General features: G+C 37.4%; 5 protein-coding genes across 9 annotated transcripts; 3 read left to right on the forward strand and 2 right to left on the reverse strand.

Moving 5' to 3' along the window:
• Positions 1-11,212: 11,212 nt before the first annotated feature.
• LOC117341934 (ras-related C3 botulinum toxin substrate 1-like) lies at positions 11,213-43,699 on the forward strand. The gene is made up of 6 exons (XM_033903809.1): positions 11,213-11,341; positions 28,101-28,272; positions 31,036-31,150; positions 32,514-32,631; positions 33,408-33,568; positions 36,536-43,699. Exons 2-6 carry the CDS (start codon positions 28,121-28,123, stop codon positions 36,611-36,613), a joined length of 624 nt encoding a protein of 207 aa, XP_033759700.1. The 5' UTR covers positions 11,213-11,341; positions 28,101-28,120; the 3' UTR covers positions 36,614-43,699.
• LOC117341905 (uncharacterized PPE family protein PPE24-like) lies at positions 16,982-20,278 on the reverse strand. Its single transcript, XM_033903764.1, is given in 4 exon segments — positions 16,982-18,613; positions 18,615-18,710; positions 18,819-18,978; positions 20,263-20,278. Coding segments are annotated over 4 exon segments (1,263 nt in total). The 3' UTR covers positions 16,982-17,622.
• Positions 43,700-53,453: 9,754 nt separating the features above from the next.
• On the forward strand, positions 53,454-68,818 carry LOC117341971. 5 transcript variants are annotated; one of them, XR_004535722.1, is made up of 3 exons: positions 53,480-53,564; positions 59,497-59,618; positions 60,540-60,744. XR_004535722.1 is itself a non-coding variant. In XM_033903871.1 (3 exons), exon 3 carries the CDS (start codon positions 64,821-64,823, stop codon positions 66,543-66,545), a length of 1,725 nt encoding a protein of 574 aa, XP_033759762.1. In that variant the 5' UTR covers positions 53,480-53,564; positions 59,497-59,618; positions 64,762-64,820; the 3' UTR covers positions 66,546-68,818. The 5 variants fall into 5 exon arrangements, 2 of the variants coding, with proteins under 2 accessions (XP_033759762.1, XP_033759764.1); XM_033903871.1 differs by lacking the exon at positions 60,540-60,744 and adding an exon at positions 64,762-68,818; XR_004535724.1 differs by lacking the exons at positions 59,497-59,618; positions 60,540-60,744 and adding an exon at positions 54,626-56,070 and having other exon boundaries at positions 53,454-53,564.
• A 4,768-nt stretch (positions 68,819-73,586) lies between these two features.
• On the reverse strand, positions 73,587-78,776 carry LOC117341972 (serine/threonine-protein phosphatase 6 regulatory ankyrin repeat subunit C-like). Its single transcript, XM_033903874.1, has 2 exons — positions 78,573-78,776; positions 73,587-75,336 (listed from the first exon to the last, which is right to left on the reverse strand). The coding sequence occupies exon 2, from the start codon at positions 75,324-75,326 to the stop codon at positions 74,157-74,159; it is 1,170 nt and encodes a 389-aa protein (XP_033759765.1). The 5' UTR covers positions 75,327-75,336; positions 78,573-78,776; the 3' UTR covers positions 73,587-74,156.
• A 132-nt stretch (positions 78,777-78,908) lies between these two features.
• On the forward strand, positions 78,909-105,198 carry LOC117341970 (elongation factor G, mitochondrial-like). The gene is given in 22 exon segments (XM_033903870.1): positions 78,909-79,195; positions 80,538-80,585; positions 80,854-80,976; positions 81,669-82,006; positions 82,819-82,935; positions 83,356-83,429; positions 84,593-84,669; positions 85,159-85,319; positions 86,842-86,917; positions 87,457-87,594; positions 88,284-88,365; positions 88,468-88,476; positions 88,515-88,525; positions 90,035-90,229; positions 95,146-95,228; positions 96,428-96,497; positions 98,948-99,040; positions 101,591-101,666; positions 102,183-102,251; positions 103,644-103,804; positions 104,136-104,196; positions 104,199-105,198. Coding segments are annotated over 22 exon segments (2,259 nt in total). The 5' UTR covers positions 78,909-79,120; the 3' UTR covers positions 104,321-105,198.
• The last annotated feature ends 17,272 nt before the right edge of the window (positions 105,199-122,470 follow it).

Below are 122,470 nucleotides of genomic sequence, written 5' to 3' on the forward strand. Positions count from 1 at the left end.
TATAAATATGCCAACTAGAAAATGTATTTGTGCACCGACACAATACTGCAGTTTCTTGTCTGAGGGCACCTCTCCCAAAATATAAATGGAAACTGGTATTACGATCCCAAAGCTGTAAAACATAGTGAAATTGTTTCAATTTCGACATCGACTCGGGTATCATTTATTGATTTGTTAAAGTGCACCCGGAACGAAAAACGATATTCAAATATGTTATTCCATGTAACCACCACAGAAGAATGTCGCAAACCGCATCAAAATCGGTTTGCCGAGTGCCGAGATATCGCACATCAAAGTACGCGTTTTTCACCTGCGGGTCGACTGCTAATCAGCGTATCGGTCAGTCACGCTGATTTGGAACTCTTCAGTCTATGACGTCAGAGGTTTAACTGAGTAACTAAAATGATGGTCAGTAGTATAGACGACAGTGTGAACAGTAGCAATACAAACATGTCTGAATACGATCTGGACATGAGATTTGAGGTTGATGACTTTGGCAAATATTGCCGACAAGAAGTCGAAAGCAAAAGCCCATAATTTCACGTTTCAACGAAAACACCCAACATGAATTTCGGTTTATCAAAACTTGGCGCGATGGCATTAAAACATATAGACATACAGACAGTGCTCGCAATATGTCCTAGGCTCGGTTATAACCGGAACAAGGACGTTAAGCCCCATCAATCAATCAATCGACAGTGCGCGCTACGAGTTCACATGCGTATGGCGCATGGTTTGGTCTGAGTGAACGTCGAATTAATCTGCAGTTCTTTGTTATTTCTTCATTTGAAATACAGAAATCTGAAATTTATTTTTAAATAACCTCGCCTGAAACATTTCGAATAGATCTAGCTGATTTAAACTTAAATTTCTTTTTCAATTAAAACTAGAATCGCCAAGATCTGGATTATTTTCGTATCTGTTTCAGATTATAGCGATATTTAATGTTTTGTGACTCTACCGACACATAAAATTAACATAAATGGTGTTTATATTTTGATTAACAAAACAGAAATACCAAGTAAGTATCTAATTTTAGAATTCAAAAATAGCATCACAAAAATGCCCGTGTCTCTGCTTCTGGTCCATCTATTTTAGCTATATTCAGGTAGTTATTGTTTTACCGCCTACATGACTCCACCTATATTGCTAGGTTTGGTTTTACCAACTATAGTCAGTGTTCTGTCGACTTTCCTTAGTTACTGGTTTACCGCCTACATGACTCCACCTACAATGCTAGGTTTCGTCTCACCGACAATAACTATTGTTCTGTCGGCTTTCGTTAGTTACTAGATTACCACCTACGTGACTCTGCCTATTGCTTGGTTTTGTTGTTTGGCCAATGTTCTGTCGGCTTTCGTTAGTTACTAGATTACCGCCTACGTGACTCTGCCTATTGCTTGGTTTTGTTGTTTGGCCAATGTTCTGTCGGCTTTCATTAGTTACTAGATTACCTCCTACGTGACTCTGCCTATTGCTAGCTTTCGTTTGCCCTCGTGATCTTTTTGTTCGTTTTGGCTAATAGAAAGTAAGTGATATATTTAAGACGCAGCAGATAAGGTCGAGTGAGTTAAAAAGTACGTTGCAAATACTTTGTACCAGAGTGCACTGTCGAAAAAAGTACCCTGTGGCTCACGGGAATACCGTTAAACAGAATTCGGAATTTGGCGTATAAAAGGTCGAGTGGGTGGAATCCTCGGGAGACTCGGAATATCCAGATGACTACATACCATACACGATTTTAGTATCATTGTGTTTTATTGTACAACGCAGTAATTACACGATTTGATAATTTTATAAGTAAAAACAAACGGAGAAGATTTCGAATAAATCGTACAGCGATATATATTCAGTAGCCCTGAGGATGTGGGGCTGTTCTGATCGCCATTTCCCTTAGTCCGTCGGTCGTCTGTCGTCCGTCCGGAGACAGTTATAACTATTGTTTGAGTACTGGAAGGATGGTTTCTCAAACATTATATGTAGGCTGCTCTTACTCCTTAGCTATGTTTTCTAGTTTTTTAAGTGATTTGGGAAAATGAACAACAGCCAGCCATCTTGGAATATAACAGTTAAGATTTAATTGTTATCGAAATTTCTCAGATTTTTTTTTTTTTTTTTATCTTTCTTATATTTTTTATTAGTGATTAGTCTTCCATTGTTATGAGGATTAACGGAAATACAGAAAAAGTAGAAGCTCGTTTGATATATCTTTGTATTGTGCAATATCCTCGTCCTCGTTGTATTTCCTGCAATAATACACGAATCATCGTTAATTATTTCTTAATTCTACCATGTTTGTTATGCAACGCCAGTTTTGATTGGTTTAAAACCATGTATTATTTCTTAAATATTCCAAATTAATATAAACCGTCTTTTGTAATTTATGATTATTCTGTGTCAAATCTTGACTGTGAATCAAATCGGATCATATTTTACTTGAAACTGTTAGTGATGAATGTCACCTACAAACATTTCAAAATTATTAATATTAAAATATGGATAACGGTTTTTAAAAAATCACTATTGAAATATGCAGAGGCTAGGAGGACGGGTGTATTTTTTCAAGAGGGATATGTCGGTTATTTCCTAATAGTCACAACAGTAAATTGACATGGTATCAAACAATAAGTTTGGTGCATGTATCTAATTGTACGTGTTTGTACCTTATATACCACAGGGATTTGGTACAAATTTATACGTCCTTCATTTTATTTCGTTGTTCTACGTAACATTTTTTCACACACAACAGAAAATTGTGAATCCGAAGGGAAGTAACTCTTTCGATCTAAAACATTTTCATCAGTACTACTGCAGCAGGCCATTTTTGTCAGGTCTGGTAATCAATCATTAGAAAAAAATGAAAGAAAAATAAATGAAATAAAATGATAAAATGCAGACCGACCACTCTCGTTAAATCTCAAGTCCAATGCGTCAACAGTTCATAATTTAATTGTGTAAACTTATTATTATTATTTTGTTTTTAATTTTTGCAAGAATTTTTTTTTTTACATAATAATGTCATTGCACCCACTTTTATCCATACATTATCTAACTCCCATGCACACTTACATGTAATTTTGTTTTCTTTCATCGTCAATCATGATCTTTCATCATCACAATTATCAATATGTCAAAAAATTAATCAGATATACACTAGTGTACACTTATATATTGAATATTTTTAAAACAAACACCATTACCCCGTGACGTAACGCGCGATGTTGGTGACACCGCTTCTAAAGAAGCATACCGCTTTCTAAAAGCGCTGCCGTCTTTTTCGTCGATAGGGTCTTGGTGTGATATCATATATCATTCAAAACGTGTTTTAATGTAAATTCTATTTGTGTCAATTATAAGTGGTATATCGAAAGATAAACACGTTTTATATTGCTTAAACAACCTCAAATATGCCCAAATAACGCTTGTAACGCGTAACATCTTCGGGCTTAGTCGTTTAAAAAAGAATATTTAAAAACGCGCCAAAGGTGGACACAAACTAAAAAAAATGACGTATGGAAGTGAAAATGACGTCTTTATGACGTCAGATGATTTCAACAGTGTAGCGAATCTGCAAATGAGATAAAATATACCCAAACCAGCTCCACTCAACATGTAACGCTGGGCCGAGAAAAAAAACGGTAAAAGTTTAAGGTTTTACTGGGGGAAAATGGTAAGTCATTTTAATTATCTGAATTTATATCTGAAATGTGCTTTTGCTGAATGTATCAACTTAAGAAAATTTTCTTTTCAAAACAACGTTTTCATTTAGAAGAGGTAAATTTAGAATTTCCGTAAATTGTCCAGCAGCTAATTTTGTGTCATTTCTTGCATATATAAGGGTTTTGGTGACATTTTATAGTGGATTACCAGATACAAAATTAAGAAATTACATCATATGAAAAATGTGTCTGTACTGAATATTACGAAACATCTTTCGTTTTGATAATGCGACTAATAATAAAAAAACGATACCATAGTTATAAATTTCCGTAAAATGTCCACTTAAATATGCCGACGCATTAAAAACGTCATGTACGATAGTACGTCACGTTACACATTATTTAGTAGAAATGTACAATTTTTTGTTTTTTAATAATACTAGAAGGATTGGGAAGGGGAGAGGTGCGTAATCCCGTAAACGATATACATGAAATTTATCTTATTTATAAAGTATCAGGCGTCAACGTTTTAGTGCTCTGGAATGTGTATATCATTATCACTGTCAAAACAAAATATGACGCAGACTGACCCCCCCCGCCAGTCCGATTTACATGTATATCAATCCTACATTGTACTTTGTTGCGCTTTTGTCTACGATAACGCATGTGTTCTATATTAGGGTCGTAATTGGTAAAATCTGTGAAATAAAAATTATAGAAATATATAATTTTTTAATTACAGGATACTGGGGTACAATTGCCCTCTCTAACGCCCACGGAACGCATCAAATTATTCAAACAGAAGCGCGAAGAAAGTAGGAAAAGAAAACGCAGAGAATATTATGAAAAAGAGAAAAATCGCGTTAAAGTGAATCACAAAAATGTATCAAAGTCAGCACTGATCAAACGAAACCAACGTGCTAAAACCAAAGAACAAGAAGAAAAAAATAAAACGAAAAAGCTTAAAACTAAAGCACGTGTACAGAAATACAGAGAAAATAAAAAGAAAGCAAGCATAGGCGACAAAAACATGACAGACTCTGTAGAAAAATCTTTCAAAAATAGAATGAGCAAGTGTAGGTCTTTAATGCGTTTCAAAGAGAATCTACCGAATACTCCAGTGAGAAGAAGTGCGGTAATATCTGCATATTTGGATTCTAAATCTCCAACTGCAGAATTTCTTCGGAAAGAGAAAAAATGTGTTCCGCCTGAAGATATTGAAAATATCGAACTCGCGAATTGTGTACTCAATGACATGAAACAGGCTATTCAAAGTACCAAAACCAAACGCTCAGATGATGCCAGATCGTCTATTAATGTAATATGTGCGTCTGTTAACGGTCCTAATTCAGCAGAAAAGAAAATCCAAAAGAAAATAGCTCGCAAACTAGGTTTACCAGCTAGGCGTATTTCTGGCGGGAAACGTATTCGTCATCGGGTATTGACGTCTGAAAAATCTTCCTGGACGGAGACCTGTCGGAAAACACGCGCCGATAAAATATCGGACTCGGACAGGAAGAAAGCGTACGATTTCTGGACAGCTTCTCAAAATTCGCCACCAACCGGGAATAAGAATGACATCAAACGAGTAAGAATTCGTCCTAAATGTTACTCTAGTCACATGATCCATGTACTCGAGAAAACACAAACGGAAATTTATCTTGCTTTTAAAGCAGCGTATCCCAATGTAAAAATGTGTCAGAGAACATTTGAAAGGTGTAAACCTTACTATGTAATTCCAACGCGACAGAAAGATCGGAACACATGTTGTTGTAGATATCATGTCGAAACGAGAACTGTATTCAAAGACTGCATGGATTTCCGAAGAAATATGATAAAGCACAAATCGGAGGATGAAAAGGAACAATACCCAATATACGATCACTTGAAGGAAATTGTTCTGACAACATTCTGCAATCAAAGAGATGACAACATTGATTGTATCAACCGAGAATGCAAAAACTGTGGCGTAAATTTATTGTCATTTCATGCTGAAGAATATGATAAGTCTGACTCTACTCCACAAGTCACGTGGTCGAAATACGAATACGTTAGCATCAATGTGAAGAAAAACAAAGAAATAAAAAAAACTATGCTTAGTAAAGAAAACTACTGCACCAGGAGAGATGTTCTCGTATCTAAGACATTTATTAGTCTCATTTCCGGCCCATCAATTCCGCGCGAATTGGCAAACAACACAAATGAAAACCTTACTTGAAAATTTACCGATAAATGACTGCATTTGTATTCATGATTTTTCTGAAAACTTTTCATGCATCGAAAAAAATGAGCTTCAATCTAGTTATTTTCAGAAAAATGAAATCTCAATCCACGTTACTGTTATTCATAGACATTCAGTTCTTGAATATGATGGAATAGACAGTACAGAAGATATGCCGAACATCGTTACAGAACACTTCTTTGTTATAAGTCCGGACTTAAATCACGACCAATACTTCACATATGCTGTCCAACGTCTGGTATCTGAATACCTTAAATCTATAGCTTATCCAACAGAAAAAATGCATGAATTTACAGACGGATGTCAAGCTCAATACAAAAGCCGTCACTGTATGGGTTCAGTGGCTCATGCATGCGAAGATTTCGGGTACACCACATTAATCAGAAATTATTTTGAAACTTCGCATGGAAAGGGGCCCCAAGATGCTGCCGGGGGATGTTTCAAGCGGAAGGCGGAAATGGCAGTCATACGAGGAGCAGAGACTATCCAGTCTGCAAAAGACTTGTATAATTTTGGAAAAACCAAGTGTGAACAACCAAGTGAGACTGCTAATTGTAAGCAAAGACACTTCAGGTAAGTAAGTCTTACAAAAAAGTTTATGCCACAAATATTGTAGCATCTATATAGGCTAGCAGGTCCGTTGGAAGGAAATTCATAAATGCCGGGATGGAGTGTTAAGCTATATGTTGATGACAATAATTACATTACATGTGACAATTTCATCAACCTAAGGACGCCATAATAATTGGAGGGGTGGGGGGACAGCAGGGTGTGTGTGTGTGTGTGGGTGTGTGTTTGTGTGTGTGTGTGTGTGTGTGCTTCCGTGTGTGCTTCCAATGGGGCTGAAGGGTAAAAAAAGTGTATGGATGTCAGGCGCGGATCCAGAATTATTTTTCGGGGGGGGGGGGGGGGGGGGGGGGGGGGGGTCCAACCGTCAGAATTTTTCCAGGGGGGGGGGGGGGGGGGGCGAGCCTAGAATACATCATGGTTTTTGGTTGTTCTTTTTAAAATTTTAAAATTCCAGTTGGGCGGTCCGGACTCAAGTTTTATCCATGTCTTAATAAGGACGGATTCAGTAGTCATACATTAGATTTTGAAATAAAACCAAACTTTACATCGTAAACTATTCATAAACAATGTAAAATATGTTACATTATACTTTTGGGCTTTCATGGAATTTTAACTGTTTTTCAGGTATATCGAGGCGGTTTCGCGTGAAACAAAGATACGGTTTAAACCAATCCCCCAAAACAGGAAAATACACCAAATAATAACCACCGGGAATCCCTCACTTCTGTTCATCCGTAATCTCTCGTGCTATGCTTGCGATGAATGTATCGAGGGAAACTATGGATCTTGTGTTAATCAACACGTCGGGAAAACAACGACAGCAAACATCAGCCGGGAAAATGACAACGACGCAGAAGTCGATGTAGATGTTACGGAGGAAGAACCACACAGATTACTTGATTTATGTCAGCCCGGTAGCATACTCGCTGTATACACAGACGACCCTAATGAAGACTTTTATTTATTCAGAGCTGAAAGTCCGCCCGAAAAGCTGAAAAGGAAGACAAAAGACAGTTGGGGGGCGACATTTGAAAAAGGACATGAAATCATACAGGGAGTTTATTTTGAGGCCACGAATGTCGATTTTCGCTACCGTCTTTTAAATGACAGACATGCCGTGGTGCCATCATGTTCTGTGAGACACATTTTGAGGAATGCGAGTATGACCAATAAAACTCTTGTCATCAGTAAAACCGACAACGAGGAAATATTGGCATCAATGTCTGAAGTTTTTCGAAATTAATGAAATTTGAAAGTCGCGAATTTGACATTACATAAACTGAATATAATGTATATTTGATTATTTGTGTGATTGAAGTATGTTTAAATTATATTTAGAATAAGGAAAATTGTTTGATGAAGAGTCACTTCATATTAAGACACCGCGTCAAGAAAGCGACGTCACAAAAACGGCGTAAATATGTTACGCATATGGTCACCAACATCGCGCGTTACGTCCGTACTATACATTGGACAACTTGATTGTGTAAATTCTAATTATCACAAAAATAAACAAAAACTGTAACGCACAGATCAGGTGGCCGACACGTTACAGCGTTACACATCTTAAAGGGACATTCCTTCGTTTGAATAAAGTTTATGTCGTCAATATTTAACTCAATGGAAAATATGTATTTTTTCCAAGCAGTAAAAGTTATAATCTTTACATAAATAAGGCAGTTTTACTATCAATTAAGATAAACTAATGTTCTTCGAGTATTATGTCTTGAAAATTATTAATTCGACCCGAAGTATCACTAATTACCCCCAAAGACATACGGTACTTGTATACGATACGTCTTTTTCTTGTACATTTCGGTGTTAATTTAATTACATGTAGACACAAACACTCATATAATCATTGTTCGGACATAGATTTCATCAATAGAAATTGAGCACGTTTCTGATATCCGAACGAAGGAATGCCCCTGTAAAGAAAGAATTGAAATCTTGAGTTAACAGCGAAAAGTTATTGTCATTATGACATCTGTTATAATTTTCTGGTATTTTTGACGTATTTATTACAAGTTTATAATTTTGAAATCGTCTAAAGTAGTAAACGTCATATCTGGATACAGAAGCTGATTCTATATTTAGAAACTTGACACATTCTATTTTTAGAATTGGCATGTTCTATATTTATACATACTGACATATTCTATATAAAGGTACTATAAAGAAGTTAAGTAAAAGAGGTAAACAGTATTTGGGTCGGTCAGTATGTAGGCTTTCATATGTAATAAACAATATTTAGATTTTTATGCGTAATTAACATATCGATGACTTGTATTTGACATTTTCAAAATGGCCAGTTCGTAGTGTAGTCTATGTACAATTGTACTATGAAATTGTAATCAATTCAACTTGTCGTTTCCGAGTGGTTAAGGTGTCCCGACACTTTATCACTAGCCCTCCACCTCTGGCTCGCGAGTTCGAAACCAACGTGGGACAGTTGCCAGGTACTGACTGTAGGCCGGTGTTTTTTCTCCGGGTACTCCGACATTCTTCCACCTCTAAACCTGGCACATCCTTAAATGACTCTGGCTGTAAATAGGACGTTAAACAAAATAAACTAAACCTTTTCGGCTACACTACACACACATAAATGAATGAATGAATGAATGAATGAATGAATGAATGAATGAATAAATTAATTAATAATTAAATAAACAAAAAAGTTGGAAGCGTTCTTGATATATAATTCTATAATATGAGATTTCAGGGAGAGATATTTGACTAGTATCATGGGTTACGTCCCCTTAACGCTTATCGAGCGGTGCTATCGTCCTATAAGTTTAATATGCATTTAACAGATATCAAATTCCTTCATTCCATGAATGTCATAATATCAAATTAGCTACTTTGTACTACCATTTAAATACCTTGATCTTAATTACGTACCTACAGCTATTCATCAGTATATCATCGATTAAACCATGTTTACTCTTATGTCAAAAATAGAATTGCAAAAGATGCAAATTATTTCATATGTAAACACAAGGTATTCCGATACATATAGTTACTACACTTAGCTTTATTCATTTAAATGCATCAGAACTCATATTTTACTTACGTACATACCCTGAGGTATAGTGTGGCTTCATGAAAGTTATGTGCATTCTCAATAGAATTGTAATAAAAAGTCACCTTATATGTCATATGCCGATAAAGATCACATTTCCTCGAGACATACATTGAATATTTTCTTTTTAAATATTTTCCTGGTCATCGATTCTCTGCTTAATTTTAGGCTAAAGATGAATATCAGTGGGTGTCAGCCTCCCCCAGATGTGTTCAAATCCCAGCTCAAATAGCTTTTGTTTAGATAAACCAGCCGATATTACTTTTGGCGTACTTTCTCTTTTTCCTATACATAATGTAATGTGCCTACGTTAAGATAGAATTACCAGATTTCAATGATTTAAACAAATATTGTAACATTCTAAACAATTGTGTATTTGCTAGAGGTTCAAAATGGCGTCCAGGTTGGGTGTATATATATATACCACTACGTCTCAAGCATTTTTTCTACCTCGACAGCTTTATGAGTACCTCATACTTCACACGCGTCGAAAATACCTGCGTATGTATAAAAAAATATGTGACATGTTTATGATATTTTAACTCCTATCATTGCATTTAGAGCGAAGAGCAAAGAGATTTATTTTCGTCCCTGTTCAATTATATGTTTATACATAATATATAGGTTTATTACTGAATCGAAAGGGTTGTCAAAAACAATAATTGGCACAGTTCGATCACGATTCTTTCAGTACGTAACTTAAAATTTCAAAACATTACAGAATTTAAATGCAGTTCCTGTACTGAGATTTACCATTAATTCTAATTAATAAATGGTTTCTACATTTCTTACCGAAGATTTTTAAAGGAAATTTCATTAGTTTAGTAACTTTGATCAACCGGGGTTTTCTCCAATAAATGTTCAGATTACATGTTCATCAATCCTGCCTCCATTTCGGAAAACAGCAAATGTATATTTTTTTCTGAAGTAACTGTCAGTTTCAATTTAACCTAATAAGCATTTAAATTATTCCAGAGACTTTGCAAACCCTCTAGTACTAATTCGAAAAACAGAACAAGAAATAAATTCACTTCTTCGAAACCGTTACAAGTAGAAAAGGGTAAAAGTAATAAAATGTCCCCCTGCATCAATCTAAGCTGACCTGAGAATTATTTTGAACATTTCTCGTTTACCAAAACGCGAGTTTTTACTGAAGAATAACCGCTAAAAAAATCCGGGACACCTATTTTAGACAGTAATAGCATTGTACAAAAGATTGATTCTATAGATGAATTACAAAATCAAAGGCTTCACGGATATCTACGAAACAATAGTTACGATTTTTTTTCTTAGATAACTTTTTGACATTATGTAAGTTGCATCGGTTACATTTACATCTTGTTTTTCAATAGGTACAAGTATATATGACATAATTATTCTATTACACGTCTCTGGTTATAATAGATAAATAAAAACATAATAACTAAATAAGAAAAATAAATAAATTGTAAATATAACGTAATAAACCATCTATGTGATATTCAAAGATTTCAGTAGACATTACTCATAGTCGGTGTGGCACATCATCATGCCGATTTATATCCTAGCATTTTATCTGAGCACATCAGCAGCCGCAACACCGGAAGTTACTTTGGGATCCGCAGAAGCCGGCAGAGCAAATAGATCAATTTGATTGGTCGCTAAAAATAGTTAGCATTGATGAAATAAAATGGCAGCTGGGAGGTTTGGCTTCTGACACAGTGGATTCCGTATGAAAATCTACCATGTGCTCTACTGTGATGCTTTAATATGAATCTGAAACTGTCCAATAGCCATTGTTTTTATCAGGTAAGTGAAAATTGGTTTTGTGTGTGGTTGCTTAAAAGTGTAACCATCCCGAAGGCCCCAACAGAAAGGCGATGGTATGGTGAGACTTGGCTGACTCGTGAAGTGCGAGTCATCATTTCGGAATGGTGTTCAGATTCTACAGATTTGACATTAGTTTCAAGTGTAAATATCATACATTAATTTGACTTAATTTATGACTTATTTCTCTATATTTTTTACAAAATATGGCGTATCCGTTTATGTCCCGGCCCTTCGTTTCGAGTCGGCTCTCCACACAAAGAAACATTTGTTAGGCCAAACCGGACTGTCTTCGTGTAAAAGACCGGTGTCACATATCATGGACAAGTTTACTACCATTTAATGTCGACATGAGCTTGTGTTTACAATATTATATTATTTGTATTGTGATTAGGATGTTTAAATCCACAAACGTCACACGAGACAATACGTGCCTTTGACACATGTGTACACACAAGTGTTGTGTACGAGGTAACACCGTAAGCGTGACTCATGTGGTATTTCTTCACCTTGACCATCGTCTCGGTTTCTCTCACGTTGATTAATGAACCTGAAACTCGACCCCTGGTCTGGTGCTGATTGCGTGTACTTTATCGGTATGATTGCTGTCCAAACCATGATGCATGCTATACTAGTAAATAATCCCCGAGTACTGTGTGACGACTTCACCATATCAACTCGAGTGTTAATTACAACAGACAGCAAGCATATATCAAACAAATCACATCGAGCAGTACCTACAAATAACAAACATTTCAGATAACAAATAATCAATGTCACATCCATGTTTCTCCAAGAGGCCTGTAGGTTATATTCCAATTGCAGAATTATAAATTATGGACTTTTCTTGATTTATTTTTTACTAATTTCTATAGTGTTAATTACAACAGACAGCAAGCGTATATCAAACAAATCACATCCAAGCAGTACAAATAACAAACATTTCAGATAACAAATAATCAGTGTCACATCCATGTTTTTCTCCAATAAGCGTGCAGGTTGAATTCCAATTGCAGAATTATAAATTATGAACTTTTCTGACTAATTTCTAACTGCTATTTGCCCAGATGGTAGCTTATGTACTGGAGGGTTTTAATTGCGGGAGGTAACCAATGTACCAATGGTATAGAGAAAACCCATAGAGTTGGGTGCTGGGTATACGTAGCTAGGTGACCCCATACCTTTAAAATCAATGCAGTCGCATAGGACAGGTGAAAGTTGTATTCGTCTGCACCGCCAACTGACAGCCCTATGTAAATTGAAAATTGTCTAAAATACCAAAATGCATTGCGCATGCTTAAGTAGAATTTAATTCACAGTTATCAATTGATGCTTATAGCTCTATACTTGGAGTTTACATTAAAATAATAATTAGAGCTATATGCATGTACAACCATGATCAGTACATGTACATGTTGACTTGTATACCTATTGATGTTCACAAAATGTTAGAAAGATAAAAACAGTTGTTAATTTTCTTTTCTTTCTGATACCCGTACCTCTATCACAGTAAAACAACAATATAATCATTCACAACATATAAACTGATAAATCTAAAAGAATACTACAAATCTGGGTAAGTTAAAAAGGCGCTATTCTGATAAAGGACTTTGGAAGCAGATAAATTATGGCGCATATCCATGCACCTTCTCACCTCCCTCTTCAATTTCCCTCTTCTGTCCATCACACCTCACTTCCCTCTTCAATATCCCTCATCTGTCTATCACACCTCACTTCCCTCTTCAGTTTCCCTCATCTGACCATCACACCTTGTCATCTTCCTTGTCTCTCCCTCAAACCCTCTGTCTTCCATCTTTTCTTTCTCTCTTCTGTCCCTTACGTGCACGGTATTAATATAAATCTCCCTCCATCATTCTCAGTAATAATCACATTTGTCCCCATCCTACTTTCAATGCCACTTTTCAGTCTCTTCTGGTCCCTTTAGTGTTGACCCCTTCCTACTGTCAAACAGTCCCACATTAGCACTTCCTACATACATATAGATATTATCAGCCCCTACATTAGCACTTCCTACACATTAGCAGTCCGTCTGTCATCAGCTATATTAGCACTTCCTACATTAGCAGTCCGTCTGTCATCAGCTATATTAGCACTTCCTACATTAGCAGTCCGTCTGTCATCAACTACATTAGCACTTCCTACATTAGCAGTCTGCATGTCATCAACTACATTAGCACTTCCTACATTAGCTATATTAGCACTTCCTACATTAGCAGTCCGTATGTCATCAACTACATTAGCACTTCCTACATTAGCAGTCTGCATGTCATCAACTACATTAGCACTTCCTACATTAGCACAGCATGCCCCATTAATTTTTCTTATCAGGGGTAAAGTGTACCCCTCTACAGAAAATTTCAGGGGTACAGGCTGAACTCAACGGGTACAGGCAAAAATGCATAAATAAATAGTTGAAATGTTCCGTAAGCGCCATGTCTGCTTAAAGCTATTTAGTTTCGTTTGATTGATGATGATGACTTCGGTTGAAAAAAATCGTTTAAAGATCGATGTTTTGATGTAGCCATGTTAACTTTAGCGTAAACGGGAATGATGTCACGCTGTACGATCGTAACAGATGATTGCGACCTAGATGAGATGCAGCGTAACATTATTTAGGTTAGGAAATAACCGAGATATGTGGGTCGCCATATATATATCAGCCAATCGAAATGCAGGATTCGCCGGAACCGGAAGCAATTGTGGCTGATAAAACATTGCGAGAATGAACGAAAACAATTCATAATGTGTTGTACTGTATCTTATCGTACTTTCTTCTGTCGACTGTTTATAATTTTAGTTTTTATACCCGATATTACGTGCGTGCAGTGTACCCCTGTTATCAAAACTTTGTACGTGCATACTAATATTGATGCATGAATCACGTACAGTTGTACGTGATGGGGCATGCTGTTAGCAGTCCGCATGTCATCAACTACATTATATTAGCAGTCCCTATATATGTTATCTGCCAATAGCAGTCACTGTAATCAGCCGCTACATTAGCAGCCCCTTCATATATATATATGTTAGCAGACTTTTATCAGCAGTCCCCTCATACATTGTATGTGCATTAGCAGTTCCTTGTTAATAACCCCTCCATGTCATTTGTCAGTAGCCCCTATATGTTATCAGATCCTAAACCTCTTGTGTTGGAAAACCCATTCATGAGCAGCCCCTACATTTAATATAGCAGCCCCTTTTCATGTGCCGCCCCTACATATAATATTGGCCCTATTCATGAGCTGCCCCTACATTTGATAGCAGCCCGTACATTTAATATCGGCCCCATATCATGAGCAGCCCCTACATTTAATATCGGCCCCCTTTCATGAGCAGCCCCTACATTTAATATTGGCCCCCTTTCACGAGCAGCCCCTACATTTAATATCGGCCCCCTTTCACGAGCAGCCCCTACATTTAATATCGGCCCCCTTTCACGAGCGGCCCCTACATTTAATATCGGCCCCCTTTCACGAGCAGCCCCTACATTTAATATCGGCCCCCTTTCACGAGCAGCCCCTACATTTAATATCGGCCCCCTTTCACGAGCAGCCCCTACATTTAATATCGGCCCCCTTTCACGAGCAGCCCCTACATTTAAGATAGCAGCCCCTTTTTCATGTTTTCTCACTACATTTAATATCGGCCCCCCTTTCATGAGCAGCCCCTACATTTAAGATAGCGGTCCCCTTTCACAAGCAGCCCCTACATTTATATCTTGCCCATTTCGCGAGCAGCCCCTACATTTAATATAGCAGCCCCTTTTCATATGCCGCCCCTACATTTAATATTGGCCCTATTCATGAGCTGCCCCTACATTTGATAGCAGCCCCATTTCATGAGTAAGCAGCCCCTACATTTAATATCGGCCCCCTTTCATGAGCAGCCCCTACATTTAATATCGGCCCCATTCATGAGCTACCCCTACATTTAATATCGGCCCCCTTTCATGAGCAGCCCCTACATTTAATATCGGCCCCATTCATGAGCAGCCCCTACATTTAATATCGGCCCCCTTTCATGAGAGCCCCTACATTTAATATCAGCCCCATTTCATGATCAGCCCCTATATTTAATAGCAGCCCCTTGTCATTAGTCCTATCAACATTTCATTACGTATACCATATTGTATACCATGTTATCAGAACACTGATAGGCTTTACTCAAGCCCAGTCGTCACACGTTAATGAAGACCCATTGTATTTTTTCTGGCATCTTATTGATTTTTTCAGGTTATTGATACATTTATATCCTCTTCATGAATTGACAGATCGGGGCTTTTATCACGTTTAAATACTAGGCTTCAGCACATCATTCCTCGACTGTGAAAAATATCGGTCGTACATATGTTCACTATCATATTACCTCGGTACGTTGTTTCCACCTGCAGAGAATCTTTAATATTATATTCATGTTATATTCACGATTAGTTTTATTTTGAATGAGAACAAATTCAGGTATTTTATTTGAATTTCTAAAAATATTTTCTTTCATGTCAGTATAAACTTTTGAAGCTAATTTTGTAAATTTTTACTTGTTGTAATTTTACAATTTATACAATATTTAATGCACAATTCATTCTAGATTACTGCATGCTGATACAATAGCTGTCTTACTCTATAAATGTAGGATTTATTAAAACACTAATTTCAAAAGCTGCATCAGGGCTTTTTGGTTCCCATTTCTAACTAACATCATCTTATAATTAGGCCAAATTCCCAAAATTTGGAGTTTACTCTTTTCCAATTTCACCAATTTTCTTCCCAAAATGAGACAAAAATGTCCCTTCCCAAACCAGTGAGAAAAAGCCCTGTGCATATGTTGAAGATCAATTTGTGTTTTTGTATACACTATAACCGTTTGTGCTAGCTATAAACTTATGCGTACATGCATGTATTATCATGTACATGTTGAAGTAATGAATGCATGTTCTCGATATATCTGTTGTCCTCCCTTGGGTGTCCATTGTCATTAGTAGATATGCAATGTATTTACTACATGTGCTGGTGGTGTTACTTGTACTTTTAGCGTTGAATATTTCGTTCATATAAAACCTGTTTACCCCACATTAGTGTGAGCTGATAAAGCCAGACTACTTAATTCATGATCACAACATTGCTGGATTTAGTTACAGATGGAGTTACTTCCCTTGCTATACATGTAATCTATGTTACACAATATATATATGTTAAGAATAAAATGTCTGATGGCTTATAGCCAATGGATTAAGTCTGGGAGTAAGTGTAATATATATATGTCCTTACCCAAAGTATATATGCGCAAGACCTTTTATCAATAAAGACAATATACTAAATATTTAATGTAGATATATATATGTATGAATGACAAAAAATCTTCATTTTGATAAAAAAAAAGAAAGTAAAATGTATAGCTTCTTCTTTTATAGATTCCTCATCTTTGAATGAGTTATTTTATTTTTACATTTTAAGGAGACATGAGTTAAAATGTGAAAAATATCAATCCTGAAGGGGTTAAAATGTGAAAAATATCAATCCTGAAGGGGTTAAAATGTGAAAAAATATCAATCCTGAAGGGGTTAAAATGTAAAAAAAAAATCAATCCGGAAAGGGTTAAAATGTAAAAAAAAAATCAATCCGGAAAGGGTTAAAATGTAAAAAAAAATATCAATCCTGAAGGGGTTCAAATCTGAAAAAATGTCTGACATGAAACTCCCATTGTATTATCTAGATCTGATGTCATTGCTGTACATGTCATTGCTGTACATGTCATTGCTGTACATGTCATTGCTGTAGTACATGTCATTGCTGTAGTACATGTCATTGCTGTAGTACATGTCATTGCTGTAGTACATGTCATTGCTGTACATGTAATGATGACGTACCATATTATAATGTTATCTGGAAACGCTACTTTTATAATGATTGGGGAACAAGAAATTGATATGCCTGTATCTGATTTCAGAAGTTGAGTGATGGTAAATACGTGATGGTAACTGCCAACCATGTACCAATGGTTGTACACGTATGGACTAGATAATTGGAACAATCTCTAAAGGTCAAATATCAGAAATTTAACAAATATTGTGATTGGTAGTCATTGTGTTTTGTATTGGCGTTGTATCCAGTTTCACACCGTAGAGGCCGATGGCTTGTGTTGATATGTGAAAGGTTGGCATATAGGGCTATCTGTAACATCAGGAGTGTCTACTGCAATATAACCATACAATAAAACATCTATCTCCTGGGCCCTCAGCCACTGTATCATCTAATGAACACAGTAACACTGGGGACAGTAACACCGGGGACAGTAACACCGGGGACAGTAACACTGGGGACAGTAATGCCGGGGACAGTAACACTGGGGATAGTAACACTGGGGACAGTAACACCGGGGACAGTAACACTGGGGACAGTAACGCCGGGGACAGTAACACCGGGGACAGTAACACCGGGGACAGTAACACCGGGGACAGTAACACTGGGGATAGTAACACTGGGGACAGTAACACTGGGGACAGTAACACCGGGGACACTGGGGATAGTAACACCGGGGACAGTAACACCGGGGACAGTAACACTGGGGACAGTAACACCGGGGACAGTTACACCGGGGACAGTAACACTGGGGACAGTAACACCAGGGACAGTAACACCGGGGACACTGGGGACAGTAACACTGGGGACAGTAACACCGGGGACACTGGGGATAGTAACACCGGGGACAGTAACACCGGGGACAGTAACACCGGGGACAGTAACACCGGGGACACTGGGGATAGTAACACTGGGGACAGTAACACCGGGGACAGTTACACCGGGGACAGTAACACTGGGGACAGTAACACCAGGGACAGTAACACCGGGGACACTGGGGACAGTAACACTGGGGACAGTAACACTGGGGACAGTAACACCGGGGACACTGGGGATAGTAACACCGGGGACAGTAACACCGGGGACACTGGGGATAGTAACACTGGGGACAGTAACACCGGGGACAGTTACACCGGGGACAGTAACACTGGGGACAGTAACACCAGGGACAGTAACACCAGGGACAGTAACACCGGGGACAGTTACACCGGGGACAGTAACACTGGGGACAGTAACACCAGGGACAGTAACACCGGGGACACTGGGGACAGTAACACTGGGGACAGTAACACCGGGGACAGTAACACCGGGGACACTGGGGATAGTAACACTGGGGACAGTAACACCGGGGACAGTAACACCGGGGACAGTAACACCGGGGGACAGTAACACCGGGGACAGTAACACTGGGGACAGTAACACTAGGAACAGTAACACTGGGGACACTGTGGATAGTAACACCGGGGACAGTAACACTGGGGACAGTAACACTGGGGACAGTAACACTGGGGGACAGTAACACTGGGGGACAGTAACACTGGGGACAGTAACACTGGGGACAGTAACACTGGGGACAGTAACACTGGGGGACAGTAACACCGGGGACAGTAACACTGGGGACAGTAACACCGGGGACAGTAACACTGGGGACAGTAACACCGGGGACAGTAACACCGGGGGACAGTAACACCGGGGACAGTAACACTGGGGACAGTAACACTAGGAACAGTAACACTGGGGACACTGTGGATAGTAACACCGGGGACAGTAACACTGGGGACAGTAACACTGGGGACAGTAACACCGGGGACAGAAACACTGGGGACAACAACTCTACAAAATTCTATCCTAAAAAATAATTATTTTGCCAAATGTCAAGGTCAATTAGCTGTGAAATGTGTAAGGTTACACTTCATTTCAAAGCTTTTAGTTGTTACTCCTCGATTTGTATCAGAATTATTCCACAATTAAAGTTGGAATTTCACTGATCAGTAGACTGTTTTCTGTGCTATACTATTACACATGGTCAGGTCACTCTAAATCATGATTTAACACAAACATGAAAAGTCCTCGAATTTCAACTCTTGCAAAAGTCTTGGAATTCAGTATACATGTCATGCCTTGAAAATTTTGGAAAGTTCTTGAATTTGTGTTTTTTTGTGCTGAAATGAAAAAGAAATGTTTGCTTTTTCTGAAATATTCCCCCAATAAAGTCTCCAGAATGTTTGAGGAAATTGTAAGTTATCTGATTTTGTTTGTTCAGATTAAATGTGCTAGCACCTAAACAATTTGACAGCATTGTTATGTGTCAGGAAATTATACCAAACTTACTCTACATTACATTAACTATATTCAGTATGTAAACTTTAACCTAGTCATTTTTCCTGAAAAGTCTTGCATAGTGATAACATTCAGGAATAGTCTTGTATAGTGACAGAAAGTCCAGGAAAAGTCTCGTATAGTGACAGAAAGTCCAGGAAAAGTCTCGTATAGTGACAAAGTCCAGGAAAAGTCTCGTATAGTGACAAAGTCCAGGAAAAGTCTCGTATAGTGACAAAGTCCAGGAAAAGTCTCGTATAGTGACAAAGTCCAGGAAAAGTCTCGTATAGTGACAGAAAGTCCAGGAAAAGTCTCGTATAGTGACAAAGTCCAGGAAAAGTCTCGTATAGTGACAAAGTCCAGGAAAAGTCTCGTATAGTGACAAAGTCCAGGAAAAGTCTCGTATAGTGACAAAGTCCAGGAAAAGTCTCGTATAGTGACAAAGTCCAGGAAAAGTCTCGTATAGTGACAAAGTCCAGGAAAAGTCTTGGAATTTGTGGAATCAATATCTGAAAGCATGTAATTAAAAGGTTAAAGGTCATTTAGCTGCAGTATGTTACCTGATTTAGATAAAAGTTGATCATGACTCATTACTTTAGTCTGATTAATTCATTCAGAAAACCTTTGAATACAAAGTTTTTTGTTTGTTTGTTTTTAAGTTAACAAAGAAGGCTATTCCCCCAGCAGTCTATCCAGTAGTTTTCTTACAAGTGGCCAGGGGCATGGCAACTCTGATTGGATTCGATAATGATCAGCCAGGGGAGCAATGTCATCTCATCTGGTGTATATAAGTGTAACTTCCACTCCGACTTCTAAGACAAGTATCACATTTCTCCACACACTGGAATGAACTGTTGATGATACAAAAGTTCTGTATCTGATTCAAAAAAACTCTTTACAAGGAAGACATTAGCGGTATCTGTAATTTCATTTCCTGTGTAAAAGTTTTACTTATCTACCTTAGCTTGCATTGTATCCCATGTACATGTGTCACTTTACATGTCGGAGAATGATATAATCCTGGTCGATGTCACGTTTGTCTGGAATGGTTGAACATGTACATGCATGCATTAACCAAGATCGTTACAAGCAGGGATGGTATATTATGTAATTAGACTTGGCATTATGATACAATTATAATGTAGAAGGCTTTATACTGTCAATTCTCACATGTTCGTCAAACAGGAAAAGGGATAAAGAAAATTTTAATTTAATCCCCTTGTTTAAAATAATCAGATTACTTCATGTATATGAAAAGGATGGATTAGAATGCATATATTTCTTTGTTTTAGAAAATATGAAGAATTTTATCGCATCCAGTAATCTATATTGAAGTGAATAAAAGCATAATGAACCTAAGTCTGTTACAAAATTATTGGAAATGGAAAATTGGGGGAAAACTGGATGCTTACTGTCTTTCTATCAAATGGAATAAAAAGGATGTTAAAGAAATCATTTTGAATTGTTAAATCACATTTCGAACGAAAAACAATTTAAAAGAAAAAAGAAAAATACATGCAATTTACATATACTGGTTAAAACTATTACGTTAATATAATTAAATCTCCGATGGTACTTATGTAGTAAGTTAGTATATTGTCATGTTTACGAGTGTAAAATACAAACTTTATTCCTTTTATAACAGTTGCAAAACAAGTTATATCATCTTATATAAATCACCCTCGTTGGCCCGTATGGAAGCACATGAGGGGTCTTACTGTGGGGGGAAACCGAAGTACCCGGGGAAAACCCACGTGATCCGGCAGATGACCCCGTTTACCTTTTCACCTCGGAATGGGAAATCAAACCTGGGCTGGCTAGGTTAAAGGCTACTGTGTTAATTACTACAGTGCCACACAACCACCCTTTATGAGTGTAATGCTCATTGATAGTTCATATAGCAATGAATGCCAGTGGTACATATAGGGTGCCACGCAACCACCCTTTATGAGTGTAATGCTCATTGATAGTTCATATAGCAATGAATGCCAGTGGTACATATAGGGTGCCACGCAACCACCCTTTATGAGTGTAATGCTCATTGATAGTTCATATAGCAATGAATGCCAGTGGTACATATAGGGTGCCACGCAACCACCCTTTATGAGTGTAATGTTCATTGATAGTTCATATAGTAATGAATGCCAGTGGTACGTATAGGGTGCCACACAACCACCCTTTATGAGTGTAATGTTCATTGATAGTTCATATAGTAATGAATGCCAGTGGTACGTATAGGGTGCCACGCAACCACCCTTTATGAGTGTAATGTTCATTGATAGTTCATATAGTAATGAATGCCAGTGGTACGTATAGGGTGCCACACAACCACCCTTTATGAGTGTAATGTTCATTGATAGTTCATATAGTAATGAATGCCAGTGGTACGTATAGGGTGCCACGCAACCACCCTTTATGAGTGTAATGTTCATTGATAGTTCATATAGTAATGAATGCCAGTGGTACGTATAGGGTGCCACACAACCACCCTTTATGAGTGTAATGTTCATTGATAGTTCATATAGTAATGAATGCCAGTGGTACGTATAGGGTGCCACACAACCACCCTTTATGAGTGTAATGTTCATTGATAGTTCATATAGTAATGAATGCCAGTGGTACGTATAGGGTGCCACACAACCACCCTTTATGAGTGTAATGTTCATTGATAGTTCATATAGCAATGAATGCCAGTGGTAATTTATAAGCTGCTGTTTACCATGTTTGCTAGCTGCTTCTCAAGGCGAGTTTAGATAAATTGTTGAAAAACATTTGTGCATGTACATTTGCATACCAAGGTATTTATGCTGTTTTAGGTATATATATATATATATAGCTACAGGTCTAGGACGACATGTATTGTAACTTGTGTTAATGTAGCTATATATTGGCTGGTATTATAGATACGTAAGTAGCAGATGTTTTTTAACATCTCTGACACATGTGTCCCTCTTAAAATTTCATTAGAATTTTGTTTTGATGTGTGATCATTTTTCGTTGTAGATTTAATGACGGTAAATTTAATATCAGCGATAAAATCCTGTAATGTGTTTTCATCAGATAAAACAAATGTTCTACATTAAAATTTGAGGTAAATTTGTCATTCCTAATTCTTGTTAAAGTATTTGAATTTCAAAAATGTGCATTATTTTTTTTTATTATGTAATATACCGGTATGTAATATATTTACCTTAAATTAATTCACTTTGAAGTGAATATTAAGAATGTTAATTAAAAGAATTTTTTTTTTGGGGGGGGGGGGGGGGGGGGGGGGGGGGGGTTGAAACAATGTATGTACATGTTTGCTTTCTTATACTTTAAAAAAAAGTGTATTTTTAGAAATTTTCTGAAAGATTTGATTTTGCGAATTATGGAGTTATGGGACTGTCTGTGATCTATGGAGTACATGGTTATAACACTTGGTGTGTGTGTTTTAGCTCGCTCTGGTTGGTGGTGGATATAATCACCCAGATTACATGGTATTTGTCATGTACTAAGTGTTATGAAACTATCTGTGACCCATGTCTACTGTTACAGAAGCTGGTGAAAAATGGGCTCCTCTTTGATGAGTCGGGATGATGATTCACAGCCGGGATGGGAGATTTTTTTGCCTGCTCTAACACAGCACTTGGTCCTTAGATAAGGCTTGTATTTACACAGTATAGCGTGACCGTGTCAGATTTCAGGGGAAGGGCTTCTACTCCTCACAGCTACTGGGGGGGGGGGGGGGGGGGGGGGGGGGCATCATTTATTTATGGAATGTCAGTCCTACAAGTTTGGGGAGTATGGTATATGTATTTCTGAGATATTTTTTGTTTATATCTAGAACCAAGATCATATGTATATGCTGGAGGGAGGGAGGCTAAAAGTCTCCAACCAAATGCATGATTTCAGATCACAACCTGTTTTCTGCTGTTTTTACTATACTGCCAAATGTTTACACACAGCCGTATAATATATAATACCTAAATTTGCACAAAACTGTTTCGCATCCATCTACATATTACAGAATTTGTGAAGACAACATGGGATCTTTAATTTCATGAGTGTAAACCAATTTCCCATATGAAATGTTCTAAACGAGTTCAATAATTTATCATAAACCAATAGGCATAAGAGATTTATTCTTTTATTTAAAATCTTCATAAAATTTCATATGATTTTAATGAATGTAGATTATATTTTACTGAACTGATATATTTCTAAGAAAATATGCAAAATAATAAAAAAAATTAAACTGAGTTGATATACAAACTGGTGATATTTCACTCTAATTTTGATTATTTCAAAGCAGATAGTCAATCGTTAATGACTGAAATTGATTACCCGGTATTTATTTATGACATCACAAATTTGTGATATGATACAGTTGAACTGGTTGTTGTGGATTGATTCATAAAGTAAGGATGCATCTTAAGTTGCATTTTAAAAGTTATGGTGCTTTGATCATGAGGTGATGATGAACAGGATTATTTCAAAGCTGATGACATGGAAGAGTATGATTAAAATCAATACAACCCCCCCCCACTCCCCCCCCCCCCCCCCCCCCCCCACCTCCTCCCTCTCCCCAAGAAATGAACATCGATCATATGCATGCTTCATTGCTTGTCCAGCTTTGTGACCATGGAACTTTAGTTTGACTTGCTAGCATGCCTTTGATTGTCAATTTTTGAAAAAAAGTGTGCACTATACGCGAATATTTACGGTAGGCTGGATATATATTATAGTTTTGAATGTGGTAGCTTTAATATATCAGGGTTTACCCTTGACTCAAAAATCATGGGCCATTTTGACAAGATTTCAGAAATCGTATGGGCCAAAACATAGAAAATTGAAAAAAAATTGTGAGTTTTGGTGGGCCATTTTGGAAAATATGGGGCAAATGACCCCATGGCCCCCTGCAGAGTTATCCCTGATATATATATATATATATATGTAAACATAAACGACACAACAAGACAATTCCGGTTGAATATCACTAACGTTTTCAAGCCGTGTATCGGCTATCTTCAGGCGATTACTTTTTAATGCTTAGTAACAACATTATGACGTAATACAATCAATAACATAATGGGGAGGTAATAATTACGTTACTGTATTTTAAGGTGTGACGACACCAATTTTTAAGCATTGAGTGCCGGTTTGAAAAGTTTAACAAACATTTCTTCCTTGCATAATCGCTTTGTAGCATTACACTCGGGCATCTTGTGAAATGGATAAACATGGAATAATCCTTTTCCACAAATATCAAGATGTTCACTTAGCGGAATTTTACGTGTTTCGGGCGTACGTATTTGTTGTCTGTGAACGCGGATTCTTCCGACAGAGCATTTCCCGTTTGTCCGATATAATATTCGCGGCAAGTACCACAGACAATACAGTAAATTAAATTCTTGCTTTTACAAGTTAAGTCACTGTTTGGTTTTATTGTTTTTCCGTTCTTTAAGAGTAAACTTTGCCCCTGATGAATATATGCACATGTTCCACATCGTGAATCCCCGCATGCAGACACCATAAATTCCCGTTGTTCTGAAGTATCAAACTTCGCCCTTGTTAGGATTTATATATACATGTGTGTATATATATACTTTTGAGATGAGTATTAAGGCCCTTACCCCTGAATATCATTATGATAAAGTGCAGTTGAACTAGTTGTAGCTAATATAAATGAATGCTGTATTGTTTTGAACTCATACACCAAAGATAAAGTTGTTCTTATTATCCTCTCTTGCTAAGCAAACCGATGAGTTGAAAGAACCTCATCAGGGCTAATGAATCTGTGTGTTTTTAATTAGAACTGTGGACTGTTCAGCAGGCCTCTACTCCCCAGGTGATTGTGTGGGTGTCCCTGAGCCACAATACTCCATCATAAACTGTAGCGGGAGGTCACTTACCACAGACATAACTTCTAATTTACTCTACCATTACAGGTCAGAGGTCAAGGTCATTATTGGGGAATGTGCGTGTGTCTTTGCTAGCAAAGCAAATTACTGCGTTACATTTCTGTCAAAAGCAATGATAGGACTGTATCTCAAACAACTCTATATAATGTAATGGAACTGCAAGCAGCAGGTCAGAGGTCGCACAAACTATAGAGGATTCTTATGAATAATTCATGAGATAATGACATGTAAATGAAGACAGTACGAGAGACACCATCATTATATACTGGGGTTCAGTGTTGATTGGAATAATCCTGTGGCCAGACATATCGGAGTAATTTAACGGGGGAAAATAAACCAATTCTGTACACTGAAATAATGTCAATATTGTTGATGGATATAGTGTATCGCATGGTTTTAATTAACTTAATATTCTGTTCTACTTCTTTTTTTTTTTTTTTTTAGTATTTCTTGTTCTTCATTTAAGGTCAACAATTTTGTAAGTTTTGTAAGTAAGTTGAAAAGTTCTCATATTGAGATATATTTTTCGAAATATCCCCTCTAGTTGATTTCGTTTGTCATAATGTAAGGAAGTGCTGACATTTTCGTTCTTGGAAGCATTGTATCAGATTTAAAATGTAGCTTTGATCAACTCTCAGGAACACTTGATATTGAAGGCCTCACACTATTTAAATAGCTAGAGTTATATATATGACCCTTTGGACAATAAAAGGGAGCTCGAGGGAGGGGGCCATGCATGTGGTGGACGAGTGCTTAAGGTGCACAATCCTGACACTTAATCACTTGCCCTCCACCTCTAGGTTACGAGTTCGAAACCCATGTGGGGCAGTTGCCAGGTACTGACCATAGGCCGGTGGTTTTTCTCTGGGTACTCCGGCTTTCCTCCACCTCCAAATCCTGGCACGTCCTTAAGTGACCCTGGCTGTTAATAGGACATTAAACAAAAATAAACAAACAATATATCTATACCAGGGACTAAAGCGGATTTCCTGGTTTTATCTGTCATATTGTGTGTGACATATATGTGAAGCCTTTTTCTCTGTTAGTCATATACTACCTGTAGTTTGATATATATTAATTGTTTATAGTGTCTTTCAGTTGTCACCGGTGCAAAGATATCAATTTACATATATTCATGTTTGTCAGATGGACCATGCATAATATATACGTGTATAATATTATGTAAGCTGAAGGTTAAAAGTGACAGTGATAGTGTAACAGAGCGCATGATTAATTAGATTTAAATCACTGCCTCTGCTAGGGATCGAACCATGGACCTCTGGCTTACTAATATTGCACTCTACCGATCGAGCCAAAGAGAAGATCTCTCTAGCGAAGCGGTATATTGCCGCTAGTATTTAACAGGGTTACATATATACTCCCCCCTCCAGGAAAGAACTTGTCTTCGATTTTTCAGGAGTAACATCAATGTTTGTGGAGGAAGGCTGAGTATTTTCCCCGAGTCCCTACATGGGTTCCAATGTAACTCATGATAAATTAATTCAAATCACTGCCTCCGCTAGGGATCGAACCCGGGACCTCTGGCTTACTACTACTAGTCTGACGCTCAATTAGCTCAACCGATCGAGCTAAAGAGATGATTGAAACAGTTCACAGTGAAAACATACAGTTTGTTTTTGTTTGGCAGCCATACCAGTTTATAGATCCCTTGATCAGACTCAGAACAACACATACATGTACACATCATGTCTAAACATGTGAAATCTATTGAAGCTATATTCTCAAACTAGGGGGAGATAATCTAGTGTCAGAATACTCAAACTAGGGGGAGATAATCTAGTGTCAGAATACTCAAACTAGGGGGAGATAATCTAGTGTCAGAATACTCAAACTAGGGGGAGATAATCTAGTGTCAGAATACTCAAACTAGGGGGAGATAATCTAGTGTCAGAATACTCAAACTAGGGGGAGATAATCTAGTGTCAGAATACTCAAACTAGGGGGAGATAATCTAGAGTCAGAATTTAGTAGAACCATTCTAACAAAAAAGTTAGGGGCTGTTGGTCTGTCTAATGACTCTCTTATGCATGTATTTAGTGTTAAATCTCAAACTGATGTCAGTTTTTGACACAATTTATGCAGAAAATTTAAACTACAGTACAAAAATCATTGTTATGTTTGAAGCTGGTGTTTTTATTCTTGACAATTTCATAAGTAGAGACTGACAGCTGTATATTAAATGTGTACCTTATTGACTTGTATTGGTTTGTTCTTTGAAGTAATATAATATAAATTCTCATTTTGTGTCCTGGTTGATACATTACACAGATGAAAAATGAGAACAATTATGAAAAATTGGGGTAAAATGGAGTAGTATTTTGTGTTTTATGGAGTGTTGGGACAACATCGGTCTGGGCCGGGTCACTGTATTGATTTCTCCTCTTCAGAGGATCCCGTCAATCTTCATTTCTCATTTACGTTCCTCTTAAAGATCGTTTGGTTCTGAACTATGACAAATGAGTCGGGCCATATGTATAAATCATTTAATTTTCTCCTACCAAATTGACAAATATGTATCATACTAGTTGCTGTTATTCATTTCTGAATTTGATATTCATTTTTGCAGATTCACAAAAGAAATGTGACGATGATGATGTTAATTTCTGTAATTGTTGATTCCAGATTTGACAGAAATTTGACGGATGTCTGTGATTATCAGCAACCATTTGTCGGACAGCATGGCACAGGGCCGGCCTATCAAATGTGTGGTCGTGGGCGATGGTACCGTTGGCAAAACCTGCATGCTCATCTCCTATACGACAGACAGTTTTCCCGGGGAATACGTCCCCACTGTGTAAGTTTATCGCACCCAGCAGCTTGTAAGACACACACAGATGCAGTAGTATATATACACTATATGTTTGTCTTTCCATGTTTTTTTGACAAACTTTCAAAAAAATAATAGAAACCACTGGTTTCTGATAAACTCTGAGCCGCTCTGTAACCCGAATCTTGTGATGTCAGGAGTTTGTTCTCAAGTCTGCGATGTTGATATGGTAGTGTTATTATTTTACTGGAATTAAGTAGGAAAATTGGCTAGCTAGACATAAAACAGTGCTGTAATTCAAGTTGTCTCAACTTCTTAAAATATTCTTTTCATCATTTAAAACTATAACTATCAAGTGTTGAGCACTGGTAATAAGGCGGCCTTCAATGTATTCACTACGGTGTTCAGTGCTGCTACAATCCTCACAGACTTGTGTTTGCCAAGCAAATACTGCCTGATGTTTGTTGTAATTACAACGATTACACAAATGGCTGCTGCTGCAAAATTTAAAGCAGTTTAGAATATTTTGCCCTTTCAGTACTATAACTTCTTTGATAAAAAAAAAAGAGATAGAGAGAATGTTTTACCCCAATTGCAGTCTGATTTTAGGGATCCTAAGTTGATGTGGTACAATGTTACAGGCATACAAAGGTGAATGGTTTATTTTAGAAATCCTCAGTTGCCATGGTTACAGGTATAGGAGGGTGAATGGTTTATTTTAGAGATCCTCAGTTGCCATGGTTACAGGTATTAAGGAAGGTGAATGGTTTATTTTAAAGATCCTCAGTTGCCATGGTTACAGGTATAGGAAGGTGAATGGTTTATTTTAGAGATCTTCAGTTGCCATGGTTACAGGTATATGAAGGTGAATGGTTTATTTTAGAGGTCCTCAGTTGCCATGGTTACAGGTATAGGAAGGTGAATGGTTTATTTTAGAGGTCCTCAGTTGCCATGGTTACAGGTATAGGAAGGTTAATGGCTCATGTTAGAGGTATTCAGTTAATTCATTTAACCAGTTGATAGCTGCAATGTAAAGTGACTAAATTGATTACCTCTGTACTATTGCAGGGTCAAATGGGATCGCAGGTAGGTCAAGGGTCATATGCCAGGGGTATTAAAGATAGGTCAAAAGGGTCATATATATTAAAGACAAAGATAATCAGTATTTAAGATTTGTCAAAGGAGTCATTGGTATTAAAGATAGGTCAAAGGTCATAGGTATTAAAGATAGGTCAAGGGTCATAGGTATTAAAGATAGGTCAAAGGAGTCATAGATATTAAAGATGGGTCAAAGGTATTAAAGATAGGTCAAAGGTCATAGGTAATTAAAATGTTAAGGAATCTTTTCCTTCAGTTTTTGGAAGATCTATCAATAAGATCATGGTATTCAGCCCACTGTTATTTGTATCATGGTGTGAAAAAACAAAGTTTCCTCATGGTTATGACCTTCATTTTTTATACTTTCAAGGTCATAGAGTGAAATTTTGTTGACAATATTCAAGAATTTTATGATGGATTTAAAGATTCCATTATGCATGCTATCAGAAAACTCTTCGGCAGCAAATCAGGATTTTCCAGGGTTGCAGAGTTCTTCCTGTATCAAGCTGGCTATATATAAGCATGTACATGTACCACCAATTAGCTGTTAAACAGGATTTAAAAAAAAATGTTATTCTATATCATCTGACTTGAAATCTTCTGAAACATTTCTTTCCTTCAGTTGGTAGCATTTCCTCCATGTTCAGTGTAGTTAAATGGACAAGTTCAACTTTTATGTGAAGTTTTCTAAAAATCAATAAGCTCTGTGCATTTGGAAGATGGTATTATGAAGGAGTCATGCACAGAACGCATTATTTACACCTTAAATGGCAGTATAGATGCATCTTTTCGTAGTTTTTATACTATAATATCTTGTGGAATATGTTTGAGGCCAAGGCTTGGGGTTTCTATCCAGAATTTAAATGAGTTATTTTCTTAAACTACTGAAATCTTATAAATTTGGAGTAAGGTGTCAGTTAGATTTTATGGTGGGAAATGTTACTAGTTCAAAAAAGTAGATTTGATAATATGATGAATTGACAATATAAATTTCCTTGGTGGTGTTGAAAAGTCCCTCACCAACTCTACTACGGCAGAGAAAATAGAAAATCCTAGTTACAAACAGTGATCAATATTGGAGGTGCATAAATGGTGGGCTGATAACTAAAAATGATTGAAAAATTATAAAAAAAAAAATAAAAAAATATTGGTGATGATTTTGAAGTGGCAATTAATTGGAAATTTCTGAAAGTGTTCTTAATTATTTGTATTCGCATATTTTTGTAGTGTCACCAAAACAAGAGGAAGGCGATCTTATATTTAACCAATATATTCATTGGTCTTTTTACAAGTGATAAAGTTGGTTTAGATATATCAACAACCGTTAAATTCTTTGTTTGTGTACAGTATTAAAAATATTGATAGCAAAAGGCTAAGACTTGAAATGAATATACATTTGTACTTAGATGTACATAAATTTTCTACAAAAGGGCAATTCTGTGCTAAATTTGTGCATAACTATATATATATCTTAAACTTTCAGTCAATGTTAACTTTGTGACAGTCCAGAGAAATATTTTAGTTTTACAAAAGGAACAATTTACAGGCCCTATATTCCTCTTTGTTCAGAATAAACTGTACTCTGTAATGATGTAAACATAATGGTAAGTGTCGGATGTAGAAATCTAACACTCATGTCATTATTTAGTCGTATATAAATGTTTTAATCAACTTATTAAATTGTATTTACAGGTTTGATAACTACACAGCCAATATGATGGTAGATGGTGTCCCAGTCAGTCTGGGGCTGTGGGATACGGCTGGTCAAGAAGATTATGATAGACTTCGACCACTTTCATATCCACAGGTATGTAAATTACATATTACCGACAGTTGTGTATATTACATGTCACCCACAGGTGTATATATTACATGTCACCCACAGGTGTGTATATCACGTGTCACAGGTGTGTATATTACATGTCACAGGTGTGTATATTACATGTCACCCACAGGTGTGTATATTACATGTCACAGGTGTGTATATCACGTGTCACAGGTGTGTATATTACATATCACCCAAAGGTGTGTATATTACATGTCACCCACAGGTGTGTATATTACATGTCACCCACAGGTGTGTATATTACATGTCACCGGTGTGTATATTACATGTCACCCATAGGTGTGTATATTACATGTCACCCACAGGTGTGTATATTACATGTCATAGGTGTGTATATTACATGTCACCCACAGGTGTGTATATTACATGTCATAGGTGTGTATATTACATGTCACCCACAGGTGTGTATATTACATGTCACCCACAGGTGTGTATATTACATGTCACCCATAGGTGTGTATATTACATGTCACCCACAGGTGTGTATATTACATGTCATAGGTGTGTATATTACATGTCACCCACAGGTGTGTATATTACATGTCACAGGTGTGTATATTACATGTCACAGGTGTGTATATTACATGTCAACCACAGGTGTGTATATTACATGTCACAGGTGTGTATATTACATGTCACAGGTGTGTATATTACATGTCAACCACAGGTGTGTATATTACATATCACCCAAAGGTGTGTATATTACATGTCACCCACAGGTGTGTATATTACATATCACCCAAAGGTGTGTATATTACATGTCACCCACAGGTGTGTATATTACATGTCACAGGTGTGTATATTACATGTCACAGGTGTGTATATTACATGTCAACCACAGGTGTGTATATTACATGTCACAGGTGTGTATATTACATGTCACAGGTGTGTATATTACATGTCAACCACAGGTGTGTATATTACATATCACCCAAAGGTGTGTATATTACATGTCACAGGTGTGTATATTACATGTCACAGGTGTGTATATTACATGTCACCCACAGGTGTGTATATTACATGTTACCCACAGGTGTGCATATTACATGTCACCCACAGGTGTGTATATTACATGTCACCCACAGGTGTGTATATTACATGTCACCTACAGGTGTGTATATTACATGTCACCTACAGGTGTGTATATTACATGTCACAGGTTTGTATATTACATGTCACCCACAGGTATGTGTATATTACATGTCACCCACAGGTGTGTATATTACATGTCAATTACAGGTGTTTTTACATTTTATGTATTTTTGCATATCAGATCTGAGGAGTTTGAAGTTGTTCAGTTCTTTCTTCATTATTCGTCTTTCAGACGGATGTATTCCTGATATGCTTCAGCGTTGTGAGTCCCTCGTCCTACGAAAATGTGACGACGAAATGGAACCCGGAGGTCAAGCATCATTGTCCTGATGCTCCTGTACTTTTAGTCGGTAATGTGTCATAAGATTGATGGGACGGCTGAATAACAAATCTGATTTGTATCCAAACACCTCCTGTGTTTTCCCTCCCCTTCATCCCCTCACAAAAAAGTCAGGGAGGGGATATACCATTCTAATTTCATGTAATTTGTACACACATACATTTTTGGCCACCTTTTGTGAATATTCTGACAATTTCCAATTTTAATGTATTTTGATCAAACTTGAACAAATGTATGTTTCTGGTTGCCAAGGTCAAGGACAAGCTCACTGAAGCTCTTTGTAGAAAATCATTATTAGCGCTCTGGGCCCAGTTTTTCAAAAGGTGATTAGGCTAATCACAGTTTAATAACATTTTTCAAATCCTGATATAATAATTTCTGGTAGAACTTACTTGACAAAACTTTATGAAATTCTGTAATTCTTAGTTCTCTTCCGACTGGTATAATTTCAACGCACAGGTTTTTTCAACAAATGAGAAATGAAATTTCCACTAATCAAGTGATTAAGCTAATCACCTTTTGAACAACTGGGCCCTGGTGACTTCATATTTAAATATATTTTAATCAAACATCATATATAAGTCATGTATGAGAATACTGAGTTTGTGTTTCAGGGTGTCACAGTTTCATCATTTACATACAATGTTAAATCAGTGAAAGTAATCTTTCTATATTAATGGTTATACAGTTTAATGATCAAATTATAATTATAAAAGATATATTTTGTAGTCCTGAGGCTGAATGTGTTCCTTTCAGTGTTATATGACAATTTGTCTCCCTTCCTAGGTACAAAAATAGATCTTCGAGAAAACAAGGACGCCATTGGACAGCTGGCATCTCAGGGTTTACAGCCTGTGAAACGGGAACATGGCATCAAACTCGCCAACAAAATCCACGCTGTCAAGTACATGGAATGCTCAGCTCTTACACAACGTGGATTAAAACAGGTCTGTATCTACATAGGCCCGAAATTTGACAAACTAACAAAGTACTGATGTACTGATGATTCACTGATTTCTCCCTATTTAGCTGTACAAGATTTCGGATGTATTTTAAACACATGTAAAATAATGTTTTGTTGAGACATAATTTAAGTTGGATTGACTATTTGATTTGGTTGACTGGTAATCTGAGAAAATGTACCTCAGTAATGCAAGGGAGATAACTGGGATAATTTCTGAAAATAGGAAATAATCTGAAAGGCATGAGATAAATGAGAGATGTTTGTTATGATTGACAGGTAATTGATGAAGCGTGAAATGAGAGATGTTTGTTATGATTGACAGGTATTCAATGAAGCATGGAATGAGAGATGGTTGTTGATAATGATTGACAGGTATTCAATGAAGCGTGGAATAAGTGAGGTTTGTTGATAATGATTGACAGGTATTCAATGAAGGGTGAAATGAGTGAGGTTTGTTTATTATGATTGACAGGTAATCGATGAAGTGTGAAATAAGAGATGTTAGTTGATAATGATTGACAGGTCTTTGATAAAGCGTGAAATGAGTGAGGTTTGTTTATTATAATTGACAGGTATTCAATGAAGTGTGAAATGAGAGATGCATACATGCCATACTTCCCGGCGTGAGACAAAATCTCCCTTATTTTCAAGTCATTTATTTCCTCCCGGGAGGAGAGCCCAAATTCCCGTATTTTGTAATTCCCTCCGGTATTTTTTCCGACGCCATTTTTGTTTACACTTCAGTAGTCTTTCTTGCGAGATTTAATGAGATTTGGCTAAATTTAGCGATCACGTGATCTATCTGTTCACTTGATCACTCAATCAAAATGGCGCCTGTTGGAAACGGCTTTCACACGAAGCTCTGGCTAGCTGTGTAATGTTTGCGCTAGAATATCTATCACCATGAAATAAAGGCAAGTCGCTTACAAACAACTTTAACCCTCTTTGCTAACAGACTTGAATTATTGTTGTTTTCTTTTAGGACCATACTTTGATGATGGTGATTGATACAGAGCCTGGTCAGACGCAAAATCACACGTGTTTTTCATATAACATGTGTATCGTTGATCAGTGGTAGCAAGATGAAATCCGATATTTTCTTTTCGAAAACTATCAAAATTAGCACATCTGTTGGTCGTAGTGGTCAATCATGATGTTTACAATGACTGTACCGTCCATGACAGAGACAATATAAATGTACATACATAATCTAGAATGATCGTGATAAGATTTACTGCAGTCTCCTAACATGAACATCTTCAGTTCTCATGACTTCATGTATACACTTGCACACTTGGAATATTTTTATATCTAAATGGTCCAACATAAGGGATCCTACAGGACATTTCATGGTGATTTTTACAATTGATGTGTTCCCTCAGAGTGGATCAAGCTTTCTAATCTTAAGAAAATCCAAACTGATAAATGATTAACTTGCTTGTCTTAATCTTTAGCTACATGTAATTATAATATACCCTTTTCAAATGCTATTATGTAATATGCATAAAGCTGTGAAACTTTTTATGTTACATAAAAAAATCAAAAAATAATTTCATATCATCATAATCTGAATGTATACTTAATTATAGCATTTTTTACCTTATACAACTTTTTGTTGTTTGCATATACAATATGATTAATATCCAAAATGAATATACAGTGGAACCTCTATAAACCGAACATGCATGGGACATGACTATTTGTTCGGTTTATAGAGGGTTCGGTTTGGAGAAGTTGATCGAAAAATGACCGGTCAAATTCCGGATATAATTGGTTGGACGATGTTTTATTAGAATGCACCCGATTCCAAAACGGCACGTACATACTTAGACAATTTGGATTGTCTGAATAATATGCATATTATGAAAGTTAATCAATGTTTATATTGCAGAATATATAAGAAAGGCAAATGACTATAACAATAGTTTTAAACAGTATTTTCACATGTACAACTACACTTTACGATCGGCCTACATTTTGTTACATCCGGTGAAGCCTCGTCATGTGGATGGGGCCAATAGTCCGATACAGAATATTTTACACATCAAATAATATTAAAGGGTGTGAAGATGTTTTGTTTCAATATCAATTACAATTGATCAGATGATACTGGTCGTATTTCCGACATCGCTGTTGTCTAAAAAAAACATCACGGGCTTCTTTACGAAAACAACCCCTTTTGGGCCTCATTTAAATTAAATGCGAAACTCAGGCTTCTAGCTCTACTTGCATTGAGAAGATAAACGAACCGACGCGCTTCAATGAAGTGTGGCATTGTTTCATAATTGTCGTGTTGATTATACACTAGGCCTTCCGTCATAATGCCCCCTTGGGGTATATATTGGATACCTGTACAAATCACCTACGTAGGTCCCGAGACAATAAGGCTTCACACAATACCCGTCACAGTTGTTGTTTCACGGTTGACTGGCCTGACCTCGTGTCATAATCGCCCAGGTAAGGCCGGTTTTCAGAAGTAATTTTTGGTATATTTTAACAGGAACCGGACACAAAATCAGTCCGGTGTTCGGAATTCAGAGGGATCGGTATTTGGAAGTTTTTTAATACTATAATAAAGAAGGACCAATTCCGTACAATGACAATTCGTTCGGTATTCAGAGGTGTTCGGTTTTTAGAAGGTTCGGTTTTCGGAAGTTGCACTGTATAAATATTCTTTATCACTCTCAAAATCAGTTGATTGCTTTAAAATTGAGTAAAAATGTCGATATTCATTTCGCGCACAAATCTCCCTTATTTTAGGCAAAGCTCCCTTAAAATAATCATCAATCTCCCTTATTGGTCTCCTGAAAGTATGGCATGTATGGAGATGTTAGTTGATAATGATTGACAGGTATTCGATGAAGTATGAAATAAGTGAGGTTTGTTGTTATGATTGACAGGTATTCGCTGAAGTGTGAAATAAGTAATGTTTATTTATCATGATTGACAGGTATTTGATGAAGCGTGCCGAGCTGTCCTACAACCTCAACCAATTAGAACGAAAAATCACAAGTGTGTTCTTCTCTGATAGGTGGACTTATAAACTCTAGCCATGTGACTTATTGTGGCCATTTTAAAACTCATCATTACCAGCTGGACCTTACTCTGTTTATCATACATACTCTCAGTGTAACATGGATCTATTCTATTCGTGAGTGGCCATTCAGTTTGTATTTGTGGTGACAACAGCGTTTTCTGTGGATCGCTTCATGGACGGTACGGACAGGGGGGATAATCCTGAGACACAGTGGATCCAATGTTTTTTCTGAGGGTCGCTTAATTGAACAAGTTACAAAGGCCAGAGTGCCTGGGATGTCTTCAGAAAGAAAATTTTTGATTTGAAGTTTTGTGAAAAAAAGTTCCTGCCTTCCTAATGTCTTTAAAATAGATAATGTTATCAGTTCCATTCGGAAATGTTTTATACAGAAAGAAAAAAAGATGATTGAAAATGATAATTTCAATTTGGTTACATGTTTTTTTCCAGCAGTTTAAAGTTCAAAGACAAAAAATTTTAAACAAAGAAAATGATTTTTTTTCCACTATGGAGCGGTATAATGCAGAAACAAATTTATTAGAATTCTTTATAAGCTGATGAGGATCGAAAGGCAGAAGCAGATTTGTCGATTAAGTGGAACTTTGAAACTCCCTCTGGTGAATGATGCTGAAACAAGAAGTGTATTGACTGTGCAAGCAAGTGCAGAGTATATTGACTGGATTGGAACGTAGTGTCTTAAAAATGATGAAAAGATGTGTTCATTATATGAACGATGAAGAAGAAACCAAGTTAATGCCATATATATCTAGAATGAGTGGATATTTATATACATTTCATGTCTACAGATCTACGGAATCTGTTTGGTATAAACACCTGTGTGAATGACTAACTATCAAAGCAATTTTACCTGTCAACTGTGATGTAACTTATCAACTTTGTTTCGTGGATTTAGTCAACATTTATAATCAGAAAAATTCTTAATATCATCGTCATGCTGTTTCTGTTGTACTAGCTAACCAACAGATTTGATTTCTGCAAATTTTTGCCCAAATGAGAAAGTTGGTATTTGCATTAAGATAAAGAAAAGATAAGGCTGGGATGAAGGCAACCCTTGCATCTTAGTAGCCCTAGTCATCCATTTGACACCTTATCATTTGCCCAGAATTTTTTACAACATATTTCATCGAGATGTTTTATGTTTTAAGCAATCTTGTTGTAGCTGACATGAAGAGTTGGTGTATCAAGGACTGTGTCACAGTTTGTTAAATACAGTGTCCAGGGAATCGAGATCAGGGGATTGTAGAATCGAGTCAAAGGGAGTAAATATATATACATTGTATACCTAATCTGAAAGGTTACTCCTAATACAAGTAGTGAAAATCTATTCAAATTCAAACATTTTAAATTTTATGGTCAATAATTTAAAGGAAACTATGAAAATTCTAGAATCTACATGGAAATTTTAAAGGAGTTTTATAAAAAAAAATTCTGTTGGTAATTATAAGAATATCAAATCTTTATTAATTGTCTACTGAATTTGATAATGTGAAATCTTACAGATGTTTAAGATGAAACAGACTTTTGCCCCAGTCATGATTTTGATAACAATGTTCCATGCTGTGTGATTGTAGGATATGCTTTCTACAGGAAAAGTTTGTATGCACAGTAATGTTTAGCTTGCATAACATTTACAATCAATTCATCCTAAATATCTGATTATCAATATAATTGTATTAAACGAATCTCAATAATATAATGTTATACATATATATACAGTATTTCCTGTAAAGGGGACAATTTGCTCTGGCTATATTTGTGCAGTGAAAAACAGCAAGTTGGCTGTCATACTAAATATCAATGTCTGAAAAGATGAGTCATCAACAATATGTGGTTTACATATTATTAGTCTTTTTTTTTATTGGAATTAAAACTTTTGATATATTTTCCTCTTTCCTTTTGTATATTAACTTATGATAACAACAGTTGAGGAGTATAACAGATATACCGACTGTATTTTTTGTATGTCTTTGTGAGAATGTGAGTTCACTTATTCATGCTTTTCGCTTGTGAACTTTCTCGTGTGAAAGTACTTCCCTGGAGAAATCCGGAGAAAAGAGTTCTGTGAGGAGAACATTGTACAGCAGGGCTGGTGTTCTGAGATTCACCAACTGTTGTTTTAGGGTCGGCGAACAAGCGTTCATCCCGACGGGTCTATCGCGTCCATAAGTACATTTTTCTTGTTGATAGTATTACAAAGTAAAACTTTTTTGTTTGTCCATTTTTAACTCCATGATTTGAATTTTTCTCTTCACGATTTTTTGCGTATTTAAGAGCTGTTCCTTACGAGAAGATAGAACAAAGGTATCTGTTTTTAATATTATTGTTTTCTCTATTATTAATAATTTGATTAATGATAATTAAAGATCAGTTTAGTCACTTACACGGGATGTATGTATCGTCGATATATTTCTGAATTTTTTTACAACAATTTGTTTTTTTTCTAGAAGGAGAAATATTATTCCAAGACATCAATTCTTTGTGTAGATAAAGTCAATTTGAAAATCGGAGAGAAAACAATTTATGTTTTAGGTGTGTAGGAAATAACTCTTAAATATGAAAATATTAAGTTGTGAGGCTGGGGTGTGTCCATGTCCGTGTGGCCCCGCCCTGAGGGGGTTTGTTCATGTCTGTGTGGCCCCGCCCTGCTGAGGATGTGTCCATGTCTGTGTGGCCCCGCTCTGCTGAGGATGTGTCCATGTCTGTGTGGCCCCACCTTGCAGGGGTGTCTCCATATCTGTGCGGCCTAGCCCTGGGTGTTGTGTCAATGTCTGTATGGCCCCTCCCTAATGGAATATGTCCATGTCTGTATGGCCCCGCCTTGCAGGGGTGTGTCCATGTCTGTGTGGCCCCACCCTGCTGAGGATGTGTCCATGTCTGTGTGGCCCCACCTTGCAAGGGTGTGTCCATATCTGTGTGGCCCCACCTTGCAGGGGTGTGTCCATATCTGTGTGGGCTAGCCCTGGGTGTTGTGTCCATGTCTGTGTGGCCCTTCCCTAATGGGATATGTCCATGTGTGTATGGCCCCTCCCCCCTTGCAGGGGTTTATCCATATCTGTGTGACCCCCACCCGGTTGTGGTGTGTCCATGTCTGTGGCCCCACCCTATGGTCCCGCCACAGCCCCCTGGTTGTGACCTATATACATTTTTCCAGTGGAGTGTTATGAGATTGAATATCGGGTCTGACTTCTATCAATAGAGAATGACAAGGTTTTGGTTGGTGTCAGACTGACTTCAGTAATTGACTATTTTTTGGGTGGTGTTAATCTGACGTCGGAAGAGAAGGACTATTTTTTGGATGGTGTTAATCTGACGTCAGAAGAGAAGGACTATTTTTTGGGTGGTGTTAATCTGACGTCAGAAGAGAACGACTATTTTTTGGGTGGTGTTAATCTGACGTCAGTAGAGAACGACTATTTTTTGGGTGGTGTTAATCTGACGTCAGTAGAGAACGACTATTTTTTGGGTAGTGTTAATCTGACGTCAGTAGAGAAGGACTATTTTTTGGGTAGTGTTAATCTGACGTCAGAAGAGAACGACTATTTTTTGGTGGTGTTAGACTGACTTTAGTCGGGAAGGCAGTATCAGGATAATGTTGGATTGTATGATATATATGATTTAATCCTTTAGTAATACTAGTAATCCATGTATATCCTAGCCATGCACGTAATTCCATATCGCTAGATTTAGTAGAAACATCACAGGGTTGCTCTCAACATTATGTGTCCTGTTAATATCATTGATAGGGTCATGTCATCACATTGTGTGTAGTGACCTTCAGTGACACTGTTTGTCATCACTTTGTGTGTAGTGAACTTCAGTGACACTGTTTGTCATCACATTGTGTGTAGTGACCTTCAGTGACACTGATTGTCATCACATTGTCTGTAGTGACCTTCAGTGACACTAATTGTCATCACATTGTGTGTAGTGACCTTCAGTAACACTGTTTGTCATCACATTGTGTGTAGTGACCTTCAGTGACACTGATTGTCATCACATTGTCTGTAGTGACCTTCAGTGACACTAATTGTCATCACATTGTGTGTAGTGACCTTCAGTGACACTGTTTGTCATCACATCGTGTGTAGTGACCTTCAGTGACACTGTTTGTCATCACATCGTGTGTAGTGACCTTCAGTAACACTGTTTGTCATCACATCGTGTGTAGTGACCTTCAGTGACACTGTTTGTCATCACATCGTGTGTAGTGACCTTCAGTGACACTGGTTGTTGTTACAATCACTAATGTTCATGATGTCCCTAGCTTACTTATGTACATAGCTTTTATTTTTCATCATGATCATCAACAACTGTTCATATTGATTTCATTTCTTGAGAAATATTCAGGATTTTTTTAATATATTCAATTCAGGAAAATATTTAGGTATCAAATTGTGAATTGATATAATTTTGTCAAAGGATTTTACTATGCCAGCCGAACCCTCTGTTTGATCTAGTTGAACTTTTGTTACACAATGCAACTTGTTGAAAATCACAATATTTTATGGGATCATGACCATGCTTGTGCCTTCGCCGTGTAAATACATGTAGAAACATCTAGATGTATGCACTTCGCTCGTGAAATGTTTGGTTACAGCATTTTTCTGTCAGAAAAAGAAGGGATAGCCAAATTTTTAAACAGAATTGTAGTCTCTGTTTTACATTCAAATTTCAACTTTTCTCTCAGAACTTGATCAGTTAAAGAAGTTACGCTTGTAGTCCCAACTCAGTTCTGTATTGTGATATGGTTGGTTCAGGTGTAGCCCACATTAATATTAATTTAAACCTTAATTATCAAGACAAGTGTATAGATGAACTTGCTGAAAATGTTGACATTTATGATGGCTTTATTGACATAGCTAATTTTTGTATTGAAATTGAAAAATGAAATCATTTAAATTGAAACTGTATTTAAGAGTACATGTACACCTAGTGCTATTTTGTATACTCCAGCTTAAAATCTGCATCTTATTTTCATCAACTATCTTAGTATTTTTATGATTCATGTAGAATTTTTTTTTAAAGTATAGAAAATCGCCAAAAACATGTCAAAGTCTATTCAATTTGTTTTGCTCCTTCATAAATCATAGTGCTAGGTTTTGTTACAGGGTCATATTTATGTTCTACCATTTGGAGGAAATTACCAAGAGTAAAAGTTAATATGAATTTTATTTTGTGGTAAGAATCATAGAAATATAGATATGGAAAGATTGATAATTATAAGGTTGTCGTAAATGTGTTGGATATTACACTTCCACCAAAAATATGTATTCTGCCCCCGATCTTCAAAAATATGTGTTTTGCCCCTGTGATCCAGAATGTTCTGCCCCCGTGATCAGAAAATCATATTTTCTGCACCTGGGATCCACGAAACCATGATCCTTATGTCAACATGGGTATAAAACCATTGAGTTGCCTCCCTTATATTGATGTTGGTTTGAATCATACTGAGTTGTCTCCCTTATATTGAAGTTGGTTCAGATGTCATTGTTTTGTATGGTAATTGTTTATAAATAAAATTTCAGGTTCACAATTTCCCTCCCAAATTTTACCTAAGATATTTAGTACATTATTTTAAATACAGCATTCAAATATATTGTGTTCCATTTTCCATTGTCACTAGAGTTTTGTTGACTTTTTGGGGATGTTTTCAAAAAATAGTGTTTTTATATTTAATTCAGCATTAAGATTGTACATTTTTGTATATATCTTTCTCTTTAAACAGAAAAATCCTGATAAAAAAGTAACAAATGATAAGCAACAACTTGGGAAGTCTTCATATAAGGATTGTGTCTGATCTATTATTCTGGAGATTATAGGGATTACATGTACAAATGTTTAATGTGGCATGGTATTAATAAGTGTGAGCATCAAGCATGAAATGTAGTTTTATGATCAAACTCTTATCAGTGTTATTTTTTCAAACTTTTAATTTTTAATTGTTTGGAAATTCAGAGAGGCTTCATGTCAAATACTGAGTCAATAAATTTCTATGTGACAATGTTTGACATGAAATTTTAGATTTGAGCATAAATTCCTCATTGGTATGTCTCTCTGGCTGAACTGGCTGAAAGAGTATTTCTGGTGTAATTTAAGGGAGGAAAAGATCTGATATATGTATAAAAACATATTTTTTGTCAAAGATATTGTAAAATTTTCTTATGTATAATTGAATTTTAATCTAGAGATTTGATTCTTTTTCTTTTTGAAATACGATTCATAATAAAATAACGAAAATAGGGAAAAAATACTTTTTTTAGAGTTACAAAAACCTATCATCATTTCACACGCAGGAGTATGTAATTCATGAATTAAAGGTTTCAAAGTACCGATGATTATATAATTTTCCAGGCCAATTTTTATATTGCAACTTTCTATGATTGGGTACCTAATGGCTTACTGTTTTTAGGAACGTGTGTACTTTTTTGGCTACCAATGTTAAAATAAACTATCTCAATATTCTATAAATTTTGTATAACATAATGACAAGGTGTTACTCATTATGGTAACAGTCGGAGTATCTGGGGAGCAAAGTTTGATGATAAAATGTTCTGAGATAGTAACATAGTGTTAATCTCATTATGGTAACAATCTGAGGATCAGGGGGCAAAGTTTGATGATAAAATGTTCCGAAGTAGTGATAAGGTGTAACTCTCTATTACGATATAATATTTACCTGCGTTGTGGACGTACCTGTATCAACAATCATGATGTAATGAAGTGGTTTTGTTGTAAATGACGTGTTGGCTTTTTGTTCCAAGTTTTAATGAACAGCTGTAAGTGTTTACGAAGGAAGAGATTGTACTCCTCATTCCCTTCAGAGCTACACGGTTAGGTTGTACAAGATAATTTAATTGTTCAGATATACAATTTGTAGACACTTGCTAACTTCATATGTACCATACCTTCAGTTTCTACTTGTTTATTTGGAAGTCTAGTCGAAGTTTGAATTTTGCATTTGGTCAGCTATATTTTATATGTTACATATATATGACATGCCATTTATATCATATCATTTCACACATGTGCAATAGAATAAAATCCACACTTCCAATGGGAGAATGATTTTGTTTTTTGTTTTTCAACAATTTAGCCAGTTTTACACATAGGGTCTAGATGCAGCATTTGACTTTTGTTTCTAATCACTGATAGTGATACATGTAACACCTTATTTTGTCTGGCTGTTCACTGGAGCCATTCTGTACAGGAAATCTTGTCTGCGTAACTCCTCCCAAACTTGATGTATGTTATAACTGCCAGTCAATTCACAGGGGTTTGACAAGTTCCTATGACCCAGAATAATAAGGGATCTAGGGGTCAGTGTCACCTGATACAAAGTCTGAAGCGACCTATTGCAATCGCCTTTTGTTAGCTTACCTGCACAAAGAGCAGGTGAGTTTATGCCATGGTGCGGTGTCGGTAGGCCTACCATCCAGCCAGCCGGTCAGTATCAACTTTTCCCTTTAAACAACGTTTCTCAATATCCATGTGGCACAAAGACCTAATATTAATCCTGTAACATGCTGGGAGGGCTTAGATCATGTGAAGGGCATCTTAAACAAAATTTCTTCTTAATAACCAAAAGGCTCAGTGACTTGATATTGGGCCTGTAGCATGCTTGGATGAAGGGATAGCAAGTTTGTTGAAATGAATGACCTTGACTTGCATTCAAGGTTACAGATGCCAAATTGGCTAAAATCTTAATAACCAAACGGCTCAATGACTTGAGATTGGGACTGTAGCATGCTAGGGTAAAGGGCTGCCAACTTTGTTCAAATGAAACACGGGTCAAACAGGCCATCTTGAAACTACTTCTCAATAACCAAGAGGCCAAGGGGCTTGATATTAGGTCTGTAGCATGCTTGGGTAAAGGGCTACTAAATTCATTCAAGGTCACAGAGGTCAAATAGGCCAAAATCTTTAAATAACCAAGAGGCCAAGGGACTTTATATTGGGACTGTACCATACTCGGATGAAGGGCTACCAAGTTTGTTCAAACGAAAGTCCTTGAACTACATCCAAGGTCACAGGGGTGAAATAGGCTTAAATTTTTAAGCAACTTCTCATTAACCAAAAGGCCCAGGGAGTTTATATTGGGTCTGTAGCATTTTTGGGTGAAGGGTTACCAAGTTTGTTCAAATGAAAGACCTTGACCTACATTCAAGGTCACAGTGATCAAGTTAGGATGAACAAATTAAACGACTTCTCAATAACCAAGAGGCCCATGGACTTCGTGTTTGGCCTGTATTATACTTTAATAAAGAATACCAAGTTTGTTCAAATCAAAGACCTTGCTCTACAATCAAGGTCACAGAGTTCAAATAGGCTGATATCTTCAAATGACTTCTTCTCAATAACCAAGAGCCCCAGGGACTTTGTATTGGGCTTGAAGCAAGTTGGAGTGAAGGACTATCAAATGCAAGTTTATTCAAAGGAAAGCCCTTGACCTAACTTCAAGGTCACAGGGGTCAAATAGGTTTAAATCTTTAAACAATGATTTTTCCATAGCCAAAAGGCTCTGATATTAGGCCAATAACATGCTGCAATGAAAGACTAAAAAATATTGGCTTGAATAAACCTAGCCTACTCTGAAAATAAAGTGGTAATCAGCATAGCTTCTGCAGAAATGACTTCAAAGTTGCTGTAGAATCAGGTGACCGATACCGGCATATTGGACCTCTTGTTTTGCGTTGTCTGCAATAACAAACAAGGCCCAGTGTCATGATACTGGGCCAGTAGCATGCTGGGATGAAGGGCAACCAAGTTTAATCCAACGAATGACTGATCTACTTTCAAAGTCTCAGGGGGTCAAATGTCTCTAAATCCTTAGTATATTCTTCTTCTCAATAACCAAGAGGCCCAGGGCCAGTAGAATGCTGAGATGAAGTCAACCAAGTTTGTTCATAAAGATGACTTTCACCTTCTTTTAAGGTCAAAGAGGTCAAAGGGTTAAAATCTTAAACAACTTCTCTATTACCAAGATGTCTATGGTCATGGTATCGAGCCAGCAAAGTACTTGGATGAATTGCTACCAAGTTTGTCCAGATGAGTGACCTTGACCTACTTTCAAGGTTATATGGGTAAAAGTGTTAAAATCTTTAAACGACTTTGAATAGCCAAGAGGCCAAGAGCTATGATATTGGATCAGTAGAATTCAAGGATAAAGGGCTTCCAACTTTGTTCAAATGTAATTATGGAGGTTTGTGAAACATTACTAGCCGAACTTTATTATTCGTAGAATATCAAAGTATACCCTGTAACCACTCATCCGGAGAATATCAACGTATACCCTGTAATCACTCATCCGGAGAATATCAACGTATACCCTGTAATCACTCATCCGGAGAATATCAATGTATACCCTGTAATCACTCATCGGAGAATATCAATGTATACATTGTAACCACTCATCCGGAGAATATCAATGTATACATTGTAACCACTCATCCGGAGAATATCAATGTATACCCTGTAATCACTCATCCGGATAATATCAACGTACACCCTGCAACCACCCATCCGGAGAATATAAACTTTTACCATGTAATCACTCATCCGGAGACTATCAACATATACCCTGTAATCACTCATCCGGAGAATATCAACGTATACCCTGTAACCACTCATCCGGAGAATATCAACGTATACCCTGTAATCACTCATCCGGAGAATATCAATGTATACCCTGTAATCACTCATCCGGAGAATATCAACGTACACCCTGCAACCACCCATCCGGAGAATATAAACTTTTACCATGAAATCACTCATCCGGAGACTATCAACATATACCATGTAATCACTCATCTGGAGACTATCAACATATACCCTGTAATCACTCATCCGGAGAATATCAATGTATACCCTGTAATCACTCATCCGGAGAATATCAATGTATACCCTGTAATCACTCATCCGGAGAATATCAATGTATACCCTGTAATCACCCATCCGGAGAATATAAACGTTTACCCTGTAATCACCCATCCGGAGAATATCAATGTACACCCTGTAATCACCCATCCGATGAAGATAAACTTTTACCATGTAACAACTCATCCTGAGACATAAAACATAAAAACATAACATAAAAAAAAATATCATAACTAAGTTTTCAATGAACGATTTCCCCCGTTTGTACCAGCTTAGCAATTTGATACAGTTGATGAAGACACACCAAATGGAATTCTTGTGTTTTTTAGTAGCTCTGTTGGATTTGGAAAGGTTTTGAGATTGATCCTGGCTGTTTTTGTCATCTGGCCACCCTTCCTCATATGACCATGGCTGTTAGTGTGACTCGTTCACACCTGTCCACATATGACTTTTGCTGGCTCCTGGCTATCGTCCTCACATAAATCTGACTTTTGGTATCTTCTGGCAACCCATCCTCACATAAACCTGATGTTTGGTGTCTTCTGGCAACCCATCCTCACATGAACCTGATGTTTGGTGTCTTCTGGCAACCCATCCTCACATGAACCTGATGTTTGGTGTCTTCTGGCAACCCATCCTCACATGAACCTGATGTTTGGTGTCTTCTCGCAACCTGACCACGACTGATGGTGTCTCCTGGCCATCCGTCCACAAATGACCAAACCCGACGCATCCGTCCTTTTTTCAACCCTGGCTGTTGGTGTCGATCTACTTTAATCATGTTTGTTAGACACACCCGTCATCATATGATCTTGGCTGTTGTGAGGATGTTAAACACCTCAACAAGTTTCCCTGTGTCACTCTAAGACCATCTTCGAAATGCTGCAGCAACAATTTTATCACTTTCGTGCCTGTGATAAGACCCCTAGATTCTGGATTTCTCCATCCTGTTTGGGCTCCTTGGCCTTTTAAACATCTGAGACATCAATCTTTCTAAGTATTAGGAGTTGACATCACCAGAATTACTGTCGACATCTACACACTGCCTTTCTGGAGGCAAGTAGTAGTGTTTGAACTACCTCGATGAATTTTATATTTCAATCCCCCTTTTTCAAAAACCTTATCGTCCTAATATCTTACCAGGTACCCTACGAGGTACCCGTAATTACATTTATTGGAATACGTGTTTAAGGAAAGGACAAGAGGCATTATGACATGTTAGAACATTTCAAGACAAACTGGATGTTAGATATAGTTAATAAATGAAAGTTAATACATTTTTACCGGTGAAATATAAAAAATTATATATTCTATTAAATATCTGATTTGACCAATTAAAACACTGCTTATAAACGACAATGGGAAAATTAAAAGCTGAGCCGATATATTTTTGCTATAAAAATGTTATAAACATAATATATAACAGTATCTGCAGTAATACAATGTTGGAATTATTGGAAATAATAGAAATGATAATTTTCTGCTCTTTGATCCACACAATAGAAATTTAACCAATGAAGATTTTAGCAAATGGTGTTATACCGCGCAATACTATTCAAATAATATTCTTCATAATAATATTTATATCTGTTAACTGTCTGGAACAATCGTGGTAATTAATCAGATACTGGTGCATTGTCTTTAAGTGCAATACATGCATACAATAGCATACACACAAATCCATATTTTTAACCATTGTGTGAAATGAATGATCGGTACCCGTCAGTCAGTGTGCATAGAGACCTAAAGGCACGATAATCACATTGCACACTGACTCTGGAGTAATTACAGTTAAATGTATTTTACTCTATAACCTGGGACTTTAAGGAACCCTGTAACTTATCTTTCCACTGGTACCATTGGGGTGACGGACAACATCTATGGACACAGGTAAGTCTTGACGTTTGAATGTTATAACGTATTTTAGAACTGGTACCTGTCGAGTTTCTTCCCGCTAGTCATATGCCCTAAATCGTGGGCACTGGATGGCAGGGCGTTCGCCGTTAAATCATCAAATGAACAAAATGTACAAGATATGCTTTTGTGTTGTAGTAATAAATCCGGTGATTGATACAGGCTTCATAGGACTTTTGGAATGTTTCAGGGTAGGTTTCCCCCGCAGGTCAATGGCGTCAAGCTTGGCTCTGTGATATCCCATCGTAAACGTCAAGCTGACTGTGAGCTTATAGCCTCGGACACAACCAAGCTGCTCAATTTCTGCTGTTGTATATTTCACTTAATTCGTCTTCTTCCTTTCGTGGAACTTCTTCTGTTCTTTTTTACATAACATGGTTCTATAGCAGTGCGGTTTGGTTTGGTTTAAATTGTTTAACGTCCTATTAAGAGCCAGGGTCATTTAAGGAACCACACATCCGGAGAATATCAACGTATACAAAACGTGAAAAACCACCGGCCTACGGTCAGTACCTGGTAACTGCCTTACTTAGGTTTTGAACTCGCAACCCAGAGGTGGAGGTCTAGTGTTAAAGTGTCGGGACACCTTAACCACTCGGCCACCGCGGCCCCTAGCAGTGCGGCACGAGGTAGTTGAGGTGATCGATGATAACTGACAATATTTATTTATGCATGGCCTGCTTATTCTTATAAAACTGTCTTTCCCAATAAAAAAAAGATTCAGCTGTTTTGCAGAAATTATTGTCCTTTGTTTATTGCTATTGTTTGAATCTTATCCATAAATCTTCTTCTTCGGTTTTCTGTCGATTACTTTGAAACTTGGTAGGCTATATAACCAAGATATCAAGTTTTGATTACCCTCCTGAAACTTGTAGAAAATTGAACATTGACTGTAGTGAACGGTGGGATTAATAGTATGCCAGCTAGCCACTCTAGCGGTGATATTTTAATGTGGTTTGTGAGTTAGTATATAACGCAATATGGCATTACGCCACGCGGACTCAGGTTTCTAATCGGTTGTGTTTGTGCCCTTGAAATCCCGAGGTTACCAAATCAACTTATGGTATTACAACTCCTTTAAATTTGATAGTTGTTTTTTCGAATTCTTATTCGCCGATATTTAGATTGGCGTTATTGTCTATTTTCTGGATCTCGCGGTGACTTATCTGGAAGCTACATTTTATCTTATATGTGGCCACAGAATCTCCCAAACAACCAAATATCTATTTTTGATTGTTACCATTGAAATTTGAAGGCAATTTGAATTTTAGATTGTTGTCGACCACGACTGTTCTCTTCCTTAATTTCAAACTGATGTAGATACTGGTGATATACTGCAAGTAACATAAGTACGGTCATGTAATGTCAGGCTAGCTATACTGTCATATCTAATGGTTTAATAGTTCTCATGTTGATTATCAATTCATTGGCAACATAAACTGCTAAACGCATCATGATCAACATGCATGTTTTATCTTTCCTCCTTCAGAATGAGAACAAGACAGCGTATACTGCGACGTAACGATGTAATACTAGGGAAAGAAAATGGATGAATTACTGACAAAACAACCAACTGTCAGTGATCACAAGAACACTTCAGATGTAAATGAAAAATACCTCAGTGCCCTTATCATATATACAGAGGTTGATCGTATGGTTTACACAGATGTCTTGAAGCCAGCTCTAGGAAAACAAGGTATCAGATGTCGTACTCTAGAGGATGACGGCTGGCCGCCAAACCTAAAATTTGATAATTTCAAATCCCTGTCGGCCAAAAGTGATAAAGTTTTGTTTATATTGTCAAACTCTTTTAAACAGGATCAGCAGGTGTCATATTTAGCAGGGATTGCCATACCAAACTTTAAGGAAAAGACACTTAGTGTTGTCGTGGGTGACGAGATCCGGTTTGAAAACGACTTAGTTTCCCTTGCGTCATCGCCTTGTGTAATGTTAGGGACAGAAGACTGGGAGACAGAGTTGGCATCAGAGTTGAATTACATCCCTCCGCCTTTCTGTCGTAATATAGGCACAATATATGAGACTCGTGGACTGACTCTTCGTGATATGCGAGCTGATATATATGGTCTGGCTGTGGAAATTAACAACAAGTGCCTTCGTATTGACGTAAAGGAGTTTGAAAAATATTTGTCATCCCACAAAAACTGTGAAACTACCAAGATTTTTGGAGGTTATTCGCCACTTTATACTGACAAAACGTGTGTTAGTCTCTATTATAGACAGAACCTAAATGATATGGATAATTACGATGAATTTGTCGACATTTTATCCCGCCTTTGTGGAGATGTTTTCAACATTTCAGCCGCACGAGAAGAGAAAATAATGACAACTTTAGGGACGACGCTAGAGGGCCCGATCAGAGATATGGAATGTATCAGACGTATATGGCTGAGAGTTTTCTACAAAGACATGAAACAGAAAGAATCTAGTGTTGAAATGAAACATCCATCCTTTCAAAACAGAGACAATCGTGTCCAGTCGTTCCCGAAATTGTGGTCAGAAAGTGGTTTGCCGAAAGCTGAAGACATGGCAGAGGCCGGGTTGTTCTTTGCGGCTCCTCCACATGTAGCGACCTGCTTCATGTGCGGATACACAATGTTCAACTGGCGGGACGATGATGTCCCATGGGAGGCTCATGCTGCCATCAACAAGGAATGCCCTTACATAAACGAAGTCAAAACGGTGGAAGAAATAGAGCGTGCCTTAGAATCCTACACTGAAGGCGAATTCGTTGTAAATGAAAGGTACAAGTCAGTTGAAGCTAGGAAAGGGACATTCGCAACATTCAATTTAGACAACCTGACAAAATATAGAAAGGAGTCTGAAAACCCATTTGCCGACAGAGAAGAGCTGATTGAAAAAGTATCGGAAGCAGGATTTTACTTTGCCGGAAGTGACGACTTATTCAGCTGTTACGCTTGTGGTTTGATGCTATCGTGTATATCGAAAAAAATCATGGCGTCACATGCCAAATTCTCACCAGAGTGTCCACATGTATTGTTGACCAAGGGAAGAGGTTACGTCGAGGATGTTTCTGCCAATAATGATGATCCCTCCATAGTGACATTCTCTCTGAGGAAGTTTGATGACAGCATGATAACCAACCGAGACATAGTGATGAGTACAGCTGTGAGATCTAGAATTGCTAGGTCAGCAGAATCGGACAACACCTAGCGTCATCAGATATAGACATAGTGATGAGTACAGCTGTGAGATCTAGGAATGCTAGGTCAGCAGAATCGGACAACACCTAACGTCATCAGATACAGACATAGTGATGAGTACATCGAAACATGATTGTCTGTGATCGGAAGCTCAGACGTTTTATCTAATATAAGCTATACACACAATACTCTCTTTTTTGAAAAAATATGTATGGTATGTATGTAGGACTTGCACTCTATATCTAAAAAAATGGTGTGACTATTTCAAATTTTGTATTTTCGCGGACTCATATTTTAATTCATGGATGGCGTGGATTTTTGTCAAACTCTAAATCATGGAGGATTTGCTATTGAAGCTCCTGGTCATATTTTAGAAGAAAAATGTTTTCCATGGGCAAGATGTTTGATTTATTTACGCCACGTGTGTAAGATATAATTTGAAAGACAATACATATAAAAATCATTATATTTTGTGATATTGATATCCGGGCGCTTGTAATTATGTAAGGTGAATAGAATATTTAATGTGTAGCTACATTGTGTACATGTTTGATATTCACAACTAGACCTACTGGCTATCAGCCACCACCCTATACACAATATTTGACTTATATAATACCTGCCACTGCACAGGTATAATTGAGAACAAAACACAATTCATACCTATCTGTTAAATTATTGGACATTGGTAGCCTTTTGGTCAGGATGTATTAGCAGGGTCATCTTGATGTTACATTTTGTTAAATATTTCACATTAATTTACATACCTGTACATTGTAAGTCTGACATAATGAGTCTCGTGGTTATTGGTACGTCATTATAACAATAAACACTATTGTTGATTTAATTACCTGTATTTATATGTTTTCTTACCAAAAGGTGAAAGACTTGTCTACAAATGGATATACCGATTATGCATTGACAATTGTTTTCGTTAAAGTTTTTATCTCGGGGATAAAAATAAATAAATAAAATAAAATCTCCAGAAAAAACTAATGTGTCTAAGAAAGAACAATGATTCCATAAAGTTTATGCTAGCTTAGTTTTAAAAATCGAGCTTTTTTCATTTCATTCACATTTTATATTTCGAAGTCCTTTCCCATATGCTGTTACTATTATTGACACAGAATGATATTTCACATGGGCTAAATGTCAAATGTATGAGGTTTGGTCGACGCTTTTCTTTGTTTTAGATTAATTTTAAATAGCACCCTAAAAACTTTATTCATTATAGGAAATCTCGGTCAGAGTTGGAGTTTCCTACACAAAATCATCGTCATGATATATATATATATATATATATGGTTGTTAACCTGTAGTATTGCGATCGACACTTTAAAAGAATGTAAAATGCTGTAGAAGTAGACCTTGACTTGTGTATTATCCTATGAATAAATTGTACCACTGCACAGGTATTGATCAGAGCCGTTCAAATGTAAACCTCACCTGATTATGTCAATTAATTCCTAAAATATATCTTAGTTCAGTTTAAAATGCGGGCTTTCGTTCAACAGCTTAATGTTATCAAGCTGGTATTTTTAAATGGTTTAAACTAATTCGGTTAATTGAGGTGACGACCCAGTCAGGACACGAGTCATAAAGTTGTCTTCCTTCGTCATTTGCGTTACTATGTTACTATGAATGTCCTGTCGTAGTACGTCTACTGTTTATATACCAATTATAGGACATTGTATCTTACTTGATTTATTTTACACAACGTATCAACGTAAACAAGTTTTTGTCAGCGTTATTTAGAACTTTTGTAAAAGGCTAAATATTTCAAACCGTAGACATATGTTTACACTTGTCTTACACAAAGATATTTCATAACAGTTGTGTCCCTTAGATCCGGGTATTACATCATCAATTATGACTGTGGTTGTGGTTGTTCCTGACTACAATCAGATACTTCTCCTATGATAAAGGTTTGATTGTAGTTGTCAAAATTAACAAGAGTAAGTATATTGATATAGTACTAAGCTTGCAATACGATTTCTGCTGCATTTAGATTTGTGTATAACTCTGAATTACTTGCTTTTCATATATTACTTTCGCTTTTCAATCCTAAACGTTATATTTGTTAGCAAGAAAACTACGCATGAAATTTTAATGAAAAAAAGAAATGATGAAATGTCTCTTGAACACAAACAACACAATCAGACACATAGTAGTCAGGTAACGGGACAGAACATTTGAGTGGAGATAACTACATCACTTCACCAGAACGTCAACCAACGAAGGCAAATTCTGCTTTCCTGTATGACATTACGTTTGAGGCAAAATCAGGACATACATATGAATGTTAAATATATCAGGTTAAGCAGTTAGACAGTTTTAATACCAATGTATGCACAATGTTGAAAAATGAATAGATAAATTAATAGAGAAATGTGTAGGATGTCATTGATTAAATAAGGAATGTTACGTAATCTAACGGACAATTAGATAATACTTTCCACTTAAACGGTCTATTTATAGCAAGCCCATCGTCGACCTTGTATCAACTCCTATATGTATCGACAACACATACCCCAACGATCTCTAATGAACACATATACACAATACAGCAGACACTATATCCTTCCCCTACTCGTAAATGGATTACATAATAAGTGTTTTCGTCAAAACAACTTGACTTCAGTATTAAGTAGACCCTTGAATTGGTCTCGAAGTGCCTCGAGAAGTTTAAATTCCAAACATATCCACTATTACACATACTTACACGAGTAGGGTTTTGATCTATTTTTGTGTCTTCAAAATTGGATCCATTCTAGAAAAAATTATGTTACAAATAATTTTTCGATATCTGTAATAATTTCTCTGTCAATGAACACTTAGTTATAAACTAAATGTTTAATTATGGTAGACAATGATATGCTGCTGACGGTACACATCACTTGTTAATTGGTGACGAAAAAACTTGCATTGTTCTTTTGATTGCTATCAGATAAAACGGCAGTGTATGCCAAATACTTAATACATATGTAACTGCATCCTGTAACTGGTTCATTTTTAGGACGCTTCAGTGATGCCTTTGGCATATGACGTGGAACTCGTGAAGGGAAATAAACCTGGCTCAATGCATGCTTTGATCACAATTTTAACCTTTCCAATCGTTAACAAATCGTCAGGAGTATTCACCTGATTCCATGAAGTCAATTAATAGAGACTGAGTACAGAGTTGTTGTTTATTGTAAATAAAATCAGTGAATTCCCAAGTGTTAACAAAACTGTCATTTAAATTAAATGTAGATCAATAAAAGTAAAATATCAGTAAGGTATACATTTACATGGGAACATTTGAGAAAGTGGCGAGAATGCGACCATATGTTCCAGGAGAGAAAGAGGAATATATTGCGTCATCATTGAAATACGCCTTGCCGATTGTTGTAAACTTTATTAATTTTACGACAATTGCGAAACTAGTTACATTAACTTATACTAATCACGCTTATTGGCCCGAATGGAAGCGCGCGAGGGGTCTTACTGTGGGAGGAAACCGGAGTACCCGGGGAAAACCCACGTTATCGGGCAGGTGACCCTATACCTTTTCATGTCCGATCGGGGAATCGCACCCCGGCCGCCTTGATGAAAGGCAAGTGTGTTACAACTGTGCCACCCGACCACCCTGTCGATTGTTCCCTACAGAGAAGATAGCATGGACTGCGAAAGTACCATCAGTCATATCAACAATCATCGAACACGTTTACCTTTATATTACACACAAAATAAAATTCTTTTGATGAGATCGTGTTGATCATAAACCTTTTTACTGACGCCATCATCAAGTATCTTGAAGCGCTGTGTTGTGAGTTTCTGACGTCGGCAGCTGACACTCATCTTGACAATCGTAAGCTTTGGAACAGGCCATTAAATGTTGAATCAAGATATACAAACACTGTAGATAAGAAATATGAGTGTAATTATCCTGAAATGGAAAACTAACATTCCGAAACCAAAAATCACTTTAACAGTTTAGTTGTGAGCTCTCCTAATGAAAGTAAAGATGGAGGTAGGCAGTTGATTCCCTGCAGTGTCCTTGATTTCAACTTATCTAAAGCATATCGGGTCGGTCACGTGGCTTCCTTTACTTAATATCTTAAAACTGGAGTATTTCATTGTTTTATTATGCTAAGCTTTCGATCAAGTCAACCTTATATGAAATCAGACATCTGCCAAGAGAGGGCACAGTTTTTTCCCATAGATATGACAAAAGTGTCTTGGAAGGAATCGACTAGAATGGAAACATTCTCACAATCACAATTTCATCATCTGTATATAATATAAGGAAGCAATACATCTCACTTTTTTGTAAGCAGGATAGAGGGTTTTATTATGGTTATTTATATCGAGTACTGGCCTTGTAACTTATGGCCCGGAAGTTGCTAGGCGGTTAAACCAACACTCTGTTTTATATGTAGACTAACGTCATGTTGTATTTAATAAAGACTCATAAAGGTACATATCAGAGCTGTTTTGCATAAAATCCGCACCTTCACCTATAACACGCATGCGGACTGTTTGGTGATATTATCATTATTATGATGATAAGTGAGGCTCTTTATCGAAAAAAAGTTCGGCAATTGACACATGCTTTTCAGATATTTGGGTAGATGAACAACTTTCCAAATTGAAAAGAAACATGCACTTCAACATATTGGATTTTCTGAAGCACCAGTATAGTCATATTTAACGGGAAAACCCCATACAGTCGTTTCCAATATCAACTTGACATGAAGACGGCTAAGTGAAGGCTAACATGAACATAATTATGTATGTAATACACCGCAGCATGATAGATATTTTTCTTTGTTTCTTTCTAAAACTGTGCATCTCTATTACTTGTATTTACCTGTTGGCTCGTGCACGCATCTTTTTCGCAGCATGATCGTTGATGTTTATCAATCAATATTATACATTTTATACAAAATTGATATAGAAAAAATAGTTTACTCCTAAACTGAAGAGTCTTGTAAAAATAGATTACGGATACAATCCTTTTTTATTTTGAGCTTTTATTACCTGAAAGTCAAAAAGTCTCAGTTTGGATTGCAGATAAAATACAAATCCATATACAAATACCTTAAATTGTCAACAATTCGCGTTTTGCACTCTTTTCCAGCTGTCGGCTGTGACATTTGACAAATACCTAGTTATTTGAAAGCCAAACAGTTATTACATCCATTGATAACCTAATGTATCACCTTTGCTTACGTCACAAAAGATTCTCACCAGAGTGTCCACATGTATTGTCGACCAAGGGAAGAGGTTACGTCGAGGATGTTTCTGCCAGTAATGATTATCCTTCTATAGTGACATTCTCTCTGAGGAAGTTTGATGACAGCATGATAACCAACCGAGACATAGTGATGAGTACAGCTGTGAGATCTAGACATGTTAGGTCAGCAGAATCTGACAACACCTAGCGTCATCAGATACAGACATAGTGATGAGTACAGCTGTGAGATCTAGAAATGCTAGGTAAGCAGAATCGGACAACACCTAGCGTCATCAGATACAGACATAGTGATGAGTACAGCTGTGAGATCTAGAAATGCTAGGTAAGCAGAATCGGACAACACCTAGCGTCATCAGATACAGACATAGTGATGAGTACAGCTGTGAGATCTAGGAATGCTAGGTCAGCAGAATCGGACAACACCTAGCGTCATCAGATACAGACATAGTGATGAGTACAGCTGTGAGATCTAGGAATGCTAGGTCAGCAGAATCGGACAACACCTAGCGTCATCAGATACAGACATAGTGATGAGTACAGCTGTGAGATCTAAAAATGCTAGGTCAGCAGAATCTGACAGCACCTAGCGTCATCAGATACAGACATAGTGATGAGTGCAGCTGTGAGATCTCGAAATGTTAGGTCAGCAGAATCTGACAACACCTAGCGTCATCAGATACAGACATAGTGATGAGTACAGCTGTGAGATCTCGAAATGCTAGGTCAGCAGAATCAGACAACACCTAGCGTCATCAGATACAGATGCTGTCCTTTAGACGACATTTGAGGACATACTGCTGCATTTCTTCTTCTTTTCCATATTCTTCATTTCATTGATAGTCTTATACTTTTTAGTTTTCTCTAATGGAGATGTTCCCGACAACTCTCTCGAAAACATGGGATATTCATCGAAACATGATTGTCTAGCTGTGATCGGAAGCTCAGACGTTTTATCTAATATAAGCTATACACACAATACTCTATTTAAAAAAAAAAAAATTATGTATGGTATGTATGTAGGACTTGCACTCTATATCTAAAAAAATGGTGTGACTATTTCAAATTTTCTATTTTCGTATTAGGTTTTATTAGTTAATTAGTTTAGTTTTTAAAAATTGCTAGTTGTATTTTCCACCAAAACATAATTAAGATATTGTTTTTAACCAGAAAATATTTAATGCCAGAATTTTGTTTTTTATGCAATGAGTCAGGTACAAACTTTTGACGGACTCATATTTTAATTCATGGATGGCGTTGATTAGTTTTGTCAAGCTCAAATTCATGGATGATTTGCTATTGAAGCTCCGGGTCATATTTTAGAAGAAAAATGATTTCCCAGGGCAAGATGTTTAATTTATTTACGCCATTAGATTGTTCAAGATATAAATCGAAAGATGATACATATAAAAATAATTATATTCTGTGATATTGATATCCGGGCTCTTGTAACTGTAAAGTGAATAGACTATTTAATGCTTATCTTACTACATGTTTGAGGAATGATATTTACAACTAGACCTACTGGCTATCAGCCACCACCTTATAAACAATATTTGACTTATATAATACCTGCCACTGCATAGGTACAATTGAGAGCAAAACACTATTCATACCTATCTGTTAACTTATTGGACATTGGTAGCCTTTTGGTAATGATGAATTAACAGTGTCTTCTTGGTGTTACATTTAGTTAAATATTTCACATTAATTTACATACCTGTACAATGTAAGTCTGATATAATGAGTCTCGTGGTTATTGGTCTTTACAACAATAAAGACTATCGTTGATGCGTTTTTTTTTTCATTTAATTCATCTTTTATATTTCGAGGTCCTTTCCCATAAGAGGTTAGTGTTATTGACACAGAATGATATTTCACATGAGGATAATGTCAAATGTATGAGATGTGGTCGACGTTTTTCTTTGTTATAGTTGAATTTTAAATAGCGCCCTAAAAAGTGTTATTCATTATAGGAAATTTCGGTCAGAGTTGTGGTTTCCTACACAAGGTCATCGTCATTTTTTTTTTTATATATATGGTTGTATAGCTGTAGTATTGCGATCAACACTTTAAAAGAATGTAAAATGCTATAGCGGTAAACCCTGACTTGTGTATGGTCCTAAGATTAGATTTTACCGCTGCACAGGTATTGTTCTTATCTAATTAATAAGAGATGTACAGTTGTAAATCTCACCTGATTATGTCAATGAATTCCTAAAATATATCCTAGCTTAGTTTAAAATACGGATTTTCGTTCAACTTCCTTAATAATATCAAGTTAGTATTTTTAAATGGTGTAAACTAATTGAGGCGACGTTTGATTTAATGACGATATATAATTGTGATATCATTCAAACCGAGTTCCAGGCAAAATATACGACCCAGTCAGGACACGAGTCTTAAAATCGTCTTCCTTCGTCATTTGTGTTACTATGTTAAAGATTTGAATTTTCTGTCATAGTACGTCTACTGTTTGTATACTAATTGTAGGACATTGTATCTTAGTAGACTTATTAACACAACATATCAACGCAAACAAGATTCTGTCAACGTTATTTAGAACTGCTGTAAAAGGCTAAATATTCCAAACTGAAGACATGTTTTACACTTTCTATTTATATGTCCTACACAAAGATATTTCATAACAGTTGTGTCCCTTAGATCCGGATATTACATCATCAGTTGTGGCTGTGGTTGGGGTTATTCCTGACTACAACAAGGTATTTCTCCTCTGATAAAGGTGCGACTGTAGTGGTCAAAATTAACAAGAGTAAGTATATGGATCTAGTAGTAAGCTTGCAATACGATTTCTGCTGCATTTAGATTTGTGTATAACTCTGAATTTCTTGCTTTTCATGTATTACTTTCGCTTTTCAATCCTAAACGTTATATTTGTTAGCAAGAAAACTACGCGTGAATTTCAATGAAAAAAATAAATGAAGAAATGTTTCTTGCACAACACTGTCAGACACAAAGAAGTCAGATAACGGGGCAGAAAATTAGATAACTAAATCACTAAACCAGAACGCCAACCAACGAAGGCAAATTCTGCTTTCCTGTGTTACATTACGTTTTAGTCAAAATCAGGGCTTACATTTGCATGTGAAATATATCAAGTCAAGCAGTTAAACAGTTTTAATACAAGTGCATAAACAATATTGAAAGATAAATAAAAAAAATAAAATAAACATGGAAATGGTGTATGATGTCATGTATCTATTAAGATATTTTACGTTATCCAATTGACAATTAAATATACAGTCGACTCACAAGTGTCTATTTATAACATGCATATCGACCGATAACAGTTCCTATATATAGACAACACACTCGCTTACAAACCCATACACAACACAGCAGACACTATCCCTCCTAGATAAATTACATAAAACTTGACGTTAATATTAATGAGACCCTTGAATTAGTCTCCAAGTGCCTGGAGATTTAGAATTTAAAAAATATCCACTACTTCATAGACTAGATCCTAGAAAAATACATGTTACAAAGAATTTTTCGATATCTCTAATAATTTTTCAATCAATGAACACTACATGATTAATTATGGTAATCAGTGATATGCTGTTGACAGGAACTGGAATTGTTCTTTTGATTGTTATCAGACAAAACAACCGTTTATGCCAAATACTTACTACACATGTAATTGCATCCTGTAACTGTTTCATTTTTTAAGGACTCGTCAGTGGTGTCAGGGGCAGATGACGTGGAACTCGAGAGGGAAAATAAATCTGAATCCATGCTTGCTTTGATCACATTCCTAACCTTTCCGATCGTTAACAAATCGTGAAGAGTATTCACCTGATTCCATGAAGTCAATTTAAAGAAACTGAGTACAGAGATGTTGTTTATTGAAAATAAAATCAGTTCCCAAGTGTCAACAAATCTGTCATTCTAATTAAATGTAGATAAATAAGGGTAAACTATCAATAAGGTATACATTTACATGGGGGCATTTGATAAAGATGGACGAATTCGACCAGATGTTCCAGGATATATTTTGCGTCATCAATGAAATACGCGATGTCATGAAGATTATTGTAAACTTTATTTATTTTAAAACAATTGCGACACAAGTTATAGTAACCTATATTAATCACTCGTTGGCCCGGGTGGAAGCGCACGAGGGGTCTTACTGTGGGAGGAAACCGGAGTACCCCGGGAAAACTCATGTGGTCGGGCAGGTGACCCCATACCTTTTCATATCGATCGATGATTCGAACCCCGGCCACCTAGGTGAAAGGTAAGTGTGTTACCACTGTGCCACTATCAGTCATAACAACAATCATCAAACACGTTTACCTTTATATTACACAAACATATAATTCTTTTGATGATGTCGTGTCGATCAGAAAGCTTTCCACTGACGTCATCATCAAGTATCTTGAAGCGCTGTGTTGTATGTTTCTGACATCAGCAGCTGCCATTCATCTTGACAATCGTAAGCTTAGGAACAGACCATTGAATATTGAATCAACTAAGATATACAAACACCGTAGATTGGAGATAGGAGTGTAATTATCATGAAATGGAAAATTAATATTCCGAAACCGAAAATCAAGTTTACAGATTAGTTTTGAGCTGTCCTTATGTAAGTAAAGATGGAAGTAAGCAGTTGATGTTGAAGTCTCTGCAGTGTCCTTTATTTCAAGCTGTCCAAGGAATATCGGGTCGGTCACGTGGTTTCCTTTATTTAACATTAATATCTTAAACATGGAGCATTGCATTGTTTTATTCTGGCAAGCTTTCGATCTAGTCAACCTTATATAAAAAAGGACATCTGTCAAAAGAGGGCACAGTTTCTTCACATAGATATGACAAAAGTCTGTTAGACGATATCGACTAGAATGGAACCATTCTCACAATTTCATCATCTGTATATAATACAAGGAAGCAATACATCTCACTTTTTCGTAACCAGGACAGAGGGCTTTATGGCCCGGAAGTTGCTAGGCGGTTAAACCAACACTCTGTTTTATATGTAGGCTAACGTCATGTTGTATTTAATAAAGACCATAAAGGTACTTATCAGAGCTGTTTTGCATAAAATCCGCACCTTCACCTATAACACACCGGTGGACTGTTTGGTGATATTATCATTATTATGAGGATAAGTGAGGCTCTTTATCGAAAAAAGTTCGTCAATTGACACCTGCTTTTCAGATATTTGTGTAGATGAACAACTTTCCAAATTGAAAAGAAACATGCACTTCAACATATTGGATTTTCTGAAGTATTAGTATGGTCATATTTAACGGGAAAACCCCATACAGTCGTTTACAATATCAACTTGACATGAAAACGGTTAAGTGAATGTAATTAAACATGTACCTAATTATGCATGTAATACACCGCAGCATGATAGATATATTTCTTCGTTTCTCTCTAAAACTGTGCATCTCTATTACTTGTATTTACCTGTTGGCTCGTGCACGCATCTTTTTCGCAGCATGATGTTTATCAATCAAGATTATACATTTTATACAAAATTGATATAAAAAATTACTTAACTTTTATATTGAAGAGTCTTGTAAAAATGATTAAGGATATAATCCTAAATTATGTTTGAGCTTTTATTACCTGAAAGTCTTAAAGTCACATATTTGATTGCAGATATAATACAAATCCATATACAAATACCTTAAATTGTCAACAATACGCATTTTGCACTCATTTCGGCTCTCGGCTGTGACATTTGACAAAGTCATTATGTCAATTAATATCCTAATATATCACCTTTGCTTATGTCACAAAACATGCACTTCTCTCATTTTTGTTATCACAATAAGACATTGATGAGAATTACTGACATTTCTTTGTGCTGTGACTGGTACAGAATTCTATTATGCAAATGTAATTCGAATTATAAAATTAAATTTAAAATCAAACTGATAGAAGACGTTGCATTCAAAACATGTATTGGTTCTTAAAATACTGAAAGATTTTTGTCCAAATTAGAATTACCGTAAAAGGAAAACGTCATAGCTAATCAAAGGTCAAGTTGCAAATCTTTTAAATATCACTTAAATCCCATAAAGAATTTAACATTAAGGTGAATTGATTTTTGTCTATACTGTTGAACTGGTTACGTTATTTTTTCACTTCTTGTACGGGAAGAACTCTCTACCACTCCCCATTCTTTATTGTAATCCCGTTTGTCAGTTTCAACGCAAAATCATACAAAAAGATGATCATTGATGTTTTCTCTCTCGGCTAACAATGCTTTCTGTTTTATTTTTTGCATCAATACATATATCTTATATCTTTTATCTTATGCTAACAGCATGGGAACTTATTTTACAATGTTTTATATTTTGAATTACTTGTAAAAAGAACAATTATGTATATGTAATATCTTTGTTGAAGCCTGTGTGATATAAAACTTTACACGGCCATATACCGTCTTCCGGTATATAATATTTGTCCTCTGAAATCGGCTTCTCGTCCATTCATCATAGCATTTTCCGCGATATTTTTGGCAGTGCAAATTTGTAGAAACATACTGTGAAAATTGAATATCAGATCCATAAAAATTGTGGCATTTTGACTTCGTAGAAATATGTTGAATATCGGATATCAACTCCATCAAAACTGGGCAGTGAGACTTTGGAGAAACATATTGAATATTAAATATCAGCTCCATAAAAAATGAGCAGTGAACCTTTGTAAAAACATGGAATATTGAATATCATCTCCATCAAAATTTTACAGCCGAAAGTTTTTTAACATTAAAATAAAAAATTGTTGGAAATCTTATCTGCACATTTAGTTTAAGTTGACAAAACTTTGTAAGAATTTCAAATAACTCGATGGGATAAGTGAAAAATCTCAACGAGCGGATGCAGTTTGCGTAGTCCGCGGACATGATAAATGATAGTATTCAGAAGAAAAAAACCAGAAACAACAACAAAAATACCATTATAATCAAGATGTTAACATTTTTTTTCATAGACTAGGTAGATTTAAAAAAAAATACTAATGTACTACGGGTCCTGAAATTCAACGTATATCTCCTGAAAACACTGCTTAACCTTAAGGATTAAGGCCATCACCTCAAAAATTACTTAAATGAAAAATGAAATGCATTATTAGATTGGCTTTAGTCTAAATCATTAATTGTTCATAGACATAGTTACCAGGTTTACCCGGTCTACAAACGACCAAACCCTTAACAGTACTTCATAAAACTACTGATTTATTACAATTTCTCTCGACCTGTGTCACTCGGGAGTAAATATATCGTATTTGTACGATTTAAGAAAGCTTAGATCAATTTTTAAACTGCAGGATATGGAGCCAACGTAAGGTAAAGCTATGTGGGTAGCTGGATACCAAGAGGTATGCCGGGCGATCAAGGAAGTATATATAACTATAGGTCGGACGTAATTCCAACCCACTCAAACTTTAAAAGTATCACTTCCTTAAAACGTTCCTTCTGTAGCCAACTTAGTGAGCAAAAGTATTTTATCATTGCTTGTGTTTTCACGTAATTTTTAGCTCGGAGCAACCTCCTTTTGATTTCTTCCACTATACCAGCAGGTATGTATGTTTGGTTAATGCCATTTAGTGAGATGACACATAAGTCTTCATGTGAAAATTCTAAAAAATAGTATACGCCGGAAGATTAAGGAAGTAGATGACTATAAGTGAGAGGTGGTACTTAATCTCAACACACACAAGCGTTAGCGTAAGATGGTTTTTACTGAGGTGGTTTGTGGTCTTTTACATCCGTCTGTATCAGAGATCAGGACCAGAACTATTTAGTTGTATTTTAGTTCTTTAGTATTTAACTCTTACTTAACAAATACAATATCTGACGAAATGGTAGGTAAACGTTTTCGGAAATACATACTTTTTTTCTTATTGGACATTCAATAAGCATTGTTTTACCTCTACAGAATGAGACAAAAGAAGCTTCGGAGCAGAACGATCTTCGAGCTTACATCAAAGTAGACGGATGGTGCCACTGATCAACAACAATGCACGTGCTAATGAACAATTTAACAGTATCCTGGTCATATATACAGAAGCTGATAGAAAGTTTTACAAAGATGTCCTCCAGACGACGCTAGAAGAACGAGGCATAAAATGTCGCACTCTAGAGGACGACGGCCTGCCATCGAACACAATATTTACCAATTTCGAATCCCTGTTGGCCGAAAATAACAAACTTTTGTTTATATTGTCAAATTCATTTAAACAGGATAAGATTGTGTTACATTTAGCAGTAATGGCCGCAGCGAAATCTCCCTTAGAAAACACAGTATGTGTTATCCGGGGTGAAGAGATCCGATTTGAAGGAGACATCAATTATCTGCAATCGGCACCTTCCGTAATGGTAGAGGCAGAAGACTGGAAAACGGAGTTGGCATCAGCGTTACATTACACCACTCCACCTTTCTGTCATTATATAGGCACAACATATGAGACACGTGGGCTGACTCTCCGTGATATGCGAATTGATCTTTACGGTCTGGCTGTGGAAATTAACAACAGGTGCCTTCGTATCGACGTTAAGGAGTTTGAACAATATTTTTCATCCCACAAAAACTGTGAAACTACCAGGATATTCGGAGAATATATGCCACTTTATACTGACAAAACGTCTGTTAGTCTCTATTATAGACAGAACCTAAATGATATGGATAATTATGATGAATTTGTCGACATTTTATCTCGCCTTTGTGGAGATGTTTTCAACATTTCAGCCGCACGAAAAGAAAAAATAATGACAACTTTAGGGACAACGCTAGAGGGCCCGATCAGAGATCTGGAATGTATCAGACGTATATGGCTGAGAGTTTTCTACAAAGACATGAAACAGAAAGAATCCAGTGTTGAAATGAAACATCCATCCTTTCAAAACAGAGACAAGCGTGTCCAGACGTTCCCGAAGTCGTGGTCAGAAAGTGGTTTGCCGAAAGCTGAAGACATGGCAGAGGCCGGGTTGTTCTTTGCGGCTCCTCCACATGTAGCGACCTGTTTCATGTGCGGATACACAATGTTCAACTGGCGGGACGATGATGTCCCATGGGAGGCTCATGCTGCCATCAACAAGGAATGCCCTTACATAAACGACGTCAAAAGGGCGGAAGAAATAGAGCGTGCCTTAGAATCCTACACTGAAGGCGAATTCGTTGTAAATGAAAGGTACAAGTCAGTTGAAGCTAGGAAAGGGACATTCGCAACATTCAATTTAGACAACCTGACAAAATATAGAAAGGAGTCTGAAAACCCATTTGCCGACAGAGAAGAGCTGATTGAAAAAGTATCGGAAGCAGGATTTTACTTTGCCGGAAGTGACGACTTATTCAGCTGTTACGCTTGTGGTTTGATGCTATCGTGTATATCGAAAAAAATCATGGCGACACATGCCAAATTCTCGCCAGAGTGTCCACATGTATTGTCGACTAAGGGAAGAGGTTACGTCGAGGATGTTTCTGCCAATAATGATGATCCCTCCATAGTGACATTCTCTCTGAGGAAGTTTGATGACAACATGATAACCAACCGAGACATAGTGATGAGTACAGCTGTGAGATCTAGAAATGCTGGCCCGTCGAATCGCTTTCAACGTTATGATGATGTCCTGAAGGCGAAGTGTGAGGACATACCTTTTTCCTGCTTCTTCATTTTCTTCGCATTATTATTATTATTATCTTCTTTTTTTTGTAAAATCTGAAACGTCATTTTCAGCGTGAAGGTTCCCAAGAAGACAGCCTAAGAGCTTGCCTGAAATACCGATATTAACAATTGAATGATATTTATAATTGAAAGATCTTTACAATGGAATGATATTTACGATCTACAAATCGACGAGACATATAGCGTATAGCAAATTTTCCTTTATTTACAACTCGAAGGAGTTCGTAAAATATTTTAAAAGTGGTGAAGAAATTTGATTTCTGTAGTGGTTGATACTTTCCCGTTTGTTAGAGGGTTAAGGAATATTTGAGTTTAGTGCGGCAACTAGATTTATACCGTTAACGAATACATTACGTACTGTGTATATGTAAAATTATAGTGTTATTGCGGGAATTCAAGAATTGAAGTAAGGGAAATCAAAAATCAATTTGCTTACAGACCTGTATAATAGAGAAAAAGACACAAGAACCTGATATTTGAATATTTAGGAAGATTTTGGGTGTCGGGTCAATTCATAAAAAAAACATTGAAATTCTTATATCTCGATTCAGATCGACTACTCGTAACATCGTAGACGACGTGTGCATAGTTACAGAAAAAATGACAGCTATACTTTCTTTAGATTAAAAAACTGATGAATTATGATTTTTTAGCCTGGAGCTGTTGATAAAAATATATTAAGATATACAAGCCGTGGGTTAATCCTTCATCTTATATTAATGCTGTAGACACCACAGACCACATAGTACAACACAGACTAGTCTGTTTTTTTACATTAAATATATCGATAATTCCGGAATTATGGAATATGGTGATATATCCATCATATTCTAATTGATGCATTTGATTTGTTTGAAACTTTTTTTTTTTTTTTTTATTGTCTCCGTTACGATAATTAATACATTTTGTGACTATCGGGTAGTTCGTAGTGTCTATAAACTGTAGAGTAATATCTATCCACATAAGTCAATTGTCACGTATTATCTCTTAAACTAGGAAATTGGTTTCTGAATAATTGTGTAAAAATGTAAGCCCATATGTAGCTAATGATATTAATTTGATGACTAATTGATTGTCATCTTGAACATGGTTACTTGATTGAAAAACAGGTAAATACTCATTTAGATAATCACCAGTATTTAGAATTTTTATGTGACGTGTTTTCAGATTACATGTTATTCATGGTAATCTATCAAATGGATATTATAAAACAGTGTGTTTTCGCATATATTATAGCCAAGCACTTTACTGTGAGATACATTTCACAAAAAATGGACATGTTTTAAGTTAGATGTTAGATGTTATCCTACGAATATAAGAAATAGTCTATTTATTATGTCCTTGTTGAAGTCAATTGTACTTTGTGTGACAGGGACAAACAGTGTAGTCTAAGCACATACACATGCATTTATGAATGACTGTCGAGTTATCTCCCCTCTCCCGTCGTATGTTTATGTTATTGTTCTTTGTTTTACACTTATGACCTTTTAAATGTAAGAGACAATTAAATAGCAAATCTGGTGAGGGATAAGTTGATTAAGCGTTGGCACACACGAATCATGGCTAGGCATGAGACTCGAACTGACATGTAATTTGTTAAGGTGTTTTATTTTGGAAAAACATGCGAAAAATGCATGTTTCAGGAGAACATAATTCGATTATGTGGATAATATATATTGCAAAACATAGCTTGCCGTTGTGCGCACAAGTGTCTAGAGCACATAATTAAAGAGATATTTGTTTGACCGGATTAGACTTCAAGAAAGCAGAAAAAAAGAAACAAAAAAGATTATCTTTTGACCTTGAAATGTAAATTAAGGTTGAGAATAATATCGCATAGATATGGCATATATAAACAGTATAGCAAATTACATGTCAACAGCAAGGCCCATGGTTAGCCAGGATAGATAGTTACAATTTATCAAGTTACTTCGGTTAAATTGTATCAGAGTAGTGATTTTATAGGCTTGTGGAAATGTCACTGGATTTGCTATTTAAATGACTTGTTATTATAAAGATATTTCCATTTCCATTGTGTGTTCGTGATATAACCTTACTTAACGAAAACATCGTTTACATGTTTGCAAACATCAAATTCGACGCGTAGAAAAATATTGCATACAAGCCAGACCGGTCCACACATGCGCAATTAATATGAATACGCAAGTATTATATTAGTTTCTGTTTTGACTTTTTTCCAATAAAATATTAGAAGAATATCGTAGAATTGATAAGAATATAACGATGACAAAATAAAATGTTCGAAATATCTTACAGGAACTGATTAAAAAACATGTTACTGTGGAACTATATTTTGTTTATTCTTGTAGTTGACAATCTTTCCCGCCAAATTGTAATCGGCTGTTTAGTGATTTCATTATTTGTCCTGATGTTACGTCTATTCCTATACCACCGAAAAAGAATGTAGATTAATTTTAATAACGTAAAATAAGAATACACGTGAAATGTAAGGAACAATTCTTGTTTGATATCGTTTACTAGTGTGTAAACTGCAGTCCGAAATATGATCCACTATCTAGCTATGTTATGTTAGCAAATACGAACTACATGTATACGAATCCAAAATATTGTAGAAGTGACGATACATTTTTGACACAATATATTTTTACTGTGTCGAATAGTCTTCTGTTTTTGTCTTTAGTAATTTTTTTGTGAATGTTATTTAATGGAAACATGTTATGACAATTTTCAAATAAACTTTTCCCCCATTTCATTTCAACAAATGATATTGCACAAATAGTTCAAAACGATTAGACAACAGGCAAGCCTACATCCGTGAATAGTTTTTTCCCGAAAACTCAACTATCCTGGTGAAAGGACTTCTCTTAACCATCATGTTTTTAGTGAGAAGTATGAATCAGTGTAGTTAGGGATAGGTTCGATTGTCAAAGAGTAAGGTTGCATTATATCTTTAAAAACTATTGGTACTAGTCTTTGTTTTTCATGTACATTTGAACGTTTCTCTATTTTCCTTTCTTCTTTTTTCGTATTGACATATTGTATTGATAATATCTAACTTCAGATAAGTCCTACTATTCAAAATGCACAAAAGCAAGTAAAGAATATTACATTATTTTATTTATTTGTCCAGGTGCAAAGTACTACCTGGCTCACCAAGTCCACCCGGTTGAGATATTAGATATTTATTTAGGACTTTAGCAATCAGTTGACAGTCCTCTATAGGTATTATGAACAGAGGAAAATATAATGAAAAGAAAGAGAGAGATGGGGAACTTTGTATTACATATTGATGATGCTGAAAGCAATATGGTGTTAGGGCACATTCAGTTATAGTGCATCTTTAAACAGCAATACACATAGAGACAAAGAGGGTGAACGGTCTAGGAGGAAGTTTCAGAGAAATAGTAATAACAACTTCACCTGATTAATACTCCTGCTCCACAATCCACACTGATTCCCACTCCGCCCCAAACACTTGATTAAGACTAGAACTGTCACCAGGATGGCTGACTAATACTATCACTCCACAATCCACCCCGATTCCCACTCCATCCCAAACATTTGTTGATTAATACTAGATCTGTCACCAGGATGGCTGATTAATACCCCTACTCCACAATTCACACAGTTTCCCACCCTGCCCCAAACACTTGTTGATTAAGACTAGAACTGTCACCAGGATGTCTGACGAATACCCCCACTCCACAATCCACCCTGATTCCAACCCCATCCCAAACATTTGTTGATTAAGACTAGAACTGTCACCAGGATGGCTGACTAATACCCCCACTCCACAATCCACCCTGATTCCCACTCCAACCCAAACACTTGTTGATTAAGACTAGAACTGTCACCAGGATGGCTGACTAATACCCCCACTCCACAATCCACCCTGATTCCCACTCCAACCCAAACACTTGTTGATTAAGACTAGAACTGTCACCAGGATGGCTGACTAATACCCCCACTCCACAATCCACCCTGATTCCAACCCCAACCCAAACATTTGTTGATTAAGACTAGAACTGTCACCAGGATGGCTGACTAATACCCCCACTCCACAATCCACCCTGATTCATACTCCGACCCAAACACTTGTTGATTAAGACTAGAACTGTCACCTGATTCATACTCCGCCCCAATCACTTGTTGATGAAGACAAAGACTGCCATGATATATATATCGATAATGGCCGACTTATCCTCCCACTCAACAATCCACCCGGATTCACACTCCACACCAAACACTTGTTGATGAAGACTAAGACTGTCAATATAATGACTGACTAATCTACCCATTCAACAATTCCCCACCCCATAGGGATGCTTCTGACCAAATTTGGTCGAATTCTAATCTGTGGTTATGAAGAAGAAGTCAATTGTTGACGGACGGACGGTATGGCATAATCTCACCTTGGTCCTTCGGACCAGGTGAGCTAATGATGAAATCTCTGAAAAGCATGGTGCGAACTTTTGTTGAGGTAAATGTAAGTTCGATCTAGGATTACACCGATTGTCGCCGACAAAAATGTTTTTGTAAACACTGTGTTATGGTGCATTGTTTCCTCATGCGCGTGTTATATGATTTATACCAAGGTGTTTTGACACAAAACACAAGGGAGATGTTCAGAACATGCGTGTGGTGTTTTAGGAGGTTGCGGTATGTCTGTGTTACGTCTCCTTGTGATAGGCCGGAACTTTTGCCGTTTAAGAGTGCTACCTCTCTGAAGCAACTGCTAAAGACACCCAGCAGGACACGCCACCCGGTCACATTATACTGACAACGGGCGAACCAGTCGTCCCACTCCTAATAAGCTGAGCGCTAAACAGGAGCAGCAACTACCATTTTTAAAGACTCTGGTATGTCTCGGCCAGGGGACAGAACCCAAAGCCTTCCTCACAGAGGCGAAAGCTCAACGGAAGACCAAAAGTGAGGCATTGTCAAGAGAGACATTAGGAAGAAGACAGTTGCTAGGAAGGAAGAGAAAAGATAAGATCCCAAACTTAGTCACCTCTTACGATCATGCAATGGGGGCAGCAGGTACAATTCTTACGCCCTACCTCCAGGGTTATTTTGAAAAGTACCTCCCTGAAGATTGTTGTATATATGACCACTTTATCGGTTTTCATTTTTTCTATAATTTCACTATAGATATTTAAATAATGGTCCAAATAATTACCAAATATTTTTGGTGTACAAGAACCGGAAGTAGTTGTACGAATTCCGTAAAAAGTGAACATGGCTTAAAATTTGCTTAAAAATATAGATATTTTTGGGGTTTAAAATTGTGTAATTTTTTTAATAGATATTTTTTAAATGCATCTATAATTTGCAGTAAATATCACTCTAAAGAAAATGATAACTTTTTGAAGGAAAAAAAAAGTTAAATGTGCCTTCTTTTGACTAAAAACGGAACCCTGTCACATTCCCATGTCTGGTGATATTAAAATGGTCATAGAACAGGCCCGGGCCTGGGACCTTTTTAATTTTTAAAATATTTTTCATGGGTTCTCTCATTTAGTACTACACATATCACACGGTAATTATTAAATTGGCTCGTGGGCAAAAATCAATGTAACCTTAACAGGTCCTTTGCTGTAATAATATCTATATTGTTTACTTGATCACCTAGTTCTACTGGGTTGTCACGATCCTGTGCTCTCCACAACACCTGTCTTGGGCCGTATCGTGTTTGGTATGCAAAATTTTCAAAACCATACCAATTTATATATATATGTAAATTATTTATTGACAAACATTCAGGAGACAAACTACGCTGATGTAAATTGAATAAATATATTAAATAATTGCTTTTAGACCTATTTCTTTTAATTTTTGATAAAAACTTATTTTAATGAGAGTTGTCTCCCTTGAAAAATGAGAAACAGTATCAATTGTCTAATGTGAGCATTTTGATATTGTTTTTTTCACGTTTCACTCCAAGAAGGGATAGTGTAATTTAGAGGAACTCTTTTACCAAATATCAGCACCCTAGTATAATTATAAAGTGATGAGTTAATAGCTTTCAATACTTACACAAAAATGTTTAAATATCTTTTTTTTGACCCACAAAAAAGTATTTTTTTTTTAATTTTTTAGTTTAACTCCGGCAAGGGATAGTTTAACCCCCACAGGGACCCTAATACCAAGTATCACTATGCCTTTCAACACTCCCAACAAAAACTTAATGCAAAAATGTTGTAAGTCCAAAAATTAAAAAAAAAAAAAAGAAAGAAAAATATTTTAAAAGAAAAAAAATCCATTTTTGTAGTTTTACTCCAGGAAGGCATAGTCTTACTCCAGAAGGACTCTATTGCCAAATATCAGCACCCTTGTACAATTATAAAGTGGTTTATTAAAACCTTTCGACACTTGCACCAAAAACTTAACGCACAAATATTTTTAAAAAAATCCAAAAATCTGTTTTTTTTTTCTTTTAGTTTAACTCTTGCGAGGGATTGCTTAACCCTCACAGGGATCATATTACCATAAATTACTATGCCTTTCAACACTTGGACCAAAAACTTATCTTACTTACAAATCGGAAATGATTTAACTAGATGTGAAAGAGAAACAGAAAAGTCATTACAGGAGAAAGAGGCAGAAAGAACACAACAAACGGAGGAATAAATATATTGCGTCCATGGACGGCCTTGGAGTAGAAGAATTGTGCACCTTCCGAAAACGAGAAACGTTGTATAAAAGGAGAAGAAACGCTTAAATGTCAGTTCTTTTTGTTACATAGTTATATAGAAATATCTTCAAGTTAGCATCTGAACTGTGATACATATAAAATCATAATATGAATTACAATGTTGAGGAATCTCCTGACAATGTATTTTAGATATGGATATAGAGGCATTCCTTTACCTGCTTCCATTATAAACTTAACTTACTGCAGATATAAATTGTTTACAACGCAGTATAGTGTGAAATTTAACATATTGTGAAAATCAATAATCAAGGGTATATATGTAGGTTGTATGCATGTACATTGTGAAGTGTTTGCAGTAGAAAATATGAACACATTTCTCATTCAGCAAAATGCAGTAAACAAGTTGCAATATATGTATAAAAGAATAATTATAAAAAAACGTTTTAAGTTCCCAAAAACTGATTTTATCTCATTTAGATATATACATTTCAAATCTTAAAAGCATATCAGATATCATTTCATGACTTTGGCAGGAAAAAGATTTGTTTAAAACAAAGATTATTCACTCGATCACAACACTGCCGGTTTGAGATGCTTCAAAGTAATGTTCAAAAGTGATGTTACCACATCAGTTCTCAATTTCAGGGCTCAAAGTGGATATTTTTACCAGATGGCCTATTTGGCTACCAAGTCATAAAATCTAGGCGCCAATTGGAAAAAGTTTGTTGCCTGGCCTAGTTGTCTAAAATTTGAAAAAAAAAATTCTTAACAACATCTCTGTAACTTTTTCCATTGTAAATGTCATTTTAGCATTGACTGCAACCTAGGCTTTGAAAGATTAACCAAACCGCAAATTTACACAATTTTCCAGTAGCCAATACAGGCGCCTTATAGGTCAATAACTGGTCGCCAATGGTGAATTTAAGGCGCCATGGCCACTAAAATAGGCGCCCTTTGAGCCCTGCTCAAGATAACATGTCTCCTGATAGCAGGAAAATCTTGATCACATTGTCACGACTGGAGAGTTAGAAGATCAATTATTACATGCGGCACATCCAGCCGCTCACAAGCCCATATCAGATTGCGATTTGACGTCATCAATAATTTTCGACATCGTTTTCGAGCCAGATATTGCAACGACGGGGGAGACTTCTTTAAGGATTTGTGAGCTTTTGTTGCGCTGCGATGAAGGTCCATGAACGGTTTTTGTAAATCTTTATGAAAGGATTGAGTCACGAGTTGGTGTATACTCTTCATCATCTTTTCATACACAGGGAGGCCACTTGCCACGATCAACAGCTGTAGACATTCTAGACTATCACATGCACGCTTTTTACTCACACAGCTAACGTCGTTATCTTGCTTTGTCACTTCATTGCGATAAATGTTCACCCTTTTGAGCGCAATCTTCAGAGCTATGTCAATGATACCCGGGGCAGCAGCCATGTTTTTGGGCTGCACATTGAAGCATGCACCCGATTTAAGTAGCAGCGACAAGATTCTGATATTGCATTTTGTCACAGAGAGCTGTAAAGGTGAACCCCAACCAAGGTCATACAGGTTGACCTCACATCCATGCTGTATTAGGTGTTCTGTAACCTCTTCGTGACCTCCGAGAATAGCGAAATACACGGGTGTCCTTCCTCGCTGGTCTTGAGCATTGTTGTTTGCACGATTGTCCAGCAAGGTCTTCACAAGCCCAATGTTACCATAACTAGCAGCAACGTGTAAGGGAGTCGTTCCATTCTCGTCCGAGATAGACACATCCGCACCTTCCTGTATCAGGTAATTTGCAGCAGCAATTTTAAAATTAACAATTGCTTTCATTAGTGGAGTTCTTCTCCAAACATTTAATGCGTTTATGTCAGCTTTCGCTTTGAGAATCAGAGACAAACAATTGCTCCATCCCTGTGACTTAGAAACAACGGCACTATGCAATACTGACTCTCGGCTCGAATCTAAGTCATGAATATTTGCTCCAAGCTCGAGCAGAAATTGAATGCATTCAGGTTGACCATGAACAGCAGCGAGGTGAAGAGCTGTGGTTTGGGAATGATTAAGTTTGAGATACCCAGTAAGGTTGGTAGAGCGTGATAAGGCTTGTAAGAGGGAAACATCACCATCCTGAATTGCCTTCATGGTTTGAGGTAATTGTTCCACTTTTGGAAAACTTGCTCCCATGGTTTTTTTTCTGAAAAATACAGAATATTATTTATGTCAACCATTGACAAAATATCCACTGTGCCTGAATGACACTTGGTTATAGAAGATGAACAATTAAATACCAATTCTTACAAGTACATGACTTTAAGCAATTCTTACAAGTACATGACTTTAAGTAACACTTTTACTTTCATAAACAGATTACAGGTTATTCAGAAGATATAATTTGAAGATTTAAGCAGATCTCCCTTAAAATATTTCACCAAGGATAATAACACAAACAAGACAGGACTACACACAGGACAAGACTACACACAGGACAAGACTACACATAGGACAGGACTACACACGGGACAGGACTACATACAGGACAGGACTACATACAAGACATGACTACACACAAGACAAGACTACATAAATGACAAGATTTCACATAGGACAGGACTACACACAGGACAAGACTACATAAATGACAAGATTTCACATAGGACAGGACTTTACACAGAGACAGGACTACACACAGGGGAGGCTTACACACAGGACAGGGCAACATACAGGACAGGACTGAATATAGGAAAAGTGTACACACAGGACAGGACTACACACAGGACAGGACTACACACAGGACAGGACTACACACAGGACAAGACTACATACAGGACAGGACTGAATATAGGAAAAGTGTACACACAGGACAGGACTACACACAGGACAAGACTACACACAGGACAGGACTACACACAGGACAAGACTACAGACAGGAAAGGACTTCACACAGGACAGGACTACACACAGGACAGGACTACATACAGGACAGGACTACACACAGGATAGGACAACATATAGGACAAGACTATATACAGGACAGGACTACATACAGGACAAGACTACACACAGGACAAGACTACAATTAGCACAGGACTACACACAGGACAAGACTACACACAGGACAAGACTACACACAGGATAGGACGACATACAGGACAAGACTACTTACAGGACAGGACTACATACAGGACAAGACTACACACAGGACAAGACTACAATCAGCACAGGACTACACACAGGACAGGACTACACACAGGACAAGACTACAATCAGCACAGGACTACAAACAGGACAAGACTACACACGGGACAGGACTACACATGGGAAAGGAATACACACAGGACAGGACTACACACAGGACAGGACTACACACAGGACAGGACAGGACTATATACAGGACAGGACAGGACTATATACAGGACAGGACTAAATACAGGACAGGACTACATACAGGACAGGACTATACACAGGCCAAGACTACATACATGACAAGACTACATACCGGACAAGACTATATACAGGACATGACTACACACAGGACAGGACTACATATAGGACAAGACTACACACAGGACAGGACTAAACACAGGACAATACTACATACAGGACAGGACTACACACAGGACAAGACTACATACAGGACAGTACTACATATAGGACAAGACAACAAACATGACAGGACTACATACAGGACAAGACTACACACAGGACATGACTACATACAGGACAGGACTACACACAGGACATGACTACATACAGGACAGGACTACACACAGGACAGGACAACACACAGGACAGGACTACACACAGGACAAGACTACATACAGGACATGTCTACACACAGGATCGGACGACATGCAGGCCAGGACTACATACAGGACAGGACTACATACAGGACATGACTACACAGAGGACAGGACTACACAGAGGACAGGACTACATACAGGATAGGACTACATACTGGACATGAATACACACAGGACAAGACTACATACTGGACATGAATACAAACAGGACAAGACTACACACAGGACAAGACCACATACAGGATAAGTACACACACAGGGCAGGACTACATAAAGGATAAGACTACACACAGGACAAGACTACATGCAGGACAGGACTACATACAGGACAAGACTACACACAGGACAAGACTACACAGAGGACAGGACTACACACAGGATAGGACTACACACAGGACAGGACTACACACAGGACATGACTACACACAGGACAAGACTACATACTGGACAGGAATACACACAGGACAAGACTACCCACAGGACAGGACTACATACAGGACAGGACTACACACAGGACAGGACAGGACAGGACTACACACAGGACAGGACTACATACAGAACAAGACTACATACAGGACAGGACTACACACAGGACAGGACAGGACTATATACAGGACATGACTACACACAGGACAAGACTACACAGAGGACAGGACTACACAGAGGACAGGACTACATACTGGACATGAATACACACAGGACAAGACTACCAACAGGACAAGACTACACAGAGGACAAGACTACATACAGGACAGGACTACATACAGGACAAGACTACACACAGGACAGGACTACACACAGGACAGGACTACACACAGGACATGACTACACACAAGACAGGACTACATACAGGACAGGACTACACACAGGACATGACTACACACAAGACAGGACTACACACAGGACAGGACTACACACAGGACAGGACTACACACAAGACAGGACTACATACAGGACAGGACTACAATCAGCACAGGACTACACACAGGACATGACTACACACAGGACATGACTACACACAAGACAGGACTACACACAGGACAGGACTACATACAGGACAGGACTACACACAAGACAGGACTACATACAGGACAAGACTACACACAGGACATGACTACACACAAGACAGGACTACACACAGGACAGGACTACATACAGGACATGACTACACACAGGACAGGACTACACGCAGGACAGGACTACACACAGGACAAGACTACATACAGGACAGGACTACACACAGGACAAGACCACATACAGGGCAGGACTACATACAGGACAAGACTACACACAGGATAAGTACACACAGGGCAGGACTACATACAGGACAAGACTACATACATTACAAGACTACACACAGGACAAGACTACACACAGGAAAGGACTACACACAGGACATGACTACATACAGGACAGGACTACATACAGGACAGGACTACACACAGTACAAGACACACGTGGTTAGAAAACACACATGGTATGCCTGATGACATGACCTAAAAAACGGTTCAACACATACACACGTAACAGTTACACGTGACAAGACTTGAACAATGAACATTACACGTAGGACTAATAAGAAGATCTATTGTTTCTGGATAATTATAGATATATCCTGTTATATTGTTACCTTGTCCGGACGAACAGTGTCAAGTTTTGGAGACTCCTAATGTTCAAGGCTTTCCATTACTTTTGTTTTACATTATCACCGCGGCCGGCAGACATGACATGTCGTGATATGGGATAGGACCATGCCTTCTGTCAATTAGCTACTGTTGACAGTTTACCATACAAAATGTCGGTGTTTTTTTATATTCGGATGTTTTCGGAAGTTTGCGTTTACAACAACGTACAGTCAAGAAACCACCGAACGAAAAGGTCAATCGGTGGAAGAAGAGGTCAAAGGTTAAGTAACTGTACGTCTTTCTCACTGTAAACACAGAGATTTTTTCGGAATTTATCAAGCTGCAGTATTGTATCAATCATATTTCTGAATGTAGATAGGTAAAATATATTGTGAAAATAAATATACAATATGTATCGCGGGTGTACGCATTTATAAACATACATCTAGCTGGATATATTAGAGTCAGAGACATGCGCATGCGCAAGATATAGATTATACTTCCGGTGCACGTGTGATAGAATTACGGAATCAATGTCAATGTTGAATATCGAATGAAAATGAAGCTATTATCAGTAGCCAAAACATGTTCGAGTTTACGTGGTGTAGGATGCTCCAGACTGCCAAAGGTGAGAAGTTATTAGGTGATTTAAAATGATATCGAGTTGCATAGAACATTTTAACAGTGCAGTACATTTCGGGTACCGGCTTGACATTTATGTTACATAAATCACAGGGGGCACGAATTAAGTATGAATTAAGGCTTTCTGAAACTGATTTATATTTTTGTCTGTATCTCCCCGATGCACAGAACAAAATAGAAATCGCAGATTCAGAAACTCTGTATAACAAGACTTCTATGTGACAACGGTCGACTCACTTTGACTACGTACAGTACTCCAACAATGTTAGAGGATATCATGATCAGTTATCACGGCGAAACTTATGACGGGCGACGACGGTTGGTGTGAGAACCAAAAAAATAGCAGAGACCTTTAGCCAGCTAAAGTATATATGACCCAGCGTAGCACGAATCCTTGTGACAGTATACTGAATCGTATATAGCAAATTTAAGAAAATATACCTGTATGTTGATTAAGACCATTCCCTTGAAAGGTTTGTTGACATTCAGTCACAATTTTCCGAAATTGTGTTATCTGACTAGGACAATGGGAATCCTTAATATTGTAGAGGGTTTAGAACGGGCCGATCATTGGCGACCAGGTAGCTAAATTAGGGTTTGAACCCCGGTCTAGCCGCTAACATTTCTCTTTCTCCTGTTTCAAAAATGGCGAGGTCTTAGCTTGCCAACCCTTAGCTTGTCTAAAGGATTGAGAGTACGCTTATATATGTGGTCTTTGGGGCGAAGACTTGAATAAAGGAGGGAGGAGTAGTGGAACTGGATAACTGATATAATAATATAATATATGTGTAACAGGAGAGGAGAAAATGTAGCGGCCAGACCGGGGTTCGAACCCGGGACCTCCGAACACTAGCTGGATGCTCTACCATTTGAGCTACCTGGTCACCGATGATCGACCCAGTCCAGTCCCGCTACATATGTATCAACCCGAAACCAAAGAAACATATACTCTAGCTGTCAGCTGATCTCATTATGAATATCCTAACACTACATGTCCAAGCCACAACAATCACTCCATGACATTGTAATTAAGATTTTGTTGAGCGTCAATGTGAAAGAACAGGGAAAAAACACCTTCCTAAGTGCCCTGAATGACAGGTAGGCAGGGGCTTAGCTAGGCCCTTGATTAAGTCGATTCACAAAGTTTTGAAAATATTTAAATGCCATGGAGTTCAAACAAAGTCGATGGTCCCTGTACTCAAGTTCCATCACTTCATGTATGCCTATATATATTCAGTACAATAACAACCCCTTAATATGTAGTGTTTTTGTTCATTGTGCCTAAATTTAAATCTGCCTTTTATGGTAATTGTTCTTTTGTTTTGTAGGGCAACTATATGCAAGCAGCATGCTATGCAGGCGGAAGGACATTTGGTGTAAGTTGTACAGCAGGCAAGATGCTAAAAAATAACTCTTAAATATTCTTAATCGATTCCCATTATTTAGTTCGTATATAATGTGTACTGTTTGGTGTATGTTATAGTCAGAAGAATGATCTATTCTCTAATTATAAGCATCAGTTATTATAATGATCCAAAAAAAAAAGATATTGACATATATATGCAAAACAACACGTTAATTGTTATAACACTCTATTTATAATTTAATAGATATATACAATTCTACTTTTTCATTTTAATTTAGGAAGTCATTGATGATGTTACTAAAATAAGAAACATTGGAATCTCTGCTCACATTGATTCAGGAAAGACCACACTGACAGAACGTCTCCTCTTCTATACAGGAAAACTGGTAGAAATGCATGAGGTAAAAAATAACTTTATTTACATGTCCATTACAATTATCATCATCATTATCATCATCAGACGGTAAGACCACAATGTGGTGGCCAAGTGGTTAAGGTGTACCAACACTTTATCACTAGCCATCCACCTCTGGGTTACAAGTTCGAAACCCAAGTGGGGCAGTTGCCTGGTACTGACCCTAGGTTGGTGGTTTTTCACTGGGTACTCCAGCTTTCCTCCACCTCCAAAACCTGGCACGTCCTTAAATGACCCTGGATTTTACTAGGACGTTAAAGAAAATAAACCAAACCGCCTGTCCTTCAACAGCTCTTGTTTTTACAATTCTTCAAAAATAAGTTATGCATGAATCTAAGTGAAATTTCTTGTGTCTCTTTTTCATCTCTCAAGATATAGTAATTATTTATGAGAGAGGGAGCAGACTTTTTGAAAGCTCATGAACACAATTTTCTAACACTGTTTGTGGGGAAGATAAACATCTTTTTCAAGTGTTAAATATGAATTATGAAACTGACAAATCTCATCGTATCAATTCTTGTTACATTTTATATCTATTTACTATTTGTAAGTTTTTGACGCAAGTTGTGTGTCGTGTCCTTTTTTACAGGGAAGGAGACAGGTAAATCTTATGTGAATTCCCTATCACCATAAATACTCCACGAAACCAGTAGTTAACCCAGAATATTATACATTCAGGTAAAAGGCAAAGATTCTGTAGGAGCCAAGATGGATTTTATGGAGCTAGAACGACAGCGTGGTATTACGATCCAGTCTGCTGCGACGTATGTGAATTGGCAAGGAAATAACATAAACATTATTGACACACCAGGCCACATAGACTTTACAGTAGAGGTTGAACGGGCACTGCGGGTCCTCGACGGTGCAGTCCTCGTCTTGTGTGGGGTCGGTGGAGTCCAGTCCCAGACTCTCACAGTACACAGACAGATGAAGAGATACAACGTCCCTTGTTTGGCTTTTATTAACAAGCTGGACAGGATGGGGGCTAACCCTTATAGAGTGATTAATCAACTCAGGTAGGAAACATGGTACACTGATTATTGTATCACAAATGTTGATTTCCGTTTAATCAAAAAGATTTCCAAGGTTAAGTAAATATACCTATATCACGAACCCTACCCTCTATATTTCTGTGTCTGCTGAAGGTATTTTGGCTATTTAAGGAAGGACTGTTAGAAGCAAGATTCCTTGTCGATTTAATCTCAGGTCAGTGAAATTATTTTTTAAAAATTTCCCGACATACCTATATATTTTTTCTTGCAAGCAGAAATAAATATCTTTGAACACCTTATAGTTTGGAGATCGTGGAGAAAGGTAAAAGTTGGGTGGCACAGTGGTTACACACTGACACTGGCCTTTTACCTAGATATAGGTGGATGGGGGTTTGATTCCCCGATTGAACGTGGAAAGGTATGTGGTAAACTGTCCAACCATGTAGATTTCCTTGGGTACTCCGGTTTCCTCCCACAGTAAGACCCCTCCCTCGCGCACTTCAATCTGGGCAACAAGCGTGATTAAAAGAATTATATATTAAGTTGATATAACTTGTTTTGCAATTGTTGTAAAATAAAGTTTAGATTAAGTTTAGAAATCATTTATATTTAATCAACTTTTTATCTATGAAATTTATTTTCTGCAAATTCATTCTTTCTGAAACACTTTATGTTGGGTGGAAAGTATGTCAGGCGGAAGGTATATATGACACAAATGTCCTATTTAAATACATTTGGTGTAATCTTACATTGCATATAGTGAATGAAAGAATTAATTGTAATTTAATTCTTGGAGACATATTTTAACAGAACAAATATTTACTGTGATGTTGCAGATCAAAGCTTAAACACAATGCTGCCCTGCTGCATCTCCCCGTCGGATTAGAAAAAGATCACGAGGGAATTATTGACGTCATAGAGAGGAAAGCTGTCTATTTTGATGGGCCTATGGGGTAAGTGTAAAATTGTAGTAAGCTCACCTGCCTGTGTATGAATATATGACAAACTGGTACAAACAATCTGATTACCAAGTATTAATTTGATATTTAAGTTGAAATATTGGTCAAACATAATCTCTTTACTGATCTGTTGTTACCCAAAAAGGTGGCTGGGTGTCGCGGAGGTAACACACTTGTGTTTCACTATCATTTCACATAAGTGCTTGCCATGCATTCTGCCATGTATTGAAGTGATTTTAAGTCAAGATTTTGTCTCACAAAGATTCATTCTCAAAAAGAATCATTATCATAACATAATGGCAACTTGGATAATTCAAATCTGGAAAACTTACACTCAAAAAAATTGGACATCCCAAAGTGAAAACATCAGTCCCAAAAGTAGAAATCTAGAATTGAATCTTCTTAAATTTTCAGTCTCAATGTGGTAGAGGAAGAAATTCCACAGGATATGAGAACACAAGCCGAAGATACCAGACAAGAGCTGATTGGTAAGATTTTGTATGAAGTTTACGGAGCCAGTAAAGATGTTTTATGCATACAAATTAGGAAACTGACTGCTACGAAAACTGTATTATATCATCACATGATCAATATAAGTTACTTCCTTTCCGTTGTGATTAATTATACAGCGTCAATATATACAGTCATCTGATCAAAGTGAAGTTTTGCTGACAGGTGTAATATATATAAATATGATATATAGAGGATATCTAACAGTGTCTTCAGTAATACCAAATATATTAGCCACACGAGTGAAATATATTTGGTATTACTGAAGACACTGTTAGATATTCTGTTTATTACATTTTTTATCAACGAAAAACCTACCCCGTATGCTAACTAGGCCTACAGCGATCATTTGTAAACAAAAAAAGTAGTTCCCCCTGTCCAGGTGCTGACATATATGTCGGGCTTTCTGATTGGTCAATTATTTTGGTATTTTCTAATCATTAATTTGATTGGTCAAATCAGCAAAAGTGATATTTTTCACTAGTGTCAAAAACCTCAGTTACATGCTTAATGCATCATGACTTCACCAATGTATTTACATAATGTATGTGCTGATCTGATAAAAGTGAAATGTTACAAAATATCACTAGAAATACCAGTAATTACAACTGGGAATTCCTACAAACAGGGTTTAAAAGGGCCGATTGGTATAGATTAATACTGCATGATACAGCAAAACGTTTGGCAATAGCCTCTCCTATTTTCTATTTGCCGAAAAGAAGTTGGTATGAAACCTTTTTTGGAACCAGGCTTATACATTCAGCAATAAACCTTCTCTCTTCAAAATCCCAACTAGATGTGGATGTTTATTGTCGGTCGAATATGATACCTACAATACAACAGCATAACCACAGGATTCCTGCTACACAAGACAGTGGATATTGTGTACCATGATAGTACACCTTCTCACAGTCAAGACTCTAGGGTCGGTATTTACTGTCATATTTTGATGAAACTTTACATAACATGAAATAATTTAACACTGACACCAAGTCTAGTATATTGTATTGATGTATTTGTCTTGGTTTACAGAAATGGTAGCAGATGAAAATTTACATATATTAACATGAAATAAATTTAACACTGACACCAAGTCCAGTATATTGTATTGATGTACATGTATTTGTCTTGGTTTACACAGAAATGGTAGCTGATGCAGACGAGCCCTTAGCTGACATGTTCCTTGAAGAGAAGACACCGACAGAAAAAGAAATTCATGTTTGTCAAATTTAGATTCTTCCCTCAGTTTAAAAATTAATGTTTAAGCCTAATCCAAAGTACAAAAAAGTTGAAGGCATAGTTTGACTTCTTTGAGCCTTCAGTTGGGTATATTGGTATGTGACATTTACAAATAGCACTTCAAAAAGCAACAAAAACACCTTTTATAATATCTGTTACAAAAGTTAATTAAAATAATTTCAATGATGATTTTTACTGAATTCTTTTTTGCTGTCCAAAATATAAACTAAAAGCAGGCAAAATCATTCTTTGATAATTAGAGTTGTAAGAATAAACAGGTTGGGGGGGGGGGGGGGGGAGGAGGAGGGGGTATTTTTACATTAAACACTTTATCTGGAACTCTGATAATGTAAAGACAATGCTTTAAACCTCCGAAATGAAAATCTACTTCTACTAATGAAGATTTTCTTAATATTCTTGATAACCATGAAAACTTAGATCTTAAAGTTTTAATATGTAATATTTCAGGATGCCATTAGAAGAGCATGTCTGAAAAGGAAGTTTACGCCGGTTTTGCTTGGATCTGCCCTCAAGAACAAAGGCGTACAACCCCTGTTAGACGCTGTTGTCCGCTACCTTCCCAACCCTACTGAGGTAGAGAACTACTGTATCGACAATAGCGAGGAAGGGTAAGATGCTGTTTCTTGGGTGTGGAATTTATATCTCCTTCAAAGGAAGGGAGATAATGCTCTATGTCTGGCCTCGTGTTGTTGTTCGGCGGTCTTGTCATGGACATAACTTTTGAACAATTAATCTCTTCAGGGATATAAGTTTTGAACAATTAATCTTTTCAGGGACATAACTTTTGAACAATAAATCTTGTCAGGGACATAACTTTTGAACAATAGACTTGTCAGGGACACAACATTTGAACATTTAATCTTGTCATGGACATAACTTTTGAACAATTAATCTTGTCAGGGATATAACTTTCGAACAATTAATCTTGTCAGTGACATAACTTTAGAACAATAAGTCTTGTCAGGGACTTAATTTTTGAACAATTAATCTTGTCAGGGACTTAATTTTTAAACAATTATCTTGTCAGCGACATAACTTTTGAACAGTTAATTTTGTCAGAGACATAACTTTCGAACAATTAATCGTGTCAGGGACACAACTTTTGAACAGTTTATTTTGTCAGGGACATAACTTTTGAACAATTAATCTTGATGAAACTTCAAACATAATATGCATTTATTGAAAGTGCTATGTAGCTAACTAATATTATTGTCTCTATGACTTTCATTTCAAGGTCAAAGTTCAATTAAGTGCAAAATTTTCAATTCAATTTTCTCCTTGGCATTGACGCTGTTCAGTGAGTTTTACTGAAATAGATAGTAATTACTACACAAGTATTGGAAAAGATTCCTTGTCAATTATCCTGCCAGATTTCAGGTCAATAACGCAGGCAGAAGAAATAATTTTTTTTTGAAAGAATCACAAGGAATCACTTGACATCATGCACTATGTACTGTATGTGCAAAATAATTTTTTCATCTGTGTAAAGATATCGGTGCATTATATAATAAAAAGGCCTTTTTTCACAGTTTTTCTGTATATGCGGATATTGAATGAGTTTTCATTTCTTATGAGATTTTATGAAACATTTATAAGAAATCTAATATTACACTAGTGACATACTATTACACAGGCGAGTTTACTGGATGACAAGTTGATTTTGTGATTATTATATATCACATGTAATAAAGTTAAACAAAATGGACCTTGTCACCGCGGGAGTCGTCTTGGTATAGAAAAAACTCGTCTTTTGTCAGTCATTTCCTCCAGAGAACAACATATTACATTAAAAATGGTAAACATTGTATGTGTTGAGTTTTATAATGATAAACAGAATCTGACTCTCCTGTTCTTATATTAATTAGTTTGCTAAAACTTGTTTATTGATTTCTTATGGAATGAATAAAGCTGCTTTATAAACTGAACACAATATTGCTTGAACACTCTTGCTAGATGCACCATCATATCTAACTTGACGGCAGGTAGGTAGCATTTGGCTTTAGCTAGCATAAGGGTCCTAAAATTTAGTTTTAAACAGTCAATAAATCAGAAAATATACAAAACTTCTCTATTTGAGCAGTCAAACTAGTATTATTTCTACTTGTATTCTGTGTCTTTTTTCTGATTCAGGAAGGAAGTCAAAGTTCTGATGAATCCAGCAAGGACGAATGACAATCCATTTATCGGACTGGCTTTTAAATTAGAAGTTTGTATACGTTATCTCTTTCCGTACTTTGTGTTCTTTTCGGATTCCATACCGGAAGTGGTTATTAGGCTCAACCCCAGAAGTTTAAACAAAATCTCAGGGGGACTATAATAGGTTTTCTCCCCTGTCCATCTGTCCGTCCATTCACTCATTTTTTCCGCACTTTTCTCAACCATATACTTCAAGGTGTGTTACAGAAAGTTGGTTGGTAACTTCAGTATGAGTAGCTACAGATCAAGTTCGAGTGTCAGGGTTTTTGGGTCAAGGTCACTGTTACTATTTTCAGCGGGGGGCCAGTAGGGGACATAAAGAAATGCAAAATTTTATGTTATCATCATACATTATTGAGAAATATTTTCAAAATACTCTAAAATGATATAGATGACGGTAAAATATCGGTTTCAGTTTGTCTATTTTTCTTGAAAAATTGACATTCACGATCACAATCAAAATTGACGAAGATATTTATGTAGCAAGTTTGGACTATTTAATCCATCGTTGACTGTATAGTTATATAATGTATTTTTGTTGTACTACAGGCTGGGAGGTTTGGCCAGCTGACATACATGAGGTGTTACCAAGGTGTACTTAACAGGGGAGATACTCTTTACAACACAAGGACTGGCAAGAAGGTCCGGGTACCACGACTCGGTCGTATGAACGCTGATGAGCTGGAGGTATGATAATGAAATGTCACTTTTAAAGTCACCTGAGACAAAGTTACAAGTGCCCTTCATTGCCTTTATTTGATCTTTTGTTGTCCAAAATTGTGAATTTCATGACCTTGGGGAAACCTAACTATAGTTTATATATTAGGAAATTATATTTTTAGTATCTTTTGTTTAATTACCATTAGAAATAATTCAGTTAAAATTGTCAGTATAGGATGACATGGATATATTGCCCTCAGGTCCTGATGGATGGAGCCAAAATGGATGGAATTTGTTTAACTGACTGAATGTTATGAGAACTCGTTAGACTTGTTATTGTGACTGTTATTAGGCCCATGTACCTGTTGTTCATGGCTTGCTGGATAATTGAACAAAAAAAAAGATTTTCTGGATTGAATCATTTCCCTTTTCAAGATGATCACTATAATTTTGCATCTTAAGGAAATTTCTTGATTTTAAATTTCCCGTTTTTGTTTTGGATTGAAGGTAATTATCTTAGTTAAGGAACCTCCCCTAAATTTTGCTTTCCTATAAAAGATTCAAGTCAAGGAATGCTAATGAAACTCGGGTCAGGTGTCACATTCTTAAACATTGTGTTTTTAGGATCTAATTGTTAAACATGACATATGCTGGCGATATTTCTGCTTTGTATGGTGTTTTCAGGTGTCACATTCTTAAACATTGTGTTTTTTTAGGATCTGAACTTGACATATGCTGGCGATATCTCTGCATTGTTTGGGGTAGACTGTGCCAGTGGAGATACATTTGTTACCAAGGGTAACACACATCTCTCTATGGTGAGTATCGCAATCATCTGTCCATCTCTCATTTGTTACCAAAGGTAACACACATCTGTCCATCTCTCATTTGTTACCAAGGGTAACACACATCTGTCCATCTCTCATTTGTTACCAAGGGTAACACACATCTCTCTATGGTGAGTATCCATCTCTTCTGATTTAACCATGTGACCATGCAAGGCTCTAAATGGTGCCTATTTTAGTGGCCATGCACCTTAAACTCACCATTGGCGACCTGTTTTTGACCTATTAGACACCTGCATGGCCGTTAAAAAAAATTGTGTAAATTTGCGATTTGGTTAATTTTTCAAAAGTTGTAGTCCATGCTAAATGACATTCACAATTGAAAAAGTTAGAGAGAGGTATTATAATACTGATTTAAGAATAAAAAGTTTTTTTATTATACCCGCAACAAAGTTAGGGGGGGTATACTGGAATCAGGTTATCTGTCCGTCCGTCCGTCCGTCCGTCTGTAGACACATTTTGTCCGGACAACTCCTCCTAAACTGATGGGCCGATTCCAATGAAACTTCACATAAATATAGAAGACCATGTGTAGATGTGCAAGCCACTTTCTTTTTCTCAAAGTTATGGTTGCTATGGCATCTGGTCACTATAAAAAGGTTTTCTGATATGAACCATAACTTAAAGTTTGTCCGGACAACTCCTCCTAAACTGAAGGGCCAATTTCAATGAAACTTCACACAAATATAGAGGACCATGTGTAGATGTGCATGCCACTTTCTTTTTCTCAAAATTATGGTTGCTATGGCAACTGGTCACTATAAGCAAGTTTTCCAATAAGAACCATAACAAAGTTTGTCCGGACAACTCCTCTGAAACTGAAGGGCTGATTTTAATGAAACTTCACACAAATATAGAGGACCATGTGTAGATGTGCATGCCACTTTCTTTTTCTCAAAATTATAGTTGCTATGGCAACTGGTCACTATATTACTGGGTTATCTTAGTTAGCCTCTAATAAAGAGTTCCAATTCACCATTGACTCGTGCAGATTGTGGGGGTATTACATATAGTCAGCCATCCTGACGACAGTTCTAGTTTTTATTAAAGACAACTAGGCCAGGCGACTAACTTTTCCAATTTGTGCCTAGATAAGTCTGCCATGACCAGAGCCAAAACTTCAGACAGGTTTATTTCTTTGTTTGATTTTATCAATTTCAGGGCTGGAAAGATAAAAACTCTGGGTTTTCCATATTTTTTTGATAGGTTGGGTAAAATAATTTCGTATTTGTGATGAAAGGAACTCATGGAAATGAAATTTATTTTTCTTGTATTGTCATCCATTCATGGATTTTTCACCGCACTTCCTTGGCTTTTACACATATGGTACACAATTCAAGTGGTGACAGCACTTCTAAAATCTTCTTTTTATAGCTGTATACACTCAGTCTTCCAACTCCCTCACACACACACACACACCAAAACAGAAAGAAATGTCACATCATCATGACAAATATCTACTTCTTGTTTTCATCAGAACTTGACAAAGTTTATTATTTACAAATCAGTGCAATATTCTGCCACATTCCAATAACATTATTATTAATAACAACATCAGTGCTTATAAATGGCTTCACCCCACTTCATGAGTTAAATTTTAATTACATATTTATTTTTTCCAGGAAAGTATGCATGTTCCAGATCCTGTAATATCCATGTCTATCAAGCCAGTAGACAAAAAGACGAGTGAAAATTTCTCCAAAGGTATAAGTCGGTTCACAAAGGAGGATCCGACGTTTAGAGTGGAGTGGGACGACGAGAACAAGGAGACCATAGCATCCGGAATGGGAGAGTTACACCTAGACATCTACGCACAGGTAATCATTAGGTTACAGGTAATCATTAGGTCACAGGTAATCATTAGGTTACAGGTAATCATTAGGTAACCGCACAGGTAATCATTATTCCACCGCACAGGTAAACATTAGGTCACCACACAGGTAATCATTAGGTCACGGGTTTTACGCACAGGTAATCATTAGGTCACAGGTCATCATTAGGTCACAGGTAATCATTAGGTCACAGGTAATCATTAGGTCACCGCACAGGTAATCATTAGGTCACAGGTAATCATTAGGTCACAGGTAATCATCAGGTCACAGGTAATCATTAGATCACAGGGATACAATAGAAATAGGGTCCCCTAACAAAATCTTGTGAAAATTCCCAATTTGGCAGTGAAAAATTTCCCAATTTTGAGGTCATTTTTGAATGATTTAGTAAATTTTAGTTTTATCTAGAAAGACCTATACTAGGGTACTTTTGAAAAATAGAAAGCAGCTATAGATATAGATAACAAAATGAAATCAAAAATAACATAAAGGCAATATTCATCAAAGAAAAACTGAAATTTGTATGAACATCACTATTTTTTGTTTTTCCCAATGTCACACTTTGTTGCGTAGAAATCCCTGGGTCATCTGAGACAAAGTCTCAAGTGACCTATTTTAATCGCCTTTTGTCCTGCTCCGTCCATAAACAATTTACATTCTTGTTTGATATCTATTGGAATTAGTTCTATCATGGTTAACATAATCAGCATGGGATGACAGTTTGATGGTATGCACATGCAGGCCCTGACTGACCCCAAGGGGCTGATGGGCGGGACCAAAAATGGTAAAATTAAATGAAATTTCAAAACTCAGTTGATAGTTAAGGCCCATGGGCCTCTTGTTAGTTATACGAATCACTCTTGTTGGCTGGAGTGATAGGTGAAAGGGGGTCTTTATGTGGGAGAAACAGAGTTACCTTAGGAAAACTTGTGTGGTCCCTCCTTCTAATAATCATAGTCTGTCTCCATTGTCTCCTTAGACATGGCCTTACTTTTAACCTTGGATTTGAATGTTAAGAAAAATGGAGGATGGCTAAAGGTTCTGCCTGATCAAACCTTGACCAAGATGGTAAAATGTTGATTTGATGAATCTCTTCTTCATAAAGTCCTGGGGCCACGGTGACCGAGTGGTTAAGGTGTCCCGACACTTTATCACTAGCCCTCCACCTCTGGGTGGTTAAGGTGTCCCGACACTTTATCACTAGCCCTCGTTACCTCTGGGTGGTTAAGGTGTCCCGACACTTTATCACTAGCCCTCCACCTCTGGGTGGTTAAGTTGTCCCGACACTTTATCACTAGCCCTCCACCTCTGGGTGGTTAAGGTGTCCCGACACTTTATCACTAGCCCTCGTTACCTCTGGGTGGTTAAGGTGTCCCGACACTTTATCACTAGCCCTCGTTACCTCTGGGTGGTTAAGGTGTCCCGACACTTTATCACCAGCCCTCCACCTCTGGGTGGTTAAGGTGTCCTGACACTTTATCACTAGCCCTCCACCTCTGGGTGGTTAAGGTGTCCCGACACTTTATCACTAGCCCTCGTTACCTCTGGGTGGTTAAGGTGTCCCGACACTTTATCACTAGCCCTCCACCTCTGGGTGGTTAAGGTGTCCCGTCACTTTAACACTAGCCCTCCACCTCTGGGTGGTTAAGGTGTCCCGACACTTTATCACTAGCCCTCGTTACCTCTGGGTGGTTAAGGTGTCCCGACACTTTATCACTAGCCCTCCACCTCTGGGTGGTTAAGGTGTCCTGACACTTTATCACTAGCCCTCGTTACCTCTGGGTGGTTAAGGTGTCCCGACACTTTATGACTAGCCCTCCACCTCTGGGTGGTTAAGGTGTCCCGACACTTTATCACTAGTCCTCCACCTCTGGGTGGTTAAGGTGTCCCGACACTTTATCACCAGTCCTCCACCTCTGGGTGGTTAAGGTGTCCCGACACTTTATCACTAGCCCTCCACCTCTGGGTGGTTAAGGTGTCCCGACACTTTATCACCAGTCCTCCACCTCTGGGTGGTTAAGGTGTCCCGACACTTTATCACTAGCCCTCCACCTCTGGGTGGTTAAGGTGTCCCGACACTTTATCACTAGCCCTCCACCTCTGGGTGGTTAAGGTGTCCCGACACTTTATCACCAGCCCTCCACCTCTGGGTGGTTAAGGTGTCCCGACACTTTATCACTAGCCCTCGTTACCTCTGGGTGGTTAAGGTGTCCCGACACTTTATCACTAGCCCTCCACCTCTGGGTGGTTAAGGTGTCCCAACACTTTATCACCAGCCCTCGTTACCTCTGGGTGGTTAAGTTGTCCCGACACTTTATCACTAGCCCTCGTTACCTCTGGGTGGTTAAGGTGTCCCGACACTTTATCACTAGCCCTCCACCTCTGGGTGGTTAAGGTGTCCCGACACTTCATCACCAGCCCTCCACCTCTGGGTGGTTAAGGTGTCCCGACACTTTATCACTAGCCCTCGTTACCTCTGGGTGGTTAAGGTGTCCCGACACTTTATCACTAGCCCTCCACCTCTGGGTGGTTAAGGTGTCCCGACACTTTATCACTAGCCCTCCACCACTGGGTGGTTAAGGTGTCCCGACACTTTATCACTAGCCCTCGTTACCTCTGGGTGGTTAAGGTGTCCCGACACTTTATCACTAGCCCTCGTTACCTCTGGGTGGTTAAGGTGTCCCGACACTTTATCACTAGCCCTCCACCTCTGGGTGGTTAAGGTGTCCCGACACTTTATCACTAGCCCTCGTTACCTCTGGGTGGTTAAGGTGTCCCGACACTTTATCACTAGCCCTCCACCTCTGGGTGGTTAAGGTGTCCCGACACTTTATCACCAGCCCTCCACCTCTGGGTGGTTAAGGTGTCCCGACACTTTATCACTAGCCCTCCACCTCTGGGTGGTTAAGGTGTCCCGACACTTTATCACTAGCCCTCCACCTCTGGGTGGTTAAGGTGTCCCGACACTTTATCACTAGCCCTCGTTACCTCTGGGTGGTTAAGGTGTCCCGACACTTTATCACTAGCCCTCCACCTCTGGGTGGTTAAGGTGTCCCGACACTTTATCACTAGCCCTCCACCTCTGGGTGGTTAAGGTGTCCCGACACTTTATCACTAGCCCTCGTTACCTCTGGGTGGTTAAGGTGTCCCGACACTTTATCACTAGCCCTCCACCTCTGGGTGGTTAAGGTGTCCCGACACTTTATCACTAGCCCTCCACCTCTGGGTGGTTAAGGTGTCCCGACACTTTATCACTAGCCCTCCACCACTGGGTGGTTAAGGTTTCCCGACACTTTATCACTAGCCCTCGTTACCTCTGGGTGGTTAAGGTGTCCCGACACTTTATCACTAGCCCTCGTTACCTCTGGGTGGTTAAGGTGTCCCGACACTTTATCACTAGCCCTCCACCTCTGGGTGGTTAAGGTGTCCCGACACTTTATCACTAGCCCTCGTTACCTCTGGGTGGTTAAGGTGTCCCGACACTTTATCACTAGTCCTCCACCTCTGGGTGGGTAAGGTGTCCCGACACTTTATCACTAGCCCTCCACCTCTGGGTGGTTAAGGTGTCCCGACACTTTATCACTAGCCCTCCACCTCTGGGTGGTTAAGGTGTCCCGACACTTTATCACTAGCCCTCCACCTCTGGGTGGTTAAGGTGTCCCGACACTTTATCACTAGCCCTCGTTACCTCTGGGTGGTTAAGGTGTCCCGACACTTTATCACTAGCCCTCGTTACCTCTGGGTGGTTAAGGTGTCCCGACACTTTATCACTAGCCCTCCACCTCTGGGTGGTTAAGGTGTCTCGACACTTTATCACTAGCCCTCCACCTCTGGGTGGTTAAGGTGTCCCGACACTTTATCACTAGCCCTCGTTACCTCTGGGTGGTTAAGGTGTCCCGACACTTTATCACTAGCCCTCGTTACCTCTGGGTGGTTAAGGTGTCCCGACACTTTATCACTAGCCCTCCACCTCTGGGTGGTTAAGGTGTCCCGACACTTTATCACTAGCCCTCCACCTCTGGGTGGTTAAGGTGTCCCGACACTTTATCACTAGCCCTCCACCACCGAGTGGTTAAGTTGTCCCGACACTTTATCACTAGCCCTCCACCTCTGGGTTCGAAACCTACGTGGGGCAGTTGCCAGGGACTGACTGTAGGCCGGTGGTTTTTCTCCGGGTACTCCGGCTTTCCTCCACCTCCAAAACCTGGTGCGTCCTTAAATGACCCTGGCTGTTAATAGGACGTGAAACAAAAACAAACCAAACCATAAAGTCTGTCCATTGTCTCTCTAGACATGGCCTTACTGTTAACCTTGGATTTGAATGTTAAGAGAAATGGAGGATGGCTACAGGTTCTGCCTACACCCGACACACCGGCCGTACCAATGTTAAAAAGGTTATCAATGCTTTCTGCATGGTGCTCAGCAATTAAAGGGAAGCACATGGAAAAGAAAATGGCCAATGCCAGTGTCGGTATACTTGGCTGGTAGATGCCTACTCCTATAACATAGGAGGCAGCTGGTCAGTCCTTTTTCTATCGTATATGATTTTGCTGACTGCGACGCCTGTCAAAAGTATCTTGCCGTGTAAAACCTCTAACATTGTTGGAGTAGACAGATGCCATGCCGTTGTCATGTGTGTGTGACTTCTCAGAAAATTGACACTTTTAAACGGTCCATCGAGTTTGCCCTACTATGATCAGTGTTCCATGATGTTGGCTCAACTCTGATCATTAATGACAAGTACTAATTATGTCTGCAATATTATGTCATTTTGTGTTTGACCTTTGACCTATCATCTATGGCATATCGCTAGTACCAGGAAGTTTGAAATCTTTTATTATGTGTTTTTTACAACTTCATTCAATGCATGTTTATTTTAACTGCCATTTTTGTACTTTCAGAGATTAGAACGAGAATTTAAAGCGAAGTGCATCTTAGGAAAACCAAGAGTGGCATTTATAGAAACTCTTACCAATAAAATAGAGTAAGTATCATCTGTCTAGTACTCAATGTTTTTACGAAATTTTCTTAAGTATTTACTAGGATTTTTCTGTGACTTATAGAACATTAATTTAATTTGTGACATTCCTCACAAAATCACAGAGATGTTTGTAAAAATGGAAATATAGAGGTTACACGAGTGGTTGTAAGATATGGTATTTATTTCACACGAGTAAGTTATTTTTCAAAAGCTACAAATGGACACGAGCTTTAGCGAACGTCTTCTTTTAACTTTTAAAAGATAACTTACGAGTATGAAATAAATTCCATATCCAAAAATCACGAGTTGTGTGACCTGTTTCTACCACAATAATATCGGCTTGAATCAAAGGGAAACGTGGCCAAGCCTAATTTCGCGTATGCAAATAAGGTGTACAGGCTTAGGTGATGGCTGGGACACGGCGATGTGACGTCATACGATTATTGATGACGTCAATAACAATTGCAGCTCTGGTCAAAGTTCGAATTTTTTACCAATCGAAAGACCGTAAGGTCGTATACGACTAGTGGTATATAACATATTTATATCCAACAGTCAGCACATTTATACAATGGCTTGAGAGTAGAATAACACAGAGTATTGTGGTAGAAAGCAATATATATTAGATACTTAACCAGAGGTGCTGTTTTCTTCCCATGATAGAGGGGTGGAGGCGAGATATTTTTGTCTGGATTCTATATATGACAGATTCAAAGACTGTTGCATTAGTGTTGACAATTGCATCCACATCTATATAATTGTCATGTATTTTAAATAAGTAGGAATGGTATGATAACAGCCATATTGATAGCTCCATCTTTGCTCGTTCTGCATGGACTACTGAATCATGATAATCAAACATTTGGGGTATTAAGATACTAAGTCTTTTTATGTGTGGTGTGAATTGGAAATCTATTCTTCAATACAATTCAAATTCCTCAAAAAAGAACAAAACGTACAATGAGCTGTGAACACACAGGAGGGGAACTTGTTTGAACCTGAACAAGTTTTTGCTTTATTCTGAGATTTTAGCCCGCATTATTAAATGGTAGAAATGTCACTGATAATTGATGTGAGATGCCCATCTAATAAGAAATCTAGTGAAAAAATGACTCGCTCAGTGACTATCTTCTTTGGAAATAAATTATCATATGGAATGTTTGATTTCACCATTCTTAATTGTTTTGGTTTTCTTCTTTCAGATTTGAACATTTACACAAGAAACAGACAGGGGGTCGAGGAGAATATGCCAAGGTCATAGGATCTGTAGAGGTCAGAAAAATTAATGTTTGTTACTTTAGGTCCGACTATTTGTCTGTTCATCAATAATTTCTTAGGCTGACTGAGTTTATCAAGGTGAGGCCTCACTCTGAGGGCTTAGTTAGTCCAAGGTGAGACCCCACTCTGAGGGCTGAGTTAGTCCAAAGTGAGGCCTCACTCTGAGGGCTGAGTTAGTCCAAGGTGAGGCCTCACTCTGAGGGCTGAGTTAGTCCAAGGTGAGACCCCACTCTGAGGGCTGAGTTAGTCCAAGGTGAGACCCCACTCTGAGGGCTGAGTTAGTCCAAGGTGAGGCCTCACTCTGAGGGCTGAGTTAGTCCAAGGTGAGGCCTCACTCTGAGGGCTGAGTTAGTCCAAGGTGAGGCCTCACTCTGAGGGCTGAGTTAGTCCAAGGGGAGACCTCACTCTGAGGGCTGAGTTAGTCCAAGGGGAGACCCCACTCTGAGGGCTGAGTTAGTCCTAGGTGAGGCCTCACTCTGAGGGTTGAGTTAGTCCAAGGGGAGACCCCACTCTGAGGGCTGAGTTAGTCCAAGGTGAGGCCTCACTCTGAGGGCTGAGTTAGTCCAAGGTGAGACCCCACTCTGAGGGCTGAGTTAGTCCTAGGTGAGGCCTCACTCTGAGGGTTGAGTTAGTCCAAGGGGAGACCCCACTCTGAGGGCTGAGTTAGTCCAAGGTGAGGCCTCACTCTGAGGGCTAAGTTAGTCCAAGGTGAGACCCCACTCTGAGGGCTGAGTTAGTCCAAGGTGAGACCCCACTCTGAGGGGTGAGTCAGTCCAAGGTGAGGCCTCACTCTGAGGGCTGAGTTAGTCCAAGGGGAGACCCCACTCTGAGGGCTGAGTTAGTCCAAGGTGAGGCCTCACTCTGAGGGCTGAGTTAGTCCAAGGTGAGACCCCACTCTGAGGGCTTAGTTAGTTCAAGGTGAGACCCCACTCTGAGGGCTGAGTTAGTCCAAGGCGAGGCTCCACCCTGAGGGCTGAGTTAGTCCAAGGCGAGGCTCCACTCTGAGGGTTGAGTTAGTCCAAGGTGAGGCCTCACTCTGAGGGCTGAGTTAGTCCAAGGTGAGACCCCACTCTGAGGGCTGAGTTAGTCCAAGGTGAGACCCCACTCTGAGGGCTGAGTTAGTCCAAGGTGAGGCCTCACTCTGAGGGGTGAGTCAGTCCAAGGTGAGGCCTCACTCTGAGGGCTGAGTTAGTCCTAGGTGAGGCCTCACTCTGAGGGTTGAGTCAGTCCAAGGTGAGACCCCACTCTGAGGGCTGAGTTAGTCCTAGGTGAGGCCTCACTCTGAGGGCTGAGTAATTAGTCCAAGGGGAGACCTCACTCTGAGGGCTGAGTCAGTCCAAGGTGAGACCCCACTCTGAGGGCTGAGTTAGTCCAAGGTGAGGCCTCACTCTGAGGGTTGAGTTAGTCCAAGGTGAGGCCTCACTCTGAGGGCTGAGTTAGTCCAAGGTGAGACCCCACTCTGAGGGTTGAGTTAGTCCAAGGTGAGGCCTCACTCTGAGGGCTGAGTTAGTCCAAGGTGAGACCCCACTCTGAGGGCTGAGTAAGTCCAAGGTGAGGCCTCACTCTGAGGGTTGAGTTAGTCCAAGGTGAGGCCTCACTCTGAGGGCTGAGTAATTAGTCCAAGGGGAGACCTCACTCTGAGGGCTGAGTCAGTCCAAGGTGAGACCCCACTCTGAGGGCTGAGTTAGTCCAAGGTGAGGCCTCACTCTGAGGGTTGAGTTAGTCCAAGGTGAGGCCTCACTCTGAGGGCTGAGTTAGTCCAAGGTGAGACCCCACTCTGAGGGCTGAGTTAGTCCAAGGTGAGACCCCACTCTGAGGGCTGAGTTAGTCCAAGGTGAGACCCCACTCTGAGGGCTGAGTCAGTCCAAGGGGAGGCTCCACTCTGAGGGCTGAGTTAGTCCAAGGGGAGACCTCACTCTGAGGGCTTAGTTAGTCCAAGGTGAGGCCTCACTCTGAGGGCTTAGTTAGTCCAAGGTGAGACCCCACTCTGAGGGCTGAGTTAGTCCAAGGTGAGGCCTCACTCTGAGGGCTGAATTAGTCCAAGGTGAGGCCTCACTCTGAGGGTTGAGTTAGTCCAAGGTGAGACCCCACTCTGAGGGCTGAGTCAGTCCAAGGTGAGGCCCCACTCTGAGGGCTGAATTAGTCCAAGGTGAGGCCTTACTCTGAGGGCTGAGTTAGTCCAAGATGAGGCCTCACTCTGAGGGCTGAGTCAGCCCAAAGTAAGTCCCAAGTTGAGTCCATACTCTGAGGGCTGAATTTTCACCTGATTATTGAATACTAAATTAGCATCCATTTGAGCAATTAGGCCGTCTGAGGCTTTTAGCCCCTAATCTTTAAATTTGTCATTAAATGGAATGTTCAAGGTATTGATTATCACAATTATTAAAACAATGTGGACCTTTTGCTGTTGTAGGTACGTATAAGTTATTCATTTTCTGTTTCAGCCCCTGCCTCCACAAGAAAATACGAAGATAATATTTCAAGATGAAACTATGGGTACAGCTATACCAAAAAATTACATAGTGGCTATAGAAAAGGTAAGTCTTGAAAAGTATATACATCTGTAACTCAAATTTCTTCAGATCTAACATTCTCCATCGGGGAATTAGCCATGTGAGCAGTGATATGGCTAAAAATTTCATTGGTTTGGTGGCAACCATTAGTCCTTCAATCAACTTTTTAGCACACCGTCATCACATGGTAGGCGATTCAAATTGCTCTACGTCCATGGTCCTTCGTCGGTGGTGAGTCCATAAACAATCTTTGTCATCGCTTTTCGTGAGAGGTTTTTGAAGAATATTCGTGAAACGTGAGGTGTTAGTTCCCCTTCATCCCCAGTTGTTCCTGTTCAATTTTGAGCCTGATTGGGAAAACGAATTGGCCGACAGGTGGCTTAGTTGGATTTTCACAATTGACGCTTGTTTTTGTTATTTACGGGAAAGATTTTTCTGAAACTTGATATGTAGGTTTCTGTCGGTCCCTTGTTATTAGCTCACCGGTTATGAGTAACCGTGAGCTAGTGCTGTACCCCGGGCGTCGGCGTCCAACCCCACTTTTTTGGGGGGTAAGTTTTTGGAAAGCTTGTAAGTTCAGAAGTATACACCTCACACCCTTCGCATTTGGTTTACACATTCATTAGAGGTCTAGGAGTGATTTTATAGCAAAATCATGCAGAAAAAATTGTGATTTTTTCCGAAATCTTACCATTTTGTGGACTTAATTTTTTTGGCACCAAAACCCGCTTTAAAGATTTTGGGGGTTAGTTTAAGAAAGTTTTTAAGTCCACACCCTTCTTATTTGGTTTATACATCCATTAGAGGTCTAGGAGCAATATTATGTGAGGTACAATTTCAAGACGGAGTGTAACATAGGCCAATAAAATAAAAATCATTCAGTGGTGGGTACCAACAACCCTGTGGGATCTCTTGTTCTTACACAGCTTCTTAAAAGGAAAAACATTCATTGTATGGTCTGGTTAATAAGGGCCAAATAAAAATTGAATTCCATCCATTGGTTTTATTAGCTCAAGTGAGCTTATGCCATCGTGCGGCGTCCGTCTTCTGTTCGTCCGGCCGGCCGTCCGGCGTCACCGGCGTCAACTTTTTCATTCAAACAACTTCTTCTCAATAACCAAAAGGCCCAGGGACTTGATATTGGGCATGTAGCATGCTGGGGTGAAGGGCTACAAAGTTTGTTCAAATAAATGACATTCACCTTCATTCAAGGTCACAAGGATCAAATAGGCTATAATCTTCAAATGACTTCTTCTCAATAACCAAAAGGCCCAGGGACTTGATATTGGGCATGTAGCATGCTGGGGTGAAGGGCTACAAAGTTTGTTCAAATAAATGACATTGACCTTCATTCAAGGTCACAAGGATCAAATAGGCTATAATCTTCAAATGACTTCTTCTCAATAACCAAGAGGCCCAGGAACTTGATATTAGGGGTAAAGCATGCTGGGGTGAAGGGCTACAAAGTTTGTTCAAATAAATGACCTTGACCTTCATTCAAAGTCACATGGGTCAAATAGGCTATAATCTTCAAACGACTTCTTCTCAATAACCAAGAGGCCCAGGGACTTGATATTGGGCCTGTAGCATGCTGGGGTGAAGGGCTACAAAGTTTGTTCAAATAAATAACCTTGACCTTCATTCAAGGTCAAATGAGTCAAATAGGCTATAATCTTCAAACGACTTCTTCTCAATAACCAAGAGGCCCAGGGACTTGATATTGGGCCTGTAGCATGCTGGGGTGAAGGGCTATAAAGTTTGTTCAACTAAATGACCTTGACCTTCATTCAAGGTCACATGGGTCAAATAGGCTATAATCTTCAAACGACTTCTTCTCAATAACCAAGAGGCCTAGGGACTTGATATTGGGCCTGTAGCATGCTGGGGTGAAGGGCTACCAATTTTGTTCAAATAAATGACCTTGACCTACATTCAAGGTCACAGGGGTGAAATCGGCTAAAATCTGTAAACAATAATTTTGCGATAGCCAAGAACCTCCAAGACCTGATATTAGGCCAATAGAATGCTGGAATGAAGGACTAGAAAATGTTCAATATGAATAAAACTAGCTTACAATGATATTTGAATAAAGAGGTAATCAACATAGTATCTTTAGAAATGACCTGAATCAACTTCAAAGTTGCTGTAGAGCCAGGTGAGCGATACAGGCCCATTGGGCCTCTTGTTGGGATTTTTGCCCTTTGGAAAATTCCTGACAAACTTTTGTATTAAATGATGACACTAATATATACTTGTGAATATACATGTTTTGAACAGGTGTATATATATATATATTTGTACTGTATATGCCTAGCCTTTATATTTTCACATGTTAGACCAAGCCTATCATATCATGTACAGAAGTATAAACAAACAGATACATTTATGTATATTGTGTTATTTGATTTGAGAATAAAGACAATTATTGTACGTCTGATGCCTTTCGCTTGCTACTGTTTTGAGTCTTGATAACATAACTGTACATTCTGATTTAGTGAATGAAAAAAAGAGTATGTTAGTGATAAATTTAGTCTCTGAAATATTTAAAAAAAAAAATTGTATTTACTTTTTCAGGGGTTCAGAGAAGCTTGTAAGAAGGGAGAACTGAGTGGCTTCAAGGCATCTGGACTTCTGATCAGGTTGACAGACGGTCAGTTAATTATCACTTAAGACTTTAACTCTTCGTCTTGTAATGAGGATTAGGTTGGTGGATAGTCATGATCAGTTAATGGTCACATAAAAAGTTGTGATATCATCCTTTGTGTACAGTCGATGTACAGTTCTACTATCCAAAGATACAGATGTGTTTTCTCTGTCCTATTCTGCTCCAACTCGTGGTTTATCTTATATTTAAATCTTTCACTATTCGTCTTGTAATGAGGATCAGGTTCATGGACAGTCACTTCTCTATCTCCCTTACCTTAAATTGACAGAACTTATTCTGAATATTAACATGTTTCAAATTTCTATGACTACATGATTTCTATATAACTAAAATTGCAATTACAGCACCAAGGTAGATAACCCTTGAGCTGTTTTAACAGAATCTTAATCTCAGAATTGTATTTTGTAAACAATTTGTTTTTTTCCAAAAATTTGACTTGGAATCGCAATGAACTTTGCGACATTGATTGTTTATTTGTTTATTCTCTTGTTCTGCCCACAGGTATGGCTCACCAGGTGGATTCCAGCGACTGGGCTTTCCATCAGGCAGGAGAGGCAGCCATGAAAACAGGTCAGATATCTTGGGTTCTCCAAGCATCGTTGTCATCGGCAGCTGAGCTTGAAATAGTCAAAGTAATTTCTTAAGAAAAGAAAAAAGAAATTTTCAGAATAATTTCTTAGAAAAAAAAAGATATGGAATAATTTGAGGAAAAAAAGAAATTGTCAGAATAATTTCTTAAGGAAAAAAAGAAGAGCATTGAACAGACTTACTTCACTTAATAATGTGTCTGCTTAATGCTGTCAATAGCTAAGTAATTATTTCTAATAACATGTTTATAAATGAGATGAATTAAATTCTTTTAAAACTCAAAATTTCAACCAATATGTCCTGGTTTTAGGTAAATATTGCAAACTAGTGATTGTATGTTTTCATGTACGTGCTAGATTAAATGTAGGTTGGTCTAGCACAATCTGTGGTCAAGCTTATAATTAGCAACAGTTGAAGTGAGATGTGTACTAGTGTATTAGGAATACTGAATTTCTACCCTGGAAGTTTTCACATATTTATTTAAAAGGGGCATTCCTTCGTTTGAATAAAGTTTAGGTCGTCAAAATTAAACTTACTGGAAAATATGTATTTTTTTCAAACAATAAATCTTGTAATCTTTACATTAATACGGCAGTTTTGCACTGAAGATAAACCAAAGTTCATCGAGTTTTAAGTCCTGAAAATTTTTAATTTGACCCGAAGTATCACTAATTACCGCTAAGACATACGGTATTTGTATATGATACGCCTTTTTCAGTATTTTTCTACAATACGCCTTTTTCCTGTACATTTCAGCTTTAATTTCATTACTTGTACTGTATGCACAAATACTCATATAATCATCGTTCGGACATAGATTTCATCAATAGAAATTGTGCATGTTTCTGATGTCTGGACGAAGGAATGCCCCTTTAATTCTTTTCTTCAACATACAACTGTCAAGTACATGTTGTACAAAGTATTGGTAACTGGGAACATGTCTTCTGTATCCTGACCTCTTGTCTAACCCGACTCCTGTCAAATATCTATATAATCCCATGTGTTATATCAGATCTACAAAATTAAACCATTGTTTTCTGTCTTATTGTTTAAACCAAAACAATGGCTGGTCGGGTGGCACAGTGGTAACACACTTGTCGGGGCTTGATTCACTGATCGGACGTAAAAAGGTCTGGGCTAACCTGGCCGAACACGTGGGTTTAGCTTGGCAATCCGGTTACCTTTCACGGTAAAACTCCTTTTGCTCTTCCATATGGGCCACTAAACAAGCATGATTACTGATCAATATAGGTTGGTATAACATTTTTTTGCGATTGTTGTAAAATAAATAATGTTTACATTTTACAACCAAACATTGGATTCGTCATATAAGGGAGGTTTCACTCTTACATTAATTGTTGTTTGTTCGTTTAGTGATGGAAGAAGGAATATGGCAGCTATTGGAACCTGTAATGGACGTGGAGGTGAATTTTCCTGCCGAGTTTCAGGGTGAAGTTCTTGCCAGTCTTAATAAGCGAGACTCTATTATGATGGGACAAGATGCCAATGAAGAATTTGTATCACTTTTTGCACAGGTACTCAACATAGTTAGGTCATCCCGCCAAGGGTCAAGCTCTTTACTTTGTTCAAAGTTTTCATAATACTTACATATCTTCCTGGTTGAAATATTCATCCCACATGGTTTATATTCAAGTCAGAAGTTCATTTTCAATAAAACTTTTTTTATCATTTGATATAAGTCATGACCTTCTTAGGCATTCTTTTATAAATTAAAAATTCACTCTTGCAATACTTTTTAGAAATTATACAGCTTTTCTTAATTTTTGAGCGCACTAGTTATGTAAATTTCCCTTTGCCTGTTGAGTTCTAGTTTCGATATTTACACAAAATATCATTTATTTTCAGACACCTCTCAATCAAATGTTTGGCTACATGACAGAGCTTCGAGCTAAAACCCAGGGGCGAGGGAATTCACCATGGAATACAGTCGGTATTGTCCAATGAAGCCAGAGCTAGAACAACAATTGATACAGGCCCATATACAGGAACAAGAACAACAAAATAAACATCTCAAACGCAAGAAGAATTGACAGCGGCCATTATAGATTTATCAAATTGGACCTTGAACATTTATTTATTTTGTTATTTGAAATGTTTGTAGCTATAGGTCGATGTACCTATTGTGTACCTTAACTGTGATACGTACCTGTCCGTTAATAAGTCATTCTTCTGAGACAGATTCAGATTATCACCGGGATTACTCATGAACGTGTTGGAATTAGTATTTTAATTTCTAACAAAAGTTTAATGTACGATTATGACAAATATTGTGAGATCTAAATGTGGACATAACATCTGTGACACTGTGTAAAGGGGAGTGCGAATTGGGCAGGGTTTTAAAGTAATCACTTTGCTTGAGCATTCTTGGGTCTGAGCCAAGCATGTGTGCAAGTATGAAATATATTGTAAACACCTGGACAATGATTTAGTTCATATTTACAACATAATATCATGTGACCTCTTACCTACAAACTTATCAAAAATGGTGATCATCTGTCATTGTTTATGTTAAAGTAAAATCATGAACCCCAGGACCGATTATTTCACACTATAACATAACATGACCAAGGTCCACACCTGAACAGATTTTGGTGATCATTAGTTAGGGAAGCAACTGTTGTATCAGAAAAGCATTGGACACATTTGTAAATAGACAAAAGTGTCAAATGCTTTTCCACTACATTATTAGCTATGGTTAGGATTAAGGTTAAAGGTTGCGTTGCCCCTTTCAAATGACAAGTCATGGATGAAAGTCCTGGGCAGGTTTAATACTAAATGAGGGGTTGGGATTGGGATAAATCCCACTCAACTTGCTTTTACTGTAACGATGTGCTACATGTACATCATCTACATATATGTATATCATGCTGTTGTTAAAGATTGTGTATAAATGAAATATTGAGTGACATTCAAACGTTGTTGTTTTTCTCCACCCAGAGAGAAATGAAACCTTAGTACTGTTTCAGAGTACACCCGCTAATACAGAATACATATAATATATCTCATTGGTATTTGTTTTCTAAATGATCCCCTCTGATTTGGTTTGTTTTAGTATGAGAGGTTAAAGTTTGCAATGAAATTTTCCAGCTGATTTCATTTTTCCTTTGTAGTAATTTCCTACACGGGTAACAAATCGTTTTATTTCATAGACCTTAAAATTTCCCAAAGTGCGGCCTCATGATCAGGAAACAGTTCATTGGGATGGTCCAAACACCTCAAGGAAGAGTTTTGACTGTTGACTGAAAAAGTATGAAACAACTGTATATTATTTCATAGCTGTTAGAATTTCTAAAGCTGTAGCACGTACCATAACTGTGACACGTACAGGTAGAAGACTTGATGCCTGCTGCTGCTTCATATTCAACAAGAGGCCCAAAGGGCCTTAAATATCATCTGTCTGTCAGCTGTAAGAAAATGAGTTAATAGAAGAAATGATGCTTTTCATAATAGTAGAAAGATAATGTTGGAGGACAGAAATATCAACAGAGGCAAACATTTTACATATCATCCTGAGCTCGCGAAGACAACCTTTAAAAAAAACCTCTTATTTTGTCTACTTATGTTAACAGTACGTGATACGGCTTTGATATTTGACATTTGTTCCTGGTCACAAGATCTTTTTTTATTGGTACTTCATGTTGTGGACCTGCTGATTTTGATCGTGATATTTTATCTATTGATAACCTTATTTCTGGATTTGTTGTTTTCTTACAACTCCTGTTCAAGCTACAATAACTGGTACTTTTATGACGTAAGTATTACTTAGTATATCAAAGTCTGTGATTAAAAACATCATATAAAAGGGATGCAGATGAGCTGGAAGGGATGTAGGTTGTGATTAAGTGAGGGAGATTCCAGGTTTGATGGTTAAAAGATATACATGTACACATGTTTCAAAACCAATATCTAAAATTAAGAGACTATTTAAATATGTTGCTGCCACATCGAGATTTTGACAGTTCTGTAAACCTTTTCCATTTCATTTGTGACCTCCTACACTAGTTATTAACTCCCTTGGTGTCACTGTCAAGATCTAGATATTTAAACTTTCAATTTAAATTGAGGGTCTATACGGACGGAATATAACACCGACTTGGAACTAAATGGGTGTTTTGGTAAATTAATACATCATTTATCCATATATGTAAGGTATGTGTTATGTCACGCCCGATTTTATTGTGTTTGCATCAAAATCTCCAAACAGTGTCTGAGAATTCATACAGTAGTACGCTCTGGCCCTACACAGACATGGTGTAAGGGCCAGAGGAAGCTCGGGCTAGGTAACATAAGCAAAGTATGGAGCCAGTTTCGACATAGTTCCAAGGGGATGGTTATTTCATAATACAATGTGAGCGGATAGAAGGAAGGTGTCTTTCAGATAACATGTCGTTAGATGTCCATTTAACGTAGTGAGAATGACCATCTAGATATTAATTAGATTGAAGTTTTATTTACCTTAAGGTAAAATATTTTGCTTAAGCGAAAAAAGATATTGTATCATGTCTTCACAGGGTATTTTTTCTTTTATGTGAAATTCTTTTTGCCCAAAAGAAACAATTCACATTACTTGTTCAACGCTTACATGCGATGCCGAATTGGACTTGCCCATGGTAAGGAAATCGTGTTAAATTAACTAGCCGGGTAGCGGTAGATTTTCGACATACACCAACGATTTAAGATTTTCCAATTTAGCGTCTGGACCTTTTCGTTAAGTGTAAAATGAAGTTGAAAGATAAAAACGCAGAGTACATGTTAATTCACAATTAATTATTTCGATTCTTACTGTGTGTTATAAATAACAGCTATGCTTAGCCTAATTGAACCGATGTGACCATATATTGAAAAATGTTCTAACCAATCACAAAAAAAGAAAAGAAAAAAAAGAAATGCATGACAAAGATTTTGCAAACCATGCTTTCCAAAGTAAGTAGCTTTGAGGAAAACTATTTTCTGATTCAGGTGTATTTGAATTGAATTGGGTCCAAACCCGTGTGCGTGGTTCGTCTACCCGAATACCAGAAATGTCTGATAAAAGGCTGACCTAACTATAATCTCCAAAGAATATTTTGTACAAGACAACACAACCGACACAGACCCGAGGAGAATCCAACCAGAAGAGGTACAGAACAACTAATACCTTTAAATTTGTGTCACCATTAGCAATGACCTATTCTAGCACATTACATCAGTACTACCTCATCAAAAGCTACAAGATCAGTACCTTCCACCAAAGGAACCTCTGAGAATACTCAGTTGTGGAAAAAGTATACATCACTCTAATTGGTCCCATAATGGAACACGGTGGAGCGTTGCGAGATCCCTACCAAGCCCAAAATATATTGGGGAGAGTCCATAAGCAAGCAGTAAAAATTAGCTGAGACCAGAGACAACGTAGCAAGAAGGCCAACCTGCCCTACCCCTGATGGCAGTTTCTAGCAATCAGAAGGACAAAGTGTAGGGCATCACTGTTATACAATATTATCAACAACGTTCAGAAAGTGGAGTTCAGACATGGTTTGGTTTTATTTATTTTGTTTTACGTCCTATAAACAGCCAGGGTCGTTCAAGGACGTGCCAGGTTTGGAGGTGGAGGAAAGCCGGAGTACCCGGAGAAAAACTATCGGCATACAGTCAGTACCAGGCAACTACCCCACGTGGGTTTCGAACTCGCAACCCAGAGATGGAGGGCTATTGATAAAGTGTCGGAACACCTTAACCACTCGGCCACCGCGGTCCCTAGATCAGGAATAAGATTTGGTAGGAAGCTGGAAGATGCAAGGACTCTTCAGAGCAGCCACTCGCAAGCATAAAACAAATTTCAGACTTGCCTCTTCCAGAACTCATTTCTTCCAAGGACCATTATTTATAACCTGGAACCATATTCCTAGTATCAACCAGAGCAACAAGAGTGCCCTTCAGTGGAACCTTCCAGTCTTCAGTACAGAAGTCCTGGAACCAAATTCCCAGTATCAACAAGAGTGCCCTTCAATGGAACCTTCCAGTCTTCAGTACAGCAGTCCTGGAACCACATTCCCAGTATCAACAAGAGTGCCCTTCAATGGAACCTTTCAGTCTTCGGTACAGCTACCAGACGTTTTAGCAGGACACCATTGGACCTGTATTGCCAGGTAACTTTTCTTATGTATAACAGCTGCAGCTGTCTCATTGTGGGCAACAACAACAATGTCTCACTGTTTATTTTTGTAACTGGCGGTTTGGGACATGTAAATCATGTCGCTGAAGTAGCACTCCTTAAGGTCAGCTCCTGCCCAGGAAGAAGAGGGTAGTGGAAACAAGAACGCAGATCCGCCGCACCTTCTTAGAAAATGTAAGCAAGATTAGTAACACTCCCTTTACACCTTGTCTTAGACGAGGTATACAAGTTTGTGCCGTGAAAAAGCCGATGTCTCAACTGCAACCGATACAACCCCGTAATTACTAATGTAATGTTGCACACACACACACACACACACACACACACACACACACACTACTGGACTTGTTGTTAGACACTGGCGATTATGGGGTCATTCGAACATACGTCTCTAACAGAGCCGAGTCGGGCCGAGTTCCATTAATCTTTTCGACGTGAAGAACATTTCTGTCAGTCTGTGATGAGTTGTCTCGGCAGTTCGGGAATATCTTTTGAAATTAGAACTTCTGAGGGGTAAACACAATACGTGGGAGGGAAGTGCAAGACGTGTCGTGTGTAAGCTGTTAGAGTCTAAATGGCATCTTCGTCTGTATATTCTCCAGGGATCTGAGAACAAACTTTGGCTGGTTGCTAAATGCCCAATAACCATGACTAATGATTTTCTTACCGCTTTGAGACGGCTATGTTGCTGTGGAATAAGCAGTATATAACTTAATTAGAAAAATATAAAATTATTAGTTGTTATTATGGTTTGACATACAGAGCACACAAATATGTGAATATATAGATAAAATGTTAAGTATCCATTATTTATGATGAATTACTTTTCATGTTTTCCATCTTAAGTGCCATGTACGTGATTTTATATATTTTCATCAATAGAGTTCATTAATAAACTGAATTTTTACAGTGTATAGATTGAATTATAAGGATAAACTTGATTATATTTTTATGTTACGGAAGTAAACAAAAACTAGAAAAAAAGAACAAAAAACCGGAGTTTACTCTAAATGTTGAGATTAGTCTCCATTATTTGGTGTGTGGTACCTCCATAACATATTCAAGTTAATCCTTAAATATTTTGTATTGAGGCTACCAGCAACTAGTACAGTTACTATAATCTTGATTTCCTTGGACAACTTAGGGAATAGATTCATGGCGTGTAAGTCGATATAGAGGTTATTTCACTCGGGTTGGTTCGTTTTATGGGTTACAAAAGACATGAGCTTACAGTAGAAAATATCAAAGTATAATGAGACGGTTGGAAGCAGGATAAACTTATTATTGAATGCGTCAATATTCAACAGAGACTGCCAGTCGTCAGTGTTTGTATATTCGTGAAAAAAATTAAATCACGGTTTTCTCACCAAATGCTAACTAGTAGTTAATCATTTCAGATAATAACACTTCTCCATACATCGATAGTAAGCCGTTTTACGCTCTATCTTGATATTTGATAATCAAATATAAAAGATAAACAACATACTAAAATAGCAAAAATGAAAAAGTAAACTCGAATATAAGTTTACGTCATTTTAAGATAAACAAATTTCAAAACAAGTCCAACAGGGAGAAGTTACATTGTATTCATTTGTTTCTAATATATTCTGAATAATGCATTCAAATCGTCTTAAAACAACATAATGTGTCGCAAGTATTATAACAGCTTCTAACAACAGGTTGTATAGAATAATAATTCGACAAGATCCCTTTAAGATCTTTTGCTTGTTATAGACTCCGGTATGTCGGGGCCAAACGACAGAACCCAAAGTCTGGTTTTCTGTGTTTTAAAGAACAATATAGTAGTTTCAATATTGTCAGGGTTTGTCGTGGAATGATGAACATGTTCATTAAAAACACAATCGGTTAATTTGCTACCCAAATCCCTGGACGAGAATATGTTTATCTTGTCGAAACTTAACATCTGCATTTTAACTTCCCGGGTTTACAAAACTCTTAATTACTAATTCGGTATCACTTCCTTAAGAATTCTGAAAATTTTATTTTGTTTTTCTCTTCTTCCCCCTCCTTCCAAGCTTTCGCATGTTGTCGGTTATTGATTTAGTATGTATAGTTATAACATTCCATCCTACTGACTCCCTCATTCTTCTCTGCCCTTCCTAGTTTTTACGATACTTGTCACTTATTTGTTATATAAAGGTTACACAACGAGTGATTGTTGTATATTGTCTTTGTTTCATTCAAGTTCAAAACTAACGTAAACACCAGCTTCAGTGTTTTTGCAACTTTGGAAAATAACTAACGAGAGTGAACGAAATAACATATAGTAACAACTACGAGTTTGTGTGACCTGTTTTGTTTCTACCACAATAGAAAAGCTATTCTGGTGATAAATTGACCTGTTTTGTTTCTACCACAATAGAAAAGCTATTCTGGGGATAAATTGACCTGTTTTGTGTCTACCACAATAGAAAAGCTATTCTGGGGATAAATTGACCTGTTTTGTGTCTACCACAATAGAAAAGCTATTCTGGGGATAAATTGACCTGTTTTGTTTCTACCACAATAGAAAAGCTATTCTGGGGATAAATTGACCTGTTTTGTTTCTACCACAATAGAAAAGCTATTCTGGGGATAAATTGACCTGTTTTGTTTCTACCACAATAGAAAAGCTATTCTGGGGATAAATTGACCTGTTTTGTTTCTACCACAATAGAAAAGCTATTCTGGGGATAAATTGACCTGTTTTGTTTCTACCACAATAGAAAAGCTATTCTGGGGATAAATTGACCTGTTTTGTTTCTACCACAATAGAAAAGCTATTCTGGGGATAAATTGACCTGTTTTGTGTCTACCACAATAGAAAAGCTATTCTGGGGATAAATTGACCTGTTTTGTGTCTACCACAATAGAAAAGCTATTCTGGGGATAAATTGACCTGTTTTGTGTCTACCACAATAGAAAAGCTATTCTGGGGATAAATTGACCTGTTTTGTGTCTACCACAATAGAAAAGCTATTCTGGGGATAAATTGACCTGTTTTGTTTCTACCACAATAGAAAAGCTATTCTGGGGATAAATTGACCTGTTTTGTTTCTACCACAATAGAAAAGCTATTCTGGGGATAAATTGACCTGTTTTGTTTCTACCACAATAGAAAAGCTATTCTGGGGATAAATTGACCTGTTTTGTTTCTACCACAATAGAAAAGCTATTCTGGGGATAAATTGACCTGTTTTGTTTCTACCACAATAGAAAAGCTATTCTGGGGATAAATTGACCTGTTTTGTTTCTACCACAATAGAAAAGCTATTCTGGGGATAAATTGACCTGTTTTGTTTCTACCACAATAGAAAAGCTATTCTGGGGATAAATTGACCTGTTTTGTTTCTACCACAATAGAAAAGCTATTCTGGGGATAAATTGACCTGTTTTGTTTCTACCACAATAGAAAAGCTATTCTGGGGATAAATTGACCTGTTTTGTTTCTACCACAATAGAAAAGCTATTCTGGGGATAAATTGACCTGTTTTGTGTCTACCACAATAGAAAAGCTATTCTGGGGATAAATTGACCTGTTTTGTTTCTACCACAATAGAAAAGCTATTCTGGGGATAAATTGACCTGTTTTGTTTCTACCACAATAGAAAAGCTATTCTGGGGATAAATTGACCTGTTTTGTTTCTACCACAATAGAAAAGCTATTCTGGGGATAAATTGACCTGTTTTGTTTCTACCACAATAGAAAAGCTATTCTGGGGATAAATTGACCTGTTTTGTTTCTACCACAATAGAAAAGCTATTCTGGGGATAAATTGACCTGTTTTGTTTCTACCACAATAGAAAAGCTATTCTGGGGATAAATTGACCTGTTTTGTTTCTACCACAATAGAAAAGCTATTCTGGGGATAAATTGACCTGTTTTGTTTCTACCACAATAGAAAAGCTATTCTGGGGATAAATTGACCTGTTTTGTTTCTACCACAATAGAAAAGCTATTCTGGGGATAAATTGACCTGTTTTGTTTCTACCACAATAGAAAAGCTATTCTGGGGAGAAATTGACCTGTTTTGTGTCTACCACAATAGAAAAGCTATTCTGGGGATAAATTGACCTGTTTTGTTTCTACCACAATAGAAAAGCTATTCTGGGGATAAATTGACCTGTTTTGTTTCTACCACAATAGAAAAGCTATTCTGGGGATAAATTGACCTGTTTTGTTTCTACCACAATAGAAAAGCTATTCTGGGGATAAATTGACCTGTTTTGTTTCTACCACAATAGAAAAGCTATTCTGGGGATAAATTGACCTGTTTTGTGTCTACCACAATAGAAAAGCTATTCTGGGGATAAATTGACCTGTTTTGTTTCTACCACAATAGAAAAGCTATTCTGGGGATAAATTGACCTGTTTTGTTTCTACCACAATAGAAAAGCTATTCTGGGGATAAATTGACCTGTTTTGTTTCTACCACAATAGAAAAGCTATTCTGGGGATAAATTGACCTGTTTTGTTTCTACCACAATAGAAAAGCTATTCTGGGGATAAATTGACCTGTTTTGTTTCTACCACAATAGAAAAGCTATTCTGGGGATAAATTGACCTGTTTTGTTTCTACCACAATAGAAAAGCTATTCTGGGGATAAATTGACCTGTTTTGTTTCTACCACAATAGAAAAGCTATTCTGGGGATAAATTGACCTGTTTTGTTTCTACCACAATAGAAAAGCTATTCTGGGGATAAATTGACCTGTTTTGTTTCTACCACAATAGAAAAGCTATTCTGGGGATAAATTGACCTGTTTTGTTTCTACCACAATAGAAAAGCTATTCTGGGGATAAATTGACCTGTTTTGTTTCTACCACAATAGAAAAGCTATTCTGGGGATAAATTGACCTGTTTTGTTTCTACCACAATAGAAAAGCTATTCTGGGGATAAATTGACCTGTTTTGTTTCTACCACAATAGAAAAGCTATTCTGGGGATAAATTGACCTGTTTTGTTTCTACCACAATAGAAAAGCTATTCTGGGGATAAATTGACCTGTTTTGTGTCTACCACAATAGAAAAGCTATTCTGGGGATAAATTGACCTGTTTTGTTTCTACCACAATAGAAAAGCTATTCTGGGGATAAATTGACCTGTTTTGTTTCTACCACAATAGAAAAGCTATTCTGGGGATAAATTGACCTGTTTTGTTTCTACCACAATAGAAAAGCTATTCTGGGGATAAATTGACCTGTTTTGTGTCTACCACAATAGAAAAGCTATTCTGGGGATAAATTGACCTGTTTTGTTTCTACCACAATAGAAAAGCTATTCTGGGGATAAATTGACCTGTTTTGTTTCTACCACAATAGAAAAGCTATTCTGGGGATAAATTGACCTGTTTTGTTTCTACCACAATAGAAAAGCTATTCTGGGGATAAATTGACCTGTTTTGTTTCTACCACAATAGAAAAGCTATTCTGGGGATAAATTGACCTGTTTTGTTTCTACCACAATAGAAAAGATATTCTGGGGATAAATTGACCTGTTTTGTTTCTACCACAATAGAAAAGCTATTCTGGGGATAAATTGACCTGTTTTGTTTCTACCACAATAGAAAAGCTATTCTGGGGATAAATTGACCTGTTTTGTTTCTACCACAATAGAAAAGCTATTCTGGGGATAAATAGACCTGTTTTGTTTCTACCACAATAGAAAAGCTATTCTGGGGATAAATTGTTTTGTGCCGCCATTGTGTGTTCCTTTCACAATATTATGTGTGGTGTAAGGATATAACCTAAATTGAAAGGACGCTACTTAAAATATGCAAAACAGACAATTTTGGAAAAGTATAGAAATATAATAATATATTGCAAATTATAACAATTAATAAGCATTTTTATTCTTTTCTATTCAATATATTTAAAGAAATCTTAATATGTTTTCAAAATATGACAAAAACCACTGCGCACTACTTCTTGTAGTTTCCGGGACCTCGTAAAGCGGCCTTCAATTAATATTGATAGCCAATCAAATCGCATTGAACTAGGTGATTAAAAATAGTCCCGGTCAAAGTTCACTGTGTCAACCAATCAAAACGTATTTAGTGTTTATTCCACGTGTGGTACTAAACGGAATGTTATTTGAGGGTTGTAAAAATTATTTCATGCTTCGGGAGTTGAATAACACCCACTTATTGTGGTACAAGAAAATGTAGAAACTTAGTTTATATAGTAGTGTAATATACTGTGTGTGAGTTCTTGTCACCAGCCTGTCTGCACTAAGAGGACATATTTATATAAGTATTCTTATATTATTTTTTGAATCTTTACTTTTGCAATATATTGAAATGTATGACTTAGAATGAGAAACAAAATAAAGTTTTAACTTGATAGTTCAAATGTGTCTCCTATATTGTATTCCTAACCTCCAGGTCAGCGTTAACGCGCCTATTCTTCAGGGGCATCTTTTTACGTGACGTGGCAAGGATAAGGGGATGTTGTATGGAATTTTGTTACTTTTATATTCTTGATAGTTTTTTGTTGTTGTTGTTGTTGTTGTTGTCTAAAATCTCCTTATAAATACATCCCAAGAGTGGTATGTCATTAACCTCCTAGCTGGCGTTATCGCACACACTCTAAACCAAATAACTACAGAGGGACCATTTTCTTGCGATGTGGATACCACTCAACGTCCTATCCGACGGACTGGTGGTTATTGGCCAGAACTGTACCAGTGAATCAGAGACATATATACAGAGGGATTGGCGGCTCTCTATTTGCCCTTGTGTTTACATAGTGGCCCCTGACCTTCCCACAATCCTTTGCGGTCGCTCGGTTCAGTCTTCACTAGACGCCATATTGGAGAAAACTTGAAAACCAGACACATAATTATCGATAATTTCTATTTGAAATCATCACCAAGATCCAATTATGTGCTTTAATTTTATTAATATCAAAGTGCAGAAGTGTCATCAATATGAAATATATCACAATTTGCTGTCCAAGTGTTTGTATTTTGGGTATGAAAGTCAAGCACAACGCAGGAAAGATCGGCGGGAATCTCCAATTTTCGAAAAGTCCCTATGGGGTTTCCGAGAATACGGATAAATGACAACAATGTGCATGATAATCAAGAACACATTCCATAAGTATGATAGTTTTTGGTTAATGTGGTAACTTTTGTAGTGGCCTAGATAAAACAGCTTTTTGTGTGCGTTTAAAATTGACGATGTTTTGGTCGGACGTAATGGCTGCTTAATTACAAAACTTGGACATGTCGAATAGGACCCAATGGATTTTAGAAAATACGGATAAATGGCAACAATGTGCATGATCAATAAGACTATATCCCATAAGTATGATAGTTTTTGGTTAATGTGGTAACTTTTGTAGTGGCCTAAATAAAACGATGTGCTTTTTGTGAGCGTTTAAAATTGACGATGTTTTGGTCTGACGTAATGGCGGCTTAATTACAAACTTGGACATGTCGAATAGGACCCAATGGATTTTCGAAAATACGGATAAATGACAACAATATGCATGATCAATAAGACTATATCCCATAAGTTTGATAGTTTTTGGTTAATGTGGTAACTTTTGTAGTGGCCAAAATAAAACGATGTGCTTTTTGTGTGCGTTTAAAATTGACGATGTTTTGGTCTGACGTAATGGCGGCTATTTACAAACTTGGACATGTCGAATAGGACCCAATGGATTTTCGAAAATACGGATAAATGACAACAATATGCATGATCAATAAGACTATATCCCATAAGTTTGATAGTTTTTGGTTAATGTGGTAACTTTTGTAGTGGCCAAAATAAAACGATGTGCTTTTTGTGTGCGTTTAAAATTGACGATGTTTTGGTCTGACGTAATGGCGGCTATTTACAAACTTGGACATGTCGAATAGGACCCAATGGATTTTCGAAAATACGGATAAATGACAACAATATGCATGATCAATAAGACTATATCCCATAAGTTTGATAATTTTTGGTTAATGTGGTAACTTTTGTAGTGGCCAAAATAAAACGATGTGCTTTCTGTGTCTATTTAAAATGACGATGTTTTGGTCTGACGTAATGGCGGATTAACCAGAACATGTCGAATAAGTTCCAATACTACGATACACACATGCGCATAGCCCGATTTACCTGCGCTCGCGTGTGTTTGATAGGAGACAGGACGCTCTCGATAAGGGATATGCTTGAGTGGTCACAAATAAAGGGAGCCACTATGTGAACGGGGAAATAGCGATGTTACTAATCTCTCTGTATATATGTCTCTGAGTGAATTAACTGTTTTAGGCGTCCATTTATAAAACCATGGTTCTTAACTTTAACTACGTTTTAACTTATCTCTACTACACAACGTCCTTATTCTGTCTTTTTCGGCTTAATAACTAAATGATGTTTTCATGATAAACTTGCTTAATCAGTACACCACATGACCTAATACTGGCTTCCCATTGGCTTCACACTTGATACTAAATTTGACATGAAATTGAACGTGACTCTATATTTATTGTGACGTCACTGTTGTGCTGGACAGATGCAGACGAAGGAAATGTTTGACGCTGAGAGCCCGGCGGTGAAACATTCCATTGAATATTATAATTAGCAAATTGCATTATATGGGCGGTGTGCTAAGATATATTCTTTCTTAAAAGATCAATTAAGTAGATCATGAGTATACTACTGTGTAGGACAGGGTATCGGCAAGGTTATAGAAGAGCGAGGTATTAAATATATGCGAGACAAATGCGTACAATTAAAAAAAGTGTGTGTAATGGGGGCGTATGAATATGGTTTAGGTTTCCCAAGGGTAGCAATAGGGTGCAAGATTTCGAAATGCTCGGATAATGTTTTTTCAAGGTATAACGGTCATACTAGGACGGGTCAGGGATCGTATACTTGTTTAGTCATATACATTAAGTGGTGTGTCCATAGGTTTGGTATATCGCTGTTGGTTAGAGTATGCAATACAATGGTGTGCTAAGAGGTTAATAACATTTGTACTTTTATCGATATCAAATAATGGTTCTTCCAATGTTTTCTGTCACATAAGCCGACATGTTTTACAATGTACATTGAATGTATATTTATCCTTGTTTTTCTTGCCTAATAAATTTGTTAATTGATTTTTTTTTAAAATCTTTTTTTGTAAATTGTAAATACTATTGATGCATCTAAATATGCCAAAAGCCTTTCTATTGATGTTTGACTGGTGAGATACTGATGAGAATAGGTCCATGAAGTATAGCCGGCCGTGTCTACATACTCAAATCGGACTGCAAACCAGGCACATCTTGATGAGCCAAGGATACTCATTTTATTGGATCATATACAATACGTAGAGGAGACTACCATCGAACTGATCATTCTATTGACCTCAGGTCTCTTGGTTATATGTGACCGTTAGGGTGATTATATATACATCATATATACATTATATGTGCATTAAAAAAATTCTTTTAATAGGTATTGTTAGAATTTTTGATATACATTTATTTTATGTCCAATAGCAGGTCCCTCTATGTCATGTTTAAGATAAGTCGACTTGTTCTTTCAATCTAGGATATAAACGACCTGTCGAGACTCCAAACTGAATGCTTTGAGCCACGAGAACGTACTGTTTTGTGTATTTAATTGACATGATAAAATTGAGAGGTGTACGGACATTTAAACTGACCACAAATCCTTGTACGAAAAAAGGATGTCGAAATGGTTATCTGTCAACAGCCGCTACAATGGTAGAATGGTACTGAAAATGTTAGTTGCATACTTGTTTATTTCGTAATTGTGTTATTTAAATATTTTTGTCATTTCTTTTGTAAGTTAATCCTGTATTGAAATTAGATAAAAAATAAATTTATAAATTACCATTGTTTTTTGTTTTGTTTTAAATTCTGTATTATTTAGATGTTTAATCCTGTATCGAAAATGAATAAGTAAATCTATAAATAAGTATTCTTTTGTGTTTTGATTTAAATTCCGTATTATTTAAATATCTTATTATAACTGTTTCGTTCTGTTTCTTTTTGAAATCCTAAGTGATTTACAGAAGTGGTGGAGACTTTGAAGTTATCAATATTTCTAATTAATCCGACCCTTTCATCATTACGTTTCGTGAACATTAGCGGTACATGCTCTATGGAATCTACTGAGCCACAATATTGCCAATTGAGACTTCTATCATTAGCAATGGTGCTGATATGAACTTTTACCTTGGTTTTACCATCCCGTAACCTTGTAATAACTAACTTCAATTTCAATTTTGTGTAGATTCTGAAATATTTTATCTTAGGTTATTTTATCAAATTTATTTCATTTAGGTTTTATTCCATTTAAAATAGATGTCTTTATTTGACTTTGAAAAAAATACTGTATACCTGGTAATTTTCGCCCCGTTTAATTTTCGCCATGTTTGCCCTTTGAAGATAGGGCGAATTTAAGATGAAGGCGAAAATTTCAAGCTGAATTGAAGGATTTATAAACCATAGTACATGGGCGAAGTGTAGTCTGATCACAAACATGCCCTATTACTGTTCAACTGTAAAATCACATACTAGTATTTCACATTCTATGCTGTCGTATCTTAGCGCGCTAGTTCATCTGTGATATCGTTGCCTGGATATCAATATGAGCTGGTACATATTCGTGTGTGTGTGAAACTTATACTATATAAATAAAGTATATATATAAGAAAAAGGAATCTGTCCTTGCGAAGGATAACGTATGAAAAATAACAAAATACAAGACTTTGCCGCTAGGCCTTTCTGCCCTCTCAGGCTTCTTCAGGCGGACTATATACTGTATACATTTATCATTTCTGCACCTATCATTTCAATATTTGGTGATAGTGTTTCAATTTGGTAATCTTTACATTTAATTATATGGCAGGTCTCATAGCCTTGCTTACTCATTTGATCGGTTTATGATACCATGAAAACTCGACAATAAGGCGCGGCCTATTTTCTTGAACAGTAAGCAAATATAGGCTTATTTTAGGAATGGCATATTTTCAAGTAAGGCTTACTTTTGATTCAGTTTATATGGTAAACAATCGAGACTATCTTGTTTTATGTAATATGATTAAATACAATCAATCTGTATTTATCTATCTATAATAAATCAAGTACTCCCTATGGACAGTGAAACATACATTACCTGTATATACAGACTGTCGAGGTGTCATCTACATAATGTCATTACAATAGAGTAGTAACAATGGTAAAGGAATAAAACCGTGCACACGTTATCTTTTCGAACCAGACCTTCTGGTCGTTATCGGACAACATATATAAAAGCTGAATATTACTCATTTGAGGAAAATTCAAGTCACTTTTGCTTGTAAACTACTGACTTATTTTCGGGAAAGGCTTATATTTTAGATCGTCTTGTTTTCGCGTTTCATGGTGTCGTTGGAGTTAGATAAATGTATTGATATTTGGAAATAATGTGAGTAATTGTTATAATTCAATAATGTTGGGTTTCAGACCATGGGTGTTTCAAATTGGAACAAATATAGCAAGCCCGTGGTTTCTTTAATTTTCTGTTCTTTCGTCATATGGTTACTGTTTTTTGTTTACTTTTTTGGGGGTCGTCATTTTGTGAAAACTTGTTTCGTGACGTTTTGGAGGTTGTCTCTTTGTGAGGACGTATGATCGGTTTCTGTATTTGTTTTATAAGGGCTTAGTTTAGGGCATTTTGTGTTAGTCTATGTGATCGAAAAGAAAAAAAAAGAAAAAAAAGAAAACTCCAAAAGACACCCCCACCCGCACAATAAAACAACAACAACAACAAAACATAAAAACAAAAAACGAAAACAAAAGGCAAACAAACAAACAAAAAAACAAAAATTCGACGAACTGTTTAAAAAAATCTGATAACAAACTAAAGATACTTTTATCACATGATCAAGAAGAAAACAAAATCATCTCTTACATATCTAAAGTAAGATGATTTGATGGGTACACGTTGTTTAGTGTCTCGTGGCGGAGTGGGTTAGTGTCTCGAGGCGAAGATCATTTGTCCATTCTGTACAAGTAGTCGGTTTAATATTATCTTATTTTCTTTCCTGTGTCCGTCAGAACATGATGAAATTTAAAATATCAAGCATTTTTGATTGAATACAATTTTAATTTTCACATTTCACTTAGTATCCCATGTTTAAATTTACATATATCATTGTTATAATTTCTGTTATACTTCACACTTGTAATAAATCTTATTTCAATTTTTCATGGCCGGAAATCAATATGTAGAGCTACCAATATATTTCAAGCATTTACAAGAAAATTATTTTTGCCTTTATCTTCGAATCCTTCCCGTCGACGAGATCATCATTAAGTAATAATTTTCCTTTCATTTCCTATAATGCATTAACCAAACACCTACAATTATAATCTTATTGTCTTTGATATCATTAACAATACACATATATGTAATCCTGCATTATTTTAGATGTCCCTTTCTTAAAATTCAATCAGAAACTGTTTCGATTTCCATAATACTTGAAACACATATAGACCATGTAAAATAAGGATATTCTATATTAATAAAAGTTATCATTCATTTGAAGTGATATCTTATAAAAATAACTCCTTACAAAATCGTAAGATAAATTTTATTCTATATCTTGAATACACACTTAAACATTTAATATATTTGAAAAAGTAAATCATATCCTTTTCAGAAACGTTATTAAGTATTAACTTGGATTATATTCTCGATCGACAAGCTTGAAGAATATATGTCAACTTATGCTTGATAGTTACAGCGGTCTTGTAACGAATGAAAAACAAATCAATCAAAATCGATGATACAAAGACTGTATTTTCTAAAGCATACAATTTACAAACATGACAGAAAAAAAATGGTACAGCGCATATGTGTAACATATTCAACCCTCACCCACTCGCGCACCAATGTCAGTGTCGTTCAGTTTTTCGGTAAATGTTTAATTGCGCTAATCTGGTTTTGGAATCACAAACGCATCAAGTCGACTACATAGCCTTTCGAAACAGTAGACGTATCTCTATATTTGTTTTGCCACAGGACAAGATATTAGCGAATCTAGTGACTTAGCAGGGAGAAACAAGCGGCGGGCGATCACTAAACAGGCAGGCCTTACAATTTCACTGTCTATACAGAGACAAGATTTTTGTACGCCATTATTCTGCTGGTGCGCCGGTCAACATCTTATTGTGTAGCTTACATATCGGTACAAACGCCAATACAGACAAATGTAGATGAAACATTTTTTACTGTGAGGATAAAAAGACGGAACCTTGTTAAATTCGGTTTGGATGTATAACCAGCCTAGGTTTAACGTTATAGGTTGTATACGGGAGGAGACGAGCCAGCTTCATCGATTCTGTTTGGCTCAGCATATGTGTAGGGGAGACTGGTAGCTGAACAAGTAGTTCTCTCTTCCAGGAATGGTGGAATACACACTTTGTCACCGGTTAACATTGTTAACTAAAGCTAGCCCTTCTGTTGATTTTTCCAAGGAATAAGCAGCAAAAAGTGTCGACGTGTTTGTTTGAAAGTGTGTGTCGATCGACGGTAGTCTCAACATAGTCTGTGTTGCAGATATCTTTTCCTCGTGTGGACCGGTTATTTGTGACTAAATGGAGTTGTGCTTGCTTGCTGTTTCTCAATATCGGCGTTGTGTAACTGTACATCGTTGACTGTGTACTCTGCATTGGGGGCTAACAAGCTGTTCGTGAAATCTAACGGCAAAGCTGCCTTGCCATTTCTAACACCGGAAGCACCGTAAAGATGAGGCAAGTAAGCGTGGAGGTTAATTAAAGCCGTGTAAGACCGATCTGTATTGATCGGTGTACGATCGGATTACCATACAGACTGGCATATGCACAGCTGTATTCAATTTCTTCATAACCAAATTCCCAAACGATGACTTAGATGGTGCGGAGATGTGGACATTAAAACTGTTATATTAACATCGCCGTATATAACCAAGACCAGAACTGGCCATAATGTTTGTCTTATCGTCCATTGTTGTGTGAGTCACCGCGCCACGGTACTATTTCTCTGATACAGACAC

Source organism: Pecten maximus, chromosome 14 (assembly GCF_902652985.1).
Source record: "Pecten maximus chromosome 14, xPecMax1.1, whole genome shotgun sequence".
NCBI lineage: Eukaryota > Metazoa > Mollusca > Bivalvia > Pectinida > Pectinidae > Pecten > Pecten maximus.

Coding starts and splice junctions, on each gene's coding strand:
- LOC117341934 (XM_033903809.1), top strand. CDS start 28,121: ATGTCTGTGATTATCAGCAACCATTTGTCGGACAGCATGGCACAGGGC. Junction 31,151..32,513: donor GACCACTTTCATATCCACAG/GTATGTAAATTA, acceptor TTCGTCTTTCAG/ACGGATGTATTCCTGATATG. Junction 33,569..36,535: donor CACAACGTGGATTAAAACAG/GTCTGTATCTAC, acceptor CATGATTGACAG/GTATTTGATGAAGCGTGCCG.
- LOC117341971 (XM_033903871.1), top strand. CDS start 64,821: ATGGTGCCACTGATCAACAACAATGCACGTGCTAATGAACAATTTAAC.
- LOC117341972 (XM_033903874.1), bottom strand. CDS start 75,326: ATGGGAGCAAGTTTTCCAAAAGTGGAACAATTACCTCAAACCATGAAG.